This window comes from Grampus griseus, assembly GCF_964374135.1.
Source record: "Grampus griseus genome assembly, chromosome: 8".
In the NCBI taxonomy this organism is placed as follows: Eukaryota; Metazoa; Chordata; class Mammalia; order Artiodactyla; family Delphinidae; genus Grampus; species Grampus griseus.
In genome coordinates, this window is record NC_139002.1 from 49,364,998 (window position 1) to 49,498,890 (window position 133,893).

The following is a 133,893-nucleotide window of genomic DNA, read 5'->3' on the forward strand; positions in this document are numbered from 1 at the left end:
AACTGAACATTTATGAGCCCCAGTTTCTCTGTCAGTATAAATTAGGTCTATAAATGATACTTTATAAGGTAGCTGTGAGAATTAAATGAGAAAACAAATATTAAAGGGGCTTACCAAATGATATCTCTCTGAAAAAATCTGTGGAGTCCAAAGGGACCTTTAAAAAATGTCAACCTCTTCACAGCCTAGGGTATTTATTATTACAGAGTCACTGGCCCTAGGGGAGCTAGCCTATTGACAGTAAAAAAAATACCCCAGTTTGGTTCCTTTGCATCAGACTGGGTTGGAGTTTTAGCCTGTCTGCAAAGTAGTCAATTGTTTTGATCAAAGACTAGGTAAGGTGTGCTTTTCCAGGAATGTGTGGTCATTACTCTTTGATTTGGTCAAAAAGGCTAGGAGAGACTTGAAGATAATTCTTCAGTTCCTACTATGTGCAAGGCATGAGTGAGAAATGTACGACACAGTGGTTATGAACATGAACACTGGTACCAGATTGCTTGGGCTCCACCTCTTACTAACTGTGGGACCTGTGGGATGTTAGTTTCCTCATCTTAAAACAGAGATATAATAGTAACTGTTGTGAAGATTAAATTAGGTAATGTTTGCAAAATGCTTTTAGTAGAGTGCTTGGCACATGGTATATGCTATGTGTTTGATAAATTCATTTTGACTGTGTTTAGTGTTTACTTCATCTATGCAGGTCTTGGTTTTTTCTATTGGATTATAAATCCCCATGGAATGAATGAATTTGGAAAGGGAGGGGGAAATTCACATTTCTCTTTATGTTAGAGTGTCCCTACTCCTACTCTGTGTTAGATTGTCTCTTACATGCTTTACATACATTTAATTCTCACCTTTTTTTTTTTTTTTTTATTTTGCGTTACACGGGCCTCTCACTGCTGTGGCCTCTCCCGTTGCGGAGCACAGGCTCCGGACGCGCAGGCTCAGCGGCCATGGCTCACGGGCCTAGCGGCTCCGCGGCATGTGGGATCTTCCCAGACCGGGGCATGAACCCGTGTCCCCTGCATTGGCAGGTGGACTCTCAACCACTGTGCCACCAGGGAAGCCCTAATTCTCACCTTTTGAGATAGATGTTATCATTTTCTTTTTATAGATGAAGAAGCTAAAGCTCAGAGAGGATGGGTGAATTGCCTGTGGTTGTACAGTATTGGAGACAGAATTCAAACCTGGTCTAATGATACATCCCATAATCACATACTCTAACAGCTATGAGGTTATGAGGGAGAGAATCCAGAGCTTGTTGCAGCATCACATCCTGCTGTTATTATCTCTTATCAGTTGCCCTAAAGTATTTAGTGTATGTTTCTGAAATATCAATATAACACAAGGACATATAGTCAATATTGTGCCTATGGGTCATAGGCACAAAAGCATTCATCCTACTTTCCCAAAGCAAATACAAATTTATGTCAGAGAAAAAAAAATTAATAATTATATTTTCAGGAGGAGAGGGTGAAGAAGTGGAAGGGATGAAGGGGGGAAGACAAGAAAGGGAAGGGGGATATTTTGCTGACTAGTAAATGCTGTAAACAATTTACAAGACTGATGAACACGAACATGCAGGAAGCATCATAAGAAACATAGAATTAGCTTCAGCCTGGAGGAAAGAAAAGGCCAGCAGCCAGACATTTCACAAGCCACCAGGAAGCACTCATGTGAGCAGACTCAGGTACAGTCAAGCAAAGGAAGCATCCTGAGGACAGGTGAGTTTCAGGTCAGGTATTAGTAAAAGAGTGAAGAGAAGACTGGCAACCTTTGTCATTGCTGTTGACCTTCAGGTAAGGCTGACAAGTCAGTGGCTTTGGGAGTTGCATTTTGAAAAATGCTGTTCAGAGTACTTGGGAAATATTGTTCCATAAGACATGGAGTGTAATGAGAAGGAGAAAGGGGATGGCTAGACAGATGTGGAAGAGGCAGGAGGAAAGGAAAAGGGGAAAGAGAGTCTGGGGTCAGTAGAGAAAAATATTAAAGGTCCAGATAAAATCACATCATCAGTCAGATATTTTAATTTAGCACCTACTATACGCAGAACACTGAAACTCGATGCTGAGGATACAACAGAATAATAATAGATGCCACCATTTTTTGAATGTTTACAAAATGCCAGGTACTGTGGCAACAGGTTACACACCATTTTTTTGGTTTCATCTTAAAAACAGCTCTCTGAGGTGAGGATTCTAGACTTGAGAGGTTAATCACAGCTAGTTACTGGCCATCAGGGATTCCCAAACCATGTCTTTCAGAGTTAAGATAATGTACTTTCCTTCTTCTCTCTCCTCATCTTCATTTTAATTTTTATAGGATTTTAAAAAATGCATTTGTGTATATTGTTAACCATAAAAAGGATACATATTTACTGTAGAAAAATTGGGAAACACTGTTAATAAGGTAAAAAAGTAATATTTTTTCAAATCTATGCAATTTTAAAGAAGTACAAGAAACACCCTGAAATTGATTGCTAAAACATGTGTGAAAAATCCTGTTCTTGCACTCATATCGACACCATCATCCTTTTTAAAAATTTTTTAAAATAATTAATTAATTTTTATTATTTATTTATTTATTTTTGGCTGTGTTGGGTCTTCATTGCTGCGCGCTGGCTTTGTCTAGTCGTGGCGAGCGGGGGCTACTCTTCGTGCGGTGCGCAGGCTTCTCACTGTGGTGGCTTCTCTTGTTGTCGAGCACAGGCTCTAGGTGCGTGGGCTTCAGTAGTTGTGGCACACGGGCTAGTTGCTCCGCGGCATGTGAGATCTTCCCGGACCAGGGCTCAAACCCGTGTCCCCTGCATTGGCAGGCGGATTCTTAACCACCAGACCACCAGGGAAGTCCCATCATCCTTTTTAAAAATGCCCATTTGATAAAGGAAAAGGGAAGCTCATCTTTATCTTAATTGCATTTCTCTATTACTACTGAAGTATTATGGTTTTTCATGTTTTCGGCCTTGGCCTCTCCTACGTTGTGTGTGTGTTACACACTAGTATCTTTTCTTCATTTTCTTTTGGAATGTCTGTTTCTAATTGGTTTGTAAAATTATTTCAAGAATATTAACTTTGTTATACATGGTAAACATTTTCTCTAGTTTCTCTTGTTTTGATTATAGGACGTTTTGACATAAAGAAAATTTTCATTCTTGTGTAATCAAATTTATTGTACAATCCCTTTATGTTTTCATCTTTTGCTTTCTTTCGTTTGTAAAGACCTGCTTCACCCCAAGATTGGCTTTGTTATCTTCTAATGGGCTGGGTTTTGAAGGAGGCAAGGGATGGGGATTGACCCAGAGGAGGAGAAGGAAGGGATTCAGGGACTCAAAGCTAATACAGTGATGGGGTTGGTGTTGCCAGAAGCAGGTACTGGCAAATAGAAATTGGATTTCATCAGTCTATGGAAAGCAGACATGGAGAAGAAGCTATATAGTTTTGGGGCCTTGAAGACTGGGCTGTGAAGCCTGGTATTTATTTGTTAAACACGAAATAGAGACTCATGCCAGCCTCTCCCAAAAGGGAATCACAGATGGGAAAAGGGCACTATATAACAATGAATTTACTAGAAGTTGCACAGATGCAGGGAGCCAGAAGAACTGGGATGCTGTTGCTGCAATCCAGGCCCCAGGTGATGACACTAAATCAGCAGGGCTGGCTGGAGAAGTGGAATGGAAGAGGCAGGTCCAAGAGATGTTTCTGCAGGGTAAACAACAAAAAATAAAAAACAGCAGCAAGAACAAACCCAGGGGCTTCCCTAGTGGTGCAGTGGTTAAGAATCTGCCTGCCAATGCAGGGGACACAAGTTTGAGCCCTTGTCCCGGAAGATACCACATGCCGCGGAGCAACTAAGCCCATGAGCCACAACTACTGAGCCTGCACATCACAACTACTGAGACTGCGTGCCACAAGTACTGAAGCCCTTGTGCCTAGAGGCCATGCTCTGCAACAAGAGAAGCCACCGCAATGAGAGGCCCGCGCACCACAACGAAGAGTAGCCCTGGCTCGCTGCAACTAGAGAAAACCCATGCACAGCAACAAAACCCAATGCAGCCAAAAATAAATAAAATAAAATAAATGAATTTTAAAAAAAAAGGACAAACCCAGGACTTTGTGACTTAATACACACAAAAGGAGGAGACATACAAAAGACATTAAACAAAAAGACATACAAAAGATATTAAAAGAAGTTAAAACATCTCCTGTGTTTGGAGAAGGTGAGGTTTCTGTTTCAATGACAGCAGCAGGGAGATTTGGAAGGATAAACTGGTTTTGGGAGCGGCAAAGTTTAGTGTTTGGATACTCTGATTTCTGGGTGCTGATGGAATATTTCTATAAGCCCCTATCCCATGGGTGAGGAGAGAGAGAGAGAGAAGCTCATTGGTGGAAGGAAGGAAACTTGAGATCAGCAAGGAAACTAAGAGACTTGATTCTCTCTTCTCCAACATATCACTCTGAGCAGGGCCTGTGCTTGAAGGAAAATAAAAAAGCTTGCTCTCTCCTTAGGCATGTTTGGGGACTGACTAGTTAATGAGCATGGAGCCTAAAAGGTGTAATTTCGAGAAATGACAGCTTTCATATTGGTGTCTATGCTTGGGGTAAGACCCTCTAAGTAGGGTTGCCAGATAAAATATAGATTTCAGTTACATTTGAATTTAAGATAAACAGTTAAAAAATTTAGTATAAGTATGACCCAAATGTTGTATGGGACACCTTTATACTAAAAAAATTATTCACTGTTTATCTGAAATTCACATTTAATTTGCTGTCATATATTTTTATTTGCTAAACCTGGAAACCCTACCTTTAAGGGGAGATTTTCCAAGAAGACGGCAGTTTGTACTAGTGGTTGGTGACAGCTGGGAAACAGAAAACACAGCAGGAAATCTCAACTTCCCAAAGATGAGAAGATGCAAATGAAGCAGGAGGAAGAGATGATAAATGCAGAACGGATGAATTAATCAATTTGTGTTTCTTTGCACTGTGTGGGTAATTTGGGGGCTTCACTCAAAGAGATTACAATGAGTTTTAAGTTAATACCTATAATTGGTTATTTAACAATCATGTACTGAGAACATATTGTGTGCTGGGTTCAGGCCTGGGCACTAAGTACTCAGATTAAGAAGATCGTGTTGGAGGTCACAACCGTAGAGGAGACTAGAATAACTCAGGAAATATCATTTGGAGACCAATTCAAGAGGAAATCTAATTGGGAACTAAAAGTGTGGCTTCTGAGAGCAAAAATTTGAGCTAAGAAGTGATGTTTCTTCTATCTCCATGGCTTTGCTTAGTTTTCAGAAGCAGCCGTAGTTCAAAGGGAGTAGAAATCAGCTGAAGGTCACACATTAGTGAAAGGATAGGGCCTTGGAGCCAAGCCTTGAGTCACTCTAAAGCTCTGTGTGTGACACCACACTGCTGCTGTAAGAAAGATCTCATGAAACATGCCAGCTGTTCACACTGACATGAAGATGAAAAAGTCTGAAGATGAAAAGTCACTGCAGGAATATTCTGAAAACAAAGTGCTGAGCAATAACATTCTTCCTCCAGCTTCCCTTTTTCCTCCAAGTTCCTGGATCCTTTGTAAGAGGGATTTCTTCCTTGAGAAAGTTGAGAGTGCAGATGAGTTTTCCTGATGAGGGTGAACGATGGCGAAGAGTTCCTTGCTAGATAGATCTGAGAAAGCTGATGTGGAATTTCCTGTGTCCCAGATCCCCTTCATGCCCCCTTCTACCCTGTCAGTAACTCAGCATCTGATACAAGAGTGGCTGTGAGTTCATGAGATCTCTGCAGCCCATCTGATGGGCAAACTGGCGCCTCAGGCACAGCACCGTATTTCCTTTCTTAGGGCATCGCTGGTACAGGGCCAGAGACAAAAGGACTTGCTAGTGTTTTTAAGAGTACTTCACAATTTATAAAGGGCTATAATCCACATTTCTCTTGTTACTCAGAAAAATCCTGGGAATTACTTTCATATGGGGAACCCAAATCTCAGAGATGACAGGTGATTAATCCAATTCACACTGCCTAAAAATGTTAGTGTTGGGATTTGGGACCTAAATTCTTCTAACCTTAAATCTCACAATTACTCCCATCACAGCTGCCTGTCTTCTAGGCAATTTGTAAACATACCAATAAAATCCTGTTTCTGAGGACCATCTTCTGAGGACTTGAGCTTTTGGATATGAGAACTTATTATTAAGGGATTTGGCCTCAACCCTTGCCCTTCTTTCTGGTAATAAAAACTACCATTTGCTGGGCACATTCCCTGTACTATGCATCACTGAAGCAAGTAAGTTTTTCAATGCTTAACTATTTATTATTCAGGCTTTAAACATGCTCCTTTCCAAAACAACATGAGTCCTGCTCATCCCCTCAAAATGTTACAATCTTTCAAGTGCCTGCTTTTATTTTTTTAAATATTTATTTATCTGGCTATGCCGGGTCTTAGTTGCAGATGCGGGATCTATTTCCCTGACCAGGGATCGAACCCGGGCCCCCTCCATTGGGAGCATGGAGTCTTAGCCACTGGACCACCAGGGAAGTCCATCAGGTGCCTACTTTTAATAAAGACTCTACTACGGTTTCTCAACTAGATGTGGTCAGCCCAGTTTTTGGACTTTGGGTGAAATTTGCAGGGTTGACATCTCCAGGAATGCTCAAGTGTTTTGTTGAAGGCACACATCCTCTTATCTTTCAGCGAGGAGGGTCCCGTGTTAATTTTCCTGAAGGTTTAAGATGAGGAAGGAAGTCACAATGAAGAGAGGGGGTAGGTCAGGAACGGGAACTGCACAACATCTCCTGATGGGAAAGATTCAGAACAGGGCCGCTGTGTGCTCACTGCTTCACTTAGTTGATTAGCAAATATTTACTGAGCACGTGCAGCACCTACATGCTAGCTGTATGGGGACTCTGGCCATATCCTCCTAGCACATGGGAGTAGATAGACAAGTTAATAGGTCATTTTAGTTTCCTCTTTCTACTCAAAATGCCTGCAGAGCATAAAGGATCAGTACTCGACTTTAAGTTCTAATCACAGATATTGATCTGCAGGTTGGGGAACATTGCTTTTATTCTTTTTTTTTTAAGCTCACATATTTCGAGCTTTTACTATTTGCCTGGTGATATACTAAATACTTTTATATTCATCATCTCAGACTCTTGTTTCCTTATTCGTAAAATAGAGGCAATAATGGTAGCTGGCTTGCGGGATTATATTAAATGAGATGATGAAAATAACAGCTACAATTTGTTGAGAGTGAGCCTTATGCCAGACACCATTGTAAGCATAGTAATTATTTAATTAAATCCTTACAAAACTCATGAGGTGGATACCCTTTTCTTTTTTTAATTGAAGTATAGTTGATTTATGATGTTGTGTTAGTTTCAGGTGTACAGCAAAATGATTCAGTTATATGTATATACATATATAATACATATATATATTCTTTTTCAGATTCTTTTTCGTTTTAGGTTATTACAAGATATTGAATAACTATACAGTAGGTCCCTATGCTATACAGTAGGTCCTTGTTGTTCATATATTTTATATAGTGTATATATGTTAATCTCAAATTCCTAATTTATCCCTTTCTCCCCCAGCCCCCTACTTTCCCCTTTGGTAACCATAAATTTGTTTTCTATGTCTGTGAGTCTATTTCTGTTTTGTAAATAAGTTCATTTATATTTTTTTAGATTCCACATATGAGTGATATCATATGGTATTTGTCTTTGTCTGATTTACTTCACTTAGTATGATAATCTCTAGGTCCATCCATGTTGCTGCAAATGGCATTATTTCATTCTTTTTTATGGCTGAGTAATATTCCATAATATTCCATTGTGTGTGTGTGTATGTATGTATGTATGTATATATATATATATATATATATATATATATATATATATATATATATATATATATACATACCACATCCTCTTTATCCACTCATCTGTCGATGGACATTTTGGTTGCTTCCATGTCTTGGCTATTGTAAATAGTGCTGTTATGAGGTGGATACTCTTATTAGCCTCATTTTACGGATAAGCACATTGAGGCTCAGATTGGTTAAGTAAATTGCCCAAGCTCACAAGGAAAATAAGGGACAGAGTTTGGACTCTAATCTAGGTTGGTCAGAGATTAAAGCTATGTGCTCAGCTACTGATCCATGGTGCCTTTGTAATAAAAGTGTAAGAAGATTCTAATGCATGGTTTGGCGATGGCCGCTCTCCATTTGTAGTTTCTAATCTATTTTGCAACACTATAAACAGTTTTAAAAACTAAAATTAAAAATTTTCTCTGCTCAACAGCGTTGCACAGGTTTATTCTTGACCAAACAAATAGAAAAACAAGGTCATCCCTTTGGGGCTTGGAAGCTAAAGTGAATACATTTCCACTGCATCTCCCTTTTTGCCTTAATTCTTTTTCTCTGGTTAAAAATAGTCTTTTTTGTGTGTGTGTGTGTGTGTGTTTTTGCGATACGCGGGCCTTTCACTGTTGCGGTCTCTCCCGTTGCGGAGCACAGGCTCCGGACGCGCAGGCTCAGCGGCCCTGGCTCACGGGCCCAGCCGCTCCGCGGCATGTGGGATCTTCCCCAACCGGGGTACGAACCCGTGTCCCTTGCATTGGCAAGCGGACTCTCAACCACTGTGCCACCAGGGAAGCCCTAAAAATAGTCTTTGATGACCTTTGGGAGCAATCTTGAACGGGAAAAATTCACCAAAGGGCAACATATAACCTGAACTGAAAGTGAGAGGGTAGAGAGTAGGGAGGGAATTAATATTTATTAAACTCCTCTATATGCCTGTCATCTTAAGTATGTTATTCAACTCATGTTGCTCATCAAGACTTATTGAGCACCTAAAACACACCTGGAAGTGTGCTGATGATGATCTATCAAATTCTTACCACAACATTGCAAAATGAGGACACAAAACCTCAAAGAAGTTAAGTAATTTGCCCAAGGTCACATGACCGGTTGTTGACAGAACCAAGTTTCAAACTCTGGTCAGCCTGCTTTCAGTCTGTGCTATTTTTATTACCTTTCTGCTTTGCCCAGGTGATGCTGGAAAAGGAATTCTCTGAGATTCTAAGTTGATAAACCCAAGTTTTAAGTCCCAGTTGATAGACCCAAACCACATCCTAGCCCCTCACCCTTGTTCACCATTGGTTGACTCACACCTCCAGAAAAGATGGGAAATTAGAGGAGACCAATAAATTCAGATTCAGTGAACTAAGTATTGCTTTAAGCACTATTTTGGAAAATGTCTAGTAACTTTCAGTTTGGCTTTGAACAAATGCCTTTTAGGAGTTGCTGATTGCTCTGGAGAGTCTAAATACCACAGTTTTCCAAAGTCTAGAAGCTCTGCAATGAGTGTAGTGTTTGTACATCTCAGAAGCAGGTCACTAGAGCTGATAGGGCCAGAAATCCTCTGACATGAGGCAGAGCTCCCCCAGGTATGAACAGTCTTGGGGCCAACAACTCCTGCTCTGAGTAGTCCAAACGGAGCTAGAAACAAAAGGCATCGAGTGAAATTTTTCACAGGATAATCCACAAGGTCAGTCTCACACTTGCCTCTGTCAGCTATGTGGAGAGGCACGTGTTTTCAGAATGTTTCGTACTATTCTCTTATGCATTAGAAAACCAAACATCAAAGAGAATAGCTTGCTCCTGAATTCTGTGGCTACAGTGTTTACCATCAAGATTCCACTTTTTCCTTTTTATTTTTTTAATGAATTTATTTGTTTTATTTATTTATTTTTGGCTGCTTTTGTTCTTCGTTGCTGTGCGTGGCTTCCTCTAATTGTGGCGAGCGGGGGTTATTCTTCCTTGCAGTGCACGGGCTTCTCATTGTGGTGGATTCTCTTGTTGTGGAGCATGGGCTCTAGGGACGTGGGCTTCAGTAGTTGTGGCACGTGGGCTTCAGTAGTTGTGGCTCGCAGGCTCTAGAGCGCAGGCTCAGTAGTTATGGCGCACGGGCTTAGTTGCTCCACGGCATGTGGGATCTTACCGGACCAGGGCTTGAACCCGTGTCCCCTGCATTGGCAGGTGGATTCTTAACCACTGTGCCACCAGGCAAGCTCAATTTTTTCCATTTTAAATTGCTTGGTACAATGAAGACAGAAATTAAAATAGTCTACCTTGGGAGTTCCCTGGTGGTCCAGTGGTTAGGACTTGGTGCTTTCAGTGCCGTGGCCCGGATTCAATAACTGGTCGGGGATCCAAGATCCCTCAAGTCGTGCGGTGTAGCCGAAAAAAATTAAAACAAAATATTCTACCTTTTACAAAAGATGACAGGTTCTAGCATTTACATCTCATAAATATCTGGTTGCTAAAAGAAAATCATCTGTTGATATCAACAAACTTTTACTGAGCACTTACCACACCCCAGCCATTGTGATAGTAGTTGATGATAAACTGATGAATGGCTCTTGCTTTCAAGAAGCTTCCAATCTAGTGAAAAAACAGCACAGACATGCAGAGTTATACCTAGAATAAAATGGGGTATTTTTCACAATTTAGGTACTTCCGAGGCAGGCTGCAGGGAGTTGGTGCCAGGTAGGGCCAGGCTCATATCCCTTCTGCTTCTTAATGACATGGGGACCTTGTCCAGACATTCCATCTCATCCATCATCAGTTTAGCTTTTTGTTAGAGATGAACAATGCCATCTCATAGGACTGTTTTGAATTCAGCACAGTACCAGACTCATATATCATCAAGGTGATCTGCCATAGTTTGTTTAGCCATTGCTCTGGGGTTTTTTTAAAAAAATAATATGTGTGCCGGGTGAAAAAAAAAATTCAAACAGTAGTGAAGAACATAAAGCGTAAGTCTCTCCTAGTTTACCTCCTTGGAGGTTATCACTCTTTTCAATCCTTTGTATGTTACTCCAGAGATGTTTTAATACTTAATATACATGCATATGTATCTTTTAAAATTTTTATACAAATGATAGCATCCTACATATACTGCTCTGCATTTTATTTTATTTTAGAGATTTTAAAAAATATCATTGCACACGGGCTTCCCTGGTGGCCCAGTGGTTGAGAGTCCGCCTGCCGATACAGGGGACACGAGTTCGTGCCCTGGTCCGGGAGGATCCCACATGCCGTGGAGCGGCTGGGTCCGTGAGCCATGGCCACTGAGCCTGCGCGTCCGGAGCTTTGCTCCGCAACGGGAGAGGCCACAACAGTGAGAGGCCCGCATACCGCAAGAAAGGAAAAAAAAAAAAAAAATCATTGCACAGAGATTGCCTCATTCTTTTTGACTCTTTAGAATTACATTTTGTGTATATACTGCAATTTACATAACCATCACCCTGTTGATAGACATTCTGGTTATTCTCCACCTGTTGCTGTTCCAATGCTGCAGTGAATACTCTCCATATATATCTTGTATGTATATTTCTGTAGGATAAATAGGATGCTGGGTCAAAGTTATGGTCATTTTTGATACATATTGTCAAATTATTCTCCAAAAAGATTGTACTAATTTATGCTCCCATCAACAACGTATGAGAATAGTTCCCCATACCCTAGCCAAAATAATGTATTGTCAAACTTTTTTATCTTTGCCAAACTGATGAAAAATAATATCTTACGTAGTTTTAATTTTCAGATCTCTCATTCTAAGTGAAGCTGAACATCTTTATTATATGTTCAGGGACTTCCCCGGTGGCCCAATGGGTAAGACTCCATGCTCCCAATGCAGGGGGCCCAGGTTCAATCCCTGGTCGGGGAACTAAGATCCCGCACGCATGCCACAACTAAGACCTGGTGCGGCCAAAGATAAATAAATAATAAATAAATATTAAAAAAATAAAATATGTTCAAAAGCCATTTTTTGTTCAGAAAGTTTGCTATAACCTAATGCAATAACAGAAAGTTAAAGAAGCTAATGGAAGAGGGTGGATAACATAGAACACCCTGTTTGATATCGGAGATGAAAGATGAAGAAGACAAGATCTGTGCAGTGAAGACTGGCTATTAATAGTACTTAGGCAAGAGAAGTTGCCATAGTCAAAATTGTGTTTTGAGGGGCTTCCCTGGTGGCGCAGTGGTTGAGAGTCCGCCTGCCGATGCAGGGAACGCGGGTTCGTGCCCCGGTCCGGGAAGATCCCACGTGCCGCGGAGCGGCTGGGCCCGTGAGCCATGGCCGCTGAGCCTGCGTGTCCAGAGCCTGCGCGTCCGGAGCCTGTGCTCCACAACAGGAGAAGCCACAACAGTGAGAGGCCCGCGTACCGCAAAAAAAAAAAAAAAAAAAAAAAAAAAAAGTGTTTTGAGAATCTTTGGACAGTGTGGATGATGTACTGGAAGTGCCAAGGGAACTGGAGGGAGGGAAAAACCTTAGTTAAAAACTTGATGCAATAATCTAGGCTAAAGACAATAGTATCCTGAACTAAGGCACTGCCAAAAAGAATGGAGGTGGTGAAACTAATTTGAAAAGCATTTCAGAAGCAGAATCAAAAAAACTTAACCCAATAAATGTCAGATATGAAAGAAGAGAGAAGTAATTTAGGCAAATGAATGGATTGCAAAGAAAGGGAACACATGATGGGGAATTTGGCCTCTAACATTACTAAATACCTACTAAGTAAGGGTTTTTGTTAGTTGGTTTTATATATATATTTATATATATATATATTTATATATATATGAACATTGAACAATGACAATAATACACACACATTGTATTAATTCAATTCACCATAACCTTATTAGGGAAATATTATAATCCATTTAAATTTTTAAAAACCAAATTAGAAAAGTTAAGTAACGTGCAAAATAAAAAACTATTGAATTGTCCTGATTCATATCAGAATTCAAAGTCGGACATATCTGACTGCAAAACCATTTACACTATTTCAAGTTACCCATGCTTAAAGAAAAGATTTAAGGAGAAAAAATTATCTTACATCATGCAGGGAAGCAAACTGCCCACAACACTTGCAAAGCACCAGGAATTATTCCCTGAGCTATCATATCATCAGTTTAGTTTAAATATGACAATTATCAGAGGAACCCATTATAATTCACAGCTGTCTCCATTCTGAATTGACCAAGGTCAGTCACCCTCTTCACAGAAAACAACCTCTTGCCTTCCCCCCGTCACTTCTCTGCAACTCACTTGGGAAAACATGTCAAATTGCATTAAGACTTTGATACTGTAAATACAGTTATATTCAAATGTTACACAAAAATGCCTGGCCAAGAAGATAACATGTTCATTAAATATATTGACTGTTAAATTGGATGGGGATTGTGAACACATAATTAATGTAACTACTTTGGAAGAGTAATGGGCTACTGGGGAAAAAAAATTCTTATTATTTGGACTGGATGTTATATAGTATCCATAAAAGCAGATTCTATACCGTTGCTTATCTTGGAGAAATCATATATTTATATTTCACTTAGCACAAATCAACTTGCGAGCTTCCTTCCATATGCATTATTATTTTATTCTGTCTTTTCATTGGATAAATGCTTTTATCGTTGTAACCAGCTAGTGTTTGCTGAGCCTGGCAAGGTAATTGATTACATGGCTCTTTAGTCTATTGTTTCCAAAGCTAATTATACACTTCACATACTAACTCCTTAATGAAGACAGTTTAAAAAAAGGAAACACTAAGTCAAAACAAAAAAATATGAACAAGAATATCTAACTATATATAATGAACACTAATTCCCCAGGTATTGAATTATGGAGTAAAGGTAAAGATATGACATAATAACTCTTCAGAAAAATAACACAAAAGTACAAGTTTCAAGTTTCTTAAATTTGGACCAGGATAAAGAGGGAACTTGGAGTGAGATCAGGTTAAAAAAAAAAAAAAAGAAAAAAAGAAAAAGGGGATAAGAAACCCCAAAAGGCTATGATTAGCTTTACAAACATCTGGGGTGTGAGCAGCATAGGAAGAGAGATCAGCCTTGTTCTATAAGAGAATTTAGACAGGAAACTAGAAGGTAGAATCTGCCAGGAAAGAAACTTTCTAAGAGAGTTGTCCTTTTCTCTGAGTTCCCCCAGAGAGGGGAGTGAATCTTGATTACCCATGTTTCTTAGGGCCCCACCCAGTACCTGACGAAGAGAAGGGTTTGCGGAGTAAATTGAGTAAATGGAATAGACTACATGGGAGGTAGGGAGCTATCACTGGAGGTGGCTGGGAAGTTGGAGTGAATCCAAGAAAAGATAGGATTAGAGTACACACTTGATTATATTTATGGTCCTTTCTAACTAACTATGATTCTTATATTCTGAAGATTTCCAAGATGTTTGCAAATCTTTAACATAATATGATCAGCCTGTTCCCTGTCACATATTTTACCTTCGAAATATATTTCCAGTCTATTGACTTCCGTCCATCTCTGCTGTCAGTCTCTTAGCCCAAACCACAATCTTTTTGTACCTGAATTACTGTACTGGACTCCAAAAAAGTTTCCTTGGTTCTGCTTTTGCAGACAATGTATTCTTTAATATTGTAATCAGATTAGATAGCCCTCCTGCTTATAACCCCTTAATGGAAAAAAAAGAAGAGAAATATTGTTTAGAGATGATATAATTGCTTACCTGGGGAAAAACAAGAGAATCAACTGAATAACTATTACAGACAAGAAGAGAATTTAGTTCAGTGGTTGGATTACAAAATTAACTCACAGAAAAACTACTATGCAAACTTCAAGCAAACAATGACCAGTTTTAAAATATAATGCAGTAAATATCTTCATTAACAATATCAACAAAAAAGACAAATGTCTAGGAATAAATTATGAGAAATGCACAAGGTCTATATTATAATACTAAGGAACACAGAACAATTAGAAAGGCAACTCCTCTTCATGGGTAGGAAGACTCAACATCAGAAACAGAATGTATAATTTCAAGCTCTCCTAATAAAAATCCTAACAGAATTTTCTTTTGGAAGTAGATAAGCTGATTCTCAAATTCATATAAATAAAATTTAAAAGAATAGCAATAAATACTCTATAAAAAAGTCCACCATATATTAAAACATTTTAAAGTTACAATAACTAAGACAGAAAGAGATCAGTGAACAGAGGAAAAACCATAAAAAATACAGTCAAATACACATAGGAATTTAATATATTATAAAGGTCTCATTTCAAATTATTGGGGAAAGATGGTTTATTCAATAACTGTTAAATAAAAAATCAGGATATTCATCTGGGGAAAAAAAATTAGCTTGTAGCCATACCTCATACCGTATACCAAAAATAAATTCCAGATAAATCAAAGATTTCATTATCATTTTAAAATTACTAACAGACATAAGGAGGTATTTTGTAATTTCAGAGTGAAGAAAAGGAATAAACAAACTGTCATTATTCACACATGACATGGTTACATACATAGAAAATCCAAAGGAACCTACAGATAAATTACTAGAATTAAAAAGCAAGTTTAAGAAGGTTGCAGTATAAAGGTCAAAATACAAATCAATTGTATTTCTATGCACCAGCAACAAACAGGAATTAAAATCTTTAAAGTTTCAAATAATACTTAGAAATAAATTCACACCAAAAAAATGTGCAAGATCTTTGCACAGAAAACTATGAATTTTATTGAGAAAAATTAAAGAACTAAAAAAAAGAAAGGAAGGATATACTATATTCATGGGTTGGAAGACTCGATTATTTTATAGACATCAATTCTATTATCTATAGATGCATTGCAATTCCAATCCAGATCCCAAGAAGACTTTTGTTTTGTTTATGAAACTCCATAAGGTGATTCTAAAATTTGTAGGGACATGGAAGGTCCAATAGCAGCTAAGACACTTTTGAAAAAGAACAAGGTTGGCCTAACTGCTTCATCAGATATCAAGACTTATTTTAAAGCTATAGTAATTAAGTCAGTATGGTAACGGCAAGGCAAGAAAATAGACCAATGGGGTAAAACACGAAGCTTAGGAATGAACTGCCGCATTAACATCTGATTTATCATAGAGGTGGAACAGTGAGGAAAGGATGGTCTTTCAATAAATGGTACTGGGTCATTAGATATCCATATACTAAAAAAAGGAAAGACAATATACAAAATTCAACACCAGGTAGATTATAGCCCTAAATGTGGAAAGTGGAACAATACAACTTCTAGGAGATTACATCAGGGAATATCTACCTTGAGATACAGGAAAAGTTCCTAAACAGAACCCAAAAAAGCACAATACAGAAAGACTGATCAGTTAACTACATTAAATGAAGAACTTCTATTCATATAGAGACAGCATTAAGAAAATGAAAAGGCAAAGCACAGGCTGAGAGAAGATGTGCAACACATATAATCTACAAGGACTTATATCTAGTATATAGAAAAAACACCTACAAATCAATAGAAGTTAAACAACTCAAATGTATAGATGGGCAAAAATCTTCAAAGGCGTGTCACAAAAGATGATATCCAAATGGTCAAAGAACATCAGTACTCAGGGGAATGTTAATTACACAATGATACACCACAACATATTCACTAAGATGGCAAGCATTTAAAAGAAAAAGAAGGAAAAGGATGTGGAGCAACATCTTTTCAAACATTGCTGATGAGAATGTAAATTGGCACAACCAATGGGGAAACTCTTTGGTATTCGCTGTGGAAGTTGCATTTATACATACCTATGACCCAGCAATTCTACTCCTAGGAATATACCCAATAGAAATGCATTTACATGTGCACCAAGATACATATACAGGCACATTCACAGCAGCATTCAGCATTATTCGTATGAGTGAAAAACTGGAGACAATCAACATGACCATAAACAGTACAATGAATAATAAATGGTGGCATATTTTTATAACAGAATACTATACAATGGAGAAATAAACCCACAACATATGAGTTAAAGAAGTTAGATATACAGAATATCGCTGTATGTATTATTCCATTCTTAAAGCTCAAAAACAAGCAAAAAATGAAACTGTAGTGTTTAGAAATTCACTATTATGCAGTAAAACTAGAAGGAAAAGCAAGAAGTTATTACTATGAAAATTCAGGATGGTGGTTACCTTTTAATGGGAGGGAGTGGGCACAAGGGGGCTGTAGGGATGCAGGCAGTGTACTAGTTCTTGATACTGATGTTGGTTACATGGGTGTTAGCTTTGTGATCATTCATTGAGTTATACATTTTGTTTTGTGGACTTTTCTGTATGTGCATTATATTTCACAGTTTGAAAAAATCTTTAAAGAAACCCTTCTCTCTAGAGAGAAAGCAAATATGGCAAAATGTCAACAATTGCTACAACGAGGTGAAGAATATATGGGTACGGTGCTATTCTTTCAACTTTTTACATTTACAAAAATGTAAATGAGCATTTTTAAAAGTTGGAGGAAAAACTCTATTTTGACCTAACTTCTCCTGTGGCTACTACCTAATTTCATCCCTTTCCTTATGGCAAAACTCCTTGAAAGTGTCTCTATTTTCAAGGTCTCCAGTTCCCTTACTCCAATGCTCTCTGAACATACTCCTACTGGGGTTTTGCTTCCACTATAGCGGTGAAACTGATCTTTCAACGTCACCAATGACCTCCACCTCCACATTGCTAAATCCAATGATTGTGTCTCAGTTTTTATCTTTATTTACTATCTGCAGCATTTTACACTGTTGATCTCTCTCCTCCCTGAAACATTTTCTAGCTTCCAGGACAATTGCCTGATTTTTCTCTTACTATTCCAGATACTTTTGTCATTCCCCTTTCCTGGTGCTCTTCATCTTCCTTGACCTCTAAATATTGGGCTCTGCCCCTGGACAGCACATGGACACTTCAAATCTTTACATAAATGTAATTTTTTCAGTGTGGCCTTATCTGGCCACCCTTATCTAAAATTACGACCCTACACGTAACTCCTTTTCTTAGTTTATTAAAATATTCTCCTTAGCACTATCTAAAAATGCTATCTATTTTACTTATTTATTTTGTTTACTCCTTGTCTCCCGCACTAGAATGTAACTTTCAAGAGTTACATGTTGCATGTCCAGAGCCTAGAACAATGCCTGGCACAGGTTAGGCACTCAGTGTTTGTTGAATAGTTAGTAAATTACACTTAAAGTAAAATCCATAGTCCTAGCTTATAAAACCCTATTTAGTCTTCATTTCATACTCCTTTAATTTCTCTAAACATACCAAGCTCTCCCCCCTCTCAGAGACCTTTCCACTTACTGTTCCCTCTGCTGAGAAAGCTTCTTCCTGGCTTTTCTCATATTGGCACCTCAGGGCTCAATTTATTCATTTTTATTTTAAAATATTTATTTATTTGGCTGCATCGGGTCTTAATTGCAGCACGCAGGATCTTCTGTTTTGGTGCGCGGGCCCTTTGTTGCGGCTTGCGGGCTTCTCTCTAGTCATGGCGTGCGAGCTCTAGAGCACATGGGCTTAGTTGCCCCGTGACATGTGAGATCTTAGTTGCCCAACTAGGGATCGAACCCGTGTCCCCTGAATTGGAAGGCAGATTCTTAACCACTGGACCACCAGGGAAGTCCCAGGGCTCAATTTAAATAGGCCCATTCTGACCACTCTGTTTCCCCTCTCTACTTACTTACTCTTTTATACATTACCTGTTTAGTTCTTTCGCAGTAATTATCTATCACAATTTTCTTGTTAATTTATTTGATGACATGATTTTTGGTTTTTTGGTCTGTCTACCCTGGTCTAGTCTGTCTTTTTCATTGATATATCCCCAAGATCTAGCACAGGCCTGGAACATAGTTGGTGGTCAATAAATGTCTAGTGAGTGAATGAATGAATAAATGGTGAAGTAAATAAATGAAAAACACAACTTTTCAGTGTTTAGAGCAGGGTTCAAATAGAAACCAAGAAGCTATGGCATCACTATCCAGGAGAGAACAAAGGATATTTGTCCTGATGCATCAAGAGCCCAGGACGACATACTCAGCATTCTTCTAGAGTCAACAACCTTTCAAGATCCTTTTCCCTTCTGAATAGTCTGACCAGTTACTGAGGGATAAAGAGCAAGTGTGGAAATAGTCCACCTACACGCAATGGGCTCCTTTTGATGTACTAATCAGAGATGGTCTGAAATGCTTGGTTATGGGCAATTAAGGATGACTGGCCTTTGAGACCCAGTAGTTTGTTCTTGAAACACGATGGTTGTGTGGGAAGAGAAGTGGGAGGGTGGCTTCCTGGTTGGGGGCAAAGTACACTGTGTGTCCCACTCACTTCTCCACTTATTTTATTATTATTATTTGTTGGAGAGCAGTTTTACAGCAAATTAAAGTCAGGTTTAAAGGGAAAAAGAAACCACAACAAAGAAAAATGCAATTTGGAGGGGAGAGGTTGGTGGGGCGGAGGGCGGATCAATTTCATGAGGAGTGGGAGCCACTAAAGGCCAAGCATATCATTTACATGACACCACTGAATCTCTATAATACCTTTTCATGGTAAGTATTTAGTTCCCATTTAACAGATGAAGAAATGGGGGGTTAGAGATATGAAGAATTTGTTCTAGTTCACACAGAAAGTAAACAGCACCTTGATTCAAACCTTGATCCCTCTGATGTCAAGCTCATACATTTCCCGCCATAACTGGTAGTCTGCCCCCTCTTCCTCCAAAGGAACAGTCCTGGACCCCCAGAGCTTTGCACCTGAGATGATCGCCCCAGAGTTCCCTCTACAACACTATTTTATGATGTATTTCTCTCCATTCTCAGTGACTAGCATAGCGCCTGGTACATAGCTGGCTCTTCAATAAAGGTCCATTGAGTAAAAAATAAAAGAATGAACAAATGAACAAAGGAGATGTCTTAAACAATATAGCTTCCCTGTGAATCACATGTTGAGAACCAAAAACACTTAGTTTCCAGGGGTCTTCCTCCCCTCTGCAGCTCTCTAGGGAAAGGATGTCTCTTTAAGAATAGCACAAAAGACCTGGCAAAAAAAAGGCAGTTACTCTGGGGTTGTGCTTCCTCTGCCTTGATCTGGGCAATACTCTGGTTGTAAAGCCTGTGGGATTATCTTCTGGTGGTATAGTAGCTGCCAATAACAATAAATGCCAACAACATTTACTAAGCACATATTATGTGCTAGGCACTGTGCTAAGCCCTTTCCATTTTTTACTTTATTTAATCCTAAAAAGTCTGAGAAAGAGACGTAAGTCTATTATCTTATGTCACAGGTAAGGGAAAGAAAGTTTTGGCTTGACTATAAAATTTAACTGCCGGAGAGGGAGGGATAAATTAGGAGGTTGGGAATAACAGATACGCATTACTATAAATAAAATATATAACCAACAAGGACCTATTGCACAGCACAAGGAACTATATTCAATATTTTATAATAACCTATAAGGGAAAAGAATATATATATATCACGGGTTCGAGCCCTGGTCGGGGAACTAACACAACATTGTGAATCAACTATACTTCAATTAAAAAAAAAAAATCAACGGCCAATTTGTGAAGCAAGTATTTTAAAGTCCCTACTTTTCTCTCTCCTTTCTCTCCTTTGCTTTCCTTCTAAGATGTAAAAATATAATGCCTTTAGAAACTCAATTGTTTGAGAAGAGAGGCATCAGGAAAAGATTTGCCCAGTCAAAAGACTCAAGAATCTGTAAGACATTGTATTTGCCCTGAAAAAGTGGTAGGACAGGGTTGCTCTCAAAACTATGCTGTGTTTGGGGGCTTCCCTGGTGGCGCAGTGGTTGAGAGTCTGCCTGCCGATGCAGGGGACACGGATTCGTGCCCCGGTCCGGGAAGATCCCACATGCCGCGGAGAGGCTGGGCCCGTGAGCCATGGCCGCTGAGCCTGCGCGTCCGGAGCCTGTGCTCCGCAACGAGAGAGGCCACAACAGTGAGAGGCCTGCGTACCACAAAAAAAAAAAAAAAAAAAATGCTGTGTTTCAATGCATCAAATTTGATGTCAAAAGCCCTGGATTTGAGTCCCAGCTTTATAGTTGACTATTTTTGATTGTCATTAACCTTGAGGAACCTCAGCTTTCTCACATATGAAATGGGGGTAATACAAAACTGTTCCCCATAGGCTTGTACTAAGGATCAAAAGAAGGAATGTGATTTGGACAGAGTGAACCCATCTATAAATGCTGACTTTTCTTTTGTTTGGAGATGTGCTGGGCTTCCCCAGAACTCTCAAAGGTCAGGGTGTACCATGTAGTCCCAGTAGAGTGTCCCTTGTCATCAGAGCTGGTGACAGTTAAGTTTGTGTCCAGGATTGGACACAACAGTGCTGAAACTATTAGGAGCTATTTCTGTGCACAGTTTTAGTTCTTCCTTCTTATCCAGACATTTGTTTACAGCAACAAAGAGCTGGAGAGACAAGAAGGTTTCTGAAGCACCAGGACTTGGGCTTCAGAAAGGGTATTATATTCAGAGCATTAAGAAGTGGGGTGAAAGATAGTTAGTCTGAACATGGAATATTTCTCTATTATGTCTTCTTTAATGTCTCTGAATAAAGTTTTGGTCTTCTCTCTAGAGATAGACACATCTTTTGTTAGATTATTCCTAGGTACTTGTTATGTTTAATGCTATTATAAGTTGTCCATTTCAGATACTTTTAAAAACTATTTGTGGGGCTTCCCTGGTGGCGCAGTGGTTGAGAGTCCGCCTGCTGATGCAGGGGACACGGGTTCGTGCCCCGATCCGGGAAGATCTCACATGCCGCGGAGCGGCTAGGCTCGTGAGCCATGGCCGCTGAGCCTGCGCGTCCAGAGCCTGTGCTCCGCAACGGGAGAGGTCACAACAGTGAGAGACCCGCATACCGCAAAAAAACAAAAAACAAACAAACAAAAAAACACAACTATTTGTGGCTGGTATATAAAAATGCAATTGATTTTTATAATTAGTCTTGTATGCAGTAAACTTTCTAAGCTCTTATTAAGTCTAATAATTTAAATGTAGTTGTTTTTCCTTTCTTCCTTTCCAATCCTTAACACCTTTATTTATATTTCTTTCTTGCTTTACTGTGCTGGCTAGGACCTCCAGGACAATGGGGAATAAAATAAGTCTTTTATTCTTGATCTCAAAGGAAAATTTTTCATCTTTTAAACATTAAGTATTATATACTTTAAAAGTTATCCTTTATCAATTTAATACAGCTTTTGCCTCCTAAAGCATAAGTTTTTAAAAAATAGATATTCTTTATCAGCTTAAGAGCTTCTCTTCTAGGGACTTCCCTGCTAGTCCAGTGGTTAAGAATCCGCCTTCCAATGCAGGGTGTGTGGATTCAATCCCTGGTCAGGGAACTAAGATCCCAATGACGAGGGGCAACTAAGCTTGTGAGCCACAACTACTGAGCTCGCACGCCTCAACAAGAGAGCCCACGTGCTGCAAACTACAGAGCCCACGTGCTGCAAACTACAGAGCCCACGCGCTCTGAAGCCTGCGTGCCACAATTAGAGAGAATCTGCACGCCACAACTGGAGAGAAGCCTGCACACCACAACGAAGACCTGATGCAGCCCAAAACCAGAAAAAGATAAATTCCAGTCCCAGTTTGGTAAGGTTTTCGGTTTTATGAATGGATGTTGAATTTTATTAAAAATTTTCTGCTTCTATTGAAATGACGAAATGTGTTTATCCCATCAATCAGTTAAGGTATAAATTATATTTTGATTTTTAAAAATATTAAGCCAAACATATTCCTGATATAAATACATGGTTATAATGTACATTCTGGGTTTGGTTTGCTAGTATTTTAAGATTATTGTATCCATATTAAAAAAAATGAAATCAGGGACTTCCCTGGTGGTCCAGTGGTTAAGAATCTGCCCTTCCACCACAGGGGGCGTGGGTTCAATACCTGATGGGGAAACTAAGATTCAGCATGCAACGCCGCATAGCCAAAGAAAAAAAAAATAAAGAAAGAAAAAAAAGAAATCGTCCTATATATCCCATTTATCTTTGCAAAGTGGGTTTTACCATCTTAATTTTAGTTGTGACTCCTAAGAAGTGAATAATTGACCAGTGTCATATATAGATAGTTCGTGGCTATGCCAGTACTGGAAATCAGGTCTGTCTGAATACAAAGCCTGTTTGTCTCCTCTAAGCCACATAGCTTCCGTGAACACTTATCAAGGCTTCAAAACCAATTGCCCAGCTCCTAAATGTTTTGAAAACATAAGATTCAGAGAAGGAGCATGAGAAGGGTAATAGCAGCAAATAGTCTTGGGAGGCTGTGCTAATATTCTGATTCACCAAAGCCAAGAAGAAATAATTCCTCTGCAGTTGAGGAGAAAATGTGAAGCTAAAAGTCTAAGTAGCTATCCGTGCAATTCCATAGGAATCAACTTTGCAAATAAGCATAAAAAAGAGAAAACACAGCAAAAAGTTGCTAGATCAAAAATATGGCACGAGAGCTTCCCTGGTGGCGCAGTGGTTAAGAATCCACCTGCCAATGCAGGGGACAGGGGTTCGAGCCTGGTCTGGGAAGATCCCACATGCCGCGGAGCAACTAAGCCCGTGTGCCACAACTACTGGGCCTGCGCTCTAGAGCCCGCGAGCCACAACTACTGAAGCCCCCATGCCTAGAGCCCATGCTCCGCCACAAGAGAAGCCACCACAATGAGAAGCCCACACACCACAACGAAGAGTAGCCCCCGCTCTCTGCAAGTAGAGAAAGCCCCCGCGCAGCAACAAAGACCCAACTCAGTCAAAAATAAATAAATAAATTAATTAAAAAATATATGACATTAGGGGCTTCCCTGCTGGCACAGTGGTTGAGAGTCCGCCTGCCGATGCAGGGGACACGGGTTCGTGCCCCGGCCCAGGAAGATCCCACATGCCGCAGAGCGGCTGGGCCCGTGAGCCACGGTCGCTGAGCCTGCGCGTCCGGAGCCTGTGCTCCGCAACGGGAGAGGCCACAACAGTGAGAGGCCCGCGTACAGCAAAATAAATAAATAAATAAATAAAAATTATATATATATGTATATATGTATATGACATTAGATCATTCAAAAGCCAAGGGTAAACCAAATTATAGAAATTTAATTCCTCAAGATAAAAATATGGCTCCAGCTAAATACTGCAATGTTTAGAAAATGTGTTAGAGTGAAAGAAGCTATTGATTATATATAGGCTAACTCGAGGGAGAAATTGAAAACCCACATTTCAGCTCTTGGATTTGAATAAACAAGAGAAAAACATCAAGATGGAGGAAGGGGCTTCCCTGGTGGCGCAGTGGTTGGGAGTCCGCCTGCCGATGTGGGGGACGCGGGTTCATGCCCGGGTCCGGGAGGATCCCACATGCCGCGGAGCGGGGGACCCGTGAGCCGTGGCCGCTGAGCCTGCGCGTCCAGAGCCTGTGCTCCGCAGCGGGGGAGGCCACGGAAGTGAGAGGCCCGCGTGCAGCAAAAAGAAAATGGAGGAAGGATTCCCAATGCAGCATAAAAAATGTATTCATACTTGTTATTATATCTTTATAAAACTTAGTGAAATGTGTTCACTTGATTTAGCAGCACAGCGTACGAGACACCGTAGGGATGGTATCTTCATTCCTTGAGGTGTCCCCAGGGTGTCTATGAAAATCTTTGGAAACCAGAGTGTAAATCCTTACATTTTTCACACTTACCTGAAGTACTTTAACAGCTATTTGCTCATAATAACTCCCATAAAAGTAATCGTCATCTTTTAAGTTAATGAGGTTAATCACCCTTTTTACTGTACATAATGAGCCAGACACTGTGAACAATTTCTCTCTTCCTTCTCTGGGTTCTTGTCAAACCTTGTTTTAGTCAGGGTACACTAACTGCTGTAACAGTCACATCTCAGTGACTTAACACAACGAGTTTATTTCTGACTCAAATCACAATCCAATGGAGGTTGCAGGTGGTAGGGGGAGAAAGAGAGAGCCCCTTGCATAACGATTCTAATGGATCCTCTGACAGATGAAGAGAGCATGGAGAATTGCATGGGAAAGCTTCATGGCTCAGGTTTGGAGGTGGTGTTGATCACTTCTGCCCGTATTTCATTGGCCAGAACACAGTAATGTGGTTGCAAAGGAGGCCAGGAAATGTAGTCCTTTTACTTGCCCATGTTTTGATGAACAACTAGTCTCTACCACACTAGTAAATCAGGAAGATTAAATGAATTCTTTTTTTTTTTTTTTTTTGCGGTACGCGGGCCTCTCACTGTTGTGGCCTGTCCCGTTGCGGAGCACAGGCTCCGGATGCACAGGCTCAGCAGCCATGGCTCATGGGCCTAGCCGCTCCGCGGCATGTGGGATCTTCCCAGACCGGGGCATGAACCGGTGTCCCCTGCATCGGCAGGCGGACTCTCAACCACTGCACCACCAGGGAAGCCCAACACTGGTAGTTTTAATAGGTTTCATAGTCATAAAATGTGAGAACTACAGGGAACCATAGAGTATATACAGTCATTCTATAAATCAGAAGACTGAGGGTCAGAGAGCTGTGTCACTGAAGCCCAATTCAGATCAGCCTTAACTGTGTTCTGCAGCTCCTGACATCAAACTACATGAAATTTTAGGGGATCATAATGCTTGCTAGAGTTTGGTTATTGTTATCTACAGATGGGTCTCTTTAGTTGAAACTGGAGGACAGAAATTCAGAAACACACACACACACAAAGGTTTGTTTCTAGTTGAAGAAAACTGAAATGGGCTTTAGAATATACTTAATGCAAACTTTTTTATAGATGATGAAACTGAGGCCCAGAAAGGGGATGTGACTTTTGAGAACAGGTTACTGGCAGAATCAGTACTAGAATCCCAGTTCTGTAGCTCCAAATAAAAATTCATCTTCACGTGAAGACCTCCTCTTCAGGGCTCATCTCTTTATTTGGTGTTTCTTATCTCTGAGAACCCAGGGCCCTTATACTAAACACAAAACACACTACCCATATCTACCCTTCCATGTACACTGTTCCACTGTCAGGCCCTAATCTCCAGTTCTGCCCACTGACCCCTACCCTCTTTCTAACCTAAGACACACACACTACATACACCACGCACCCTTTACCTTTTCTGAGTCCTAATTCCTTTCAACAGCTTCATCTACAAACCAAGGTGTGGACAACTAACAATGGTATAATGATTCAGCCCCTCCTTGGATATCTGTATTTCTAAAGAGGCTTAAGATAAAAGGTGCTGTCCCAAAAGACATACTTTTTTGAATTAAGAGTAGATATACATAGAACATTCCAGCATTAATTTTTGAGAAATAAAATTAATTTTTATCACAAATTATAAAAAGAGAGAATTTTGGGGGGTGATCCAACTGTTCTATATCTTGATTGTGGTGATTACATGACTGTGCATTTGCCAAAACCTGTAGAATTATACATCAAAAAGAGTGAATTGTACTATGTAAATCTAAAAACTTTAAAAAGGGGAATAAAAAAGTGATTTCACAGCCCATTAATATCCTTTAGTTTTCCTGCCTAGAAGCAACCACAGTGTAATGTCTTATAATGACATTCTAGTGGTGGAAATTTAGTCACTGAGTCAGACTTACTGGGGAGATGTTTTTGGAAATGATTTTTTTAGAACTCTTAAACCAGGAAATCATCTATTCCACTATATTACACTGCAGCTTTTTTGACTTACAGATCTATTTTTCCACTTCTCCTCCACAAGACTGTTAGACTCTGAATAGCATGTTCCCTGTTTAGTTACCTTGGTGTCCCCAGAATCTACCTAGTATAATATCTGACACCTAGTGGATACTCAATGAATATTTACTGAAGAAACAGAAGTCCTGTTTTAAGCACAGAAGGAAATGTGAAAACAAATACGGTATAGCTCTTGGTCTCAAAGAATCTTCAAACTTAGTGGTCATGTTACCTCAATATAGTTAGTAGTACACAAACTAAGTGGGAAATAAGAGGACAGAAGGTAGGGAAAGATTATTGTGTAGGCTGATAATGGAAGCTGTCATCTTATTTTAATGTTCTATAATGAGCATTAGTATATTGTGTGTAACAGGAGACCCTTCAATGTCCTTTCATAGAGCTGTGGTTGATGAAAAACCTGGGTGACAGGAAAAGAGACCAGATGGCGGTAGTCCATCTAAAAATGTTTTACCTAATTGCAGAGTATTTTTTATTTTTAAAGAAACTGAGGATGGAACAGCCTTTGACGAAACTGCATCATCTTGGAATCTACAAAGAATCAGGTCCCGAAGGAAAACAATAATTAATATCACTAAAAACCAAGTCATTCTGGAAACATTTCACAGGCTTCCTTTAGAAGATAAACTTAGTGTTACAGTAATGGCTTTATGGTCATGACATTAAACACATGACATAAAGCTCAGCTATTAATATTTTTATTCTTAAATATCAAGGCCCTCTCTGCACTGGGAATTAAGGATTCCAATTTAGTCTCCTGTCCAGGCCATCTAGGGTTTCATAAACAATGTTCTATTTCCTTCATTGTCTGTAACAGTCCACTTCACTAGCTAACATCTGTCACAAAAGAATCAGGTTATAAGAGGTGATGTAAGTCAACTATTACTTAAAGGATTGAGCAATCCATCAAAGTGTTATAATTTAACAACTTATTTATCCATTAAACAATTGCTGCATGCCTAACTGCGTATGTGCCTGGCAGAAGAAAAGAGCGTATTACCTACTGTTAACAATAACATCTGGCGGCCAAAGGCAGTTTACTGGCTTATGACCCAGTCATGTTGCAGCTTTGCGCTGAAAGGGGAGAGGTTAGAAGGTAGAATATTGTCACTGTATTTATGCTTCTAAGTACCAAATCACCTAGATGACTATTCTGGAAAGAAAATAACTACAGGTCAACAATCCCTTATTGTAAACCCTTGGGACCAGGTGTGATTCAGAATTCAGAACTCCTTATAGTTTACAATGGCAATAGGTCCATATACCACATATTATGGAATGTCTCCAGCAGGGACTGGGGCAGCACGCTGTGATCAAACAGTATTTCTGCAGTGAAGTGAATGAATGCTCACACTAAGCAGCATGGATAAAGCCTATAAATGGTTTCACGTAACCACAGGCCAAGCCAGGTTTTACTTCCCAGGTACCCAATTTCTTCATATGTAAAATGAAGTTCTATTGAACTTCTCCAAGTTATGGATTGACCAACATGAATGCTGAGTCAGAACTGAAATATGTATCTGTATCATGCATTAATTTAGATATTGGTCTAGTGCTCCCCATGTGGATCAAAAGGGCTTGAAAATCACTCCACTTTCATAAACATTTCCTTAGTCTAAACAATGATGTTTTGTCTAAGCTGCTTTACTGCCTTCTAAACAAGCTATATGAAAATGTACCCATTGATATTGGTGGGTATAGGTAGGAGAATGGGCATTAAAAAATCCTTTTAGCTGTAAATTACCAACACAAACCCCAGAAACCTTGAAATGTTTTTCTTGGAGGGCAGAATAGAAAATATGAAAGGAATATCAAGTACTAATACATTGTGAAAATAAAGCAGAGATTACTGAAGCATAAACTACAGCTTATCTATATTTAAAGTTTAAAAAATGTGTATTTTCAAATGAGACTTTAAAAAATGTGATTTAAATAGTTATGGAACTTCTGTTTTGTCATCAAAAGGCCTTGGTGTCACACGGTTGTTGCACCTCTTTGGGAAATGAAGGGAAAACACTACATTTGTAGTCTTGGCCAAATGGAAGCTACTTAGGTCTGGGACATTTCCTTTTTCCTTTTTTGTTTCACCTAAAAGAAAAAGATACTAGCAGCAGTTCTTGTGTAGACTTAAAAAATGTCAAACAAACCTGGGTTCTATTTTCAATTCCTCTCTACTTGTTAACAGGTGACCCTCAGCTGATTTGTCCCTTAATTTTAAAATGCAGGTGATTTCTACCCTGAAGTACTGTTGAATGAAAGTGGTAGCTAAACATATATTTATGGCAGTACTTACTAGCTTGCTACTGAGAAAAACAATAACCCTCGATTCACTTATTGAATGTCTAAGGAAGAAGAGGTATTTTTTAAAATTTCCATAGTTGCAGGTAGGTTAATGTCGAAATGTTTGAGCAGTGTCTAGAGAAATAGAGGTACCACAGATCTGAGGCTGATTAGGTAAGGATAAACTAGTTGAGCGTGCCAGGAACTTTCCTAGGTTTTTGGAATATATCAGATACAGTGAAAAAAGACAAAAATCCTTCCCTCAGGGAGCTTACACTCCAGTGCGACCACTTGAAGATACCAGCCCTATTCTTTCATTCTATCTATAAGAGATACTAGTTACAAACACCTCTAATCTGTCCATTTATGGAGCAGAGCATGTACTCCCTAGCATGGTATTCCATTTTTCCATGTTATACCTTGATGAATTTAATATTCTCTAAAATCGTGAACCCCTTATGGTAAAGGTTCATTCATTTATTCTGTTATCGAGCTCTTAACCACGTACCAAGTATAGCAGATATAGACAAGCTTGGATACTTTCAGAAAACAGCAAAGCAGCCTCTTTCCCTGCCTGCCCCCACGAAACAAATGGAGATAATTTAGTACCTTCTAAAAGTATCTATGTCCTCAACATGAGAAATTTGAGAACTTCCTTAAGTCCACTTTATGGTGCAACTATTTTGATTTTGAATATATGAGGTAGAGCGTCACAAGTTTTTCAGTGCTTGGGTCTCTAAAGATCTTAATTGGGTCTTGGGTACAACAGTGAAAAAGAGAAAGTTCCTATTATTAAAAAATTTAGCCAGGGTTCTTAATCAGGGGTTCATAGTCAGAATTCAGGGGTCCATGAAATTGGATGGGGAAAAATTACATCTCTATTTTAATAACTTCTAATAAAATTTGAATACAGGCAACAGATCACAGTAGTGTTAGGCGTAAACGTGTCACAGCTGAACACTGATATTTTCCTATTACGATTGCTGCAGACAACTTGCTTGTTAATGAATTATAAAGCATATATATTTCCAAAATTAAAATTTTTTGATAATTATTTCAATATCATTGTCTCCCTTTATTATCCAATATACTGTATTTTATGCTTTTTTTTTTTTTTTGCGGTACGCGGGCCTCTCACTGTTGTGGCCTCTCCCGTTGCGGTGCACAGGCTCCGGACGCGCAGGCTCAGCAGCCATGGCTCATGGGCCTAGCTGCTCTGCGGCATGTGGGATCTTCCTGCACCGGGGCACGAACCCGTGTCCCCTGCAACGGCAGGCGGACTCTCAACCACTGCGCCACCAGGGAAGCCCTGTATTTTATGCTTTTTAAAAACTTTTCTGAAAAGTGATCCATAGACTTCACTAGATTGACCAAGGGGTACATGACAGTAAAAGGTTGAGTTTAATGGTCTAAAGGGTCATAGTAATCTTTGTACCTCCACAGCCTCTCACTTGGTAACTAATCAATACGTATGTACAGAACGAAATAAATGGATTTAGAACTGGTTGAACCAGTACCCCCTATCCCCAAATACTGACACTCTGGATGTCTATAATAGGATACCGTAGGGCTGCTTCTTATTCAAATTTTTTTAATCAAATGCTTTAGATGAAGACATGGATCATATAATTTGTTCATTTCCCTAAAATAAACTTTATACACCTGAATTAAGCAATACTTGATGTGGGTGGATTACATTCTTCATTGAACATACCTACAAAGAAACATTTAAAAAGTTTTGGCAACTGTTTCTTGGAATTGCAGCAATAAGAAATAGTGAGCACAATGGAAAGTAGTTAGGAACACAAAAATGAGAGGGGGCCTATGTATTAAGGCCTGACTTTGGCAAGTTAATTTACCACCGTGCTTTCAAGTAAAACTAGGTGAAGAGGAAATCACATGGTGAGTGCCTTAAAAATACAGGTCCCCAGGGACTTCCTAGTGATGTAGTGATTAAGACTCTGTGCTTCCACTGCAGGGGGTGTGGGTTTGATCCCTGGTCAGGGAACTAAGATCCTACATGCCATGTGGTACGTGGCCAAAAAAACAAAAAAACCCTATGTATCTGGTGTTCTATGTTAAATGTTACTGTATTTTTAAAGATAAGGAAACAGATTCAAAAGTTAATTTGCGGGCTTCCCTGTGGCGCAGTGGTTGGGAGTCTGCCTGCCGATGCAGGGGACACGGGTTCTTGCCCCGGTCCGCGAAGATCCCACATGCCACGGAGCGGCTGGTCCCGTGAGCCATGGCCGCTGAGCCTGCGTGTCCAGAGCCTGTGCGTCCGGAGCCTGTGCTCCGCAACGGGAGAGGCTGCAACAGTGAGAGGCCTGCGTACCGCAAGAAAAAAAAAAAAAAAGTTAATTTGCCTAAGCTGATACCTTACTTCCTAGCTTATTAGACCAGAAATCCAGAACCCAGGCCTGACTCAAAGGCAGTTCTTTCAAGCTATGCCTTTGGAATGTCTTACAGACCCAACATTCTTAAAGTGAACCATAAAGATTGAACTCACTTCAGGTATCTGCAGACCAAACCCTGAAAATGGTTTTATTTTAGACAATACTTTCCTTATCTTCTCAATCTTTAAACTGTGATAGAATCCCTGCTAATTATAAATTATGGTACGAATATCATATATGTTATGCATAAAATATATAGCGTATAAAGTATCATTTACTAAGCTAGGTATTTGGTAAACTGTTAAAACTGATGGGGCATTAACTTATAACATCTAAAGCAGAGAGAATCATACTCTCCATGATTAAAAATGATTTAACTTTGAAGGGTATATGTACTTTCAGTGAATCCTAATACATGGTGAGATTTGTAAAAAACTAGTTTTTGCCTCAAAAGTGATCTCACAGGCGACACTGCTTTATATATGCATTCAATTCTCACAGCAAGCCAATGAGGGAGGTACTATTCCCACTGCACAGATGGAAGCTGAGGCAGAGTTAAATAACTTGCTCAAAGTCAACACAATGGGCAGAAGTGTGACTTCAACCCAGGCTGACTGGCTCTGAGACTATGCTCTAAGCCACTACACTATACTGTCTTTTGAGAGCTTATTAAATTTCATATTATTTTCTTAATTCTTCGGAAAACTCAATGAAGCTGACAAATACTATTTTTATAGGATTCAAAGTCTCAGACTGATGAATATACCCCAAATCACATAAGTACTGAGATTCAAATCCAGGTCTTTCCATTGCTAACGCTCATACTCTCAACTACTAAATTAACTTCTCATGATCCTATGGTGATGATCTTAAGTGGATTTAACCATCAGAATGCATAATATAAACACATACAATGTGACAGATAGGCTGTAGGTCTATTTTGACTTCAACTAGCACAAAAATATTTTAATAGCATGTCCTTGCCAGTGTTATCAGAGGAATTACTTTCCAGTTATTTGAACTGTTAAGTGCATTTTAAGTGAACTTTACACAGTATCAAGATATATTCTAGAAATTTAGGGTTCTCTCAAGCTACGATGTGTTACACATAACTTTTAAGTTTCTACTCAGATTACTGAAAGGCAGAATGGGTTCAGGTATGTAAATTAACAGCCTATTTGAAGTTTATCTTCATCAGACCACTGAGCAGGTATTAATAATTAACAATTAAATAAGTAACACCTTAAATAAACAACTCAGCAGTAAACAGGGGTGTCCAATAACTTTCTGAATCTGGGTACAACTTTGGGCCCATGACAATTACTCAAGTAACACTGTTTTATCTTTTCCTCTCTCCAGATGGTTGAAGAGGTGGGAGACTATGAGATAGTCTTAAATTTGTTAGAAATAGGTTATTAGTCTGGACAGTCAACTTTTAGCCTAAAATGGGGCATCTTGCTGGATGTATGGAGGTTTGCACTATGCACTGCAATCCAAAATGTAACTTATAGCAGAGCAATTCACGGGTAGCCCTAAGTTTCTCTTTTCATGGAAATACCTCAGGTTATTTCTTCTGGTACATCTCATGGAAAGCAATGAAACCTGGGTTACTGTGCCAAGATCTAGTCATAACCAACACCTTTGATATATTTTTTGATTATATAAAATCTTATCTGTCTTACCTGCTTCCTTCTTTTGCTGACATCTTTCCATTTATTCTGCCAGTTAAACTCCCAGAGAGAAACAGCAGCTCATTTACGTTACTGGGTAATGGGATAAGAGTGAGTACAGGTTATGGAAAATTTAGTTCATATCAGTCAGAATTGTATTTTCCACTTTTGTGGAGGGCCTGGTTGCCCTAAGGTGTTAGTTGCTTTTCTCTCCTTGTGACAATTATACCCTCCTCATTTAAGTAATCTAAAGAATTTGACTATCTCAGATTTCTCCTCCTTTAGGTAAATGTACATTGATAAAATCTTAGCTGGACAAGAAACAGACATGTCTTGTTCAAGTCTAACCTCCTGGTTCAACTGAGCACCATTTTTTCTAAAAGTGGTTGTGAAGATCATCCCAGTCAGTCTGGCTAGGAAGAATTAATGATATAGGTATAAAGGGCAGACACCACCTTTTAGAACAAGGCATTTTTCAAAAGAAGCTGAGGCTCATGGTCATTGCTATGTTTTTTTTGGAACTGTGATAAAAACCACTATTCTTGGAGTACAAGTTAGGTTAAATGAAAAGACCTGAAAATTGGGAAGGAAAAATAATCAAATCAAATGAAAAGCTGAGTATTATGTACAAAAAAAAAAAATCACAAAAATACTTCAGAGCTCTTCCTCCTCTCCTCCTGGTCCGATTTCAGGGCAAGGTAGAATTTTAAGTCCTGATTCCTTTGGGAAATGATCAGACCGCGTGAAGTAGAATGTGATTTTGACCCCTTAGTAGGAAGATTTAAATATAAACCCTCTTTCAATCCCACATGCCCTCTGTAAACTCTTATTTCTTACCTCTTTTGGAGCCAAACTTCTTTTTTTTTTTTTTTCCCCCCCGATACGCAGGCCTCTCACCGTTGTGGCCTCTCCTGTTGCAGAGCACAGGCTCCGGACGCGCAGGCTCAGCGGCCATGGCTCACGGGCCCAGCCGCTCCGCGGCACGTGCGATCCTCCCGGACCTGGGCACAAACCCGTGTCCCCTGCATCGGCAGGCGGACTCTCAACCACTGCGCCACCAGGGAAGCCCTGGAGCCAAACTTCTTAAAAATTATCTACATGCAGTGCCTACTTCTTTCCCCATTCCTTTCACTCACTCCTTAAACTCCTGAAATCTGGCTTCTTCTCAGTACTCCATAAATATTAGAATTTCCATACAAGAACCCAGAACTGCAACGAATGCAAAACGGATTCCAAGAATGAGAAAGACGAGAGTGCAGAGTTTATCCGGAAAACAAGAAAATCCAGCAACCCATCTTAGGCAAATACACTGCCAGATGAAATGCTACAATAATTGCTCATAAATTATCTCAGGACTAGTAAGAAACAAAGAAGCAAACAATTTTAGAAAGACAAAAACATGAATACTGAAAACAGAATAGTCATGGGACTGAAACTCAAGAGGCATAATACCCAATATTAAAGATACAAAGAGTAAACAAAGCAGAGTTGAAATGGAGATTCTTCCATTGAGCTTGCCAAATGTTAAATACATAAATGTAAAGTTCATCATCAAAAACAGTACTTCATGTACTTAGATTTCAAATGACCTTTAAAAAACTGAGACTGCAGGTTAGTATCAAAATCAACTTTTCAACCAAGGTTTCTTGCCTTCCAGGCCAATTTTCTTCCTACAGATGTGTTACCCATGCTGGGCCCAGAACAGCACATTTCTGTCCCTTCATCTCAGGGACCAGATTTCAACCAATCCACCTAGCTGTCCTCAGGCTTTACGTCAGAACTCTCCAACCTTTGCAACTTTAATATCCCAAGCTCAAAGAAAAACGTCATAAACTCCAAGTATAGGCTTTTTAGTAAGCCGAACCCCAGAAAAGGACCCGCATTTCTATCATGTTTTACTCAGCCAAGAAGAAAATCCATCTCCTCTGAAGCACCTTTGAAGCCTTCCTTTTAGTAGTTCGTATGGATTTCTTTATTCATTCATCAAATCTTTGTTAATAGACTAATATTTGTCAGTTCTGCGTTGTTACTTTAATATTTCAGATCGTTCTGTTTAGAATGCTTGCTAACACATCACTCTGATATGCTTAGGTGTTTAGTAAATGTTGCTTAATTCCCCAAAGGGTATTACAAACACATATAGAACTGTGTTGATTACTTCAGAGGTATCTTATGTTTTTTGATGGAGTTTTTGGTGGAAGGAACTGTTATTTCAGATTTGTTTGTTTTAATCCATTGCAGTATTAGAAAAGTATCTTTCTTGTACATAGTAGATGCTCAATAAACATCTGCCGATTTGAAATACAAAAAACAAGCAAAAAAGCACTTAATTTTCACTGCATTCTCAATTTTTGGGACAGAGTAAATGCTGTACCATCCTATTATTAGGAAAGTATTTCACTGAAATAGTATGGGACTGGTAAAGGTCATTTATATCACACTTATGTAAGACGTTTAGTTGCAGCTTAGCAATTGTAATGAAGTACTCTACTATGTTAACGTTATTTGCAATTGTATACTTTTGTACATCACCACTTAGGCAACTGCTTTATTTCAGTATGTTTAAAAAATAAGTTTTTCTATAATTTTTCTGTCTTGTATATAAGATATTATGAAACATTCACAAGAAAATGGCTCTACATATGCTAACACCGAGCCAACAGCATAAATGCTGTCCAGTTCAATGGGGACAACTGCCAAGAAACTATGAAAGATCCCACTTAATACTACATTAATGACTAAAAGTCTGGTGGTGCAGGGTAAGGAAGGAGGAAAGCTGAGTTTTATTTTGGCTCAAAGGTGAAAAAATATTATCATTTAGGTTATGCTAAGGGTTATGGTTACTGAACTTTATCTTATGGTGGTGGAGTAGCTCAAAAGTCTCCAAGCTGTTCCATTTACAAGCACCTATGTGCCAAATTCATCAAATCATGACTTAGGTGTAAAGAGGGTGACTCTGACGAACATTTCCTAAAATGTTTTAAGACAGAACTCACTGAGGACTAATCTTTACAGCAAGTTCAATAACATACATCACCATCAAATAGTCCATATCAAATTAAGAATTATGAATATGTACCAACTTACTGTACATTAATTGCTTACAATTGTATATCTCTGCACTTTCCTTAAGTGGCTATATTCATGAACATATTTATATTGGATTAAGTTCATATTCTTGCAAAGAAATGTTTTTCTAGTGCCACTTTAATTATCCAAACCTATTAAAAACTGAGAAATAAAAAATCATAGGATAGAGGGCTCACTTTTCTGGTTAATCATTAGCTATGAGCATCTTGATTTTGCATCCTGACATTGCGATATTTATATTTACTACATATATCTTTTGTGGCATATTAAACCCAGCAGGTAAAATTATGCCAACTTGTTACAAACACAACAATGGGTCAACTAAACAAGACTAGAAAACATACGTTTTAGTTTTCTGAATGTTGTTAAAGTAAAATGCTTAAAATATGAAACATTAAAGTTTGCTGAATGAGTTAAAGATCTTCCCTGGAGAAACTACAACTGCTGAATCCTGTATGACAGGCTCATCTGTGTCTACTTTAAAAATACACGCTGTTAAAAACATTTAACTCAATATAAAGCTATAATTATAATAATTATAATATAAAGATAATTTTTAGTAAAATGTTTTTCATTTGCCCCCTTCAGTTCGCTTGTCTCAATTCTGTGATCAGCTTAAAATAATTCTTACTGTAACTGCTGGGTTTACATCACCTTTGAGTTGCCGGCATTTCATTTCTGAGAATGCTAAGAAAATTGATTCTATTTTGGAAGAGACACAGACAGGTGGACAACATAACTGACGGCTGTTCTCTCAAATTTCATAGCTTAAAATATAAAAGCATTTTAGAACTTTGAAGGCATGAAACAATTCTAACATTTTTCATAATTTAGGACATCATCTTTTACAGAATTAATTAACTACACTGATCCTCAGTAAAGACAGGGCCTAATTTTCATAATCAACTGTCGGGATTTTTCAAACTATACAAGAACACAAACAAAATTTTATTGTAATTTTTTTGACTTCAGCCACCCCAGGCACTAACACGATCTCAATAACAAGAATTTTACATTCCTTACGTGGTATGGGCTGAAAAAAACTGTTGCCCTCTATCATCACTTTATCAAAGGAAAAACTGGAACTGTATTTTCCTAACAATTTGGTCATACAAGTTTGACTTATCAATAAATTGCTAAGAGTTCAGCTGAGGTAATCCCTGTCCTTGGGTCCTAAGTACTTTGAGACTACTTTTTAAAAATTTAAAAAATCCACAAGAAACTTACATGTTCCAAAGTCCTCTGCTAAATGCTTTACATAACTTTGTTTAATCCTAACCATCACCCCCATGAGGCTGCTATTACCACTGAGGCTTAGAATGTTACGAATTTCTGTAAAAAATTAGCAAGCTATTCAAGATAGATTTAAAACTGAAGAAACAGGAGTCCAGAAAGGCCACTAATATTACTGTCCAACACACTAAAGTCAGTCTTCATATACCATCTCCAAGACGACCTCCCTCCTCTGAAGGAAGACTTATTGAGTTTGACTCTTGGGGCTGCTTTAAAATTTTCATATGCTTGTTCTCTTTGTCTTGTCTTTATCCTTTAGCAGATATGAATGAAAGAATGTTACATGACTTTGAATGAAAAGATCACAAATGTAGTAATGAGTCAAAGAATTTTGAGCTAAAAAAAAAGATACTCTTATATATCATGTACCCAAATACCAAGAATACTACAATAACATCAATAATTAAAAAAAATTAGGATTTAGGGCAAGGAGTTAAAGAAAAATTATTTTCAGAAAATTCTAATATCTTTTTGCCTCTGTCTAGATACTTCAGTTTCTTTTAAATATCTGAGTAACTTTACCATAATTCTGTCATAGCTTTGAGCTCTTACTGGTTGTCTCTTATGATCAGACTTTCTTCGTATTAGACTAAACCCTCACTCTAAGAAATATCCAGGGCTTCCCTGGTGGCGCAGTGGTTGAGAGTCCGCCTGCCGATGCAGGGGACGCAGGTTCGTGCCCCGGTCTGGGAGGATCCCACATGCTGCAGAGCGGCTGGGCCCGTGAGCCATGGCCGCTGGGCCTGCGCGTCCGGAGCCTGTGCTCCGCAACGGGAGAGGGCACAGCAGTGAGAGGCCCGAGTACCGCAAAAAAAAAAAAAAAAAAAGAAATATCCAGGAAGTCAGGATACTGTGGTATTCTTAAAGCTAAAATTGATGTCCCCTCCTCCACACCATGCATAAATTGATCCCTAGGTCATCTACACATGTTCAAAATTCATTTATGAATATATTTAGTAATAAACCTAAAATCCTTGCCAAAACTTTGTTATTACTTGTGTGACACACCACAAAAAACCACAAATATGGGATGTGGAAGGCTGCTCTACCCCACCCCTGTGCACTCACCTCTAGTGTTTTAAAAATACACAACAGCTGGTTACAACCCTGGACAATAATTCAGCTGGATGAATGGTGGGCAAAAGCTACACATTTCTAGAGTTCTACAGGTGTTCCAGACACCTGACCCTGTTGAAAAAACCCTTGATATAATAGCAACTAACTCAATACTCTTTAATGAACTACCTATAATTATAATACAAATCAATGTCCTAATTCCCTTTTGACAGAAAAAGAAGGTAGATTTCTTTATTTACGTAAGGCATTCCTAATTCCACTTTTCAGCTTTCTAACCCAGTTTTTCCTCTGGGACACTGAGGTTATTCTTTCAGAAGCTGGCATCATCAATTCCTCTAATACTAATTTTTTAAATGAAATTTCTACACAGAGTACATAATTTTTTTTTCTAAAAGTTAAGGGTCATGGAGTTGTTTTTTGAGATAGGAACTAGCCTTGTTTCATTTTTTTATGGTTAGATGTCCATTGGATATAAGGCTGGAAAATTTCTAACTATCCAATCACATGACAAATTATAGAAATCACTACATTATACAGGTCTCACTTCTCACATACAGTATTTCTGTGAAATCTGCTGGGTCCCTCCCCCCAACCCCCCGCCATTTGTCTTCCATAGTAACTCAAATTGAGGTTATTGCTTACATAAAGAAGTATTATAAAATGAACAACATAAGTTCATATAAGACACAATACCACCCCTGAATCACCAAGCCCTAAGAATAATTTGTAAGAGTTTGAAACTAAGCCTAAATGTAAACCTGTTCAGTCTATTTCATCTCTATTATGCTTAAAACACGTCTATAGTTATACTGATGATCAGAAAGAAAACAGTAAACATTCTGTACCTTTTCCTATACTTACCAACGTTATTTGCAAAGAAGGTATTTCTGAATAACAAATAATTTCATAAGCTCTTCCCATTGTTGTATCCATGGATAAGTGAGGCCAATACATACTACCTTTGTTTAAAAATGAAACAAAGCCACTCATCTGCCTTGTTCCCAGAAACATGACATATATAAGATCATTCTTTATAAAACTGTTTTTGTAGTTATCATCTGCATACATTTGAGACATGTTTTTGGACCATGCTTTTGTCGTTTATAATCACTCTGCCTAGTCTTTCCTTGATACGATAATCCATTTATCAGCTATAATTTTAACTCCTAACAAGTGAAGTGCATACCCCTAATGACCCAAAGTGTCAGTTAATTTTGTTTTTCAGGATAATACACAAAAGGAAAGGAGAAAAACAGCACAAATATATCGGCATTTTTAGCCCTTCGGACACCCTCAGGAAGAAAGAAATTTCCCATCTTTTCATAGTGTAGACAGACTCTGAAAAAGAACAAACACACAGCATTGTTTTAGTAACACAATCGGGAAAAAAACACAGTCCATTTGAAATACTGGGCAAAACAACTTAAAGACCAATGACTTCGGTTTCAGCTACCTAGTTCAACAGAAAATTAGTTCCTAAAATGGTCGTATATATGGAGTTCCACAAATTAAACACTAAATGTATTTTTTAAATAAGTCCGTGATCCATGCTACTGAAGATCCCGTCTCCGCAGTATTTTTAGCATAACGCTCTAGGTTTATTCAAGAATCCCAGTTACTCCGGAACCAATAGCCAGCCGCCAATCGGTCTATCATCAACATTCCCTTTCAACATCTCCCTGCTTTCGTTGGCAGGTATGAAGATGTCGTTTTAAACCGGGTGTGTTACTCCTGTAGGACTCTTCCTGTCTTTTCTTTATTTCGGGGCCAAAGCACCGTTCCCTTCCACCTTAGCTCCCTTCCAACATCGATTTCTTTGGAACCTTTTGCAAATCATTGCTGTATGAAAAACCAATGAGGGTACGACACCCTGGGAAAGGGTAAGGATGGTTGAAAAATGAATGACAAGAAGATAAAAATAATTTGGGAGGGAGAGCCCAACTCCGTTAGGTGAAAGCTTCTCCGACCAAAGGCGACAGAATCGCCACCCGGGGTCTCCGCACTCCCCAAAATTCACAACCCCCCCCCCCGACTATCCTGTTAGCGGGTCTCAATGATGCTCTGAGACCAGGAGTAAACTGACTCCCTCAATCCCTTAGTTATAAAATGGAGCAAGAGGAGTAGAGGGCCTCCGCAACCCCTGCAAGACCGTGAGGTCAAGGCCCACTCGGTCTCTCATGCCGCCACCAGCCAGACGCGTCCTACTCAGTCCCCAGATGCCGCCTCCATCCCCCGGTGCCCAGGTTTGGAACCCAGGCTCTCCGACCGGGTTGTCCTCCTCCTCACCGTCCCCTCTGCACCACCACTCGGCTCCCGCGTTCCCTAAAACCTCAGCCAGCTCCGCAGAAACGTCCTAGCACTCCTAACATGGCGGCCGAGTCCCCTTCGCTCCCTTTGCCCGCTCTGGGCGCGTCCGACCTTGGCGCATTTTGGGCATTGTAGTTCCGGCAACAGCCTCGGTGTCCCCGCCAGCCCTTGAGGAGACTACAATTCCCAGAATGCACCGCACCTGAGCATGGCTATTGGGGCCTTTTGGACAGAGGGATGATGTCATTGCAAAAACCCCACTGCATTCATTGTGCTAAGGTCTATCCACCCCCCTGCTGCTGCTAGGCTTGCGATTGCCGCTCGCTCCAGCTGAGCTAAGAGTAGCAGCAGCACCAGGGCAGGGACTGACTCCAGCCCTTGGACTTAGGACATCGCAACACCTTCCCTTGCGTGCGTGACTCATTCGCACATCCTTTCTGTTTATGCCTGGGGTGGGGAGAAAAATCCCAAACCAGGTGAGTTGAAGTGATTTATTCAAATGATTCTTACCAAGTTATTCCTCCCGCTTAGTTCTCAAGGCTTTCTTTTGGGAAGATGGGGGCGGGAGGACTGGGGAGGTGCTCGCAAACGCTGCTAAGCGAAAAGCTCTGTGCAATTTGGGTCACTGCAAAGAACAACTCCAGCAACCTTCCCCCGCCGGAGGACCTATGCCTGCCAGTTCCCTAGTCGCAACTCCCCTCAATCTTTTTGGAGTCTGGGAGAGGGGGCTGGGCTGCGGAGGACGTTGGGAAGTGCTCTTGGAAAATCAGAGGAAGGCAGAGGTTGGGGGACTGCAGTCCTGTCACACACGGCCCGAGTGCTGAGATTTGAGTGGGAAGGGGTGATGCGTGGGGAGAAATGGAGACAGTGATTTAATGTGGTCGCACTACTTTGGAACATTTCATGTCACTTGGGCGAGCACACACTATTCATTTTTAAGATGAGCGTGCTTCTGAGTAGGTTAAGTTTTGTGGGGCTTTATTTTATGTGTATGTGTGTCTACGTCGTTTGTCTCGCCTTTTCTGCTGATTTGAGGTGACAGTGTCCTTTAATGGTGCACTCCGTGCCTGTCAGAAACATTTCACGTGTCTGGTGAAGGTTCTCTTGGGCTTCTAGATGCAGCATTTTTGTTAAGTGTTTTTCTTCTCCCAACTGCAGGATTTCAGGATTGTTTGGAAGTGGAGCCGACAGATTTGTGCTTGTGTGAGTGTTTTAAATTACATTGCAATAGGCTCCTTGCCACTGACAATGGTACCATAATGAGCTGCCGTTTCCTGAGGCACAGTCACCAGTCACAAATAACGGTTTGGAGAAGGGATCATTAGGTACACTCTGGTTCATTTTAAAGCGTTAGGGAAAGGAAAAGTTAGAAGCGCCATTAACCTTCATTTGCCGTTACTGAAAGGTACGCATGGAAGAGTGATCCTGGAGGTGGAAACCGAGGAGGATAGTGGAGTTTTTTTTGCTTTTTGGTTTTGGTTTTTAAACAAACTGACACGTTTAACAAGACAGAGAGCATTTCGACCCGTATGATATTGGCTCTCTTCTTGTAAGAGTGAGTAGGATGATTAGTACAATAAATATGTTATTTTGAAATAAACAGCTGGCTGACTCCAGAACAGATGGGGCCAGTCTTAGCTGAGAGATCTACAACCTTGGAAATGAATGGACCTGGGGTCAACCACACCCCCTCTTGGAATGTCAAAAGGAGAAATGCCAGAGTGTTTTATGCTTAACTTCAAAATGCTAAACCTTTCATAGCCAAGGCAGGCATTGGGGGAAAGTCATTACTGTTTGTCTTCTGTTGCTGAACCAATTTTGTACATTTTTAATTCAGACCCTTAGGTCTCTAAAGTTGCAGCTGGGCGATGCTTCGTTAAATGCTGCTTGTTACTGGATGCAAAGGACAATTCATTGTATGGGCTTTGTGGTAGAGTGATTTATTGGGATGCAATGAGCAGCTTTGGGATTTGGGAAAAGATGGACTGCTTGGCTTTGCTTCTCTCTGTGTTTTTCTGTTGCTTACTGTCTGCTTTGCTGAGCATCCCTCCCGCTGTACCTTCCTTTCCCCACCCCTCTGTGTCTCTTGAAGTTCTTCCAGTTTCTTTCCCTGCCTCTCCATTTGCAATTCTCATTTTTCCTCTGTGTTTCAAAATCTCCCTCTTATCACCAGTAGATGACATCTCTTTCTCTGAGTCACTTTCCAGTCTCTGAATACCCTCTCATCCCTTCTCTTCTTCACCCAGAAACTCCAGGGTGAATGAGACTGTGCTAATAGTTATTCTACAGAGTCCTCATTGAAGAGGCTTTGCCTTTTCTTTTTCTTGCAGTTGGTGCTTGGCAGGATGAACAGCAACGAACCTGACCCCTTGGCCTGGTTTGTGGCTTCTGTGACAGACATAGTTTGGCCTCAGCAGCACGTGGACAGTTAACTGTTGCAGTTGAGCTCATGCCACTTTTCCTTTCCTTGGTACCTGTATTAAGAGCTGCCAATGCATTAGCAAGGTTTTTAAATGCTCTACACAAAATGTTCTCATAATTCCCAAAGAATAAGTAGACTTCGAATGGCTTCTGCCTCATTTAATACTTTTTTTTTCCTTTCCCTGCTTTAGTATGTGGTAGGAAGGCTGTCTTTTCCCCTCCCTTCCCTGTTGATTGCTGAGGAGCAGGTCCAGGTGGCCAAACTAGCCATTTGGTTTTTTTTTTTTTTTTCTTAAGGTGCTTGGAGCAGCAACAGCTTTTCCTCCTGTTATTTCTTCTCCTTTGTGGATGAAAGAAGTTTGTTATTTTATAAACTTCCTATTAAGGAGAAGGATGTGGTAGTGGTTATGTTTGTGTAAGACAGTGCTGCTCTAGGCATGAAAAGTCTAACTGCTGCCCATCTGGAGGCAATTAGTGTGACAGGCAGATTCAGAAGCTGTCATCTTGGACCTCTCACTCACCATCTTTTCATCCCTTCTTCTAAGCTGTGCCCTCTCCTACCCAGGCTTTTTAGTGTTTTAGGGAGGAGAAATGAGCAGAATGGAAGGTTAGTTTTGGCCCTATCACTGCTATCCCTGTGACCTTGAAAAACTGTGCATTCCTTTCTTGCTTATTTTATTTTATTTAAACATTTATTTATTTATGGCTGCATTGGGTCTTCATTGCTGCACGCGGGCTTTCTCTAGTTGTGGTGAGCGGGGGTTACTCTTTGTGGCGGTGCACATATTCTCATTGCAGTGGCTTCTCTTGTTGTGGAGCACGGGCTCTAGGCATGCAGGCTTCAGTAGTTGTGGCATGCAGGCTCTAGAGTGCAGGCTCAGTAGTTGTGGCGCATGGGCTTAGTTGCTCTGCGGTATGTGGGATCTTCCCGGACTAGGGCTTGAACCTGTGTCCCCTGCATTGGCAGGCAGATTCTCAACCACTGCTCCACCAGGGAAGTCCTCTCCATTAGTTTAAATCCTTTGCAAAGGGATAAGAATCCTTTCCCCTTGGTTTACCTCGCCTGATGTTATGGCCTCAGCCTGTCCTTCTGTCAGCAGATATGGTGAGCAGCTACTATATTCTAAGGACTGGATACCTCAGTGAAAAGAGACGCTTCCACTGCCATCATGGAGCTTATGTTCTAATAGGGGAGATAATCATTGGAGAAGTAATTGCAGGTGTGATGAATGCTCCTGCCAAAGGGGGATGTACTACTAGGTGGGATAGAAGTGCCTAATGTGGTGTGCTTCCCTTGTCTGGGAGAATCAGGGAAGGCTTTCTGTAGGAAGTGACATTTCAAGAAGACTTGGAGAGTGAGTGTAAGTAATTTAGGACGGCAATGGGTGGTGCTGAGAATGGGGACAAAGGGCAACTGCATGTTCAAAGTACAAAGGAAAGCGATAAATATGAGGATTTAAAAGGTTAGTATATGGGGGCCGAGCAAGGGAGAGAGACCAGAATGAAGACGAATGAGGCTGGAGAGGTGGACAGAGTCTAAAGAGTGGGCAGTTTTCTGAGCCACAGGTGAATTTGGTCTTTATCTTAAGTGAATGGCTTTACTTAGCTAGATGAATTACATATGCAGGTAGAATGATGTTAAAACCATCACGGTGCCTGTTAAGTGGGAAAGAGACTGGAAAGAATTAACCAAAGTGAACGTGAGATGAGGTAGCATGTCATTTTTGTAGTCTACGTATGGAATGGTGGTGGCTTGGATCTAGGGTGGTGGCAGGGGCTAGGACAGAAGGGAAGAGATTGGAGAGACACTAAGTTTGAAGATTATAAGTGATAAGACTGTAGACTGATTGGATGTGGGTATAGGGAAAAGAGAGAGTCGAGATGACTTGAGTTTTTCCTTGAGCCACTGGAGATGCCGCTTACAAGAGAAAGGTAACATTAGCTGGGGACCAGATTTTTGTTTGTTTTTTCAAGGAGGAGGGACTTTTGGTCATATTGAGTTTCAGGTTCCAGGAAGACATCTAAGATCTTTCACTCACTCTGTCTGTGTGTAGGATGCAGCATGGTGGAATGGAAGAGAGCTCTGGTGAGGCTTTCTAAGACTGAGTACTACTTATTTATTAGCTGTATGATTTTGGACACGTTATATTTTTTTGGTGAGCTTTAGTTTCCTCATCATAAGATATATTTATTCCACTAATTTATACTGATCACCAGGTATACGTGCACTGTGCTAGGAATACAGCATTGAATAAGATAGTATTTGCTTTGGAAAAATTGCTCAGGTGAGGGAGTGGAACATAAACATATAATCACACACAGAGAGGTTTGTAGGCAGTGCTAGGAGAGCACAGCCCCAAGGGGGACTTTCATGCTTCCTTGGTGGGGGAGGAGCAGTGTTCACAAAGTTGTTGGTGACCTTTGACCTGAGACATGGAGGCAAGAAAAAACTCACCAGTCTGGGTTCCCAGGCACCTAATAGAGTGCCTTGCACAAACTGGGGACTCTGTGAATGTTTGTAGACTGAATAAACTAATCTAAGTCATAAGGGCCCATTCAAAAGCAGGAAATATCAACATATCGGAAGATGGCAATGAGTAATGCAAATACAAAATGTAAAATGGTTTTAACAAATGCATTAAAATGAGGACACCCAAGCTTCTGAAATGTTTTTTGGTTGACTTAAAGGGAAATTTCAGAAATATTTCAGATCTGGTTTCCTTTTGGGCTGAACTTCATCTATTCCAGTTAGTTTCTCAAAAATAATTTTGATTGTATAGAATTCCCTAGATCAATGGGTTTCAGACTTTTGAATTTTATAGATAAGTAAAAATACAAAAAATAAGATAAAATTGGGTGAGTTGTTGCCAATGGTTATTTTTCTGTAGTAAAGATATTTAAAAAATATGTCCTCCTTCGCTTTATCTCATGAAATAAAGGACATTTTATATCAAAAGTTGTAGAAAGAGCATAATTTTAAAATTAAAAATATATTTAGCTTTGTGAAAAATTCTCTATTTTTTTCATTTTATTGCAGAATAGTAAAAAACAAGACAAACAAATACCAGAATGTTAAAATAATTTATGGAACCATTGCCCTATTTTCTTGGCTATGGTGGAAAGGTGGCCCATCTCCAAACATTTCCAAGTGTGGAAGAATTTTGTATGGACCACAGATCATTTATTTTCAGTTTATTCTTCACAGGAATTCAACCCTCGAAAGCTAGGTAGGACTCCTCAAGATTAGTTTAAGGTAGGGCTTTTTTTGCAGTACACGGGCCTCTCACTGTTGTGGCCTCTCCTGTTGCCGAGCAGAGGCTCCGGACGCGCAGGCTCAGCAGCCGTGGCTCACGGGCCCAGCCGCTCCGTGGCATGTGGGATCTTCCCGGACTGGGGCATGGATGCATGTCCCCTGCATTGGCAGGCGGACTCTCAACCACTGCGCCACCAGGGAAGCCCTAAGGTAGGGCTTCTTAACTTGTCCCTGGAAGATCCTCAGGGAGACCATGAACCCCAGAGATCATTTGTGTGTGTGTGTGTGTGTGTGTGTGTGTGTGTGAGTTCACATGTGCATTGTGCATTTTTCTATCACTACATATGTGTCCTTGGGCAAGTGACTTAACCTCTTTGAACCTCTTTCTTTGCATGATTGTCATGAGGTTTAAATGAGATAATACATTTTGAAATGTCTGGCACTGTGCCTGGAATAGCTGGTGCTCATTGAAGCTGTTTTTGACATTATTTATTATTTTACATATTTTATTTATTGGCTGATGCTTTCTTGGTACCCACAGTGACACAATGAAGAAAAAGATAACTCAGTGTAACTAGACAACTTGATGCAATGGGAAGTACACAATATCGCCAAGGTAGAATTCTTGACAGAAATGTTTAACCTAAATCTAATCATGAGGAAATAATCAGGCAAGTCCAGATTGTGGGACATACTGCAAAACAGCTGGCCTGCGATCTTCGAAAATGTCAATGTCATGAAAGAGAAACAAAACAAAACAAAATGAATGGAGGACTAATCTAGATTAAAAGAGACTAAAGTGCTGTGACAACCAAATGCCACATGCAACCCTTGATTGGATCCTGGACTTAAAAAATAAAGCTATAAAGGACATTGTGGGGACAGTTGGGGAAATTTGAATGGGAGCTGCATAGGAGATGACAGTGTAACAATGTTAGTTTTCTTGGATGTGATAACGATTCTGTCTGCTTAGCCTGCCACATCGTGGACATTGGTGTCCAGGTCAGTTGCCCGTTCCTGAATGTCATGTTTAGGAATGTCACAGCAAAGCTAGAAGACATCAAGGCCTGCTTCAGAAGATAGTGATTTTCTTGATAACAGCACATATTTAATTAGCCTATGGGCTGGAATACCATTTGTTGGCAGATATTGTAGGTGACCTTTTCTGTCCTTTCTAACCATGATTCTGTCACTCCCTAAGAGTGCAAACTTCTACAGCCAGCACTCTTTATTTCTAGAGGTAGTAATGCAGGTAGAACGCTAGCTGTTTCCAAAGTGAAGAGCGAAGATAAGCGGGGCTATAACTCAGGAGTAGAGCATTTGACTGCAAAGAGGAAAGGCCATGAAAGAGCACATAAATATATATCTTAAATTAGTTTTTTGATTCTAGACATAACGTAAGATTAAGCAAAATTCATTACAGAAATATACAACAAACTACTGTACAAAGGGAAAATTCCCTTGATTCCACCCCACCATAGTCAACTGTTGCGATTTTGATGTGTATGGCTGTCATTTTGTCCCACACATATGCTCATGATATTATTATAATACGTATTCTGCTTGCTCTTTTACTTAATATATTTTCAGGCATTTGCCCCATGTATTTGCATGTTCCTCTAACTTGCCCTTTTCAGTGACTGTTGGACACTACTGCAGTGAGCATTTGAGCATGCATCCTTTTGTAATGAACTTGTGGGAATATTTCTGTAGGATTCATTTCTGGGGTAGAAATGCTGGGTCAAAGGGCACGGACAGTTTCCCTTTAATTGCCCCCTGATTTAAATTCTTATCGCAGGGACTTCCTTGGTGGTCCAGTGGGTAGGACTCCGAGATCCCAATGCAGGGGGCCCAGGTTCGATCCCTGGTCAGGGAACTAGATCCCGCATGCCGTAAGGAAGACTGGTGCAGCCAAAATAAATAAAATAAATATTAAAAAAAATTCGTATCGCAGTCTTTGACACTGCCATTTGTCAAGTCCATTAGCCACTTGGGCTACCCTCTCTTACTAAGGGAAGGAATTTGTGATGGGTGGACAGAAAGTGGGGAAAAATGGAATTAAGAGTTCCTGCTGGTTTTTGTGATGGCTGTAGTAAAGGTTGATATGTAAATAACATGGAAACCTCTGGAAGAGAGAAATAAAATATATTTCCCAGTCTGCAACACAGCAGGATGTTTAAAAAGTGATCTGAAATAGTAAAGCAGCCAAGAGTTTTCCCCCAGAAAATTCTGCAGAAAAATTTTATCTTTGAGTTAAGGTTAACTTCACTAAAATGCGGACACCATCAACCTTGAAGTGAAAATAACCTCTTCTGCTCACTTCCTCTCCATCTCCTTCACATAACCACACAAGAAAGGGGAATTTAAGCTCCACTGTTTTAATATCTGAAGCACATGGTAAAAAGGCTTGATTTTTCATCTTTCTGAATATCCATAGAAGCAATCCCAAGGCAGATTTTTGGCATTTTTTTGGTAAAAGGTCTGAGTTTAGGAGTGGCCATCAGTGACTCACTGTCCCAGCAGAGACCCTGGGATCGCTGAGCTGTGAATTATTTCCATTCTTTTAGCCAGTTATTTTTGTTCTTCTGTGGCTGGGTTGAGCAAACACAAATTTGAGTTGTGTGCTAGGTGGGTAATTTGTCTTTTCAAGCCTCAGTTTATTCATCTCCAAAATGGGGATTATTGTGAGGCTCAGATGAGGTAATGTGTGTAATAGGGCTTTGGCAAATATATGTGCACATAAATATGTGCTTTTGTTAAGGTGTTGCTGTCTCTGGCTGGGCCAGCTCATATTAATCTTTCCTCTAATTCCAGTGGCATCTGTTACCCAAAAGACTTTCTTTAGGCATTCTGTCTCATAATGTCTTATTATTATGTCTTCATCCAATATTTGTGAGCATAAGCTAAATGCACATTCTTCTGCTGGGTGTTCTGATAGGAAAACAAAGGTGGAACCATCCAGGAGCTTTCCTTCTCTGCTTTTATTCTAGGAGACTAATATCTTTTAATGAGAGTCTTCAATAATATATGCTTTACAAAGGTGTATTATGTATGCTGTCTTATTCTGTCAACCTGGGTGGTAGATTTTAGCTCCACTTTTCCATGTAAATGAGGAAACAGTTCTTAGTGACGGTAAGTAACTGGTTCTGTTCTGTTTTTTAAAGTTACCTAATTTAAAAAAAATTTGCAGTTGTAGGCCCCAGGTAGATTTTCTGGAACTGAAACCTTACTTCATCTCCAGCTGCTTCCTGTTTTTGCCTTGCCATCTGATCAAAAGTGTAAGCATTCTGAAGGCAGGACTGGCTGGCTGGTGGTGTTTACTTTGATTTGGTTTATTTTACCCATGGGCACAGGGGAGGAGCTTTTTGTAGATGTATTGAGTTAGTTGAAGCCATGATGGGAACAATCATAGCACCTACTGGGTGTCAAGTGGTTTACATGTTTGGTTTGATTTTTTTTCCCCAACTTATTTTGAAAATTTTCAAACATATAGAAAAATTGCAAAAGTATTACAGTGAACACTCTTACATCCTTCATCTAGATTTGTTTGCTTTACCATTCTATGCACACACACACGCACACATACTCACACACACACTTTTTTTTTCTAAACCATTTGAAAGTGAGTTGCAGACACCACAACACTTTACCTCTAAGCACGGGAGCATGTATGTCTAAAGAACAAGGACATTCTCCCTTGTAACCACAATATCATTATATTGAAACAATAATATTCTTCAGATTTCCCCAGTTGTTCCAATGTCATTTATAACGTTTTGGGGGGAGGGGGACCCAGGATCTAATAAGGATTACTTACACAATGTAGTCGTGTCTCTTTAGTTTCTCTTAATGTAGCAAAGTTTCTCTGCCTTTTTTGTCTTTCATAATATTGACATTTTGATCTCAGCTGCTTTGTAGACTGTAGATTGGATTTGTCTAATTGTTTTCTCATTCTTAGACTCAGATTAAACATTCGTGGTAAGAATTCCCTGGAGGCGATGCTGCATCCCTCCCCTTGCATCACATTAGGTGACACATTCTGTCAGTTTGTCATGTCACTGGTGATGTGAGGTTTGTATTTTGGATGAGGTGACATTGCCTGATATCTGCATTGTAAAGGAACCCTTTTCTCTTTGTAATTAATAAAATTGTGGGGTTATACTTTGAGATTGTTTGGATATCCTGTTTCTCAAAAACTTTCATTCAATGGTTTAAACATCTATTGATAATCCTGGCCTAGGTTAATTAACATCTATTAAAGGATGATTTTCTAATTTGCTCTTCCGTTCTGTATTTGTTTCCTGACATTTTTCTTTTTTTTTTCACACACACACACTGTATTTTATTTTTACAAGAGATAAATAAACTGACACCAAACATTGTAAATGCATGACCGCAACAAAAGCAACAATGATTGCAATTACCAAACATGAAACACACTCATACTATGTCATAATATTGACATTCAGTCCAGTAATCCTCCACCGTAACAGCTCCTTTACTTTGCAGTGAAAATTGATTTGTTTTTTTTGCCTCTGAGTCCTTGTGGGATTTTTTTTTTAATTCAAACAGAAAGTCACAAAAATTATAATCATCCTCATCAGTTCACTCAGTCCCATGTAATTAATTTTTTTTTCATCTTGATCTTTTGTTAGAACTTTTATGAATTCATCAGTTTTCCATTAGTGTTCTGAAAATGCTTATTCATTTAGTTCAGCAGTATAGTCAGTTACCAGAAGCCTGTACTTGTCAGAGTCTGACATTTTTCTTTTAAATAAAATAAATAAATTTTACTTATTTTATTAAAAAAAATTTAGGCAGTGAATTTTTTCTGTATTTGTTTCCTGGCATTTTTCTGATAGATTAGCTTTCAGCTCCCCTCCTCTTTTATTTTTGTATTTTTATTTTATTTTTTAGTATCACTTGGATTCCTGGATTCTTTTCCCCCCAGTGTGTTATAGTCCATTACCAATCTTCTGCCTCCCCTCCCCCAATATTTATGCTTTTTGATACAAAAATTGTCCCAAGTTTGGACAGTGGGAGCCAGTCTTATCTCATTGAGCCCTAAAAGCAAACTGATAAAGTAGGTGGAATTTTGCACACTTTGTGAAGTGAGGAAATTAAGGCTCGGAAAATACAAGTAACTTTCCTAGAGGCATGTAGCTAGTAGCTGGTTAGCAGAGGAGGTTAGATGCAGACCCGGTTCCAACTAACTCTGAAGTGGTTCCTGCTATTGGTGCTGTCTCCTGACAGTCCAGGAGCAGAATGTTACCTGATAAAACCAAGTTGAAAAGAAGGCACACCCTGGTGGCACAGTGGTTGAGAATCTGCCTGCTAATGCAGGGGACACGGGTTCGAGCCCTGGTCTGGGAGGATCCCACATGCTGCAGAGCAATAGGCCCGTGAGCCACAACTACTGAACCTGCGCGTCTGGAGCCTGTGCTCTGCAACAAGAGTAGGCCTTGATAGTGAGAGGCCCGCGCACTGCGATGAAGAGTGGCCCCCGCTTGCCACAACTAGAGAAAGCCCTCACACAGAAACGAAGACCCAACACAGCAAAAATAAAAAAAAAAATAAAAAAAAAGCACAAGCATTGTATCATTGTTGCTAATAGCAAATGATTGGAAACAACCTTAAGTGTGCATCAGTGGGAAACTGGTTAATTAAATGGGTATGTTCACAAAAGGGAAAGCTATTAAACTACAAACAAAAATGAGGGTTTCTCTAAGTACTGATATACGAAGATCTCCAAGCATATTTTAAGTGAAAGAAGGATGATCCAAAAAGAAGAAGAAAAGAAGAACGCTGGTGTAGAAGAGTGCATACTTTGTGAAAGAAGTGGGGATAAGAAAATACATTTTAGGGCTTCCCTGGTGGCGCACTGGTTGAGAGTCCGCCTGCCGATGCAGGGGACACGGGTTTGTGCCCCGGTCCGCGAAGATCCCACATGCTGCGGAGCGGCTGGGCCCGTGAGCCATGGCCGCTGAGCCTGCGTGTCCGGAGCCTGTGTTCTGCAACGGGAGGGGCCACAGCAGTGAGAGGCCCGAGTACCAAAAAAAAAAAAAAAAAAGAAAATACATTTGAAATTGGAAGGATATAAGATAACAGAATGATTACAGGCACAGGGCAGTAGGAGTGAGTGGGGTGTGTGTGTACATAGTGAGCTTTCTTAAGATTTACTATTTTATATAACGCTGCCTTTTAAATGTTTTTAAAAAATTATTTATTTTATTTTTGGCTGCGTTGGGTCTTTGTTGCTGCACGCGGGCTTTCTTTAGTTGTGGTGAGCTGAGGCTACTCTTCATTGAGCTTCTCATTGCAGAGGCTTCTCTTGTTGCGGAGCACGGGCTCTAAGCGCACGGGCTTCAGTGGTTGTGGCTCGCAGGTTTTAGAGCGCAGGCTCAGTAGTTGTGGTGCACGGGCTTAGTTGCTCCGCCGCATGTGGGATCTTCCCAGACCCGGGGCTGGAACCCCTGTCCCCTGCATTGACAGGTGGATTCTTAACCACTGCGCCACCAGGGAAGCCCTATCATGCTGACTTTTAAAATAGCTTTATTGAGATATAATTCACACATCACACAATTCACCCATTTAAAGTGTACATACAACTCAGTAGTTTTTTGGTATATTCACAGAGTTGTGCAGTCATCACCAAAATCAATACTTAGAGCATAGTGTTGTTGTGAAGATTAAACAGGGCCCTGCCTTTCAAGTCTCACCCTGGTGCCCTTCACCTAATAGGCCTCGACGTCATTTGGGTATCCTGGGTGGGTAAGGCAGCAGTAGCCCTTAGCGGTTGTTTGGGAGCCAAATTAAAATTGACACATAGCATATGGGGAAAGTATTGTTCTGAATTCAAAATTGGAACGTATGGTCTGACAAAGAATTTTTACCCTTATTTATAAATTAATTGCAAGGTCTTATAAAATATATGTATATCATCACATTTAGTCATCCATTTAACAGATCATCTCAGTATAGAGTTAAATTTACATGAGGTCATGATTGTCCTAGGAAAGTTAGGAGTTATGGTCCCTTGGGGTCACATTTGGGCCAATATTAGCATTCAGGCAACTCTGTCTTACCTTCTCTTTTTCTTCCCTTCCCTCTCCTCCACCACACAACTGAGTTTCTGATTTTGTCTCAGAGAGCCATTTAAATTAGCCATGGCAAATGTTAATTGTTTTGGCAGACAAAAAGAAACTCGAATAAGCTTTTCCTTCTAACATTTAAGAACGCTACTTTCTAAGAGCTAGCTTTGGAAGGAATGTTTCTGGTCTGGAAAATTTGGATAGCAACCTCAAAAGGAATTAATGTCCAAGAAGATCTGGGAGTGGGGTGGGGACACTCAATTTCCTTTGAGACAGATCGAAATAAATACTTCTGTCTGAAATAGTAATAAAGATCTATTTATTTCTTTCATCGTTTTGTTAAAATGTTCAAAACATGAATGATCAAATCCAAAATAGATTTAGCCCAGGCACCAAAAAAACCCTCAAGTCATCCTGATTAAAAAAACGTTTATGAGGGACTTCCCTGGTGGCACAGTGGTTAAGAATCCTCCTGCCAATGCAGGGGACACGGGTTCGAGCCCTGGTTTGGGAAGACCCCACATGCTACAGAGCAACAAAGCCCGTGCGCCACAACTACTGAGCCTGCGCTCTAGAGCCTGCGAGCCACAACTACTGAGCCCGCGTGCCACAGCTACTGAAGCCCACGTACCTAGAGCTCGTGCTCCGCAACAAGAGAAGCCACTGCAATGAGAAGCCCACGCACTGCAACGAAGAGTAACCCCCACTGTCCGCAACTAGAGAAAACCCACGTGCATCAACGAAGACCCAACACAGTCAAAAATAAATAAATAAATAAATTTATTTTAAAAAAAAGAAAATTAAAAACAAACACAAAAAACGTTTATGAGATCTTAGGCTGCTTTGCTGAGTGAGATGATTCTTAGTACAACATTTAAGTCTGTCCCTTTGATGTGACAAAGTTTCCAGCTCCCAGAACTGCAACTGTATAGCTCAAGATTCCATGTTTAGTGATACCAATCTGGATTCATTGTAACTGCTGTATAGTTTCTTTCTGTTTTGACTATGACCTGTCATAATTGTTTGGTTTCAGAATTCTGTACGTTCTTTGCTTTTAAAGTCATCTTGGCCAGGAAGCTAAATGGCATGTTTGTATGTGCAATAAGTTACTTTTATTATATAATTTTATAATAGTAATATTGGCAAACATTTTTTGAGTTTATGGTGTGCCAAGTGCTGTGCTAACTGCTTTACATAAGTTATAGTATTTAATTGTGGCAAAAACCACATAAAGAAACTGAAGAGCTTAAGCAACATGTCTAAGATCACATGACTAAGAAGAAGCAGATCCAAGACCAGAAATCAAGACTGTCTTACTGCAAAGACTGTGCTTTTCTGCTGTGTAATTCTGCCATTTTGAAAATTTGTGTGTGGAAGATCATTACTTTTTTACTTCATCTTTGGAGCAGATTACTGTCTTATTTATTTGATAGGTATTTATTGAGTGCTCATCATGTGTCAGATACCTTGAGAACTATAGAGGTGACTGAGACCCACTCTTTGTCATTGAAAAATTCACACTTAAGTAGAGGAGATAAAACAGATATACCTTTATACACCCATGTTCATAGCATTATTCACAATAACCAAAAAGTGGAAGCAAACCCAAGTGTCCATTGACAGATATGTGGATAAGCAAAATGTAGAATGTACATGTAGTGGAATATTGGATAATCATTCAATGTATTCAGCCTTGAATGTAGTTCAAAGCTGAATAGCCTCGAAAAGGAAGGAAATTATGACACATGCTACAACATGGATGAACCTTGAGGACATTACGCTATGTGATATAAACCAGACACAAGTGGACAAATATTGTATGATTCTACTTATAGGAAGTACCTAGAGTCATTAAACTCCTAGAGACAGAAAGTAGAATGGTGGTTGCCAGGGTATGGGAGGAGGAAGCAACAGGGGAGTCATTGTTTAATGGGTATAGAGTTTTGGTTTTGCAAAATGAAAAAGTTCTGGAGATTGGCTGCACAACAATGTGAATATACTTAACAGTACTGAACTGTACACTTAAAAATGGTTAAGATGGTAAATTTTACATTATATGTATTTTGCCACAATTTAAAAAACAAAACAGATACACCTCTCTACTCTAGGGTGGAAAGTAATTAGTGAGACAGGAAGGACTGAAGACATCATAGGAACGAGAGAGGGCTTTCTGGACAGGGCATATATAGCTGGGTAATGGAAGATGGGTAACAATTGTGTGGCAATGAGGAAGGTAGGAAGGGCAACCCAGGTGAAAGGAACAGTGAACAACATTACAGAGGCTACTTGGCTTTAAAATCCAATTCCAGCAAGAAACAAACTCCAAGTACATGGCTCTATAATTATGGGTGTCCCAGCCACCTTCCACGTGGGCAGAGATTTAAGTATATAGTCTAAGCCAGGATCATGAAGTCGTGGTATGCTAGACAGGGACTCATTCATGATTCATTCAGTAAACATTTGTTTAGCACATAGTGCTGATGCTATGCGAGGCACTTTATGTATGTTGGCAGATTTAATACCCCCAACAACCCTGGAGTTATTAATAGCCCCAATTAACAGATGCAGCCACTGTGACTCAGAGAGATGTAGCAATTTATCAAAAATCACATGACTGATAGGTAGCAGAAGACGTCACCGGGGAGCCCATGCTGTGTCCACCAAGCTACACGGCCTCCCCTTGGAGGTGAGTGTGAAGTGATGTCTGCCTTTGAACTCACAGCCAAAATGGCATGTGACTGCCACCACTTGTCATCTTCTTGCTGCCTTTGAGGCTACCTTGGCTGAGTCATCTTACAGCTCTGAGCCTCAGCTTCCTTATCTGTGAAATGAAGCCCTTGTATTAGACTAGATTATTTCTAAGGTTTCTCCCAGATCTAAAAACCCTGTTTGTTTATTCATCCATCTATCCATCCATGGAGCCAATGTTAATTCAGTATCTGTTACGCACCAGGTACTGTGTTGGTAGGTTCTGGTAATTGAGATTTGGCAGAACACTGTTCTTGCCTGAAAGGAGATTGTAGACTAGTGAAGGAGGCATAAAATAGATGACTATTGTGTAGTACAGTCAAAGCACTGGTAGTGGTATATACAGAAGACCTAGAGGAGGGGCATGGCCCTGTCTTGGATAGGTGGATGTCAAGAGGAAATGGTCCCAAAGACCAGGAAGGTAATGAAGAAGACCACAAGATCCTCATCATTCCTGTTGTCCCTATGTTCATAGGCACACTACATATTGATTAAATTCAGTAAAGCTTTGGTGAACTCAAAACTCTTTTATTTTAAGCCTTGTGGAAAGTTTAGTCGAATTTGCCAGTTGTTAAGTGCAGCTATGTGCCAAATATCCATAAGGTTTGGATTCTCTTTCAGACTGGAGAAAGATTATAAGGTTGCAGTTGTTTGTTTGTTTGTCTAAGGGAATTTAGTAAGCATGAAGTAGACTAATAAGAGGCCCAAGGGCCTGGAGTTATTTGAGATGTTCACAGCTAAAGTCGCAGATGCTTATATTTCAAAGAGGCAAGTGAAATGGCCAAGATATTGGATAATATACATGATCCTCTCAAGACTACTAAGGACTAGTGAATTACTAAGAATTAGAATGACCAAGTATTAGAATTCTAATACTAAGGAATTGAAGTGAGGATTGAGGGGGAAAAGAACTAATATTTATTGAGCAGCTCTTATATATCAGACACTGTGCTATGCCCTTTACATTAATAATTTTGTTTTATCCTCCCCACAATCCTGTAAGGTCAGTGTTGTATCCTTTACAGATATTGAAGCTGGGGCTCAAAGAGGTTGTGACTTGCTTAAAGCCCCAGCTACCAAGAGACTGAGCAGTGGCTCAAGCCCAAGTTGTTCAAATCAAGGCCTTTGCTGCTTCCACTATCCCATGTTTCTTCAGGATCCTGCATTTTTCTGTTTCTGGGGGAACTGTACCAGGGTACAGGACCTCCCTCTCATCCTTGGAGCCTGGGAAATAGTGATATTCAGGAGAGGCCCACTCCTCAGTTTTCCCAACACCCCAAAGGGCAGCTCCCCCAATTTCCTATGTCTTCTTTCCGAGGTGGTGGATCACCAGCTGCCAGGGATAAATGGCTTTTACTAAAGCACTTTTTTTTTTTTCCTTTTTCGTCTTTCCCAGGTAATATGTGTGTGTTTGATATCGGCAATTTGTCTCTCAGAAGCGGCTCATGAAAATCATCTGGGAGAATGCTTTTTTGTTTGTTTGTTTTTGGCGGTACGCGGGCCTCTCACTGTTGTGGCCTGTCCCGTTGCAGAGCACAAGCTCAGCGGCCATGGCTCATGGGCCTAGCCGCTCCACGGCATGTGGGATCTTCCCGGACCGGGACATGAACCCGTGTCCCCTGCATCGGCAGGCGGACTCTCAACCACTGCGCCACCAGGGAAGCCCGGAGAATGCTTTTTGAGGCCAGCTAAGTTTATGCATTTGATCCCCTCTCCCTCCCCAGCAAAGAGTAACTTCAGTTCATTTGCTCCAGATTCTATTTTTGGGGTCCTGAGAGACCTTGCTGCCTGATTCTCAGAGGCTTCCAACCATGAGTTTCTGCCAGGATTACATGAGGGTCTCAGCACTCCTAACCCCCTGCTTCAGGCTCCTTTCTCCTCTGTCAAGGCCTCCCTGTGGGCACAAGCTGTGGTGTCTTGTCAGGGAGTGTTTTCCCAGCTGGGTTTGCAGGCAGACCAGGCATTTATCCCAGGCCCTTTAACGCTCCCCCGCACCCCCCCGGGAAAGTTCCCACATATGACTGCATGAAACATAGAAAACTACTCTCCAAATGGGTTGATGAATTATGGCAGTGGGGAAAAGTCTTCTCCAGCTTTCTCAACCCTGGCGTTCCATAGTTTGGGTGACAACGAAATGGACAGAGGATATGGGGTCAGGAAATTGGAGCTCAAGTCTTGGCTCAAACCACAAATCCTGAGGCTGTGAGCACTTGACCTGTCTGAGCCTGTGTTTTTAGCTGTAAATGGAGAACTGACGACAATCCCAGCTTCCTACTGTCATTGTGAGAGTCAGATTACTCAATGTATAGTGTAGAAGTGCTCTGTAACGAGCCCCTAGAAAGTATTATAGATGTCAGTGCTTGCTTTAAAACAAACTTGGGCTCATTGAGAGACATTTCTGGAAACTGAGCAGGATACATGCTCTGTCATCTCTGGCTCCCAGTTCAGGCAAAACTTTTCATTGCTCACGTAGGCATTCATGGCGTCACTCTTCTGTTTATTTTTGTAATCTTTTCATTTATAGTCTTATAAATGCTCCCTTAAGCTTTGGTGGTTCCTGAATATTTATTTTTGAAAATTTTGGTCAGGCTTGTATACTCATACCCAGAGCTCTGTGCCCCAGAGTAATTATCTGACTTTCTGGAGTTACATGTGGATCCATTTCCCAATAAATCCTGGGACAGCAGGGCTGACTATGTATGGTAAGTGACGTTTATCTTGCTAGGATTCTAGATGGGTGAGAACTCATGAGGGTATACCTTAGGGTAGGGTTATTACAACTTCATACATGTTTCTGTTAATAAAATGAGAATGGAGAGAGTATCTTACTGTAAGTGGCTTATGAGTTCAGAGCTAGAAGCCCTTAGAAACTGAAAAGAATCTTTTGTGATTTGTCATCAGTTTGTTGGAATTATTACTCTGTTCTGAGAAATTTTCTAGGTGCTCCCTTGACACTTAGGGATTGTTGCTTACTTTTATCTTCTTGCCATTTCAAATGACTGCAGTTCATTTTTCTTGGCTGTGTTCTTCAGAATTCTTCGAGTTGTAAATGAAAGACACCCAACTCAAACTAGCTTGGGCAAAGAGCGAATTTATGGGAAGAATCCTGGCATGTTTCATGTAACCATATGAACGTTGGGTGCAGCTGGAACCAGGAAATATTAGAGCAGGTAATTACCTTAACAATCCCCCCAAATTTCAGTGCTTAACACAAATGAAGTTTATTTCTCATTCATACCACAGTTCAACATAGTTTTTTTCTGGTTAGGCTACCTTCTATGTTTCAGGGACCCAGGCTCCTGCCATCTTGTGGCTCCCATCTCTTTTAGGTATTCAGAGTTCTCTCCTTTTAACCTGAAGATGGAGAAGAAGATGGAAGGATCTCACGTGTGAGGTTTTCACGGGCCAGGTCTGGAAGTGGCTTATATTAGTTCTGTCCTCATTCCGTCAGTTATTACTCAGTACATGACCCCACCTAATGGTAAAGGAGGCTGAGAAATATGGCCTAAGAAGAAAAAGAAATGGGTTTTGTGAGCCTGTAGCTAGTTTGAGCCACACAGGCACTCAAATTATATCAAGACTCTGTCTCTTGCCTTTGCTTCTCTCCTACATGGCAGGGAGCATGGCCAGGGATTGCTCCTGAACACTAAATCTCACTGTTGCTAACATCAGAGACAAACTGACCTACACTCTCATTGGCTTCAAGTAAAAAAATCTCAGAGTAATAATGATTGGCTCACTTTGGATCATGTGACCACCCCTGGACCAATCAGTGGTAGGCAGAAGGACAGGGTTATTTAGCATAGACTGGCCATTGGGCTGATTTTAGAGAAGGAGCAGTCATTCTGAAAGAAATAGCCACTCCACTTGCCAGCCACTAAAAAGTCCCAAGCTCTCTTTTTGTTTCTACTCTTGTGGAAAATTCAGTGCAACTTTACACTCATCTTTCCAACCCTTCTTACTGCAGCCACATCAAATAATTGTATTTCACTGAATCTATGACACTATTATTTTTGAACATGTAAGACTGTTCTATGTACCACTGAGAAAGAAAGAGAAGATTCCAAATAAACTATGACACAATGCCAAGATGCCATCCATTGTAAAATGTATACTAATTTCTAAGCTGTCAAAATGTAAGAAAACATGTTTTTAGAATTGATGAAAGATGATATTTATTACTCCACAACCAAGCTCTATACTTTCATGCCCTAGTACCACTGGTCTTTTATTTCTTCGGTACATCCATTCATTCAAAAAATATGTATAGGCCAGGTAACAACGAATAAGACAGATGCAGTTTCTGCTCTCTTAGTACCTACTGCATCTCCTGCTTTTCATCCTGGTGTTATGAAGTACCTGCTGGGTGCTAGGCAGTCTATTGGGCACTGAGGACTCGAGAAAGAATATGGGGGACTTCTCTGGTGGTCCAGTGGTTAAGAATCCGCCTTCCAGTGCAGGGGACACGGGTTCGATCCCTGGTTGGGGAACTAAGAGCCCACATGCTCTAAGCCCGCACACTCTAGAGCCCATGCGCCACAATTAGAGAGAAGCCTGTGCACCGCAATGAAAGGTACCCCGTGCCGCAACTAAAACCTGATGCAGCCAAATAAATAAATAAATATTAAAACAAAAAGAATATGATGGGGTCCTTGTCCTCAAGGGACTTACAGCCTGGGGTAGTGGAAGCAGTGGAGTGTGGGGAGATGATCATACAAACAAACGAGTAAATAAAGGGTCACAGTTCCTGTTATTAACATCCTTACAGGGTCCAGTGGGCCCACAAAGTAGAGGAAATGGTCATTTTTGCTTTGAGGAGTGAGAATGGTTGTACCATGTTTACTAAGATGATTGTGCACTGTTAAAAGAATAAGCAGTAGTGTATTTTGAGTATTAATATGTAGTTTTCTCATATATACTTGATGATAATATCTGAGTAGTCCAACGTATCTTCCAACACCTATTTGAATCACCTCAAGCTTCCTATGAAACTTTACATTCAAAAGGCACGTGCGGGTCTCTTTTCTTTGTTCAAATGATAATGAATAGTCTGCGAAACCTTTTATAGAGACAGAGTGAGTAGATATCAGATTTATCTTATGGTGGAGGCAGTCAGTCTGCATTTCTGTACGTTAATTACCTAGACTCCTTCCAGTGGTTTTTTGAAAACCACGTGATGATTTTTTTTTTTTTGGCCCTAGCGGTTCTGAATCACATGCTCCAGCAGGGAGAAGAGCCAGGAACAGGTGCTCAGGGCTGTGCTGGGTCCCGCAGCAGGGGTTACAGTGATGGAATTTGGAGGAAATGTGGGTGAGGCTATTTGGCCCTGGGATCATTGCGGGGGGCGGAGGGTCTTAGAGCTCTGATAGTATAATCCAAGTGTTGGATTCTTTTTTTTTTTAAAAAGAAATTTATTTTATTTATTTATTTTGTCTGCATTGGGTCTTCATTGCTGTGCACAGGCTTTCTCTAGTTGTAGTGAGTGGGGGCTACTCTTTGTTGCAGTGCACGGGCTTCTCATTTTGGTGTCTTCTCCTGTTGCGGAGCACGGGCTCTAGGTGAGTGGGCTTCAGTAGTTGTGGTGCGCGGGCTCAGTAGTTGTGGCTCACGGGCTCTAGAGCGCAGGCTCAGTAGTTGTGGTGCATGGGCTTAGTTGCTCCGCGGCATGTGGGATCTTCCCGGACCAGGGATCGAACCATGTTCCCTGCATTGGCAGGTGGATGCTTAACCACTGCGCTACCAGGGAAGTCCCCAAGTGTTGGCTTCTTATCTTTAAAGCAAAGATGTCAACTGAGATTAAACCCTTTTTATTGGTTGAAAAACCCATGAAAACAACAAGACTGAGAAGGAATGGGATTTTTTTAAAAATTTTTTTTTTTTTTTTGAAGCTTATGCAGAGCTCAGCAGAGGGTCAGTGTCTGTCTGTCTGTTCTGGCTATTGGAAAAAGCTTACCTAATGTGTCAGGAAGAGAATCCAAAGAAACTATTCTTCTCTCCTCAGGTTTCTGAAAAGCCTGGAATTAAGGATTGAGATATACAGGTTGTTGTTGTTTTAACCTTCCGGGCCAGTATATTTGGAGCATGGTGCCTGGGGGTGGGAATGGGAGTGAGATGTATGAATCCACCTCGTCATTGGGTGTGGGCGCCTTCAGACTTCTCTGGTCATCTGGGAGAAGAGAGAGCTCCAAGTAGCTTCTTTAGCAGAGAATGTAGAGGGCAGAATCCCCAGATCAACTTTGTTTTCCTAAGGGACAGTCTGACAAGGGAAGTTGGGTTTGTGTGTGTTGCACGTGGACTGGAGATGCTCAACTGAGGGATTGTAGACAAGCACAGCCAGGTCCATTCAGGACTCCTTGGTAGCATCCAGAAAGAGGAAGAGTGAAGGTAAGGAAGAAAAAAAAAAAAAAGAAAAACCAGAAACCCCCTCTTTGAAACCAGCAAAAGGTATATGCCCAGGAGTGATTTATGGGTGTAGAGAGAAGGAACAATAAAAGAATAACTGCTAGCTGTTTATTTTGGAAAAGTATGTGTAGTGAGAGTGGAGGTAGGCCTTATTGTCTCATTACCTTGCTCCAACTTCCATTAGTGATAATAGGATCATATATTCTAGACTCTCCTTGGCTGGCTGCCCTGACATAAATGTTTGAATTCCTTGTTTTGGTATTGTGTATTCTTTTTTTTTTTTTAATTTATTAATTTATTATTTATTTATTTTTGGCTGCGCCGGGTCTTAGTTGCAGCATGCAGAATCTTTGTTGCGGCATGCAGACTTCTTAGTTGTGGCATGCAAACTCTTAGTTGCGGCATGCGGGATCTAGTTCCCCGACCAGAGATCGAACCCCGGCCCCCTGCAGTGGGAGCATGGAGTCTTACCCACTGGACCACCAAGGAAGTCCCGGTATTGTGTATTCTTAACAAGAGAGGAAAAGAGAAACAGAATGTTGGGAGCTAAATTATCCTATATGCCTTATTTTGGATGGGATTTATTCTCTTGGGCCCATGGCTATTAAGATTATCTGTTTAGGGGCTTCCCTGGTGGCGCAGTGGTTGAGAGTCCGCCTGCCGATGCAGGGGACACCGGTTCGTGCCCCGGTCCAAGAAGATCCCACGTGCCGCAGAGCGGCTAGGTCCGTGAGCCATGGCCGCTGAGCCTGCGCATCCGTCCGGAGCCTGTGCTCCACAACGGGAGAGGCCACAACAGTGAGAGGCCTGTGTACTGCAAAAAAAAAAAAAAAAAAAAAAAAAAAAGATTATCTGTTTAGATGATCTGGGTTTCTGATAGTAACTTCTAGACAGCTTTACAATTTGCCCAAGGCGTCTGTTCAGGGGACGGCTAAGTGTATTTTTGATTTGGTGGAGCAAGGTGAATCTTAATCCTGTTTATCTGAGCTCTGGGCCATTTTTGGTGCCGCTGTCATCCAAAGGGCCAGTAGAACTGCTGCATGGTCCCCGTGTTGTATCATTTGATACACATTGACCCAGTGTACCCTCTTGGTGGGGGATTTAGTTCTTAGGGTTACTGCTGCAGAATCCATTTATTCAATTAGACAAATAACAATTGAGCTCCTGCTGTGCGTACTGATTCAGAGTTGGGAATGCTCTGTGTGCAGAGCCAGAATGGGATTGATTGAGCAGAATTAGAATGCTAACATTTCTGGGTTTAAAGGGACTTTAGAGCTCATCTAATCCAGGGTCAGCAAGCTTTAAAGGGCCAGAAAGTAAATATGTTTTGTTTAGAGAACCGCATTGGCTTAGGGGGGTCTCTGATGCATATTATTCTTTATTTGCTTCATAACCCTTTAAAAATGTAAAAATCACTCTAAACTGGGGGGGACCATAGGCTGGATTTGGCCCAGGAGTCATAGTTTGCCAACCTCTGATCTAATCCATTTCCCTCATTTTATCAAAGAGGAAACTGAAATGATCCTCCCACTGCGTGCCTCCCCCTCCCCCTCCCACCCAGGGTCACACAGCTATTTCTTGACACTACTAGATTGGTGACCCTTTGTAAAGAATCCCCAGAGGTTCAGGCCCACATCTCAAAATGCCTAGTAACTTTGCAAATGTATAGTTTTGGTTTTGAGGGAAGTTTGAATCTTAGTTAATTAAGTCATTAGGTGTCTGCCACATTCTAGGCACTGTGTTTGGGACTGAGGATGCGAAATTAGCATGACAAAGTCCCAGCCCTCAATCAATTTAGTTGCTGGTGCAGGCAGATAAGATGGCAGTGTGGAGAGTAGCATATGGGGACAAGTTGTGGGTGCCACGGGAGCACAGGAAGGCTCTCTTCCCTCAGTATGTGGGATGCTTGTGTGGATGAATGAATGAATCCATACAATGCTTCTCCCACACTTGTATTTTGGAAACCACTACCCAGCCTAAAGGAAGGGGACAGGGACCTGGCTTCCCCTGCACTTGCCTATTTTTCTCTCTGGGGACTGATACCTTGTGCGCATCTTATGTATGCAGAGGTAGGTTATGAGGTTAAAGGAACAAAAGTGAAAAACGACTCAGAGAAAGATGGTTTATTTGTTGTACCAGTTTATCTAAGCAGTGTTACTGAGACATATATGAAATCATATAAGAACAGTCATAGAGCCTTTTAATATTCTAGTGCTGGAAGCAATTTTAGAGGTCCCTTAGCTATACCCTTTCATTTAACAGACAAAGAGTGTGAGGCCCAGAGATGTTAAATTTCTTACTCTGGGTCACAGCTAGTTAATAGAATCTTAGGGTTATAAAGGACCTAAAAAGATATCTAGTATAACCACCCAGATAATAATAAATAATAATAATCATAGCCAACATTTACTGAAAGTTTACTGACATGTATAGGACTATATATTATCTCACTTAATTCTGACAGTAACTCAATGTAAGAGATATGATTACTGTCCCCACTTTACAGCTCAGGGAACTAAACTTGAAGAGATTAAATAAATTTGCCCACATTCACCCAGCCAAGTGGTAGAGCCAGGATTCAAGTCCAGGCTCAAGTGCTTAACCTGCTCAGAGCCCTTTACTCCAGCTTGTCTAAGTGTTTGGACTGTGCTTCTCCATTAGCTTATGAGCTCCTTGTGGGCAGGGGCCATGTCCCCTTCATCTCTGTTTCCCCATTCTGGGTTTGGCATGTAAAATTTCCTCAACAGATGTTTTCTCAATGAATGAATCAATGCGTCTGTCAATCAACCCATGCTTTAAGCAGTTAACACTGCTTTAAGCAGTAACAAGTAAATGGGGACTTGAAGCAGTTAACATGCTTTAAGCAGTAACAAGTAAATGGGGACTCTGGCTGAGCCAGACCCATGCCCAGGTCTGCTGATGTCTAGTCATTCTACCAGACACATATGCTAATATGCAGATGTGGGCCAGGAAAGCCCATCATTCTGCAGCTGTCTTTACAGTGTCAGTGAACAATTTTGAGAATTAATGTGCACAGAATTCTCTTTGAACATCAAAGGTCCCTTGAAGACATGACAGCCTGGTTGTTTTCTCTAATTCGGATGAAGTTTGTGGAGCCACTGGAAGATGCTGTCTGTATGTGGTACCTTCTTCCTTTTGCACAACCATTTTAATTTAAAGTTCTAGTTTCAAACTATAGTCTGAGACATCCTGGGGTTTGTGGGTTAAAGAACTGAGGGATTCTGTAAGAAAAAGTGGGCATGGATTTGGCTTTGAGTCAAATAATGCCTAAAACAAATATTTTTGCTGCATTAAACTTTCAGTTTTGATGGATGAGAACAACAGCTCATTAAAGTTACAGTACCTTGAGACATTTTCTTTCCTTTCTTATATAAATTGAATGTTTTTCTTACCTGACAATGGTAACACATGGGAATGCTTGAATGGAGTTTTCTGAAGTCGAAGACATTTTAATAGATTTGTAGAGATTGTTCTGAAAAATTAATCACTCTATCTAGATTACTATTTTTATGTAAAGAACAGTGTGGGCTTTGTTTGCTGTTCATTGTAGGCAGACGTCCTCTATATGGCACAGGAAAGCCGAGGTCCTTGGACTTCATCTCAGAAAACCATATCCTTTGAACCTAGGCCCCTGGGTTGGTTCATATAAGTCAATACACAGCATTAATAATTGCTGCATATCACTTGGGGGAAAATTCAAATTAAATAAAGGAGGCTTTCATCTGGTTGTGAAAAAACACATTTCCATTATATTGATAAGAATCTTGAGGGATTTTCAGGGGGAAGAGATGTAATACAAGATACTTTTCTCATTTGTAGGCATTTGAGAAATCCCTTAAAATAGAGAAACATTTGATATTTGTTTCTAACACAAAATAATTCAAAGACCTGCCCATGGTTTTTGCCAAAGCTTTTTTTCTTTTCATGCTTTAGCCAACTTGCCACCATTTTTTTTTTTTGCGGTACGCGGGCCTCTCACTGTTGTGGCCTCTCCCGTTGCGGAGCACAGGCTCCAGACGCGCAGGCTCAGCGGCCATGGCTCACGGGCCCAGCCGCTCCGCGGCGTGTGGGATCTTCCTGGACGGGGGCACAAACCCATGTCCCCTGCATCGGCAGGTGACTCTCAACCACTGCACCACCAGGGAAGCCCTTGCCACAATTTTTTTCTGATTATATCAGGGAGAAAACCTCACTTAGGGATTGCTTGCTACTTTTAAACTACAGTACCCCTGATTTACTGCAGTTTCTATCTGTTCTGTCTCCCCCTTCAACAACAGTAGTCTCTATCTGTTTAAAGGGATGGGAGGCAGAGGATGGCAAAAAAAGGATGAGAAGGATCTATTCACTACATAGTGGTGTGCTGGGTTACCAGATAAATATTTAATGTCACCATGTTCTGGAGAGAGGTGGTAATTTTTCTTTCTAACTTTTTGTTTTGAAAAATTTCAAATGAACAGATTAGTGCAAAGAACATTCAAAAACTCTTAGATTTACTAATTGTTAACATTTTGCCACCTTTGCTTTCTCTCTATATGCAGATTTATGTTTTAGGGGGGCAGACATCGTCATACTTGGTCTCTAAATATTGTCAGTATTTATCACCTAAGTATAAGGATATCCTTCTGCGTAACCACAATACCATTATCATGCCCTAGAAACTTACATTGATTCCCTAATATTGTCTAATATACAGTCTATATTTAAATCTCACTTTTGATCAGTTACCTTTCACTGCATAATAAATCCTGCCAAAACTTTGTGGCTTAAAACAACTACTATTAATTAATGCTCATAATTCTGTGGGTCAATGGGGTGGTTCTTCTAATGTGGATCAGGCTCAGCTGACCTTGGCTGGGCCCCCTCAGAATCTGGAATCTGTGCTGGATCTGCTAGGGGCTGGCTGGTCTATGTTGCCTCAGTTTGGATGGCTGGTCTTTACTCTAGAGGGTCTCTCAGCCTCCAGCAGTACAGCCCAGACTTATCCACGGCACACAGGCAGATTCTGAGAGAGAGTGGAAGTGTGCAAAGCCTTTTGAGGATTAGGCTTGGAGCTGGCACAGCATAACTTCTGTTGCAGTCTTTTTGCCAAAGCAGGGCACAAGCTCCTTTTGAAGGGAGGTGCTGCAAAGTCATATTGCTCAAGGGCATGGATACAGGGGAACGAACAAGTGCAGGCATTTTTGCAAGCAATCTGTCACACCCCTATTGTCCAAATAATAGGAATAATATTGTTAATTTTATAATGCTGATAACAGTTAATTGTTTTTAATCCAAGAGCTAATCAAGGACTATGCATTAAATTTAGGTATGTATCTTTAGTTTTTCTCTCTCTCTCTCTCTGTAAGTCTCTCTTATTTTTTTTATTTTTAAAATTTATTTATTTATTTTTTGGCTGCGTTGGGTCTTTGTTGCTGCGCACGGGCTTTCTCTAGTTGCGGTGAGAGGGGGCTACTCTTCGTTGTGGTGCGCGGGCTCTAGGTGCGTGGGCTTCAGTAGTTGTGGCACATGGGCTCAGTAGTTGTGGCGCTCGGGCTTAGTTGCTCGGCGGCATGTGGGATCTTCCCAGACCAGGGCTCGAACCCGTGTGCCCTGCATTGGCAGGCAGATTCTTAACCATTGCGCCACCAGGGAAGTCCCCTTTAAGTCTCTTTTAATCTATGATTCTCCCTGCCTCTTTTTTGTGTTTTATGACACTGATATTTTTAAGATCCCAGGCCTGTTTTCTTAAGAATATCTCACAATCCGAATTTGTCTAATTATTTCTCCATGATTATATTCAGGTTAGCCATTTTTGGCAAGAATTCTAAATAGCTGATGTTGTTTACTTCCCACTGCTTCACAAGGGGAGGCACATAATGTTAGTTTACCCCATTATTGGTGATATTCTGTGTAATCACTTGGCTAAGTTAGGGTCTGCAAGATTTTGCAATCCTAAAGGTGCCATTTCCTATAGATAGATTTGTATTAAATCTGAACATTGGGTGCTAAAGTTTTTTCAGTCACATCAACATGTATTTATTAGATACCTACTGTGTATCTAATCTTGAATTTAGTGCTATAGAAAATCTAAAAGAATGGTAAGGAATGTTGACTGTCGGAAGGAATATATAGTTTGAGTTTGAGTTACTCTTTTAAAAACTGAGCAGAGTACAGGAGTGGTGATTCTAAGTTAATGATTGGTTTATAAAAACTTTATTGAAGTATAATGTACATACAGAAAAGTGCATGTATAAGCATATAGCTTGATGGAGTTTTCAAACTGAACATACCAGAGTTACAGTATCCAGGTTAAGAAACAGAATATAAGCATATCTCAGGAAGTCTGATTTTTAACCATAGAGAACTTGTATCAAAATGATGGTTATCTTTTTTTTTTTTTTAAAGAAGATGTTGGGGGTAGGAGTTTATTAATTAATTAATTTATTTTTGCTGTGTTGGGTCTTCGTTTCTGTGCGAGGGCTTTCTCTAGTTGCGGCGAGCGGGAGCCACTCTTCATCGCGGCGCACGGGCCTCTCACTGTCGTGGCCTCTTGTTGCGGAGCACAGGCTCCAGACGCGCAGGCTCAGTAGTTGTGGCTCACGCGCCTAGTTGCTCCGCGGCATGTGGGATCCTCCCAGACCAGGGCTCGAACCCGTGTCCCCTGCATTAGCAGGCAGATTCTCAACCACTGTGCCACCAGGGAAGCCCGGTTTATCTTTTTTAATACTAATTTTTGAGTATTAAAAAATCAGTGTCATTTTGATACTGATTTCAAAATGGTGTTATCTAACTTGATCACTCTGTATTCATCCAGCTTGATTTGGAGTCTCTTTCAGAATGTCCATACACCAGTTTCTCCTCCTTGATTCCTGTCCCAGAGCAGAAGGTGACCTCTCCTTTCCCAAGGGTAGCCTTTCCCTATGCCTTCTGTCCCTCCCCTCGTGACTTCCTTGGGTCTGGTCCTCCTTCTATTTCTTCTATCTCCTCCATCTGTCTTTTGTCTCCTGCTCCTTAACCTTCTATACTTGTCAGTGGTCCTTCTGCTTCTCCTCATCAGGCTGCTGTTCTTTCCCTCTCCTTTTTATCCCCAAACTTTTTTTTTTTTTTTTGCGGCATGCGGGCCTCTCACTGTTGTGGCCTCTGCCGTTGCGGAGCACAGGCTCCGGACGTGTAGGCTCAGCAGCCATGGCTCACGGGCCCAGCCGCTCCGCGGCATGTGGGATCTTCCTGGACCGGGGCACGAACCCGTGTCCCCTGCATCGGCAGGCGGACTCGCAACCACTGTGCCACCAGGGAAGCCCCCCAAACTTCTTAACAGACTGCCTCCTCTTCCTCTTTAACCCATTCATGCAAACGCCTTATGCGACTTGGTTTCTTTCCTCACCATTCTAGTGAAGTTCATCAGCAAACTCCGAGTTACTAAGTTAGCCTTTGTTCTCTTAGATTTCTGCTTCCTTTGGAAGTCTTACTCATCTTTTCTTTGAGACTCTCTCTTCCCTCATCTTCCATTTATCGTGTGCTCTTGGTCATCTGCCTACCGCTCTGAGTGTCCCTCTAACAGTTTTGACTTAAGAACAACAGTAATTCCAGCTTCTTTTGGTCTGTATGAGAATGACATTTCTTAGTACCTTTTTTCATGGACTATGGGTCATAGTTATCTGCAGTTTGAAGATTGTGGTTCTAAAAGCAAATTCTCAATTAAATCGATGGAAATTCTCTATAACCTTAGTTTCTTGATGCTGTGCCTGGTAGGAAATCAATAAATGTTTGTTGGAATCATTTATTCATTCAATTATTCATTTATATGTTCAAAAATATTTACTAAATGGATTGAATTGTTTGTGAAATTTAACAGTAAGTTACTTTCTTTCAAATTATTGAAATATGGCTTCTTTGTCTTTTTCTTTCAACCTTTATTGAAGTTTGTTTATTTGCTTGGTTGTTTTCCTAATTTGAATAATTACTAGCTATATGACTCTTGGATAAGTTATTTAAGCTCTAGAGTCTGTTTTCTAATTTTTAATACAGGGATAATAAGTGCCTACCTTCTGGGTTGTTGTAAGGATTAAATGGAAAAAATGCACTGAGAACACACAGCATATGCCTAGCATGTAGTAATAGCTTAATGAATATTGGTTATCATTATTATTCTCACTATAATGTGTCAGATGCTGGACTTGGGTCCACACAACAAACATGCTAAATTAGGTATTGTTTTTCTCATTGTTCAAAGAGAGAAACAGAAACTTAGAGGATTTAAATATGTTGCCAGATGTCACAGAATTAATAAATTGCAGATCTAGGATATCTGATTCCATAGCTTGTACCTTTTGCTTATACAAAAAGCCTTTCATCATCTTATATGACACTTAGAAGTAAACTAGGAGTCACTTTACAGTGAATGAAATAAGCTAATATTGTTCTCATTTACCTTCTAGAGGGTAGGAGAGCTCTGCCCTGTTGGGCAAACTCTAGTCCTGAAGGTCAGATTAATAACATTTTATCGTAAAACCATAGAATTCTAGGGTTTAGAAGGATTTTAGGTTTTGAAGGATTTGCCCACCCAATTATTGAATTCTCTAACCATCTAGCCAAGGGGTCATCTGGTTTATTCTTTAACTCTTGCAGTGTCAGGGAAGTCATCATCACCCCAGGGCACCTCATTCCATTTCCCACAGCTCTGACCACGAGACAGCCCTTCCTTATATATAACTGAATTCTGTTCTTAAATCTCCCTTCCATCCATTTGTCCCGGTGTGGCAGTGATGGATGGCCCATGAAGTAAGTGGAATCCCTGTTTCCTAAGGCATTTATTCTCCATTTTCACCCCCAACACCTTTTCTTCCCCATTAAGTAGCTTCAAGCCTTTAATTCACAGCTTTCCCTGAACAAACAACTGGGTCTACTTTTTTTTTTCTTCTTGATGTGATAAGAATAAGAAGCATGCTATCTCATGAGCATTTTGCTTTTTCTCTAGTCTTTCTCATAATACATGGTACTTCCATCTACCCAGTTGTTCAACCTAGAAACCCAGGAGTTTGTTTCCTTCCCCATTCACATACAGTTCATCATCGAGTCTGTTCAGACCTATCTCCAAATGTAAAACCCACCTCTACTGCCATCATCCTGGGCCAAGCCACCATCATCTCTCCCCTGATTCCTAACTCTTGCCCCCTCCCTGCTGTCTGTCCTCCACACAGCAGCCAGAATCATCCCTTTAAAGCACAGATCAGATCGTGTCACTGCTTTAATTAAAACTCTTCTTTGATTTCCCATGGACCTCCCGACAAAATCCAAACTCTCTTCTGTGGTCAGCAAGGCCCTGCCTTATCTCAAATGTTCTTTCTTCCCTGTTGCTCACTCAGCCTTGGTCCCTGGTGTCCTTTATGTTCTTCAGATGTCCCAAGCCTTCTTCTGCAGGCGGTACTTGCCCTTCTAACATATTCCTTCTGCCCGCACTCTTCTTCTAGTTTTGCAAATGCCCGGTTCCTTCTCTTCTTTCAGATCTCAGCTAAAATGCCACTTCTTCAGAGCGGCCTGCCCTGATCACCCAGTTGAGGTCCTAATCTCATCATCTGCACCTCTCTTTCAGATCGCCTTGTCTTATCTCCTAATGAGAAAGTTAAGTTCTTGGGTAACTGGACCTACATTACACGTTAGCAGTCGGATCTTCTACAAGCGGCACAATAGCTTCCCAGAGAAGGTGCTCAATAGATATCTGAGGAATAAATGCATGGCCTCATGACTGAATGTTGGAGTCCTATTAAAAATGCATTTGAGGGCTTCCCTGGTGGCGCAGTGGTTGAGAGTCCGCCTGCCGACGCAGGGGACGGGGGTTCGTGCCCCGGTCCGGGAAAATCCCACATGCCGCGGAGCGGCTGGGCCCGTGAGCCATGGCCGCTGAGCCTGCGCGTCCGGAGCCCGTGCTCCGCAACGGGAAAGGCCACAACAGTGAGAGGCCCGCGTACCGCAAAAAAAAAAACCCAAAAAACGCATTTGAATCTGAGCTTTGCCACTTTCTGTGTGACTTTTGGCAACTTATGTTACCTCTCTGGGCTTCAGGTGCCTCATCTGTACAATAGCCGTCTTATCTACCTCACAGCATGTTATGAAGATCAATTAAGATAGCGGCTGTGAAGGTACCTGCCGCAGCACCTGGCAGTATGAAGGGTTCAGTCCTCCTCCAAGCCTGGTGCTTAATTCTAAACATGTGGAGAAGAGTTCTATCAAGTTTCAGCCTGATTAATGGAACTGTTTGTATGGTGTGCCTGTGTGTGCGTGACCCCGTAACCTGGGTGTAAGATGCCTGTGACTCCCCTCAGGTAACACTTGCCTGCCTGGGAAGACAGTTCCAACCCTGCATATCGGCTGTGGTACAGAGTGTTGCTCAGTCAGATAACTCAGAGGTGCCGAGCCCAGGGCCTTCACTGGGCTGCTGAACACAGACTCCCAAATAACTCAATGAGCAGACATGACATTGTGTGGCCCATCTCTTGCCAGGATGGATCGGGATGCTCTGTCTAGACAGTAGTCTCCCTTGGGAAATCACAGTTGCTCTAAGAGAAGGCACACGTTCTCCTGTTAGGAATACGAAATAGTCCTGTGAGCTATTGATGGGAGAGGGAGGGGGGTTGCTGTGAGGTGTGTGGGCTTATGGAGAAGAGCCTGCAGAAAGGAGCTGTCGGCTTCTACATGCACAGGTATCACAGGCTACACCGTCACGGTGGTGGCCTTCTCCTTCATACTTGCAGTGTCAACAGAGCCCATGGGAAACAACCCTGTCAGCCTTCCCAGAGCCACGATTCTGTGGATTGCTTGGAGGAATTGAAAGGTAACCCCAGAATGTGAATTACCTGCTGAGAAGCTGGCAGAAGTCTCTATGCAACTTGCTCGCTTGGCATGACTGGCCTCTGTGATTCCCATCTGTAGGCTGTAGGGTGAATGGTTTCACATGGGGGTGGGCTCTAGAATTAGATAGACCTGGGTTCAAATCCTGGTGGCGTCATGACCTTGGCCAAGTTACTTAGCATCTAGCCTTAGTTTCCTCATCGAAAATGGGGATAATAATGACCCCTATCTTGTCTGGTTGCTGTGAGGAGTAGATGATATAGTGTGTACAGAAATCTTAGCTGACTTCCAGGCACGTAATTTTTTTTATTAAACAGGACAGGTCAGGATTTTGAGTTTATTTATGATGAGCCTCACCCATATTGAACTTTGAGTCTTGGTTCCCCACTTGCCCGCTGTGTGCCTTGGACAAGCTATCTAACTTCTCTGAGTTAGGGTCTTTATCTGTTCAATGCAGTTTATAATTCCCACCTCATAGTCAAGGTGGAATGAGACCAGAGCGCCTGACACGTAGTAAGTGATCAAAATATTCATTTCCTCCCTTTTGGTTCTTGAGTATCTGAAATACTGTCCCTTTAAGCTTGTTAAGATTCCTCACTAGCCTCGTATGCAGCTGTGTTCAGACAGCTTTGGCAGAAAGAAAGAGGCCCTTTTTTTTTTTTTTTTTAATGACTGTTTCATAATCTGTTGGCTCAGACCTGCTGCTGCCACACCCTGTGCTTCTCAGGGTCCCTTGGTCCTGTTGCAATTAGCGTGTGCCTTGCCTCTCACCTAAATGACCCTGGAAGGTGGCTGCTATGGAAAGCATTGCTGAATACAAAATGGATCTTCCTCCCTGCTCTTTGGGGCGAAGCTGGCTCAGGGATTCCTAGCAGCAGGGGGAGGGGCTGGTGGCCTGGAATGCAGTTGGACTTAGTGGCCAGGAGTTTTCTGGTTTTCATTAAAATTCTCTGGCTGTCTTTTGGGATTGCTCCATAGTCATTGGCTATGACTCTGCAACAGAGCCAGTTGTGCTGTTCTCTCAGCTACACAGGCCCATCAAATCACAGTGGCCCTGAGGATGAGAGAAAATTGAAGGTGGGGAACAGGCTGGCTAAGGGGTCTTGCTCAGCAGTCTTTGTGATAAGGGACCCCCATCTACAACTGCAGATCTTGAGTTTCGCAGATTCTTAAGTACCGATGTGGAGATAGACAAAGCTGAGCTGGGAATTGGTAGCAGAGAGAATCCCCTTAGAGCTTACTCCTAATGACAGACTTGCTCTTGAGAGCAGATAAAGGTTTCTTGGCAGCTGTCAGAGGATCCCCAAATGTTTAATGAATGAAATCAGTCTGGTCGAATCATTTTTCTAAGGTGCTGATACTCTCATATGCCCAAGGGATTGGGGTTGGATGTCACTTCTCTGAGGGTGACAGACGGTATTAGAGTAAAGAAGATTCTGTTTTTAAATGTTAATTTGTGGTAGCTGAAGAAATCTCACTTGAGATTGGAACTTGAATCTGAAAATCTAGGTTCAAAATCATGACTTTGCTGTTGACTTGCTCTGTGACCCTGGGCAAGTGACTTCCCTGGGTCTCAGCTTCCCAGTGGGGTTGTAAGGATTAAATGAGATAAACTCTGTTAAACTCTTGGCATATCGTATGTTCACAGTAGATGGTAGATGTTGAGATAAATTGGGCTAGATTTGACCTGTCACTCCAGCTCACCAAGATATATGCCAATTCTGTCATCTAAAACATTTGTTCCATGTCCGTCTCAGCTTTGTGTCTTTTAAGAATTTGAGGCAAATGTGTTCCCTAGGGCAAGCTGAATCTCCTTTCACTGGAAAAATACATCACAACCATAAGATGTTTCCCCATGAGAGGCTTACAATGTTGGATATTTCATCTTCAGGTAACTTAGTAGAAAAAAAAAAAGAATTTTTCCTATCCTTCTCGATGGATAGGTTGTGAGAAAGCCATTTTAATTGATCTCGGGTATACATGTCCTTGATGGTCCTCCCAAGAGAGCATCACGGAGGCTCCCATTTGCCTTCAGAGTTAACTCCATTTCCAGTCTTTTCTCCTTTCACTCTTCAAATCCTATGTTCTAGCCACAGTGGACTGCTCACAAAAAGGTAATTCAAATGGAAACTATCATACATACCAAAGAATGCTTTAAATATATATTTACAAGTAAAGAACAATATGGTGAAAATTGTATATCCACCATCTAATTTATCAAATTGAACATTACTGATTCCTTAGAAACTGCTTGTGTACCCTCTATCCCAAAATCACATCTCCCCCCGCTTTTTTTTTTAATTTTTATTTTTTCTTCTTCTCATCAAGGCAATGGTTATCCTGACTCTTGCGTTGAGCATCCCCTTACTTTTCTTTATGGTTTAACCACCCATGTTTGTATTACTAAACTGTACATTGTTTAGTTTTTTTAAAACAAAGGATCAAGTGCAAATCTAACAAACCTGTTGAAAAAGGGCAACATTGCCACTATTAGATCTAAATATAAACCGAACAGACTCAGGTTCATAGTCTGGCAGTAGCTTCCCTGGGGGTTGCAGAGGATCCTGATGGGGAAGTCAGAGGGCAAGTCTGTGAGTGAATCCTTGGAAATACAAGGCTCACCACTCCTGGGGCATCTGGTGGGGCTCAGTGTGGGCCAGACACTGGACATCCGGTAGGATATGGGCACGGAGAATGGACTGCTATGTCTTTTCTACTTTTGCTTTCTTTGTGACCCACCTCCAGCTCTCAGCAAGTAGGCCAAAGCAGGCCATCTCTTCTGTGGGGTGAAGTGAATGCCCTCAGTTAATCCAGATGGACAGCATGGAGGGGATGAGCAGATGCTTCATTAGCATATGGTCAAGGTCAATAGTGCCAGAAAGAGTCTGGACCAAGTTTACCCGTCATTCTTGTCAGATTAAAAAGAGAGTATGCAGTACCACCTATGGAATATTCTTACTTAAAAGTTGACCCCTAAATCAATCAAACCTCTAGAGCTAACTTTTTTCAAATTTACTACTTTATTTTAAAATAACAATAACAAATTGAATCCTATGGTAACATAAATAAAAACTCTGTTTGCCAAAACAAAAAGAAATTAGCAAGAATGCCTTGTTTACATTTCTGCAAATTTCTTTTTTTCTTCCAGTTTTATTGAGATGTAACTGACATACAGCACTCTATAAGTTTCATGTATACAGCATACTGATTTGATTTACACATCCCATGAAGTGATTATCATAATAAGTTTTGTGAACATCCATCATCTCGTATAGATACAACACTAAAGAAATAGAAAAAGAATTTTTTGGACTTCCTTGGCAGGCCAGTGGTTAAGACTCTGTGCTTTCCCTGCAGGGGATGCGGGTTTGATCCCTGGTCAGGGAACTGAGATCCTGCATGCTGCATGGCATGGCCAAAAAAAAAAAAGAATTTCTTTTTCTTGTGATGAGAGCTCTTAGGGTTTACTCTTTTATGGTGCCAACTTTGATTTATTAGAGAGGGGAAAGGGTGACAAATTAAATTACACTCTAAGGAAGCAAACAGATGAATTCAGAGTGTTGGACAACTGACTTGGCTTCTGCAACAAGTCAACAGCATGAAAAAAATAGTAATGTGACTTAAGAATCTGAAAAAAATAATAATGTGACTTAAGAATCGTAGCTATATGTAACGCATGAACCTTATCTTGATTCAGATAGTCTGTGTATTAGTTTGCTACAACTGTCATAACAAAATATCACAGACTGGGTAGCTTAAATAACAGAAATTTATTTTCTCAGTGTTTTGGCAACTAGATGCCCAAGATCAAGGTGCTGGCAGGGTTAGTTTCCTCTGAGCCCTCTCTCCTTGGCTGGCAGATGGCCACCCTCTTCCTACCTCTTCACATGGTCATCCCTCTGCACACAGGTGACCCTGGTGTCTCTCTGTATTTTCTAATCTCTTTTCTTCTTCTTCTTTTTTAAAAACTTATTTTATTGAGGTATAGTTGTTTTACAATGTTGTTAATTTCTGCTATATAGCTAAGTGAGTCAGTTATACATATATATGTACTTTTTCATATTCTTTTCCATTGATCTCCTTTCTTCTTATAAGGACATCAGTCAGGTTAGATTAGGGCCCACCCTAAAGGCCTTATTTTAGCTTAGTTACCTTTCTCAAACCCCTATTTCCAATTATAGTCACATTCTGAAGTGTACCAGCACATAGGGATTCAACATATAAATTTTTGGGGGGCGAGGGCGGATACAGTTCAGCCCACAACAGCCTAAGTATAAAAAGGCATTTTTGAGATGGTGGGGAAATTTTGTTATGGACTGATAAAAAGGAATTATCATTAATTTTTCTAGGCACAATAATAGTAATGTGGTGTTAGAAAATGGTAATGTAGAGATGGATTCTGAAGTATGCAGAGGTGAAATGCTATGATGTGAAATTTGTTTTAAAATATTTAAACAAAGAAAAAAATAGAAAAAAGAGGATAGATTAATTAATAGGCCAAAACGTTCATAATTGTTGAATCTGGGTGATGGGCATCAGGGGCTTACTTTTGAGTATGTTTGAAAATTTTATACTCATATATTTTAAATATTTAGGTCAACAATAGCAAAGAGGGTTTAATGGCAGTGGGGTTGTTGGTGATGACCGTCTTCAACATGTCTGCCCTTTGAGTTGTACTTCTCCAGTCTGGTTGACTTCTTTATGTGGTCCTCTTGGGGTCCTCTGCTGCCTGTCTCTACTAGATCCACTGTTTCTTTTATACAGTTTGGTGAAGGACCTCCTGCACAAGCTTCTTAAGAAAAGGTTCATGGAATGTGAATTTCTGAGATCTTATATACCTGAAAATGTCTTTGTTCTATTCTCATACTTGATCGATAGTTTGACTGGGTTCTTAGATTTCATTCTAAGTTGGAAATCATTTTTCTTCAGAATTTTAAAGGCATTGCTCATCGTCTTCTTGTTTTTATTGATGCTGTTGAGAATTACTATCTTGTTATAATTTTTCTTTTTTCTGTTTTCTCTTTCTTGGAAAGTTCTCCTATTCAGATATTGGGCCCCCTGTACTGGTCCTCTAGAATATTCCTAACTTTTCTTTCCTCTTTTCCATGTCTTTATCTTTTGATTTTACTCTCAAGGAGATTTCCTCAGTTTTGTCTTTCAATCTTTTTGTTGAATTTTTAAAATTTCTGCTGTTAAGTTGTCAATTTCTAAAAGTTTTTTTTTGTTGTTGTTGTTCTCTTAGTGTGTCTTTTTTTATAGTGTCCTATTTTTGTTTCATGGGTACAGTTTTATTTCATTTTTGTGAGAATATTAATGGTATTCCCTGCCCCAAACCCCACTCCTCTCCACATAGTAGCTGTTTCCTTCCAGTTGCTTTTATGTGTTTGCTGTGGTCTGTATCTTCATTAGAGACTTCCCCAGTATGTCACTCTGAATGTGATCCTTGGTTGTGTTGCTTCTAATTAAGGGCAGGGCGGTTGGATAAAAAAAGCTGTTGAGTGCTCGCTTTGGCAGCACATATACTAAAAAAAAAAGCTGTTGAGACCTTGACATTTTGGTAAGTGAAAGAAGCCACTCACAAAATACCACGTAGTGTATGATTTCGTTTATACGAAATGACCAGAATAGGCAAATCCATAGAGACAGAAAATAGATTAGTAGTTGCCTGAGGCTGGAGAGTAGGGTGACTGCTAACGTTATAGGGTTTTCTTTGCGGTGATGAAAATGTTCTAAAATCGATTGTGGTGATGGTTGTACAACTCTGAATATACTAAACACCACTGAATTGTACACTTTAAAAAACTGAATCGAGTATGTAAGTTACATGTTAATAAAGCTTAATATTATAGCTTAATAAACCACCCCAGTGGTGATGGTTATACAACTGTGAATATACTAAACACCATTAAATTGTACACCTTTTAAAAGGGTGAAATGAGTTGTGAGTTATATCTTAATAAAACTCTCAAAAACAAAAAAAGCTTTCGGTGGTGTGATGAATTGGGAGATTGGGATTGACATTTATACACTAATATGTATAAAACGGATAACTAGTAAGAATCTGCTGTATTAAAAAAAAAGCTTTCAAGAAACCAAATATAGGATGGAGATCATGATCTCTGGGCCTCCCTGTAGCTTGATCTGGGTGGGCTGTTTGCTGGGAGCCCCTGGGACAGCATCTTCAGGTTTTCCCTTGGTTCTGTTCACCCAGGAGGACTCTTCCATCCTCCTAGCAGAATGTGGTCCACTTGACAACGTTCTGGCAGTCAAGAGGAAAGGGCATATGAAAACCTGTTACATTTCACCTTCAGTAGACACAGCGCCCTGTCTTTTTCTGTTCACCTTCAACTGTGCTGGGCATTCCTGGGCCAGAGACACTCTTACTTTTTATTATGGGAAATTTCAAAGATTTACAAAAAGTTGAGAGGATAGTGCAATAATCCCCTACGTTCCTATTACCCAGGTTCACAAATGATCGCTTCATGAACATTTTCCGTTCATCTGTATCCCCCATCCCCTTCCTCAGATTATTTTAAAGCACATACTAGACATTTCTGTTTTATGCTTTCTAGAGACTGAGCCTCCAGAATTTCGTCAGTCGGCGGGGGTGGGAGGTGGAGGTGGTGTCTGGGGCTCTAACTTCTTTTCAGGCAGCTTTCACTGTGGTCTCTATATAAGCATCCTATACGCCTGCTCTAGGGATACCTGGTACCGCCAGTCCTGGGCCCGGTAAAGATTCTGTGGTTTAAATCAGCCAAATTCTCAGCTTTCCTTGCATCTGGTTTAGGATTCAGATTTCTTGAGTCTGCTAAGTCTGTTAACTACTTATTCATCTGTTTCCCAGGCTTCCCAAATTTGACACCATCATCTCTCCTGTCTCCCTGGCCTGAACGGTTTTGTTATTAAGAAAAAAAGCAGGGGTCGGTGAAATTAGATGCATCTGTTCAGCGTGCCCCCTTCTCAGGAAGACTGGCTGCTTTTTTGTTTTTCAGTTTTGCTATGTCCATCCCTATTCTAATCAAACCTAGAACCCTCTTTTATTTATTTACAGATGATTGATTTATTTGCCTGGAAAACTCCTTTCCGATCTTCTGAGGAGTAAGAGGAATGTCCTTGTTTTAACACGCCTCTCTTCTGACCTTATGCCCAGGCAAAGTTAAAGAGTCCCTGCATTTATGCCTTGCTGGCATTTTGTCCTCACCTCTGATTCCAGCACTGTTTGCCTGAGCTCCGTGTGCTGCATTGCAGTTGGTTTTTACCTATCTTCCCTGTTGGTCGGGGAAGCAGGACTTGTGCCTAGGACTATATCTTGTTTTTCTCTGTACCATGAGCACAGTAAAGCTTGTACTGTACCTTGCTCCCAGTAAACATTTGTTAACCCCCAAGCGTAATTGAGCACCATGCTTCCAGGGTGGGGACAGGCAAGCAGACAATGCCCCTTTTCTTCTTGCCTCTCACAGGTCATGACTGTGATAAATATTAAGGAGCAAAACATACCTTGTCGGCTTGTTGTTATGCAACATTGTGCCCTTAGCTTTCAAGTCTGGTGTTTTTTTACCCAGTCAGCAGGTTGGAAAGGGTGGGAGGGTGGCTGTAAGGGTGTAAACATCCTACCAAAGAAGGAATGGACTCACTCAGAAGAGGGCTCGTTTTCCCTCCCTTGATTGAAAGGCTTGTAGTCTACACTCTGCCTCTCACTAGAGAAGGGAGGGAATTCATTCTGTCTCAGCTATTCACTCAGCCCTGCAGGGTCTTCTTCCTTTTGGACATGATGCCAGGAGAATTTTTTAAATTGCTGATGATGTTGTTAAAGAAATATGGTGCTAAGATATTATTTTGGAGAGGTCCTGTTAAGATGCAAATGTATAACTTTGAAAGGGTACCATTTAACCTGTTTCTTAACGTATGATCCTCAAGATGCTATAGATATCTTCCAGGGGGGAAAGAAATGGAGAACTAGTGGCCGAACAAATATGGGATGCTACGTTAAGCAAAGTTAAATAGGGTCCCTTCCAGACCTCCCAGAGCCTTGCTGCTGTGTATTGTGAATCTCCTAGAGGGGTATGCAGTAGGCAGCATTTCCTAAGTTTAGTTTACTTTTCATCTGAGGGGCCAAGAGCATTTTAGTAATGTGTTTTGTGGAACACATATAACTCTAGAAACAGCTCCTCAACTTAAGTTTATCCTTTGAGGTCCACTTGAAATGCCACTTCCTCTAAAGCCTTCCCATCTTCCCCTAGAGATATCTAAACTTTTCCTTCTTTGAATTGCCCGGGCTTCATTTGTCTAATTGTCTCCCTACCTCTTCTCTACCCCCTAGTAGGTCATAAATTCCTTGTACATGTTGTAACAATTTCACTGCATCTGGGACATTGTCTTGCACGGAGGTACTCGAGGTGGTTGCAGTACTGCTTTAGTGCCTTAACTGAGTAATCCTCAGAGTTCAAAGGGCACTGTCAGGGGTAGGAACCAGGGCTATGGACCAAGGAGAGGGCTCACAGCGAAGGCACAGGGCCAGTGTAAGAGCCTGGGCATGAAGGACAGAAAAAGAGAAAAATCTGGAGATGCTGAGAATATAAATCAAATGTACTGAAGGCCAGTTGTATGCCTGACACCCTGCAGTAAACTTTGAATATTTAAACTTAATCCTGACCTTTCAAGTAGGTGAAATTCTTTCTGTTTCCTAGATGCAGAAATGGAGCATCAAAAAGGTGAAGCAGAAGTCAGTGCCTGTGGTGGGGATACAAAGATGAATAAAGCCCAGTCCTTTTCCCCAAGGAACCCTTGTTTTATGGAGTAGGTGGGCCTGTAAATAAATAATTATAAACAGTGGGGTAACTACAGAGATTAAGCTGTGGTCAGGGTCATATGGGAGAACCAAATGGAGAACCTAACCTGTGTATGTGGGGAAAGGGTGGAAGCTGACAAATCCAGGAAGGCTCCCAGGAGGAGAGCGATGCCTGAGCAAGGTGGATTAAGAGTGCAGGGACAGCAGGGACCAAAAAAACGAAAGCATGGGGGTGAGAAATATCATGAGGAATTCATTGTTACTAGAGTACAGGATGTGAGGTAGGTGAGAAATAAGGCTGGAGAAGTTGATAGGATGTAATAAACAGGTTGAAGAGTTTGGGACTTGATTTTGAAAACCATGGGAAGCCATCATAGGGTTTTTAGCAGAAGAGTGGGCTGTCCAGCACATTTTGGATACCTACCCAGGTGGTGGGTGGTAGGTAATAGTATTCCTGTTTTCTAGGTGGGGGAACTGAGGCTCAGAAAGTGACTTGCCCAAGATCACTCAGTGTATCAGACGTGGAACAGAGCCACAATTTCAACTCAATCTGGATCTTTCCTCTCAAAGTAACAGTGGCCAACAATTGCATGGAATTTCCTACTGAAAAGTACTCTCATTCTGATATTTGACTCAGAGAATAGTTTTAAGACTTAACGTGATCAAGGAGTTCGAGTCTTTTGAGCATGAGCCATCCGTTCTCCTTGCTTGGACCTTGTAGTAAACCTTTCTCTGTTCCCCTCCCCACGAAAAAACAAAAACAAAAACAAAAACAAAAGACTTAATGTGAGCAAGAGCTAAATTTACATGGTACTAGTACTTAGTGCTATAAAGTTTCAGAGAGGGAGAAATCAGGGAGGACGTCATGGGGGAGATGGCATGTATGTTGCCCTGGAGGAAGAAGTAAACTAGAACAGATAGTGAGAAACCAGGTGAGAGAAAGATGGGGTTGAAGGGGTGGTGCCGTGCCCATGTGGTAGAGCAGGAGTGGGCATGGGAAACAGATGACAAGAGGCCACTTCCTGGCACAGCCATAGTCACTTGCTTCCTGAGGTCGCTATGTAAATAGGAAAGAAACAAAACGATCATATAATGATTTCCGTCTTCACTTTGCTGAATATAAATACACAACTAACCTTCTAAAAGTATTTTTAACTACCTTATTACAGTCACTAGAGAGTTTATTCCCTGCAGTGTTCCCCCTTACTCTGCTCTGTGATTTATCTCAGTGTCCCCTTCCCGTCCTCAAACCCACTCTTTACATTAAAGGGCAGTGTGGGAGGGTTCTGCCTCTAGTAGGACTACAGCTAGATGTGCACTCATGAATGACATTTGAGTGAAGATGCAATAATAGAATTCTGTATGATGAACAGAGCTTGGTTACATACAAGAAGCGGTGTGTTTGTGTTAGCTCTCCCAGGTTCTCTTAAGATCCCTTCTAACTCTGTTCTGATTACCTTCGGAGCCTGGGGTTGTGATCTTTTGCAAATGCTACTCTATTAGATTACAGTCATTGGTGTGGTGGAAAAAGGATGCATGTATGAGTCAAAACAGACCTGGGTTAGTATCCCATCTCCCTGCCTACCATTTCTTTTGCCTTGGGCACATTATTAACTGGGTTAAGACCAAGTCTTGTAGATCCTTGATCTTCTAATTATGCCCCCTCTCTCTCTGCCATCATGAAATTTACCCTCATCACAGGATAATTCTCAATAGCAAATAAGCATTCTCTAGTATTTCTTACCTGAAAACAATCCCCCCCCAAAACAATCCAAAATGTTTTCTAATTTTGTCTCTCAAATGTTATAAAATAAATTCGTCATTTAATTTAAAACTCTGTTGACCTTATACCCACCCTCTAGCTATCTTCTAGTTTCTTTGTTCCCTTTCTCAGTAAAACCTAAAAGTTGTCCATTGTTTTGGCGTTGACTGCTTCCCCTGACTCTAATCTCTTCTCATCGTTCCACAGGGACTATTCCTGTCTGTGTCTGCCAGTGACCTTGATGTTGCCAAGTCGAAGGCCACTGCTTTGTTTTAGTCTTACTTATTCTCTCAGCAGCATGTGACAAAGTAGATCTCTGTTTTCTTTGACACTCTACTTTCCTGGGTCTCTTCCTACCACTCTGGTCTCTTCTTAAGTCTCCTTCTCTCCTCAGCCTCTAAATGGAGATGTGCCCCATGTTCTGAAATGGCCCCCTTCTCTTCTCTATTTATTCACCCTCCACAGATGTCCTCTTCTAATCCAATGGCTTTCCCTAACATCCATTTGCTAATGACCCTCAAATCTGTAGCTTCATCCTCAAACTTCTTCTGGAACTCCAGATTCATGTCCAGGTAGATCTCTAAGAGACATTGCAAATTTAACGTGGGCGGAAGAGAACTCTTGATTTAGTCTCTACCCTAAACTTGTTCTTCTTTCAATCTTCCCCACCTCAGTAAGTGGTGCTAGTATTCCCCTCAAGTGCTCAAGCCAAAATGTCTAGGCATTACTTTTGATTTCTTTCTTTCTTCACCATCATCATCCAATCCTTCAGCAAGTTCTGTCTTCTCTATCTTCAGAAACATTCCCAAATTTATCTCCTTCCCTCCATCTTCATTACCAGCACCCTAGTCCAAGCTACATCATCTCTCACCTAGACTACTTGCAGTAACCTCCTAACTAGTTGCCCTGCTTCAACCGGTATCTATACCGCAATACCCTCCATTGCAGGGACCAGAGAAATCTTTGAAAAATGTTAATTGGTTTATGTCACATTCCTAACCACCCCTCTCCCTCCAGGTGGCCTCCTGTTGCACTCAGAATGAAGTCTAAACTCCTTGTCCTGGCTGACCAAGCTCTATGTGACCTGCCCCATGTCAGTCTCAGCCCTCTTCTCCTTGACCATGCACCCAGCCTCATTGTTCTATTTTTGGCTCCTTGCACATGCCAAGTCCATTCTTGTTTTAGCGCACTTTGCATAGTTATTCCTTCAGCCTAAAATGCTCTTCCAGTCTTCATGTGCTTGTCCTTTTCTTATTCAAATCTCATCTTAAATAGAGTTGCCTCAGAGAGGCTTTCTGTGACAACTCACTCTAAAATTGCTGTCTGGGTACACTCTGTCCCTTCCTTTACTTTTTTTTTTTTTTTTAACATCTTTATTGGAGTATAATTGCTTTACAATGTGTTAGTTTCTGCTTTACAACAAAATGAATCAGTTATATATACACATATGTTCCCATTAGCGCTTGCTACTATCAGGAATTTTCCTTGTTTATTTATGTATGTGCTCATTTCCACATTCATTCATTGCTCTCTCTTCTGCCTAGCTAGAATGTATACTCTATGAAGATGTGTGGCGGGGGAACTTGTCTGCCTGTTCATCACTGTATCCTCTGCTCGTGGGTCGGTGACTTGCACATAGTACGTGCTCACTACAAGTGTATGGAATGAGTGAATATATTTATCTCATCTGTAGAATTCAGAGGCTAATACTTATGTCTCAGAGATGTTGAGGACTTGCGTTATCAAATTTGATAATGCGTCTAAAGTGAACGGTTCTGTGTCTGGCACCTTCTGCTTAATAAATAGAAACTATATTATTTTTAAAGTATCTAGCTCATTATAGACATTGAGCAAAGATTAATTCTCTCTTTTTCTTGCAGTCTGGGTCCGCTGCAATATTTTATATTGAAATAACCTGCACTCTGAACAAGGTTAAAAAATACTTCCCAATCAGCTTTTTTTTTTTCCCTAAAGAAAAGGTTTAAAAAGTGCTGTTCAATAACTAGTCAACATCAGTAAGTTTAGAACCATTATTAATGTCACTTCTCCCTCCCCCTCTTCCAGTACACACAGAGACACTTCATTATAACAAGGTTTGGCTTTCCCCTGGGAAATTATCATTTTCTTTTCTTTGGTTATATGATCTTTGCCAATTAACTCTCCTTAGGATCAAAGTGTTTTGGGGTTTGCTTTCCTCATCCTTGTGTTTAGGTTCTCTGAAAAGTATTCCTAGCTTTTGCATGTTCTGATCAATATTTCTTTTGCATTTATATTTATTCAGGATCTACTGAGTGCCAGGCAATGGGGATACAGATAGGAATTCATAAGGGCCTCTGTCCTTTAGGTCTAGTGGGGGAAGCAGGATACCTAAACCAATGAGGATAATGAAGTATCTATGAAGACAGTCTCCACAGAACACAGTGGAGGCGTAAAGGAGAGAGCGGCTAATTCACATGGGGGGAGGGGAGGAAGGTTCCAGAGCTATGTGGTTCCTTGCCAGCAACAAGGAGAGAATGGCCCCATGTGAGTCAAGTTGTGGATGAACCTGCCTTGGGGGCCACACTCTGGGAGCTGGGCATGGCTATGTGATCATCGTGGTGATGGTAATTCAAAGGTCACGAGAAATGAAGCCAGAGATATGAGCAGGGGCTGGGTCATGGGTGGCTCTGTATGCCCTACTAGGGAATTTGAACTTTCTCCAACAGTGACAATAATAAGAGCAACACCTAAGATTTATTGGGTCCTTCCTGTATGCCAGGCTCTCTTCTTTGTGCTTTGTTGTATTAATTCTTTTCAGCCATACAGTAACCCTATGAGGTAGGTACAGTTATTATCCCTATTTACAAATAAAGAAATGTAGGCACCAAGAGGATAGGGAACTTGCCCAAGGTCACCCAACTCATGAAGGGCAGAGGTAGGACTCAGACTCAGGCAGTTTGGCTCCTACGTTCGCCCTCTTCACCAGGGTCCTGTCCTTCCTCTCACAGAGGGCTTGTGTAGGCAGCCGGGAGCCCTGAGGAGACTGAAGTGTGGGAGTGACATGGTCAGATTAGTTCTTTGGAAATGTAGTGGAGTCACACTGCACCTTGTCCGGGGGTTAGTGTCTAAAAGCCTCTAAAGCAAAGAATGCAGCGTGACGTTTTTCCTCGAAGTGGGGAGTATCTGAGTGAGGTTTGTTATGTTAGCGGTGGCATCTCATTGTCTCAATCAGCCCAGCAGCTTTCCCCCAACCTTGCAACAGAAGGCAGAGGCTTTGCTAGATATGCATGTAAGAGATGAAGAGTCAGTTTGTATTGAGGGACCCTGTTTTGTTTTGTTTTTTTTTAACATCTTTATTGGAGTATAATTGCTTTACAATGGTGTGTTAGTTTATGCTTTATAACAAAGTGAATCAGCCATACATATACATATATCCCCATATCCCCTCCCTCTTGAGCCTCCCTCCCACCTTCCCTATCCCACCCCTCTAGGTGGTCACAAAGCACCGAGCTGAACTCCCTGTGCTATGCAGCTGCTTCCCACTAGTTATCGGTTTTACATTTGGTAGTGTATATATGTCCATGCCACTCTCTCACTTCGTGCCAGCTTACCCTTACCCCTCCCCATATCCTCAAGTCCATTCTCTATGTCTGCGTCTTTATTCCTGTCCTGCCCCTAGGTTCATCAGAACCATTTTTTTTTTTTTAGATTCCATATATATGTGTTAGCATACGGTATTTGTTTTTCTCTTTCTGACTTACTTCACTCTGTATGACAGACTCTAGGTCCATCCACCTCACTAGGAATAACTCAATTTTGTTTCTTTTTATGGCTGAGTAATATTCCATTGTATATATGTGCCACATCTTCTTTATCCATTCATCTGTCGGTGGACACTTAGGTTGCTTCCATGTCCTGGCTATTGTAAATAGTGCTGCAATGAACATTGTGGTACATGTCTTTTTTTAAAATCTTACAATTAAAAACTCTATTTTACCATGAATTTGGTTGAACTATGGATCAAATTTTACTGAGTATGTATAGACTGAGCCATTTCTAGAATTTTTTTTTGAATTTTACTTATTTATTTTATACAGCAGGTTCTTATTACTTATCTATTTTATACATAGTAGTGTATATACATCAATACCAATGTCCCAATTCATACCACCCCCCCCCACCGCAACCCCGCTTTCCCCCCTTGGTGTCCATACATTTGGTCTCTACATCTGTGTCTCTTTTTTCTGCCTTGCAAACCAGTTCATCTATACCATTTTTGTAGATTCCATATATATGTGTTAATATACGATATTTGTTTTTCTCTTTCTGACTTACTTCACTCTGTATAACAGTCTCTAGGTCCATCCACATCTCTACAAATGACCCAATTTTGTTCCTTTTTATGGCTGAGTAATATTCCATTGTGTATAGGTACCACATCTTCTTTATACATTTGTCTGTTGATGGGCATTTAGGTTGCTTCTATGACCTGGCTATTGTAAATAGTGCTACAATGAACATTGGGGTGCATGTATCTTTTTGACTTATGGCTTTCTCAGGGTATATGCCAGTAGTGGGATTGCTGGGTCATATGGTAGTTCTATTTTTAGTTTTTTAAGGAACCTCCATACTGTTCTCCATAGTGGCTATATCAATTTATATTCCCAGCAACAGTGCAAGAGGTTCCCTTTTCTCCACACCCTCTCCAGCATTTATTGTTTGTAGTTTTTTTGATGATGGCCATTCTGACTGGTGTGAGGTGATATCTCATTGTGGTTTTGATTTGCATTTCTGTTAATGATTAGTGATGCTGAGCATCCTTTCATGTGTTTGTTGGCAATCTGTATATCTTCTTTGGAGAAATGTCTATTTAGGTCTTCCACCCATTTTGGGATTGGGTTTTTTGTTTTATTGATATGGAGCTGCATGAGCGGCTTGTATATTTTGGAGATTAATCCTTTGTCAGTTGTTTGAAAAGCCCCAAAGTGTCACACTCCTGCAGAAACCGAGCCCCTCCGTGACGACAGCATACTCAGCCTCCCCTCACTCTCTCCAGGGACCACATTCAATGGGCAGCAGAGCCCAGGCATTGCTTACATAGTGATTTTCCCTGTTGCTGTTTCTCTCGCTGGAGGGGTCCATGCTGGCTTGGATATCAGTAGGTATCAAGGAGGTTAACTATTCTGGGTCAGCTGACCAATTGGATTTGATTCCTTCAAGCTTTTTCTGATCTGAAAACTTAGTCCATTGTCATATCTATTATCTTTTCCAAGTCTGAGAAAATTCCTTCTAATTTCCAATGATGTCAGCTTTAGTAGCACAGCACTCTCCATGCTCCCCACTTATGGTGACTGATACTGGCCTGCGAGTCTTCCGCAGGTGTTAGGAACTTTGATCATTCCATCTGTTCTGTCACAATGGTGCGATATTGCTGTTTTTTGCTTACAGTCAGACATTGTATGAGGTCATTTCTCTTGATAGTATTTCAGAAAACCCGTCACTGTATGTTCCTACAGGTCTTATGTTATGTTCTCCAGTTTTTAAAAATTGAAATGATTTTGTGACTACTTTAAAGAAAATGTTGTCATGATTCCAGTGATCAAAACCAAACCAAACCATCTAGTGCACAGGAAAAAGAGACAGGGAAGAACACATCAAAATGCTGGCAGTGATTGTGTTCCTTTTGGTAATTCATTTTGCCTTTTTCTACGTTCTCTACGTTTTAAAAAAATGTGTCTGTGGTACATGCAAAATGTTAAAAGCTTGTTTAAAAAGCTGGTGTGGGGGGGAATGAAAGTTAAAAAACAAAAAGCTCCCTGTGATCTCATAATCCAAACACAGTATATGTTCTTGCTTTTGAAATGCCCTTGTTCACATACATGCTTATTTTTTATAGCTGCAGTTCTGACAAATGCAGCTTTGTGTCTTCTTTTAATTTTACAGCCTATTTTCAACATTATTTCATATTTCTACATAGTTTTCATAACTGGCATGATTATGGCTGCCCTGCATTCCATGGTGTTGATGTTCCGTACAGAACTATCCCAAGTTGGACATTTGGATTGTTTCCAGTTCTTTTAGATAAGATGTAATGAGAATTTTTGATCATGTTGCTTTTTGAGTTTGTTCAGTTCTTTTCTTAAAGTGAATTCCCAGTAGTGAGCTCTGGGCATGGAAGGTTTGAACTCTGTTATGGATTTTGGTCTGTACCAAGGAAGATGCTGCTTTCTAGAAGAGCCAGTTGAAAATGTGGATGGTCACTAGCTGGGTTTGTGTGTACCTGTCTCCTCTTTCACTCACCAGTATTGAGTCCATGTATTTTAATAAAGTGTATTGTTTCTAAAGGAGTCATGTTTATTGATGAAAATTTAGAAAAGATATAAATATATAAAGAAGAAAATCTATAATCCCACCACCTAGACTAAGCATTTTTAAAATGTATTTTCTAACTGAAAGCATTTCCACTAAGATCAGGAGCAAGACAAGGATGTCCACTCTCGCCACTGTTATTCAACATTGTTTTGGAAGTTCTAGCCATGGCAATCAGAGAAGAAAAAGAAATAAAAAGAATACAAATTGGAAAAGAAGAAATAAAACTGTCACTGTTTGCAGATGATATGATACTGTACATAGAAAATCCCAAAGACGCCATCAGAAAACTACTAGAACTAATCAATGAATTTGGTAAGGTTGCAGGATACAAAATGCACAGAAATCTCTGGCATTCCTATACACTAACAACAAAAAGAGAAATTAAGGAAACAATCCCATTACCATCGCAACAAAAAGAATAAAATACCTAGGAATAAACCTGCCTAAGGAGGTGAAAGACTTGTACTCAGAAGACTATAAAACACTGATTAAAGAAATTAAAGATGACATAAACAGTTGGAGAAATATACCATGTTCTTGGATTGGAAGAATTAATATTGAAAATGACTGTACTACCCAAAGCAATCTACAGATTCAATGCAATCCCTATCAAACTACCAATGGCATGCTTCACAGAATTAAAACAAAAAATTTCACAATTTGTATGGAAACACAAAAGACCCCAAATAGCCAAAGAAATCTTGAGAAAGTAAAACGGAGTTGGAGGAATCAGTCTCCCTAACTTCAAACTATACTACAAAGCTACAGTAATCAAGACAGTATGGTACTGGCACAAAAACAGAAATATACATTAATGGTACAGGATAGAAAACCCAGAGATAAACCATGCATATATAGTCACCTAATTTATGACAAAGGAGGTAAGAACATACAATGGAGAAAAGACAGCCTCTTCAATAAGTGGTGCTGGGAAAACTGGACAGCTACATGTAAAAGAATGAAATTAGAACACTCCCTAACACCATACACAAAAATAAACTCAAAATGGATTAAAGATCTAAGTGTAAGGCCAGACACTATAAAACTCTTAGAGGAAAACATAGGAAAAACACTCTTTGACATAAACCACAGCAAGATCTTTTTTGACCCACCTCCTAGAGTAATGAAAATAAAAACAAAAATAAACAACTGAGACCTAATTAAACTTAAAAGTTTTTGCACAGCAAAGGAAACCATAAACAAGATGAAAAGGCAACCCTCTGAATGGGAGAAAATATTTGCAAATGAAACAATGGACAAGGATTAATCTCCAAAATATACAAACACCTCATGGGGTGCAATATCAAAAAACCAAACAACCCAATTAAAAAATGGGCAGAAGGCCTAAATAGACATTTCACCAAAGAAGACATACAGATGGCCAAGAGGCACATGAAAAGAGGCTCAACATCTCTAACTATTAGAGAAATGCAAATCAAAACTACAATGAGGTATTACCTCATATGGGTCAGAATGGCCATTGTCAAAAAAAAATCTAGAAACAATAAATGCTGGAGATCAATGGAACAGGATAGAAAGCTCAGAGATAAGCCTACACACATATGGTCACCTTATTTTTGATAAAGGAGGCAAGAATATACAATGGAGAAAAGACAGCCTCTTCAATAAGTGGTGCTGGGACAACTGGACAGCTATGTGTAAAAGAATGAAATTAGAACACTCCCTAACACCAAACACAAAAATAAACTCAAAATGGATTAAAGACCTAAGTGTAAGGCCAGACACTATAAAACTCTTAGAGGAAATCATAGGCAGAACACTCTATGGCATAAATCACAGCAAGATCCTTTTTTGACCCACCTCCTAGAGAAATGGAAATAAAAACAAAAGTAAACAAATGGGACCTAGTGAAACTTAAAAGCTTTTGCACAGCAAAGGAAACCATAAATAAGATGAAAAGATAACCCTCAGAATGGAAGAAAATATTTGCAAATGAAGCAACTGACAAAGAATTAATTTCCAAAATTTACAAGCAGCTCATGCAGCTCAATATCAAAAAAACAAACAACCCAATCCAAAAATGGGCAGAAGACCTAAACAGACATTTCTCCAAAGAAGATATACAGATTGCCCACAAACACATGACAGAATGCTCAACATCACGAATCATTAGAGAAATGCAAATCAAAACTACAATGAGGTATCACCTCACACCAGTCAGAATGGCCATCATCAAAAAATCTACAAACAATAAATGCTGGAGAGGGTGTGGAGAAAAGGGAATCCTCTTGCACTGTTGGTGGGAATGTAAATTGATAGAGCCACTATGGAGAACAGTATGGAGGTTCCTTAAAAAACTAAAAATAGAACTACCATATGACCCAGCAATCCCACTACTGGGCATATACCCTGAGAAAACCATAATTCAAAAAGAGTCATGTACCACAATGTTCATTGCAGCTCTATTTACAATAGCCAGGACATGGAAGCAACCTAAGTGTCCATCGACAGATGAATGGATAAAGAAGATGTGGCACATATATACAATGGAATATTACTCAGCCATAAAAAGAAACAAAATTGAGTTATTCGTAGTGAGGTGGATGGACCTAGAGTCTGTCATACAGAGTGAAGTAAGTCAGAAAGAGAAAAACAAATATCTCTATTTTAAAGAAATGAAACTGGAAATTAGATGCTACTTGATGGATGTGGTTTATGTAAAGAGGTAAATCAGAGGTTCAATGACTAGTACCATTGTCAAAGAAAAGACTTTATCCTTATATCAAAAACAGTAAATAAATATAATGTTTTAAGTTAAAAAAAAAAAGAAAGAGAAAAACAAATACTGTATGCTAACACATATATATGGAATCTAAAAAAAAAAAAAGATCATGAAGAACCTAGGGGCAGGAGGGGAATAAAGATGCAGACCTACTAGAGAATGGACTTGAGGACACAGGGAGGGGGAAGGGTAAGCTGGGAAGAAGTGAGAGAGTGGTATGTACATATATACACTACCAAATGTAAAACCGATAGCTAGTGGGAAGCAGCCACATAGCACAGGGAAATCATCTCGGTGCTTTGTGACCACCTAGAGGGGTGGGATAGGGAGGGTGGGAGGGAGGCTCAAGAGGGAGGGGATATGGGGGTATATGTATGCATATGGCTGGTTCACTTTGTTGTACAACAGAACCTAACACAGTATTGTGAAGCAATTATACTCCAATAAAGATCTATTAAAAACTGTATTTTCTTCCAAGTATATATTTCATAGTGTTATATCATATTGCTCAGTAAAAGTGTAACCATTTCTCCATTGTTGGATACAGGCTTTACTCGATCCATTTTGGGGGTCTATTCTAAGTAATACTGGAATGAACTTTCTATGTGTGCTACTGTGAATGAACCTTTGTGCACATCTTGGAATCATTCCTTAGGAAAATTCCCAGAAGCAAAATTGCTAGATCAAAGAGTGTGGATGTTGTTAAGGCTTTGATAAATATTGAAAACTTGCTAGTGAGGAAAGTTGTGCCACTTTATACTTCACCTGCTTAGACGTCACTGGCTGGATGAGAGGTGGCAAGGGCCTGAGCCAGGTTGGTGCGGTAGACAAAGGTAGTGCAGAGAGGGGTATTCAAGATACATTTCTGACAGCACATCTGCAGGCCTTGGCAACAAATGGCTTATGGCAGGCTGTGTGCTTGCGCGTGTATGTATGTGTTGGGGGACCAGGCTGGGGGAGAATTTCTACCCCATCTTCCAGATAGGATTTGCCAGGATGCAGATAAGATAATTTACAGGACAGCACCTAGCAAACTTGAGGTGCTCTATAGATGTAAAAGCTTATTGATAGTAACTATGAAATCCCACCCAAAAGGCTGTTTCAAGGATGAAATGGGCTGGTGTGTATGAAGCCTCTAAGCTCTAGGCAAAGTCATTCTCCTGTGACCTGGCACAATCTTGGGAGATAAACTTGGGAGAATTGCTACATTTTATCCTCATCCGTTTGAGTCATAGAGCACGTGGACACTTGCTTTCCTTTTCCTTTGTCTCCTGCTTCCAGTGAGGAGGGACTCAGCTTAAACAGCTGAGGGTAGGGTCCAGCCTGGAGTGACAGGGAAGGAGATACCTCCATGCTTGGTCTGCCTTGGGTCCCTAAGGCAGAGGGAAGTGCTTGGGGCTGCAGCCGTGACCTCTGGTCTCCTGGCTGGGCCACATTGTGCGCTCACCCTGGGGGAGGAGCCTAAAGATGCTAATAATGAGGCCCTTCCGGTGCAGCCAAACAGGCGCAGGAAAGCTTCTGCAGAGGAAAGATTAGACACAATCCCCGATTTAGAGAACACGATGGCGGGGGTGGGGGGTGGGGGACAAACCTCCCCCCCTCCCCGGAGCTCTTTGTGGGTGGTATTGTTTATTGTTGGAGGAGAACAATAGAGGGATCCTGGCCTGGGCTTGTGCAGAAGCTGGAAACAGCAAGTTGGGTCTGGGGAAGGCCTTTTTTAGATCAGTGCAACAAACATGTTTTGCAGACTGAGGCTCCCAATCTTGGGAAGGGATTAATGAGTGGGAAGGGTACCTTCCTTTTCCCCTGGAAATCAAGGTGCCAATACTACCAAGTGCATCCAAGGCTCTTGGTCAAGCACCTGCCCCCAGGTGCTGTGGTACAAAACAAATTAGCTCTGCCTGGGGAATGAACTGAATGGGGGCCCAAGTGGGTCCTCAGCAGTGGCCCTCCCTCCTCCTCTCACTTATATGTGGGAAAACCCATTTGGGCTCAGGGCAGTGACACCTTCTCACTGTGGAAGGTGAAAGAGCATTGTTTACTTAAACAAGATCATTTGGAAGTGTGCTTTGGTTAAAGTTCTGATGAAATGCTGTTTCTTGGATTACTTTTCATTTTTCTTCTTTGTCCGGTATCCCAAATCCATTTTGTATTTCGAGGAAATAGGAAAATATAAAAGACAATATGTACAAAGAAGAAGGTAAAATATTTTATTGTCTTGGTTTTGAAAATAATATTGTGGAGATCTCAGGCCTACTTTATTTATTTATTTTTTTTGCATGTCTTAAAAACTATTCCCAAGGGCTGCTTTTTTTTTTCTTTTTCCTCTCATCGAGATTCCTTTTATTGGATGTAATATCCCTCCCAATGCAAGCAAGCCAAGGGCTGCTTTTGACCTGCCTCCCATCCACGGGTCCATGCCAGCTTCCATTGGTGGTTAGGCCCGTGGCCTCGCCCAGTAGGGATTTATATTTGCAGACTTTATTTGTCCTGGCGGCAGCTCTGATTTAGAGTCAGGGGACCCACGTGTCTCTTCTGACTCTGTTGCTTGCATGCTGAGTGGCCTGAGGCGAGTCACTCTCCTACTTTCAAATGCCATTTCTGTGAAATGGGGAGAAAAAGACAGCCTTCTTCTCCTGCTTCCTCGGGAAGATTCTGTGTCAGGGTACAGTGAGAGTAATTTCTGAGTGGTAATACATGATTTACATGGGCGAGAGTTTTGTTTTTATTAGTGACACAAATAGACTATTTTTCTGTCCATTGGATTTGGCTGTCATACGATGGGTATTTGGTTTTAAGGGAAGTTGATGTGAAAGAATGAGCCTACCATGTCGAGTCTTGCTGCTCTGAGACATGTTTTAATATATACCATGAACTAGAAAAAGCAACTGCAGAACTTGGGTGGAACATTCCTTCCTGAATCTCTGTCACAGGAAGGGGTGCAGCAGGGCAGACAAAGAGAAAAACAAATAGAGACGGAGCACCCCAAACAGATATTTTTAAAAGGGCCCCTTTCTCTGTATTAGGACAACTACCTTGCCTTTTTATTTATTTATTTATTATTATTATTATTATTATTTTTTCGGTACGCGGGCCTCTCACTGTTATGGCCTCTCCCGTTGCGGAGCACAGGCTCCGGACGCGCAGGCTCAGCGGCCTTGGCTCACGGGCCCAGCCGCTCCGCGGCATGTGGGATCTTCCCGGACCGGGGCACGAACCCGTGTCCCCTGCATTGGCAGGTGGACTCTCAACCACTGCGCCACCAGGGAAGCCCTACCTTGCCTTTTAAGCACTATTGTAGACTGAATGAAAGGGCAGAGTCTATTAAGAGTTAGAGGTTGTCTTCTTTCCCAGAAAGAGCTACATACTACAGCCTCTCCAGAAGCAAACACTGTTGCTAGTTTTCTTTTGTATTTTTCGGAGATATTTTATGCATATGCAGATAAATAATTATATGCCCCTCTTTTCATACTATACACACCATTCTCCACCTTGCTTCTTTCACTTAATGTATCTTACAGATATCCATAGTGGGCTGCGTGGTTTTCACCATCTGTACAACTATTTTCCTGCTGATGGATTTAGGCTGATTTCTTATTTGCTATTACAAACATTGTTGTAATGAATATCCTACTCCATGTGTTTTCGCACATGTGTATCAGTATAAGTGTAGGACAGATTCCTAGGAGTGAAATTGCTGGGTCGGAGGGGTTATAATAGCCCTTTTAGTTTTAACTCAGTATTGCCCTCCATAGAAGTTGCATTGATTTGCCTCCCACCAGCAGTATTCAATGCACCATTTCTCTACACTCTGTCCAATACAGAGTGAATGTTGCCAATCTGATATGAAAAATGGCCTCTGATTACAAATTGATTATAGTTTTCATTATAAATTATTATTTATAATTATAAATCATTTAGTTTGAATTTACTCAAACTATATGAGTGAGGCTGATCTTTTCTTTTTTTTAAATGTAAGTACCATTTTAATTTCCTTCTTGTAAACTATCTGCTCATGTCCTTTGCCCTATTTTTCTATTGGGTTATTCATTTTTTCTTATTGATTTGTAGGAACTCTTTATGCATTTAAGGAAATTAGCCCTTAGTTATATGCATTTCAGGTATTTTAGTCAGTTTATCTTTTACTCTTTTGCAATGCAGAATTTTAAAAAAATTAGTCAAATGGGTCACTATCTTTATTTTATGGCTTTGATTTTGAGCAATTCTTAGAAAGCCTGCCCCACTTTAAGATTTATATATTTATGTATATCCTGCTTTCTTCTAGCACTTTCATGTTTTCGTTTTTAAAAATCCAAATCTTTAATCCATATGGAATTTATTTTAGTATAACTCTCACAGAGTTCCAACTTAATTTTGTCACAGAAAAACTTGGATTTTGAATCCTGATACTTTTACTCATTAGCTGTGTAATTTTGAACAAATAGGTTAACTTCTCTGAACCTCAGTTTCCTTATCTATATATAAGAATAATAAGCCTACCTAGAAGGAGGAGATATGGGGATATATGTATATGTATAGCTGATTCACTTTGTTATAAAGCAGAAACTAACACACCATTGTAAAGCAATTATACTCCAATAAAGATGTTAAAAATTAGCCTACCTAATGAGGTTGTTGAAAAAGTTAAATAAGATTATATATGGAAACAGCACAGTTCCTGGCACATAGTAAGTGTTCAAATCATGCTCCAAATACCCAGGAACCTGGGAAAACAGTGTGTTCATGCAACGGGGAGAAGTTCTAGGTGCATAGGATACAGAGGTCACCTTGCAACTCACCAGTGTGTGACTTAGGATGAATCACGTCATCACCTAAACCCTTGGTTTCCTCACCTGCCTAATGAATGATAAGAACCAGTTCTTGTTGGCAGGTCCAGATTAGATCATGTCTGTGAAAGCATTTGGTAAACTGTAAAGGGCCCTATGAAAATGCTGGGGATTATGGCCTGATGAATGAGGAGCAGCCACGGCACAGGTGGGTGTTTGCCATCCCTGGCCAAGAAGAATAATTAACTCACAGTAACTTGAAATTAGCAGCTGATGTAAAGCAAGTGAGCTGCAGCAGTTGATTAAAGTAATGTTTAGTAATTGCCTTCTAGTAATTAAGCAATAATGAGCTTCCTGAGACAGAACCTTGTTAGAGCAAAAGACAGATCAAACAGTTCCAATTCATCCTATACTTCTTGAACACAGCCAGTGGAGTATGCAGACACGAGTATCTTGTTGAAGCATGGTCCTTGTCTTTAAGGACAGACAGTAGGAGCAATAGATGTGTAGGCCACGGCCCCCTCCACCAGACAGAGCACCTGTGGATATGTACTTGGAGGAAGGTCCCCAGTGCCCTGGGATTGTCCAGGAGGGAGAGACTCACTTGCTCAGCCCTGTGTGCCAGTCTGAACCCAGTCCCTGGAGTCTGGCCCAGATTCTGAAGAACCCCAGCTCAGTAATGCTTTCTTCAAATATTACTTGCTGCCCTTTTTTATTCCTTGTTTGGTTGTTTTTGATGTTTCTAATGTCCTGCCCATCTTCCTCCACAGCTGGGGTTGTGCTTAGGGCCTCTGTTTCTACTAGACCTGATGAGTCAAATTTTCCCTGGGTAGGAGTTGCTAGATAAAATATAGAATGCCCAGAGACTTCCCTGGCAGTCCAGTGGTTAAGACTCCACGCTCCCAATGCAGGGGACCCAGGGTCTATCCCTGGTTGGGGAACTAAGATCCCACATACTGCAACTAATCCCACAAGCGACAACTACTGAGCCCGCATGCCACAACTAGAGGAGCCCGCGCGCCGCAACTAGAGAAGCCCGTGTGCTGCAATGAAGACCCAGCTCAGCCTAAAAAAGTATGTCATAGGAAGTATTTGGGTCATACTTATATATTAAAAAATTATTCATAGGTCCCATGTAATATTTGGAGCAAACATATTAAAATTTATTTGTTTGCTATCTGAAATTGAAATTTAGCTAGGTCTCCTCTTCCTTCCTTCTTCCCTCCCTCCCTCTAGCAACCCTACCTGGGTAGCCCTGATTTCAAATGCTATAAAATAGCATTTGACACTAATGTTTCGTGGAGGCTTAGTAGCAAGGGATGTTAAAAGGTATTAATATAAGAAAAGATTTTTCAGCTAAAGTCATGTTTGGTAAATCCTGGATTAAACAGTTAGCCAGTTTTCTTCATTGTGGAAATTTTCAAAACCTTTTAAATCTCCAACATTGCGTTATAGTATTTAGTATTTCTCAGTTATGTCACTATCTTCCCCCTCCCCCTTCCTGAGTTTTTAGGGTCATAGGAGCAAGTGTTGAGTGAAGGCTGATGGGCATTCTGGGTGTCCATTCTTTTTGTAGACCGTGAGTTCTGATTCTGGGTTTTGGGAAAATAGCACTCTGTAGAAAACAAAAAACTGCTTGTAATATTATGATTGTTTTTGTTTAAAAAATCCATAAATGAAAAAACGCATAGATGTGAGAATATATATATTAAAAAAGTTAGAAGGATGTATGCCAAAATATTAACTGTACTTACCCCCAGGTGGGGTGTGGGTAGGGAAAAAGATTTCCCCCAGGTGATTTTCTTTCCTTTTTGTTTGGCTGTGTGCTCTGCAATCAGTATATGTGACTCTTGTCAGAGGGTTGAGGGAAAAAAATTTTTTTGATTATTATATTTTTTAAAACATTTGATTATTATACATTTGATTATGAATCACTTTTCCATATATTACCTGATTTGCCTCTCAAGCAACTCAGTGGTGTAGGTTCTGATACTATCCCGATTTTAGGGATGAGGAAACTTTACACGGCTCTCTGGCAGACCCAGTTCTCATACTGCCTCTTTGGGTTAGAGAAGGGGCAGCACACGCTGTCCTGGGGGAGGGGCTGTCCTGGGAAGGGGCTGTCCTAGGAGGGGCCCTGGCGCCTGTTCACCCACCCCTTCCATTTATAGACCAAGGTTCAGACCTTGAAAGAGAAAAGGACCTGCGTGAGACACACGGTTTTTGAACGAGGACAAGTCCCCCGAGTATCATTTTCTTGGGCAGGGGCTGGGGGTCAGAAGCCAGGGCAGGGATCTGGCCCTGTGTTCACCAGAAGCCTTGACTTTATCTGTTACCCTGAGCCCAAAAGGGCAAGGGGAAAAAATGTTCTGATGTACAGCAGTGAATACAGTTTGTTTTGTTTTTTTAAAAGGTCACTTTGATAAATGGTTTATGTTGCCAAAATCACATTGCTTAGAATTTTTTTTCTTTTAAGCTTTTCATAGTACATCTTGCTTCCTTATCCTTTTTAAACTCATTTTTTTCTTTTCTTCATCTCTTTTTCCTTTTTTGAATCTTCTGTACATATCCATTTATTTAGAGCTATTGTGGTGATGATATTTGAGGTTTCGCTTGTTTATCTGAGTAGTGTTCCTGTTTATATTCCCTGTGCCGATACTTGGTTACAGGGACAAATGGTGACTGAATTGTGGATGTGGTTTTCAAGGAAAAGTCTGGGTCCAGCTCCTAAAAGAGACCTGGGCTTGGAGGGCATCATGAGGAGCTGTGCTTGTATGACCTAGAATCAGTGTGTGGTCCTTTCAATGTGGGTGCGTTGCTCCTAGACCAGGGAGGTTCCAGAACACTGCAGCTCCAAGGGACCTCAGGGCACATTCAACTGACCCTGCAGCCCTCATGACAGTTACAGCAACGCTGTCAGCCACGAGGCAGGGGGCCGCAGCATCCTATTTCAGTAGGAGCAGGGCTCTGGAGTCAGATGGATCTGTCTTTGGGTCCTGGTCCTAAGACTAACTAGCTGCATGACTTTAGGATAAACTCTTTGTGCCTGTTTCCTCTGCTATGATTAGGGATGGCAATCATAGTACCCTACCTCATACGGTTGTTGTGAGGATTAAATGAGTGAATACATGTAGAATAGCTGGCACATAATAAACATTGAATTAAGTGTCAGCTATTATTAACAATAATAGAATATACAGTTCTTAGAATTGTGCTTGGCCAGTAGCATATCTTGTGACACGTCTGCTCCCCAGAAAAGGTGCAACTGTTGTTTTCAGTTTTAGGGCTGCGTGTAACTAACTGCTACTGAGTGGGATCCCCCTCCTTGGATGCTGTCTCATCACTTGGTGATTGGTGATGCCTGAGCTGTTACATTACTTCCCAAACAGAAAGGCTTCCTCAGAGCATAGTTTCCAGAGATTCTTGTGAGCTTTTCATCCAGCAATGTGTTTTCTATTAGAAACAGAACAGTAACCACAGCCAGTAACCTGGAGTTTACAGTCCAGCCTTAGCCACAGGCAGCCTGCATTTCTAAAGAGACCAGACACTTTTTCTCCCAGAAGTTTATTTAAAAAAACATTTAACAGAGCATTAAAATAATTTCTTACAGAGAGGAGAAGGGCCTTCACTTTTTTTTTTTTTTTTTTTGCGGTACGCGGGCCTCTCACTGTTGTGGCCTCTCCCGTTGCAGAGCACAGGCTCCGGACGTGCAGGCTCAGCGGCCATGGCTCACAGGCCCAGCTGCTCCGCGGCATGTGGGATCTTCCCGGACTGGGGCATGAACCCGTGTCCCCTGCATCGGCAGGTGGACTCTCAACCACTGCGCCACCAGGGAAGCCCGGGCCTTCACTTTTAGTCTGTGGCTTGCTCCAGGTGGTCTCTACCCGAGACTTGACTATGAACATGACTCTGGCCACGTAACTCTTTGCCTTCCTGCTCTGAAGGTGCATAATTTGGGCACTGCTGACCTTCTCTTAAGAGCCCTGTTTCTCAGGTCTTTGTTTTTGGACTTTATTCTCTCGATTCTCTGCTTTGTTTCTTTGACCTCTGCCAAAGATGGAGAAGTAAATGTGTTGCAAACAATCTAAGCACAGAAAAAGAACGTGGCCCAGTACTGTGTTCTCTTTTTGTTGACTTAGGAAGCAGTGAGTTATGGTCCGCATATGAGCCACAGAGCCTCATATCTTCCTGCTCTCCTTGCACCTAGCCCTGAGATATATTTCCTTTTCACTTTTAACAGCTTTATTGAGTTTTAATCCCTGCCATTTTAGCCAGAGTCTGACCTTGGTTCTTATTTAAACTGCTACAGTGTGGTAGAAAGAGTTCTGGATTTGAAGCCAGAGGGGAAGAGAAAAAGGAAATCACATTTATTGAGTCTTACCCTTCATCATTCCATTTCTTCAGATCTTTCTTAAGATGCTATTATAAGCCAGGCATTCTGAAAGGCGCCGTAGGGCAGTGCTTCAGGGATGTGGGAGCTGGACCCAGGCTATCTGGGTTTGAATTTCACTTCCATCAGTGAAGGGGGACCCACCGTTAAGTAGGACCTTAATGACTTCTTATTTAACTTCTCCTGTGCCTCAGTCTCCCCATCTGTCAAGTTAGAATGCTAATAGTGTCTACCTGATAGGAGTGTTGTGAGGATCAATGAGTTAATAATAAAGAATGAGGTGATGATGATGATGACGGTGACAGTGGTGATGATAGGGAGGGGCTGGGGTCAGGGCTCAATCAGACAGAGACTTCACTGCTCTCATGCTGCTCACAGCTGTGTGTGCGCGTGCACGTGCATGCTGAGGGATGAACTTGGAGTGTGAGACAGATATAAATAATTAAGTACAGTAAAACTTGGCGAGTTACTATAGGGCAGGGGAGGGGACTGTGGGAGCATATGGCAGTGAGGCTTCTTTTGATGGCATGTGTACCTTCTGAACTTGAGGTCTGGCTGTTAGCTTTATGACTTTGGGTGACCCTCAATTTACTCACCTGCAAAACAGGTAACATAAAATACCAGCCTCATAAACTTGTAAAAACAAATGGAAATAGACATAAAGTGCCAAGTATAGTGCCTGGCATATAGTGAGTTCAGTGACTGTTTATGGACCCAGATTCTTTTTTTTTTTTTTTTAAAGAAGATGTTAGGGGTAGGAGTTTATTAATTTATTTATTTTTGCTGTGTTGGGTCTTCGTTTCTGTGCGAGGGCTATCTCTAGTTGTGGCAAGTGGGGGCCACTCTTCATTGCGGTGCGCGGGCCTCTCACTCTCTTGGCCTCTCTTGTTGCGGAGCACAGGCTCCAGACGCGCAGGCTCAGTAGTTGTGGCTCACGGGCCTAGTCGCTCCGCGGCATGTGGGATCCTCCCAGACCAGGGCTTGAACCCGTGTCCCCTGCATTGGCAGGCAGATTCTCAACCACTGCGCCACCAGGGAAGTCCTGGATCCAGATTCTTGACAGAGAGATATTTTTCCTTCACAGTCCCGGTGAACAGAGACAGAACCCCCTGGGCTGCCACCTGCACGTTGGCTTGGCCGTCAGTCATCTTTCCAAGGATCATTGGAATCCACATAGAAACCACCTTTGCACACAGGGAATCTACTCCTCTGGCTCCTTCACAAGTCTCAGTGCAGTGGACTCCCCTTCTGTCCTTCCACCCTGCAACTCTCAGCCCTTTGAGCTTCAGCTGGCTGGTAGGAGTGACTCCGGGCTGCTCTAGCCTCCCAGGCACCCTTACCATCTTGGGCTCGCTGATCATCCTTTTCCTCTTCCTCCAGAGTCCCTTGGGCTTGTTCTGCCTTCACCTTATGAAATGAGGTTTTTTCTGGTTTTCTCAATTTTATTTAACTTTGTTATTGTTTTTTTTAAATTTATTTATTTAATTAATTTATTTTTGGCTATGTTGAGTCTTCGTTGCTGCCTGCAGGCTTTCTCTCTAGTTGTGGCGAGTGGGGGCTACTCTTCGTTGTAGTGTGCGGGCTTCTTATTGCGGTGGCTTCTCTTGTTGCAGAGCACGGGCTCCAGGCGCGCGGGCTTCAGTAGTTGTGGCACATGGGCTCAGTAGTAGTGGCTTGCAGGCTTTAGAGCGCAGGCTCAGTAGTTGTGGTGCACCGGCTTAGTTGCTTCGCGGCATGTGGGATCTTCCCGAACCAGGGCTGGAACCCATGTCCCCTGCATTGACAGGTAGATTCTTAACCACTGCGCAACCAGGGAAGCCCTGTTATTGTTTTCTAACTTTTCTCATGTTGGTTTCAAGGGCAGAGACTGTCTCATCTCTGTATTTCCTATGGTGACTAGCACAGTGCTGTAGTAGGTACTCAGTAGACAATAATTGTTTTTACGCGGGTAGGGCTTTGTGGTTAACCAAGCCTCTTTTGTATAGTTTTTTTTTTTTTCTTTCAAATCTGCACCACAGTCCTCTGAAGTAGACAGAGCAGGTAGTATTCTTTTTAGCACAATTAAGAAACTAAGGCCTACACTTCAGCCATAGGTCCATTGATTATTTAATTCTACAGAGAAGATATTTACTGAGTGTAACTCTGTCCCATGGGCTAGGAAAATAGAGCTGAAAGACATCATCCCTTCCCTCGAGGATGAGGCAGATGTTTGAACAAATAATTGTATGAAGTTTCAGGACAGAGGAACAATGAACGTGTTTATTGGGGGAAGATCAGCGAAAAATTGAGAGAGAAAGAGACGCTTGCATTGGTCCTTAAAGGGTTGACTTCACAACACAGAAAGGGTGGGTGGGAGGGCATCCCAGATAGAGGAAATACCATGTACACAGCCTATGGGAATGAAAAGACCAGCACCTTGGGAGATACTGCAGCATCAGCAAGGCTGGCAGGAGGTGTATAGCAACGGGGTGGTGATAGAAGGGAAGATGGCAGTAACTCCCACTGGTAAGACCCCAAGACCCCCAGGGCTTGCAGAAGACTGGAAGCTTCCTCCCTTTGTTCAGTCTCCCAGTTTCTAGCCCTTCCTCCCAGAGGCACTCACAGCATGTACATAAACCACCTTTCAGCTTTGGATGGGCTCCCCTTCGCTCTGCTTCCTTGCACCCCCAGCTTGTCTGCACAGAGATTTGCAATCTCCTTTTGATGCTAAAAGAAAACATCTTATCACATGAGAGACTTGCGACCTGACTGCTTGGAAGAATAAAGTTTACCAGGTGAAATGACCTCTGTGTCATTTGCTCTTTGTGGTGTGAGGTGACAGGGAAGGAATAAAGTCCGTCTGTGACCAAACACCTGTGTTCCTCTCTCACTGGCAGGGTCACCAGAGGGGAGTGTTAAATTGCTCCTCAAATGAGTCAGCCCTGCTGTTCCCGAGGAGACAGGGTGGTGCAGCTTGAGCTCTGTGGGCAAGTCTGACCAGGCCCATCTCACTCGTGCCTGTGTTTGCCTTGCAGCTGTGTAAATGAGTATGGAAGATTATGATTTCCTGTTTAAAATTGTTTTAATCGGCAATGCTGGTGTGGGGAAGACGTGCCTAGTCCGACGGTTCACTCAGGTAAGAAGTCTGAAGTCTGGGGTCGGGTTTTTCCATCTGGCCTTCGGGGTTAGGGGATCCTGACAGGATGGGTGAGTGGTACCTACGCCAGCCTCTTGGCTGCCAATGCTTAACGAGCCCTTTGCAAGTGTACCAGCTCCATAGCCTAGTCTGGAGGGTTTTTTTCCGACATTTAAAAATTTTCATCTTATTTGAAGTCTCAGCAACGGTGAACATGACCACTATTTTCTCTGTGAAATATCCTTTGCTCTTTCTTTTCTTTTGACTTTTTAAAAAAATTGAAGTATAGTTGATGTACAGTATTATATTATAGGTGTACAACATAGTGATTCACCATTTTTAAAGGTTAGACTCCATTTATAGTTATTATAAGATGTTGGCTGGATTCCCAGTGTTGTATAATATATCCTCACAGCTTATTTATTTTATACATAAGAGTTCGTATAGACTAGAGTTTCTGAACCATTTCCAGGGAGCACGGCTCAGTGGGTCTCCACCAGCCCTCCCACGCCTCTCATGGCTTCTTTTAGTAAAAGGGGTGAGTGGTTTTGCTTTCAGTCCGCAGTATCAAAAATAGCTTATCAGATTAAAAAAAAAAAGATTACTTGTTAATAATAATCCAAAGGTGGAAACAAATGAATCTGGATGTCAAGTTAAACCTAAATGTTAACTTTTTAAAAACTCAAATTCAAATTAAACCCCTCAAGCTCCCTGCTGATGCCCTCTCAGTTCCTCCCAGAAAGCTGATCAAATCGTTTTGGTTTAGAAACAAATATGCTGATTTTTCTAATCTATTCCACGGGAATGAAATGAGAACAGTGAAGGACTATTTGAACTAAATTAAATGTTCCCTCTGGGTTGAGTCCTTATCATTTGTTCTAAGTACAAGTTCCCTTTGGGGCTGCCCTTTTGAGAATTACTGCCAGAGATTATATACCTGATTTCACAGAGAAATGGGTGGGAAATCATTCTGAGGTTGACCTTCTTCTGTGTTTTCCTGGAAAATTATGAATGGCATCCTTTTCAGGATTTATCATGCATGCATCTTGCATTTTCATAAAGTGCTAACGGGGAAGGTTGAGAATAGCTCTTCTGTCTAAGGCACAGGGCAACCTGGTGCCCAGGAGAAAACACTGGCTCGAGAGTGGAGACACGGGCCCTCATTGCAGCTCTTGCCCCGTAAGCCTGGGGAAATTCTGCCCCCTTGCCGGGCCTTCCTGCCTCCCTGTGATCTCCAAGGCCCCTTCTAGCTCTGACAGTCTGTGGTTCTCTGGAAAACTGGAGAGAGAGATTGGTTAACACAAATAGCTTGAGGGCAGAGAGTCATCTTTGGAAATGTCAAGGTTTTTCCCATGATAATGAACGCAGAATAGGACTTTTTACTAAGCCATGGCCTGGTGAAATCAAAAGTAACAAGCTGACAGGCATCTGGGCTCAGTCAACCGCCATGGCGTAATATTGGAAACTCCAACTGGTTTTACTTCCCTCTGCCATTAGTAACCTTTCTGCTTTTGGCAGGAGGACAAGACTGCAGAGACCTAAAGTTTTCAGTCCCTTTGTCAGAAGTTCCCTTGACCTTGTCTAATGACTGAAAGTTCCCTTAGAGACTTTTCAGCCCACTCTTCTCATTTTATAGGTAAAAAACTCAGGTCTTAGAGGGATGAAATGACTTATTAGCATCTCATATCATGTTAGTGGCAAGGCTAGGATTAGAATCCAGATCTTCCGGTTCACAGCGTGATATTTTTTATCTTTTGCATGTTCTAACTTCTGAGACCATAGGAGTCTGGCTTTTCTTTTTAAAAGCATAATTCTTGTCATTAGGGGTAAAAATACTTTGATTTTTAAACAGTAATTTTTACCAATAAGCACACCACCCCTTATTTTTCTTTTCTGTTTACTTTTTACCCCTCCCAGTCCCTTAACTCCCCCCAAAGTTCATATTTCATAGACAGGATTATGTTTAGTTTTGTTATTTAGTAGACAGTTAAAATGAATTGGATTCAGCTGTTTTTGAGGCATGAGGAATTGGGGAACAAAATGATGAGGGAGACACTGGGAAGGATTTGTTTTATTTTTTGGCATTTGTTATACTGCAAAACAGCTGGAGCTGTAAACTTGAAGCTTGGCAGCCTTGTGTTTGAGCCAAACCAAATTAGAAGAAAATTGATTCAATATTTGTAAGCAAAGTTGTGAATGTTTATATTTACATCTTTTGCAGACGTGCAGTGGAACAGTTTCTGTTGGTCTGATGCTCAGTCTTTTAAGTTCATACTTTAATTAAAGAACCCTCTTGTTAGGGAATGGACTTAATTAAAGATGCCCCAGTCTTAGCTCCCAGAGCTAATACAGTCCATTTTACTTTAATTTCTGGAAATTCTGGAGTATGAATGTGAAGAGGGAAGAGAAACTAGGTGAAGGGTTCTTTCTTGATAGAATTCCTTCCCACTTCAACTCCCTCCCTAAGCTTACAGGAAATATTATGTGACAGTAAATTACATTATACATGTAATTTTACTGAAATCATACCTTTCTAGTTCAGCTTCCAATTTGATGTAAAGCTTTGTTTTGAAATACTTACATCAGACCAGAGAGAAGGACTGGTTTGCCTAAGGTCACTCAGAGATCCTTAGGCTGCTGCCTCCTGGTTTGGTGCTATTTCTACTATACTGTCTCCCTGGATGACTGCTTTTCTTCAGTTATCTTCCCAGGGTCATTGGCCCTGATCTCATGTAGTTATATCTGTATGGTACAGAAATAGTTATCACTCTCAGGGCAGATGGAAATTCAGAGGATCACTGTCTCATTCATGTTTCTTGTGTTGAGTTCTTGTTTGTTTTTTCATCTTGGTTGTTCACCCCCATGGCTGTCCATGCCCTAGACTAATAGCCAGTTTGAATCTTCCTTGATCTTACCTTTTAGAGCACCTGTCCGTTTTGCCCCCACCCAGACCATCCTGATCTCATCCCTGCAGCTCCATGTCTTATCCTTGTGTCTGATTTTTCTGTTTCATTCTTTGAAGTCAGGTCCCCCGTCCTTTCCCAGTTCTCTTCTTTTACCCTCTCTGTCTGCTTCCTCCTTTCTTTGTACCCCTTTCCCCTTCCTTCTTCTTTCAGCATTTCTCTCTCCCCCATCCACCCTCCTTTCTCCTCCCCTCAAAACATACACACAAAGTTAAATTAAACAGGGTTCCCATGACACTAACCAGAGTTCTCTCTTCTACCAGTTAACTCAGCCAAAGGAAGGAGCTGGCGATGGGTAGTAATGGGGTGGGGTGGGGGGAGAATCTCATTTAATTGAAAGATTTGCTTATTGTTATTTTCTATTATTTCTGCTTTAGGGTCTTTTCCCCCCAGGACAAGGAGCCACAATTGGAGTTGATTTTATGATTAAGACAGTGGAGATTAATGGTGAAAAAGTAAAGGTAAGATACTAAGTGTTCAATAAGGGTTTCATTGTGTTGTGTGAGAGGAAGTAGTGTTTTCATAACATTTATTAAATCACCTAATGGAAACCCACACTGAAAATAACATACTCAGCCATGGCAGCTTATTTCCAAACAGAGTTCCTCTCTTCCATTTATAGGGGCAGGAAGGGGTTATGGGTGATGTGTTTACAAATGGGAAGACAGACAGAGAAGAGCTGAGGCAAGTTTGTCCTGTCTCTTGTCATGTCAGACTTCCCTGGTGGTCCAGTGGTTAAGAAATACTAAATGAGGGGTCCAGGAAGGGTCCATGATCTGCCCCGTCCCCTTTGAGGCCTCTGGATGGTTTGGTACCTGTATGAGCTATGGCGTCTGAGTTCAGTAACAGGAGAAGGGAGGTAGTATTTTTCGAGTGCCTAATATGCATCAATCCCCCTGCTACCTGTTTTTACATTTAACTTAATCCTTTTTGTAAACTCTGTGAGGTAAGTGGTAAATTGTCTTCATTTTATAGTTTTCAGAGAGGTTGAGTGACTTATTTATCCAGGGCTACACAGTTTAGCAAGGGAGGTAGGCAGGATCTGAACCGGTTTTGTGTGGGCCAGTGCACCTCACTGCCTCCCTGACAGGGGTCTCTACTGCTCTGAGAGCAGGGGAGAATGAAAGCATAGTAAGCCCATTATCTCGGAGCAAGGAAAGCGGGAGGTGATGGAAAGAAGTGTGCAGTAATTACTTGGGGGACTTTCCTGGCGGTCCAGTGGTTAAGTCTCTGTGCTTCCACTGCAGGGGGCATGGGTCCGATCCCTGGTCAGGGAACTAAGATCTCACACGCCGCATGGTGTGGCCAAAAAAGAAGAAGAAGAAAAAAGACTAAATTACTTGGAAGGAGGGTAGAGATACTGATCTTTGGCACTGTGCCCCTCAGAGTTAGTGAAATTCCATGGTCAGATCTTTCAGAGCTGAGTCCCATGGAAAGAAGGGGTGACCCTGGCATCAGCAGCACAGTGAGGACCCTGGCATCAGAGTTACAGCCAGATCCCAACCTCAGCATCCCAAGTTTGAGTCCATGTCACTTGCATCCTTCTCCCATAGGTACCTGCACGCCCACCTTCAGATGCCTCAGGAAGGGCAGAGAAGCTCCGGGGTGCTCTTACAGCATGTCACAGACATACAGAGATGTGTTTAGGATGAGGCTCCTGAGTGGGGGACAGTATCTTTCCTAGTGCCTCTTCCAGCCCTGACTCTTCAAAGGGTTTTTTGGTTTTTTTTACTGCAAAGACATCTACACCAAATACAATAGTGATGGAGAGCTGGGGGCTCTGGAAAATAAAAGCAGGGTGTGGAATCCACATAAATGCCAACTGGAAAGGTCAGAAAAACTGTGCATTGGGGTGGTGAGAAGGAGCTGGGTGGGGAGAGAAGGGAGCCAGGCGTGTGCACTCAAGAGGCGGAGGCAGGAAGAGCCACTTGTAGTTCCCTCCTGTTCCAGCAGAGGCAGGGGGTACCATCCCAAGGAGCTGGGTTAAGGTAACTTCTGTTTTAGGCATTGTATTCCCAGATGTTTGGGTTTCCCATTTATATACATATATATGTATGAGTTCATTCCTTTGACCAGAAAGGTTCATGCCTGCCATATGCCAGGCCCTGGGAATAGATAGCAGTGAATAAGAAATGGTCCCCATTGTTAAAGAACAGGCTTATTTTTCCTTCCTGAATCCCCAGATTTAGGTATTACATTTATGCCACTTTCCATGAACCATAACCTCATTTTGAAGTACTTATTATACTCAGCTAAAATCCATCTTTTTATAGCATCTAACTCTACCACGAGACCACAGGCTCCCCAAGAACAAGGTTTGTATCTTACTCATCTTTGTATCACAGCACAGTGCCCGTTCCCATCATCACTTTAGGCCTCTGGACCTTCGTCTCTGAGAAGTGAGAGTTGGTTCATCTCCGAAATCCAGTCCTAATTAATTTGCCTGGGATTTTTTCTAGCCGTATATGTAGAATCAAGATAGAAAATGACCCTCTTCAACCACATTAGTCCAAGGGTCTCATTAACACTTGGACACGTGAGGAGAGCAGCCCAGGCTTCACTAAGGAAGCAGTTGTTGTCTTATTATTGTTGGTGTTCTTTAACATTTACTGAATACCTCTTCTTGGTGAGAGTTAAGTGTCTTTTTACTAGTAGTTTGCAGGCTTTCTCAGGGCCCCATAGAACCAATGGAAAGAGAATCCACCCGTGGTTTGTGCAGGATCACCCACCTGGCGAGTGGCAGGGCAGGACCAGAACCCCGGTTTCTCTCCTGACTGCTCATCATCCACCCTCAGCCTCTCCTACAAGTCCCATTCTTTCTAGAATGACTCCCAACATCACAGGCAGCTAAGCAAAGGTGATAGAAAGATTCTCATAGCTATTAAGTCTTAGTGCCCAATCAGTAGAGGCAAAGTTGAGGAAGAGGCCCTTCTCTTAAAGTGGTCTGTATTATGAAGGTGACCTTGGGTAGAAAATATAATTAAAGCTTATATAGAATTTTCTCCTAACCACTGATTTTTTTAGCCTATCATAAATTAATGAGTAATAAGCAAAACTCTAAGCTCAGTCTATGACATTTTAACCTTAGGAGATTAATTATAATAGAAGATTTGCTGGATTTTTCTCTCATCAGGTATATACTGCATAGATAGGAAAGTCTTGAAAGTATGCATCTGTATTTCCTCTCTCAGCCATCTGTCCATCCTTTCATTTATCCAGCCATCCTGTGTTAGGGTGGATGCTTTGTGCCAGGCACTGTGTTAGGTAAAGCATCTTTGTTCCCTAGTAACTTACTGTCATCTTGCTGAAACGTTTCATCTGTGAAATCTTCTTTAATACTCTGCTAATCATTTAAGCAGAATGAATCCATCCTTCCTTTGTGATTCCACCATCCTTTGTTCATTCAGTTAGCCATCATTCCAATGTGTCCACCACATACCATGGCCTGTTTTAGGAAGGCAGTAGGGGTATAAGGTTAAATAAAAGGCAGCCCTTACCCTTAGAGAACCTAGTCTAACAAGGGGACATAGTAGTAAACCAACGATTGCAGTACGTTCTTGTAGCAGAGGCAATAGAGGTGTAAGTGGTGGTACAAAGAAAAGAGTAGACAACGGTGCAGCCCCATACTGGAGGTGAGAGTGGTTAGAAAGCCCAGGGCAGTGGTATTGAGAACATATTCATGGACATAAGACTAACACCAGGAGACACTCTCCTGCTGGCCCCTCTTTAATAAAACATCTCATATGTTACCATGGTTAGTCAACTATGTATTCATCCTCCCTGTACTAGGAGCTTTTTGAGATCAGGGATTGTGTTTTATTTATCTTTGCATCCTATCTGTGCTTAGCACAGTGTTCTGCATCTGTTAGTGACCTATAAATGCTGAAAAAGAGCAAATGAATTGCAGAGAGAATAGTGAAACCAAGTTGAATAATAAAGGCAGTGGAGTATGGATCGCCTCAGGAATTAACCATAGGGCTAGAAATGGGCAGCCTCTTTGGGAAAACAGCCTACATCTCAGCCAAGACATACAGTCAGTATTCTAGAAAATATCTCAGTGGTTTTCATTCTCAGAGCTGTTCTCAAGATGTGCCAGTCATGAGAACATACTGATTTCTAATGATTGGCAGTACTAAATCCAATCACAAGTGTTTCTCGAGGCTCCGTGCGGCATTAAAATAATAGTCTCTTGTTCTAAGACACAGCCTGGCAGAGGGGAACCATGTCCCTAGGTTTGAGGCAGAGAACAGAAGTAGCTTTTGTCCTGGCAAAAGCTGTAACATCTGTATGGTCGCCTTCAGCATACACAGGCTTTCATGTACATCATCAAAGGGCAGCTGTGACTCCAAATCAAAGGAGAGCCTGTGTGCCACTGACTGGTGGCAGGAACCACCGGTCACTCATCAGTCTCCTCAGCTAAACTGGTCTGAGCAGAGGGTGATACCAACTGCCTCATCCTCTTTGGATGCAGATGTACATTTAAATCAGTCTCTGGCAGCAAAGCAGCACGGTGTATGGACTGAGTCCTCTCCTGGGAGTCAGAAGGCCTGGAGTCTGTGTCCCAGCCTTGCGAGTAACCTGTTAATGAAAGAGAGGCATAAACTTGCCTCCCTCACTGGGTTGTTGTAAGGATGAAATGAGACCGTGAATAAATATTTGAACATTTACTCTTTGCCAGACACTGGGTTTGGTATAGGGGATAAGGGAGAGTAAAATGGACCCCAGCTTCCCCCTCATGAAGCTTTCAGTCTAGTGAGGAAGACGGTTCTGAAACAAGTTATTACAAGTAACTAAGTGATTCAAGTGTGTCAGGTGCTGTGAGGGAGAATTGCAGGGTAGGTTGCAGGAGAGATTATTTGGGGGTGGGGATGGGGAATCTGGCCTAATCTGAAGGTTCCAGAAGGTCTCCCTTGAGGAAATGATGTTCTGTTAATGGGGGTGAAGGCATTTTGTGACATGTGAAATTGATGCAGTTAGAAGGGAAGATTGTTGTTGGTGTGATTTTTCAAGGTCTTGGATTTGTTCTGCACTCAGCAGTCGCTCTGGGGAAGAGTTCTCTTTCAGAGGTCTGCTCTGTGCAGGGAAATTCAGGTTGAAGTGAGAAGTGTTTTGCCTTCTTTGTTATTAGAACCATCAGGTAAATGACTTCAGCAAGTTTGCATATTATTAACCTCTTTTTATAAAGAAGCCACCGAAGCCCAAAGAGATTAAATGACTTGCCCAAGGTCACAGAGCTTACAAGTGGTGGAGAGAAATTATTTTCTTTGCCTGCCATGGCATTGTTCCTGTTTTCATTAACAAAGATAATACCTTAATATATTCATTTGAATGGATTTTTTTTTTCCCTCTCCAGTTGCTGACTGAAATGCCAACAGTCACAGTGACAGCTTGCCCTGGATCCCGACTTTTGTAATTGGGCATGCATTATGATTAAGAGCAGGGACTCTGGGACCACACTGCCTGGTTGAATCAGCTCTAGGACATATTGGCTGTGAGACACTGAGCAAGTTAATTAATCTCTCTGTGCCTCAGTTTCCTCATGTAAGAAATGGATATAGGAATAGTACTTACCTCATAGAGTTGTTGTGAGGGTTAAGTGAGTTATTCTATGTAAAGTGTTTAGAATAGAGCTTGGCAAGTAAGTGCTCAATAGTTTGGTTGTCTTTTTTAAGATTTTTTATAAAGAATAGAAGGGATTGCTTATGACCAAAAGGAGAACGTTTGAAATATGTTATATGAATGCAAAGCTTTAATAAGACATAGGAATATACTTTCTGATTTAGGAAATAAACAAAATGGAAAATTAAAGATATGAGCAATGAAGAGTCTACAGATAAAAAAAGCAATTCTCATGGGAAATAGGCTTATAATAAAAATTAAGTAGATTATAAATACCCTAATTTTACCTTTTAAATGAAGTTATACAAAAATAATCTAAATGCCTTAAAAAAAAAGAATAAAGGGGAAACTCAAAATAATTTAACAAACTAAAAAACAAAAATCAAAGTGAATCCCTATCTTTAACCAGGCTCACCCAACAAATCTTTAAAAAAATTGTAGGTGCCTTTTTCTTGGGGCAAAAAATAACCATGAAATTATCTGGGTGAAGGTGCTTCTGTTTCTAAACTAAAGCAAGGCAGTGCTGTCTTTCTTTTTTGCTTCACCAACCTGATCCTTCTCTTATGCCTTTACAGCTCCAGATCTGGGACACAGCAGGTCAAGAGAGATTTCGGTCCATCACCCAGAGTTATTACCGAAGCGCCAATGCCTTGATCCTCACCTATGACATAACCTGTGAGGAATCCTTCCGTTGCCTTCCTGAGTGGCTGCGGGAGATAGAACAATATGCTAGCAACAAGGTCATCACTGTGCTAGTGGGTAAGTAAGGACTAATGAGGAGGGACATTGATTTGTGAGCATCAGAGAATTTAGAATCACATAAGGCCACATGCCTTGGTACCTTCCGAGAGTATAGTCTACAGCTGTATAATTCATGTGGTCAACATTCAGTTCTTCTAAATGAAATTGAAGAGAAAATGAAATAGATCCTATCCCATGGTGATGGTTTACAAAAGTAAAGTAGAAAATGTTGCTGATTGATTTTCCTATCAGTGCAGGCTCTAGGGAAGAAGGTGGATTGCCATGAAAGTTATGTGGGCTGCTAAACATTACAAAAAAATCTAGGCCATGGAAACTGCTGGTCTAGAAGTAAAATATATCTACGTTGATAAGGAATTCATTATTGAAGCAATTATTTTTTGCCTAAAAAAATGGACTTTGGTTAATTTTTTCCCTTCTTACATTTATACTGATTTGAAAAATTCTAATTTTCAGAAATAATAAGGGAAATTCTGCAGTTTGTTTCCTCTTGTAGGAGGGTAGAACCTCTATTTAGTATGGGGGGAAAGCAGAAAATAACCCATGGTTTTTTTTTGTGGTGACAAATGCACCCATTAAAAATGAAATTGCGGCGAAACAGATTAGATTGTTAAAAATCCTCTACTGGTGATGGAAAAATGTTAATAATATTTGGTTGTTAAAATGTTTTCTTCCTGAGAATTCCCTGTCAGTCCAGTGGTTGGGACTCCGAGCTTCCACTGCAGGGGGCACAGTTTTGATCCCTGGTCAGGGAACTAAGATCCTGCATGCTGTGCTGTGTGGCCAAAAAAAAAAAAAGAAAAAGTTTTCTTCCTAAGAAGGAACATTGTTGTATATTCTAGAAAGACCTGAATTTTGGAAATCCAGTAGAGAACCTCAGAAACATTAAGTTAAAAATCATGGTTAACAGTAAGTTAAACACTTTATAGAAAGCGTTATAGCTAGTGTATATGTGCCAGGAATCATATTAGGAATATTATGTGTCATGATCCCAAATTTACAGATGAGGAAAGCAAGGCTCAGACAGGTGAAGTTCTTTCCCCAAGGTCACTCAGCATGTAAGACTGACTTCAAAGCCTGTGTTTATCCAGCTGTAACGTGCTGCCTTGTAACAGATTGCTGGACTTTTCCTTCAGGCTGCTGGGTTAAGTATCTGCCTCTCTATGAGCTAATGCTCCATGCTCGGTCCTGAAAACCCTCCTGCACAATGGAGAACCTTTGCTGTGAAGAGCTTGAAAGACCTCCACTTTGGACATAAAGTCCTTGAGAACATGAGTCAAAGCATTACTACTTGGGATTCTATATAAAGGAAGTTAAATGAATGTATGAGGGGACATGATCAGTCAGCTCAGTATGAAAGAGGCACTACCTTTTTTTATTTTTTTTTCCCTGGTACACGGGCTTCTCACTGCTGTGGCCTGTTCTGTTGTGGAGCACAGGCTCCAGACGCGCAGGCTCAGCGGCCATGGCTCACGGGCCCAGACGCTCCGCGGCATGTGGGATCTTCCCGGACCAGGACACGAACCCGTGTCCCCCGCATCGGCAGGCGGACTCTCAAGCACTGCGCCACCAGGGACGCCCGGCACTACCTTTTTATTTATTTTTTATTTTTAAAAAAGTTTATTTATTTATTTATGGCTGCATCGGATCTTAGCATGCAGGATCTTTCGTTTCGGTGTGTGGGCTTCTCTCTAGCTGTGTGTGGGCTCCAGAGCACGTGGGCTCTGTAGTTATGGTACATGGGCTCAGTAGTTGCAACACAAGGGCTTAGTTGCCCCGTGGCATGTGGGATCTTAGTTCCCCAACCAGGGATTGAACCTGCTTCCCCTGCATTGGAAGGCAGATTCTTAACCACTGGACCACCAGGAAAGTCCCAGCACTGGCCTTTTTTTTTTTTTTTAACATCTTTATTGGAGTACAATTGGTTTACAATGGTGTGTTAGTTTCTGCTTTATAACAAAGTGAATCAGCTATACATATACATATATCCCCATATCTCCTCGCTCTTGTGTCTCCCTCCCACCCTCCCTATCCCACCCCTCTAGGTGGTCACAAAGAGGGGTGATCTCCCTGTGCTATGCGGCTCCAGCACTGGCTTTAAAAATTTTTTTTATTATGGAAAATTTTAAATATAAGCAAAATAGAGAAAACAGTATAATGAACACCCATATACCCATTTCTCAGATTTGACAATTAACAACTCATAGCCCATGTTATTTTATCTTTTCCCCATCTCTTCTATCTGCCTTCCCCTTCAGATTATTTTGAAGCAAATCCCAGATGTCATATTAATTCAATTTATATTATTCAGTGTGTATCTCTATAAAAGATATAAAATTTTTTAAAAAAGAGAACCTAACCACAATGCCATTTTCACAACTAAAAAATATTAATGAGTCCTTGATTGACTCATCCATCAGAAATTTATTCAAATCAAGATCCAAATAAGGTCTGTATGTTGTAATTAATTTTTATGTCTTTTGATTCTCCTTTTAGCTATAGCTTATCCCTCCATTTTTGCTCCCTGGGAATTTATTTGTTAAAGCCTTTGTTTGTCCTGTGGAGTTTTCAAGTCTGAATTTTGTTATTTCACCCTGGTGGTATCATTTGATATGTTCCTCTATCACCTAAATTTGTGGCAGATATGTAGGTAAATCTAGAGCCTGGTCAGATTTAGGTTTTGTTTTTCGTTTTAGCAGATATACTTTATAGTTGGTATTCCAAGGTACTGTTCTCATAGGACAGTCAAGAAAAATGCTTGATTCTTTCTTTTCCATTTATTACTTTCCAAAGTAATGAGTTGGTTCCCTAGTCTTCCAAAAGCAACTGTTGAAGTTTGTTTATATTTTGAATATTGCTATAGATTTAAATATATTTGATGTATTCTAGCCCCTTGCAATTATTATTATTGATGCTTCAGTTGTTCCAACTTTGACAGTGGGAGCTTCTTCAACTGGGCTCCTGAGTCCTTTTGACATGACTCAGGAATCTTTGATAATTTTCTTTATTTCTGGGATGACAAGTGTTCGAGGCACATCCAGTGCATTTCCTACCCCAGACCTGGAATTAGGCATTTCTTCAGGAAGCGCTGTTTCTTTTCAATGGGAAGTTGTATTTAGAGGCTACAACCAAGGTGATAGGAATCGTCTTTACTAGGTGATGGTTTTTAGGCTTTTCAGTGGACAGAGCTGGTGTGTGTGTGCGTATATGTTGAATTCTGTGGCATCCACAGGGGGTTGTCTCATTAGGCTCTGTGAAACGTTTTGATTGACGAGACTACCATAGACCACATGGTATCACAGTCACTTAGAAGGATACAGGACAGGAAACACAGCTTAGTAGTAAGCCAGCATCAAGCATTCCTCTTCAGTGGAAGCAGCCCTCATAGCAGTCCACAGAGCTGTCCAGGACCTCCCGGGACAGTTCAGATGTGAAGGGAAAAGGCTCACTTCAGGCAAGTGCAGGATCTGCCCTGGCTAGAAGCCTCAATGCCCCATAGGAGCCCATCTCTCTTGTAACAACCCAACAGGCCTAACTTTCAGGGTCTCTTCAGATGAAGAATCATCACACTCAGGGAAGCCTAAAGTTAAGGCTTTCCATTAGGTATTTATAATTCATACATAGAATTCCCAGGCCAGATGGAATTTATTAATCAAGGGTCACTTTTACCATGAGCAATGTTGGGAAGTAACACAGTTGGCATATCACCTTTGTCAAATTTCCAAAACAGAAGTTGAAAATTTTTTAAAGATAAAATAACACCATGAATTATTCACACTGATACTTCCATTTGTAATTCAGGACTACAGAAATTTTACTTAACCTCATTAATCTTATATCCGTATTTCCTTTCTCCCATGCTAAAAATCCCTGTCCTAATGCCACTGGCATAATTACTCATTTGCTTTATCCCTTAAAACAGGTATAGTAGCCCCAGATAAATGATGCCAACACTACCACCGACAAGATAATTACTGGACAGTTCAAGATTTTTTCCTTCAATTCTTTTTGTCCTTAGGGTATGTGCCACTGGGGATACATGGTTAAATTAGTGGTTAAATTATCTTCAACTCACCTGAAGTAGTTCCTCTTTGTGTGGTTATGCCACTTCATGATAAACAGGTTCATTTGTTTAATTTTGCTTTCAACTTTAGGAATTGCTTTTTAAATTTAATTTCATATTAATTGTGTAATCGTGTAAAACATTGATAAGATTCTGAAGTCAAATCTATAAAATGAAGTATATTTAGAAAGGGCTGGTTTTCATCCCTCAAGCTTGTTCCTTTCATAGGTAACCATTATCTTTAAAATTAAAATTTTGTTTTAGTCTCCCATTAAAAAAATAAGAATAAAGTGTATTTTTTCATCCATTTTTCTTAGAGAATTGTATATTATATACACTTTTTTCAACTTTGCTTTATTTGCTTAACAATATATCCTAATGTCTCATTCCATGGCAGCCTACAGAGATATTCCTCATTGCTTTTTATGGTGCTAAGTAGCTCCAAATAACTATGGATGTGACATAGTTTATTCAGCCAGTGCCCAACTGATGGGCTTTTGGGTTGTTTCCAGTTCTTTGCCATTACAAATGGCACTGGTATTTTAAAATAAACAATCCAGGAATCACAGTCACATTTGTTTTGCTTTACTTGCCCATCTCTCTGGTTTGACTTCAGATACGAAGTTGAATTTTGATGTTTCCAAACTTGCAAAAAAGTCAAATGACGATTTCCTCTTTGATTTTACCACTATTTTAGGCAACAAGATTGATCTGGCTGAAAGGAGAGAGGTCTCCCAGCAGAGAGCTGAAGAATTCTCAGAAGCTCAGGACATGTATTACCTGGAGACCTCAGCCAAGGAATCCGATAACGTGGAGAAACTCTTTCTTGACTTGGCGTGCCGCCTCATCAGTGAAGCCAGGCAGAACACACTTGTGAACAATGTATCCTCACCCTTACCTGGAGAAGGGAAAAGTATCAGCTATTTGACTTGTTGTAATTTCAACTAAAGGCTGAGGCAAGGAGAAGCAAGAGGAATCAGCAGTTGCCCTGATGGGCCACCAATTGCTGGGGAGATCTGGCGATGACTATGGGTCCCGCTCTAGGACCTTCTGACTCCTGTGGGCTCCTGAGCTTACAAAGCATGGCAGGCCAAGGGCCTCGTCCACAGGCCAGCATTAGCAGAACATATAATGGTTTCACCCTTTTGCAGTCTGGAGTCGGATCAAGGAGAAAATTGCACTAGGCGCTCCATGATCTGCAGAGCATGTTGCTTTTGTTTTTTTTAAAAAAGCAAGTAAAACGCATTCCTGAACACAGTCCAGGGGGAGACGTACTGTAGGGATCCCTCCTGCACGTCAGTGGGTGCATGTGGGGGCTGCTCTTTAGGGCTTCTGGGGGCCCTGGTTTTCTTGTCTACCAGGTAAACCAAAACTGGGAACGCCAAGTCCTGTCTCTGGTGCGTGTTGATAGCTCCATGGAGATTTTGAAAAGTGTTATTTCTCTTTTCCATGGGCACTTTCAAGAACTTTGGGATGTAAAAATGAAACGAAACCTTTACCCGTGACAACAGTAGCAATCATTGTTTTATTAATGTATACAAGCTCCATGACTCCTTTTGGTGCTAATGATTCCACTCTTTCACAGACCAAACATTTTAGTACATTGATGTCCTTAAATACATTTCATAGAAATAAAAACGAAACAAAACAAAAAAAAGAAAAAAGGGAAGTCCATTAATCAGCTGTCTTTCTCAAAGTCTCATTATCACCTTTTCTAGGGTAGATTTGTTGGGAAAGAGAATACTTTCCTTTCCTGTTCCCCTCTAAATCTCTACCACTTTCTTCTTCAATTCTCCCATCTTTCCTGCCCTTTAAGTAAATGAAAAAGTTTGAAAAATGGAAAAAAAAAAAGAGAGAATGGTAGATACCCTAATATAAAAGATTAGCTCTAAAACATTATGAGTAGTGTGAGAAAACAGACCCGATCTGACCAAAATACTGTGGATTAATGGACTGCCGTGCAGAGTTCCAAGCAGAGCACAGTCCTTGATAGCAGGTCACATCTTTTACTTCCTGGTACTATCCATCTTGGACAGACCAAGGCTTAGGATTTTGTAGAAGTTTTTAGTACGGTAAGTGAGAATAGCAACAGATGAAAAGTCTCACAATTTTTGTATCTGCAATGATAACCTTAGAAAAATTCTGCTTCTAGAAGCAGATTGAGTAGTCATTTGTCATCTCCTTGTAGTAATATTACTCTCTGACTCATGACCATTCATTCTTTCCTGTTTCTTTTTCTTTTCCTCTCTCTCTTTCCTGGTCTTCCCTTTTTACCTCCTCTCCTCCTTATCCCCCTCCTTCCCTCCCTTCCTTATATACATGTGTTACTGCAAATCTCCAATTCAAATGGAGGTATATATGCCTTTACTTAGCCAATTTAAAAACAGAACTCAAAATGGAAGCCATGCTGCTGAATATGTGTTACTGTTTCTTCAGTGCCATACTTTGATACCTTCCAATTTGTTCACTGATATAAATGCAAATTGGGAAAATAATTAAACCTATTTGCTGTTGATGCTGTCAGATGTTTCTGTAGCTTGCTGCTTAGTATAATTGAGGGATGAGTAATGGGATAAGGATATGATACATAATTCCACTGTTGCTGTAGATGGTGGCAGTCTTGGTCCTGATATATTGATGTGTGAAAGCTACTGAGTTTTAAAGCAATGAGTCATGTGGAGACACAATATTGGTGAAGCCTTTCTAGCATTTCCTTAGTAGGTTTCAGAGCGACCTATCTGCACATGGGGCCTGTACATATTGTTTAAGGGACTGATACTTATGGTTGGCCTCACCACGCTTGTCCTGATCCTATGGGTAAGAGAAAGAGATCCCAGAAGTTTGAAATGCTTTTATTTTAGAACCTATCTCTATAGGAAAGAAAAATCATTTTAATAAACACCAAACAAAATAATTTATCATGGTTGCCTTTCCCTCCCCATTTTCCCCACCAAGCCAGCAAGTAAAGGTGTTCAGAAAAGTTCATCAAAGTGGGCAGAAGAACTCTTTTTAAATGTTGAGGAAATGTCCCTAAGTTTAGGTTTACTATCTGTCATTTAGGGCAAAAATCCAAAGTCCCCAGCATATCATGACTCAACTTTGTCTCACAGCATAAGTGTGTTGAAAATAAAGTTGCTTTATGAACTCAGAGAATAGAACATTGTTAGATTGGACAAATTTAGTTGTAAAATAACAGGTTGTAGGGCCACTCTTGCATTCTGAGATTATTTCCTAGGGCTCAGTCTCCTTTATCTACTCTTGGCCAAACTCAGAAGGGTATTAGAAAGCTCTGCTCTTGGCCCCTTTCTTCCCTGTTACCCTTCCCAGCCTTTCTGTACTTACAGTCACCCATCTATGGCACATCAGCAAGGACACATGAGAATGCAGGGCTTTGTTTCTTTTTTTCTCTTAGTTGTATGAATTCTAGATTAGGCCTTATGGACACTTGTTCACTGATGTATCTCAAGTTTGAGAACAAGCCCTGACAATATTGTAGGTGCTCAATAAATATTAGTTGAATAAACGACTTAGTGCCAAGAGGAGCTTTTTCAGTTAAACAGAAATTTATCAAATAGAACTTGAGAAAGGACACTAATTAAATGTGGCCATCTTAACACAGGCCAGGACCTAAACTTACTGGTTTGCCTACTAGTCCTTATTGTCTTGGCAATATTTGCTAAGATGAACCTTCTTAAATAAAAATGAATTCTCATTTAATGGTGGATGAAAAAGAGAGTTGCTTTCTCATAATTCAGTATGGCTTGATCTGACTCATAAGACTACCAGAGTCCATGTCTGCCTCCATTTTGGTGTGATCTTTTTCTTTTTTTTAATAATGTTACTAAATATATGGCGAACTTTTCTTCAATTTACAACACGTCGTATTCATGTCATATAGTCAGATTTGGGGAATCTGTGAAATCATGTAGTTTGCTTATATTAATGATATTATGGCTTTGTCCAGACTGTATCCTCAAAGGATTTTATGCTTTGTCCTTTACCTATGCAAGGCTTTTTAGTCCTTTATGTGCTTGTGTTAGATCTATTGAATTATATTAACATTTAAATTTGATTATATGGGGCCAGTTATCCTTTCTGTGGATTACTTAGATAGGCCATTAGTTTTTCCTGGCCATTTTTTCCTTCTGTTTTTTTTTAGTCATTTCATGTTAGCACCTCTACCTGAGTAAAGAGGAAAGAAAATAACTAAAAATGAAAGTGAAATGGATTGATTTGACAATGTGTCAATTTCTGAGTTAGAGTTTGGTAAGAAAGGTAAAAACCACTGGCCAAAATAAGACACTTGGATTAGGGCTGTTTCCTGTAAACAATTTAGACTTGCTGGAGAGGGGAGGCAGAATTTAACCAAAGGCTGGATTCTTCTTTCTTCTTCTGTTTATGAATTTATGTCTTTGGAGGACACTGGTGACATCCAGTGTTAGATCATGATTTGCCTCGTTTGCCCTTTAAGCTATCCCATAATTCTTCCAGATCCAGCATCAAGTTTCAGTTAATGCATCTTTCTGAAAAAACACCAGTTGCAAGTGATTTTGAATTGGTCCTCTGACTAAAATGGAAACTTCTTTTTTTTAATAATAAACTAAGCTACGTGAATGAGATCATATTATAATAAGGAAAAAACTATTTAATTTTTTGCCCCATGTATCAAACCAATAGCTTTAAAGATAGACATTTTCTATTTCTTAATCCTGCAGAACTCTGTATTTCATAACCATAAGTACTTTAGGGACTACTGCCCTATTAGCCTGTAGAAGAGCTCTTCTAGGGTTTACCCTTTTTTTCTAGAGTTTTTTTTTTAACTTCAACTGGTTACTTATTCTCCTCAACCATGGCCCCGACAGATGTGTTTCAGTGCAACTATAATCCTCTTGAGACTTAACTTGAAAATGAAAAGCAGTGAAAAAACATGTGTTATCTCATCCTTCTGACAAAATGTACTCCATGTAAGCAGTGTGTGGCTGAACACTAATTTGGGGATAAGAGAGGGATGCGTTTTTTTGTTTTTTGTTTTTCTTCTTTTTGGATTTCATATCTGTGACATAAGCCTACTTGTGTTTGGAGGGAAAACTGGCTTCCCTGACATTCTCACACTGGGGAGAAAGCATACTGAATTAAGAAATTATCATCCCTTCCAACAGCTCATTAATAATGTTAGAGCAAGGGAGATGATACTTCATCTCCTTTCCTAAACCCATGGGAACATTGCAATCATTCTGGGGAGCCATAGTTTAAAAACAAACTGAGGCATAACAAAGATGGTGAAGGAGTTTAAAATTTAAGACATCTGAAGAATATTTGAAGGATTTAGGGAAATATAGCTTGGGAAAGAGAGAGGAACACAGTACATTAGAGCAAGACTCTGTTGTTCAAAGGGGTGGAACGAGGCCCACTGAATAGAGGTCATAGGGCCACAGATTTGAACTTCACGTAAGGGAGAACTTTCTCAAAAAGTTGGTTCACCATGGAAGGGGCTGCCTCTGTCAAGCAAAGGCTAGATAAGAACTTGGCAAAGATGATGTGGAGAAGATCCCAGCATTTGTTGGGGTGGCCCAGATGACCTATTAAAATTCTATGTTGTAGTACTTTGCTTCTCGTAACACGTTCAGTTAAATATCTGCTGACCCACAGCTTTTTTTTTTTTTTTTTTTTAAGGCTTTGCGCTTCTGCCCAAAGTGCATCCTACTCTCCAGGAAGGAGGGTGGTTACATGTCATTAGGTTGAGACTGGCTTGCTGTTATGCCCTAGGCTGGGATTGCTTTCCAAGTCCATTCATTGATATCCTGTTGAAATCACAAACTGATTCTTGAGTTAAAGATTAAAAAGGTATTGTTTTAGTAGAAGTTGAAATCTACATGAAATCATGAAATTATGTATTTGTCACTTGCCAAACATAGGCCAAGCTCAGTGTTAGTGAGTAGTTGGTATTTCTTCAGGATTTCAGGATAGGCCTCTTTAGCAGAGTGGAATCGTCAGTTAAAATCCCGTAAATTACCAATGTAAAGTTTTGCAGCTCCTGTCACAGATGGGCTGATGGTCACTGGCAAAAAGCAGGCCCCAAAATCTATTTTGGAAAAGTCTCAAATGACATTTGGTTAGTCGATTTGATTCTCTTGAAAAAGCATGATCTGAAAATAATTTTAAAAGAACGGAGGCCAAATTGCTCTATGTAGAAAGTAACAAAATATAGGTCTTTGATTTGAAAATCAGAGATAACTATAAGCAACACTTGCTAATAAAGCCCATTACCCAAGTGATTCCTCCACCTGCAAGGTAACTTGCAACCTTGGAAGGCTGGTAGATGGCTCTTCATTGGTCTTTCTAAAAAAGTCATTGGTCTTGCATCAGTATGGTGAGAAACACTTCAGTTTGGGTGAGAATTTCTTTGACTCCTTTGGATAAGAAGTCAGAGCACAAAAGCTACCCTCTTCTTTAACTGACTTTGTGACATGCAAGAGTCAAAATTTTACTTTCCCACTGAGTTAAAGCAGAATTTTCAGAGGTATTGTGTTCTAGTTCCCTTGGCGGGTTGTGACTTTGACACTTCCGGGAGTGATGTAGGGAGGTATTTAGAAGGGGGGAACACTAGGCTAGGTGTTAGGGGTCCTAATATTCCCATGAATTAGCTATAACATTATGCAAAGCACAATCTCTTGCAGTTTCCTCCTCCACAAGATAGACTAATAGTAATAATACCTGTCAGAATTATTGTAAAAATTAGATAAATTGAAAATGCTTGGTAAACAGTAAACACTCAAATATTAGTTTTCTCCTTGATTAAGAGCAGACTTTGGATGGTCTGATACAACTATAGATCCTTAGAACAAAACAAGGAATCCTCCTGACTTAAAAAAAAAAACTCCATTTCTGAAAGGGCCTTAAAAGAAAATCACTCATTTGGTCCATTCTTCTGCCTTAGGGCATAACTGTTACCCAAGAGACTCCACTTCTTTACCTACTTCAAGAAAGGTATTCTCTCTCTCTACCCAGTGGGCAATTCCAGGGTCGTAAACTCATTATCAGGAAACTTAACCTTATTACCGAGATACCTCACAGTGCAATTTGAACCTCTCTTCTTGATCCCATTCTCCATTAGAAGATAAATGCGTTCATCCTGTTTTCTTTTTAAAGGGCCATGTTTGCCATTTATTATAGCCTTTCTGCCTCAATTTTTTTTAATTGACAGAAAAATCTCATTAAGGTGATAATTATTATTCCCTTGGGGAATGTCAGGATAGGTATTTATAAATTCTTAGCTTCTTATTGATATCAGATTTAGATCACAATCTTACTGTTGATTAACTCTTCAGTTATCCATGTATTTTCTTCTTTAGTTAACATATAATTGATAACCAAGTATGCTTCTGAAGAATTATTCTGGTTATGTGGCTCTTGTTTTCTCCTCTTGGTAAAAATGGAGTCATGAATCCCAGTTTTGTCAACTGCTTTTAGGATGTAATTTCATACATGACATTATTTGATGGACGTAATTACCAACACCTAAATTTAGCAGAGTTTCTTTCCCTTTCTACATGTGCACTAAGTTCTGAAATAAAAATTGGAATACCAAATGCCTAATAAAGCAAAAATTCCTTCACAGAATATCAAAAGATACGAATCCGGTCTGCTAGGATAATTTGTCACTAGTTGGTTGAATGGTACAGAGCTTTTATTTAAGGTTACACAGTCATGCCTGGATTAAATAACAACAGCAAAACTTGATAAGCCCTCTGAAAAACAGCTGCTAAACATACTGCTTTCTGGAAAGTAATCATTAAGAATATATATTCTCTTGTCCTATACAGTTGCAGAATGTTAGTAGAACTTTCTTGTAGGCTCCCTGACAATGAATGTCAATTGATTTATTAAAAAAATTTTTTGTGTGTGAACCCTTTTATCCCTTTAAGGTATGTTGGGGCTTTCATGTTCCTGTTGTAGAAAATTTCAAATGACTGGAATGCTGACTCCTAATTTCTGCTCACTGAAGTGTCCTCTAGACATACCAGAAGGTTGGGGCTTCTTTGTTGATATGTAAGGGAGCTACTTAAATACACTTACATAAATGTAAGTGTGTGAGTAAAATTGCTATTTTCAGCAAAAAAAAAAAAAAAAACAAAAACCTTTGCTTAAAATTTCAGATAAAAAAAATTTCAGATAATAAAGGGTTGAGTTTTTTTTAGATCATCTAAAGGGAAAAAGTGTGCCCATATATATTGTTGCATACATTTTAATGCATGACTTTTAGTATAGGGATGAAATAAAATACAAAATATATAATTCTGGAGGTCTTCTCAGCAGCTAGTTAAAATATTTAGAGAAGCTGTTTTATGAAGACTTAGAGAATCCCTGATTTCCCTTTTCCTATCTCTTTCGATCAAAATGTAAACATAGTTTTCACAAACATGTTCATCATGGAATCATATGAACTCAACTCTTAATTGGTTGTTGGTTTCAAGCACAGGCTCTCAGTAATATCTGAATACATCTGAATATAAAATCTATTTCAACACAAGCAAAATACTTGATTTTAAATGTTAATATGCAGATATTAACAGGATGCTGTATCATGTCTTATGTGTTCATGTATTTTTTTAATAAAATGCCTGTTAGAAATATAAGCTGATGATGACCTGAGTGCAATTAGCTGAAAACATTGTATAGAAAGGTGATTGTGTGAAAACGTCACTCAACATTAAAAAGGGGGATGAGGGAGCAGGAATCTGAGCAAAATATTTTAAAATGAAGTTGCATTTCTCTTTTTAAAATTAAGATATAATTCATACACCATTCAATTCACCCCTTTAAAGTGTATAATTCAGTGGTTTTTTTAGTATTTTTACAAAGTTGTGCAACCATCACCATTATCTAACTCCAGAACATTTTCATCATCTCCCAATGAAATTCTGTACCCATTGGCAATCACTCTCCCTGCTTCCCCACCATCATCTAGCAACCACTAATCTATTTTCTCATTATAGATTTGCCTATCCTGGACATTTCATATAAAAAGAATCATATAATATGTGCTCTTTTGTGTCTGGCTTCTTTCACTTTGCATAATGTTTTCAAGTTTCATGTTATACCATGTTTCATGTTATAGCATGAATCAATACATTCTTTTTATGGCTAAATAATATTCCATTGTATGTATATATGTACCAGATGTTACCTGTCCATTCATCAGTTGATGGACATTTGGGTTATTTTCACTTTTTGGCTATTATAAATAATGCTGCTATAAATATCTGTGTACAAGTTTTCTGTGTGGGCATATGTTTTCACATCTTTTAATTAGTCTAGCAAATCAAAGTCACTTGGGTTCATTTAAGCAGGGCCTCTTAAAATCCTACTTAGAGAATGCAACTTATAATCTTAGATCAACTGGTCAATTAGGAGATTCTTGAATAATGGCTAACACCCTAATATGGCTATAAGAATTTTTCTATGAGCCTATCATTTAGATAGTCAATTTCATGAAGACTGCTTCAGTCTTGTAGAAATTGAATTGTTATCACTAGAGAATTTCCAAGTCCTCCACATTTTTTGAAAGGGCGGCTACAAATCATGCTGGAGAGCAGCACTCAATCTTCTAGGATTCAATGAAGGAGCACTTTTTTTTTTTTTTTTTTTGGCGGTACGCGGGCCTCTCACTGCCGTGGCCTCTCCCATTGCGGAGCACAGGCTCCGGACGCGCAGGCTCAGCGGCCATGGCTCACGGGCCCAGCCGCTCCGTGGCATGTGGGATCTTCCCGGACCAGGGCACGAACCCGTGTCCCCTGCATCGGCAGGTGGACTCTCAACCACTGCGCCACCAGGGAAGCCCTAGGAGCACTTTTAATATACAATTTCCTTTACATATATCGACTGTCTTTTAAAGTTTGGGTTTTCCTTCTTGAAAAAACATTGTCAAATTGCCAAACCACTTGACTGTCCATTGTAGCTTCGGTTGTTATTAAGAAATAATTCATACTGAGAGTAAAAGTAAAAAGAATGTATTTTGTGTGCAAAGGATGAATGTATTAACAACTTTTTATTTGTAACAGAATTTTTTAAAAAGGTGAATAGAAATTGCTTTCCCATGTACTTGTAAATAAATAAACATTTCCTGTTGCCCACATTTGGACAATCATATGCCATCGAACTATGTAAAAAGCATACAAGCTTTAAGTACACTAATGTCCTTCAGCATGAAATGTGCTCTGGATTTGGGGATCTGGAGGCTTGAGTTTGAATGTCGATTCTCTAAATGGCTAACCTTAGACAAATTGTTTAACATTTTGCACCATGGATTTCTTTCTTATAAAATACGGGGCTACATTGAGTAAGGCCTCCTCCAATTATAACAGTAAATAAGATTCCTCTGCTATATTCAGGATGTGAAAATTATATGCTAGTTATTTCTAATGGTGAGAAAAATGTTTTATCCTATCATATATTGGAAGGAGTATTACACTGAGAAGCATGAGTCAAATTCTAGTCCCAGCTGATACTGAGAAGCTGTGTGACTTCAGGGTAATCATTTAATTTCAAGCCTTTATTTTCCCAACTGTAAAATATGGGCACTAGATTGGATATCTTTAAGATACCTTCCAGCTAAAACACATTATATGGTTCTATTTTTTTAGAGATATCATTTAAAATATTATCCTTCATAATTAGGAATAAGACTACTTATGCATTACTAATAAGGCACTCATTCACCCATTCATTCATTCGCCATTTATTGACCATATACTATAGGGTAGGTGCAGGAATCTGCTTTTAGATGTCTCTCACCTCCACTGCAGGAGTCACGGATTTGCACCTTTTCTTGAAACTCATCCCCACTTCACCTCTTGCCTCTCACTCTGCCTTGTGATATGCATTTGAGAGACAAATGTCCTGGATTAAGACTGAGTACAGTGGGTCATGGAGCATGGTAGAGTTAACAGGATAAAAAGGAATCGCACTATGACTTTGGGCTCCCTGGCATGGTGTTCTTCAGTTAACTGAGCATAGGCAATCTGTAACCTTATTTGACATTAACATTTTAACATTCATAAATATTGGGCTTTGCAAAATCACTTACTATAATTTTGTTTTTGTCCAATGATAGCTTCTCAGCAGTTGGTATGAGACTCAATTTTGCTCTTTTAACACATTTATTAAAAAGATGTATTTGCAGGAATTTCTCTTCTGAATTTACATATCCTGTGCTTTTAAGTGTTCTATTATTAATATTAATTTGAACCATGTGAAATTGTGTTTTTTAGGTCAAAATCAGTCAGATATTGGCAATTTCATATGATTCTAATATGACCTAGTTAGTCGTAAGCAGCAAAGACTGGGAGGCAAATACCACCAGTTGGAGGAGAAACTTTGACTCTTAAGTGTTTTCATTCTGTTGTTGTGGGGGGTTTTTTGCCATTAAGGGAATTTTGACAAGTTTATTTCAACTTGTGCATTGGTTTTTTCCATTAGTTAAATGGAACAAATTGCAAACTCGAATAGAATTTTTAAATGCTTATTCATATACAAATCAGTACAGATCACTGGAAGAAAATTATAAATGTGGTTTATTCCCCAAATATCTAAATGTTTAGGTCACTGTGTTTCTCATTTGGGCAATGTAATGATTCAGATACATAATTCTTTGGCAAATTGGAAATCAGTGTTTTGAAAAAACTTGAGGATCACTGTCATTAATTTACTCAATTATTTCACATCTTCTGACTGGCAGAATATACCTGCTATATGCTATCTATATACTCCCAAACACATCTGCAGCTGAGAGATGAAACCTGGAGCTATTTTTAAACCACAATCATGTGGCTGTGCTTTTGGCCAGGTGCTCACCTCTGAAGATTTCAAGAATCAAAATATCTTATTTCCATTACTTGCAGGAAACCACATATTAGTAACATAAGACAGACTATCTAAATTTTAATACTTGGAATTTATTCAGGCTTCCCAGAGAATAGTTGTATTTTCACATCTAGATAAAAATAAGCTTGAGGAAACAGGCTAGTCTTTCTGACTTTGATCTTAAAGATGAAACCACAAGAACTAACAACTTGCATGTGGCCTAAAATTCTATAAAGTTTACTGATGCTCATATTTACATTTAATCCTGATTGTAAACTTGTGAAATACTTTCAGCACTTTTGGAGTAGAAAGTGCACAGGTAGGGACTTCCCTGGTGGTCCAGTGGTTAAGACTCTGTGCTTCCACTGCAGGGGGCACGGGTTCGATCCCTGGTCAGGGAACTAAGACCCTGAATGCTGTGTGCCCAAAAAACACTGGTATAGAAGACAAAGATTAAGACCCTGCTTTGAACATGGAAAGCATTCTAGGCAAGTTATTTAACCTCTTCTTACCTCAGTTTCCTCATTATAAAATGAGGGTCTCAACATTGGTATTCATTTATTTATCAAGCACCTAGTATGTCCCAAGTAGTGTTCTAGTCACAGAAACTATAGCAGTGAACAAAGTTTAAAAAAACAAAACAAACACAACTTAATTTCATGGAATTGATTTAGCATGGGAGGGGTAGAAAATATGAACCTGGGCAAGGAGAGAAGCAGTGATGGTAGAGTATTGATATGTCATATAAGGTGGTTAAGGGAGGCCCTCATTGATAATATGTCATTTAATAGTAGACCTGAAAGAAGTGACAGAGTGAATGGTGTATGCATTTTGGTGAAAAGTGTTCTAGGCAGAGGGAACAGAATGTACAAAGGCCTCAAGGCAAAGGGATGCCAACAAGGCTAAAACAAAATGAAAAAGTGAGGGGCAAAGGTTTGAGGGGAGTGGTGGCATGGATCATTGCACCTTGGAGTCCACTGCAAAGACTTTGGTTTTTAGACTTAGAGTGACCTGGAGCCTTTGGAGGGTTTTGAGTAGAGGAGTGACTTTACTTACATTTTAACAAGATCACCCTGATGCCCTGTTGAGGGTAGATTATAAACAGGCAAAGGCAGTACCAGGGAGACTATTTAAGGAGATCACTGCTATAATCCAGGTGAAAGAAAGTGACTTGGGACATGGGAGTAGGTGTGGAGATTGTGGGAAGTGCTCCTATTCTGGCTCTATTTTATTTACCTTTTTAAATTTTTAAAATTTTTTAAAATTGAGCTGGGGCTTCCCTGGTGGCGCAGTGGTTAAGAATCCACCTGCCAATGCAGGGGAAATGGGTTCGAGCCCTGGTCCGGGAAGATCCCACACGCCGCGGAGCAACTAAGCCAGTGCACCACAACTACTGAGCCTGTGCTCTAGAGCCTGCAAACCACAACTACCGAGCCCACATGCCACAACTGCTAAAGCCTGTATGCCTAGAGCCCGTGCTCCGCAACAAGAGAAGCCACTGCAATGAGAAGCCCCGTGCACTCAACGAAGAGCATCCCCCGCTCACTGCAACGCCCGTGCGCAGCACTGAAGACCCAACACAGCCAAAAGTAAAATAAATTAAAAAAAATAAATTTTTTAAAAAAATTAAAAATAAAATACTAAAAAATAGAGCTACTCATATTTTTAAAAAATTGAGCTATAATTGACATATAACATTGTATTAGTTTCAGGTGTGCAACATGATTTGACATATGTATATATTGCAAAATGATTGCCACAATAATGCTAGTTAACATCCATCACCACACACAGAAACAATTTTTTGTGTGTGATGAGAACTATTTAACTTTTTATTATAGAAAATGTCAAACATAGGTAAAACATAGTAGACTAGTATTGATATAATTAACCTCCATGTACACATCACTCACCTTCAACAATTACCAACTCATGATCAATCTTGTTTCTTCTATATTCCCATTTTCTCCATTCTGTAGTTTTGCAGCAAGGCCCACGTATCATGTAATTTCATCTAAAAATACTTCAGAATGTATCACTAAAAGAATTTAAAAGACAACAATATTATAATCATATCTAAAAAGTTTTAAATAATTTTTAATGCCCTCAAACATGGATTCTGTATATATTTTAAAGATAGAGCCTACAGGTCTTGCTCATGGTTTATTTATTTTTTTGGCTGCCCTGCACAGCAGTTTGTGGGATCTTAGTTCCCTGACCAGGGATTGAACCCGGGCCCTCGGCAGTGAAAACACTGAGTCCTAACTGCTGGACCACCAGGGAATTCCCATTGCTCATGGTTTAGATGTAGAGAAAGAGGAGCCAAGGATGACACTGAAGTTTTTGGCTTGAGCAACTGGTAGTGTTTTACTGACATTTATAAGGAAAACACTGTTGGAGGAGTAGTTATGGCGGGCAGGGTGAACCAGGAGTTTGGTTTAGGACCTGTCCAGTTTGAGATGTCTATTCGATATCCAAATAGAGATATTGAGTTGGCAGCTATATATATGTTTCTGAAATTTGGGAAGATCAGGCTGGAGGTAGAAATTTGGGAGCTGATACCACAATGATGGTACTGAAAGTCATAAAACTGTTTGATGTCACCAAAGAAGTGAATGTAAGTGGAAAAGAGGACTGAGGACTGAACCCTGGAGCACTCCCAACACTTAGTCAGGGATAAGAAAGAACCAGCAAGGGATAGAACACATGACCAGTGAAACAGGAAGAAAACAGAGTGGTATTCTGAAAGCCTAGTGAAGAAAGTATTTCAAGGAGGATGCAATCACCTGTGTCAAATGCTGCTAATATATTAAGAGAGGCAAGGACTAAGAGATGACCGTGGAGTTAGCAAGGGTGAAGGTCATGGATGATGCTGAAAGAGTTATTTTATCAGAGTGACGGGGATGAGAGAATGCCTTGCTTGGGTTCAGGAGAATCAGAAGAGAGATGAACAGTGGCTATAATATAAATCTTTTAAGGAGTTTTTGCTGATAAGGGGTGTTGAGAGGAATATGAAGTCAAAAAAGAGTTTTGGGGGCTTCCCTGGTGGCACAGTGGTTGAGAGTCCATCTGCTGATGCAGGGGACACGGGTTCGTGCCCCGGTCCAGGAAGATTCCACATGCCGCGGAGCGGCTGGGCCCGTGAGCCACGGCCGCTGAGCCTGCGCGTCCGGAGCCTGTGCTCCGCAACAGGAGAGGCCACAGCAGTGAGAGGCCCGCGTACCGCCAAAAAAAAAAAAAAAAAAAAG

The 133,893-nt window shown here is 40.6% G+C and overlaps 1 protein-coding gene across 2 annotated transcripts; it reads left to right on the forward strand.

The window, feature by feature from the left end:
• The first annotated feature begins 41,031 nt into the window (after positions 1 to 41,031).
• RAB30 (RAB30, member RAS oncogene family) lies at positions 41,032 to 121,623 on the forward strand. 2 transcript variants are annotated; one of them, XM_082660806.1, is made up of 5 exons: positions 41,032 to 41,156; positions 105,279 to 105,379; positions 108,720 to 108,803; positions 114,537 to 114,720; positions 119,481 to 121,623. In XM_082660806.1, the coding sequence occupies exons 2-5, from the start codon at positions 105,287 to 105,289 to the stop codon at positions 119,729 to 119,731; spliced, it is 612 nt and encodes a 203-aa protein (XP_082516932.1). In that variant the 5' UTR covers positions 41,032 to 41,156; positions 105,279 to 105,286; the 3' UTR covers positions 119,732 to 121,623. The 2 variants fall into 2 exon arrangements, with proteins under 2 accessions (XP_082516932.1, XP_082516931.1); XM_082660805.1 differs by lacking the exon at positions 41,032 to 41,156 and having other exon boundaries at positions 105,205 to 105,379.
• Positions 121,624 to 133,893: the final 12,270 nt, after the last annotated feature.

Excerpts from the sequence above, each read along its gene's own strand:
- RAB30 (XM_082660806.1), top strand. The coding sequence starts at position 105,287 with ATGAGTATGGAAGATTATGATTTCCTGTTTAAAATTGTTTTAATCGGC. Across the intron at positions 108,804-114,536 it reads TTAATGGTGAAAAAGTAAAG|CTCCAGATCTGGGACACAGC; the intron begins GTAAGATACTAA and ends ATGCCTTTACAG. Across the intron at positions 114,721-119,480 it reads GGTCATCACTGTGCTAGTGG|GCAACAAGATTGATCTGGCT; the intron begins GTAAGTAAGGAC and ends CCACTATTTTAG.